Raw genomic sequence first — 144179 nt, forward strand, 5'->3', positions numbered from 1 at the left:
CATGCTACCACAGGCAAGTTCGGCGGCCGAAAGAACCTTCGGCTGCCGAACCTGAGTTTCTCCCGAAGGGGAGAAACTCAACTCAATATGCATAAACGCCTCCCAACTCATTCAAACATGCATTTTCCTATTCTACAACATGCATACTCAAGCATACAAGCTCCTAGGGGCTTCAAACTATCCTAAACCCCATCTACAACACATCAAACATGCATATCCATCACACATTGCTCATAAAACACAAAGTAAACCCATAAACTTCACATAAACCTACACATGCATTTCTACCCCAAAAACTTCATAAAACTTACTTAAAACATTAAAGGAACTATGGATCTACTCTTACCTCTTGAAGAACGAGAGGAGAGACGATCCAACTTGGAGATGGGAGAGATCTCAACTCTTTGGTCTCCAAGCTTCCAAAACTCGCTCTTTTGTTCAAAAATCTTCAAATCAACATAAAGCTTGTTAAAATATGAAGGATCGAAGGAAAAAAATCCAAAATGAACCATGGGAGAGCAAGAACTCACCGTGGCTAAAAATGGGGAGAAAACTCGCCCGTTTCGGCCATGGAGCTCTTATATAGGGGCTGGCAGACCACCTTTCGGCAGCCTAAAGTGCCTCCAAAACTCTTGCAAGTTCGGCGGTCGAACATGAGGTTCGGCGGCCGAACCTTTGAAACTTTCGGAAGCCTAACTTGTCCCCCTAAACCATCCCACGTTCGGCGGCCAAACCTGGAAATGTCTCCTTAGTCTTTTTCTTTTAAAACTCAATTTCCTTTTTGCTTAAAATCATAAGATACCTTAAAACATTTTATAAAAATATGCTTTTACCCTTCTAGAGGTTTCCGACATCCGAGATTCCACCGGGCGGTAGGAATTTCGATACCGGAGTCTAGCCGGGTATTACACCTTTAGTCCTCAATATGATGTGATATGATATGATATGGTATAGTATGGAAGTTCAGGTCGAGGCCCATTCTACGCCCCTGGCACTATGTTAAGAGAAAGACCAGGTCGAGGCCCATTCTACGCCCCTGGCATTATTGGAAAGTTATGTTATGTTATGTTATGTTATATTAAGAGAAAGACCAGGAAGAGGCCCATTCTACTCCCCTAGCACTATGGGATACGTAGAGGACTATGGGTGACAAGTCCATCCTTGATGTGATTTGTTTGTGATGTGATGCATTTCATGAAAGCATGAATTTTAAATATAATGTTTTACTATTCTGCTCACTGGGCTCTAGTAGCTCACCCCATTCCCTAACCCCCAGGTTTGCAGGTACGGGATAGACCAGGAAGTCAGCAAGAGTAAAGAAGTCATGTTTTATGTAATAGCTAGATGTGGACATGAAAATAATGTAATGTGAAGCATAGTACAGTAATGTAATGTAATGATGTTTATTGAGGTTTAGAGTTGTGCTTGACCCTAGTATGTTGGTTAATCCCTTTTGCACATGATCTATAAAATGTTTTATCGATGTTTTATGTAAACCAAGCTTAATGTATGATATGTTACCCCATTGGAGCATTTGATGAGGGCTCCAGTGTGGGGTTTTATGATTACGAGTTTGTGCATGCACAGATTAAGCTTGGTATATGAAAGAAAAAGTTTACAGCTTTTATGTATTTGTATGATCATATATGGGATTTAACAGGTATACAGGATGCATGTTAGGCTTGCTACGGGTCCCGGCAACCTTAAGTCGATCAGGATCCTAGCGTCGGTAGCGGTCCGATTTCCGGGTCGTTACACCCTGCCCCCGAAAGTTGGACTTTCGGCTTTGGAGGGGAGTTTCGACCGCCGAAGGTGCCGTCGAACATGCATGAGTTTCGTCTCTGGAAGGGACTTTCGGCCGCCGAAGGTGCCGCCGAAAGTGGCTGAGTTTCGGCTCTGGAGGAACTTTCGGCCGCCGAACCTGCCGCCGAAAGTGCCCTGTTCAGCCTTCCTTTGCATGATTTCTATGATGTTTTAGGGGGTTTTTGGGGAGTTGTTTAGAGTCATGTTAGTCTATGTTTGGTCCCTCATTTGAGTCCACCTGTGTAGGTTCGGACCCGAGGAACCGTGGACCCCAGCAGTGAGATAGCTGCTTCAGAGTCTTTTCATAGCTAGCCTGAGGTGAGTAGAATGACTCTTTATATTGCAAAGTAACTAAATAAATTTTGAGCATGTTCATGCATCACGAATGCCATGAGATGTATTAGGTTGTTTGCATTAGAATTCACGAATATGTTGCATTGCATAATATGATGTTGATGTGGATGAACATTGGATGACCCATTAGTCCTCGTATGGTATGATATGATATGATGATGATACGGTTTGAAAGTCCAGGAAGACCCATTCTACGTCCCTGGCACTATGTAAGAGAAAGTCCAGGAAGACCCATTCTACGTCCCTGGCACATTGGAATGTTATGATATGCTATGTAAGGGAAAGACCAGGACCCATTCTACGTTCTGGCACTATTGGATATGTAGAGGGCTATTGGTGACAAGTTCATCCTTAATATGACTTGTTTGTGATGTGATATATTTCATGAAAGCATGAATTTTAATATAATGTTTTACTATTCTGCTCACTGGACTCTAGTAGCTCACCCCTTTTCCCTTAACCCCCAGGTTTGCAGGTACGGGATAGACCAGGAAGTCAGCAAGAGTAAAGAAGTCATGTTTTATGTAATAGTTAGATGTGGACATGTATTGTAAAATGTTATAATGTGATGTAATGTAAAGAATTGTATTGAGGATAGAATTGTGCTTGGCCCTAATGTATGTTAATCCCTTTTTGGTACATGATCTTTTTAATGAAATATTTTAATGATGTTTATGTAAACCAAGCTTAATGTATGTTATGCTACCCCATTGGAGCATTTGATGAGGGCTCCAGTGTGGGGTTTTATGATTATGAGTTTGTGCATGCACAGATTAAGCTTCGTAAATGAAAGAAGAAGTTTAAAGTTTTATGTATATGTATGATCATGTATGGGATTTAACATGTATACAGGAGGTATGTTAGGTTTGCTACGGGTCCCGGCGGCCTTAAGCCGATCTGGATCCTAGCGCCGGTAGCGGTCCGGTTTTCGGATCGTTACAGATTTCTATTAGTCAATTGATAAGTAGCTATGGCTACTGTATAGTGAAATGCAATCATTATTGCCTTATACAGGACCCACTAAATAAGAAGGTGGTGGCCATAGGCAAGAAACAGAAAGACCTTTTCAGGCTAAACCAGATGAGTTTTTCTCATTCTAATATAAGACACTACTTGCTTGAGATCATGAACTCTAATGTTGGCCTTTACAGCTTTGTAAATAGCACTCTTTCCTTAATGGATCTGAATAAAGAGCACTCCATGCAATATGAACAAGCACATAATTGTGTGGTGACCATGAATGACATACATGATAGACTAGGGCATGCATCTGTTAGTAAACTCAAGCATATTAAAGACATGAATATTAGCAATGAGCCTATGAGATGCTGTCCTTTATGCCCTCTAGCAAAATAGACCAGGTTACCTTTTCCCAGAAGCCACACCTTAGCTTCAAAGCCTTTTGAATTAATTCACATTGATATATGGGGGCCTTATAAGATCAGCTCTATTACTGGAGCTAAGTTTTTCCTTACCATTGTTGATGACTACAGTAGGGCTGTGTGGACTTTTATGATGCATTTAAAAGGTCAAACCTTTAGTTTAAGTAAACACTTCATTCATATGGTAGAGAATCAATTAAACATTGCCTTTAAAGTTATTAGAACTGACAATGAAAAAGAGTTTTTAAGCCATAATTATAGTTCTTTACTTATGAGCAAGGGAATCATACACTAAAAATCCTGTCTATACACTCTACAATAGAATGGAGCTGTGAAAAGGAAACACAGACAAATACTTGACACTGCCAGAGCCTTGAAAGTGCAATCACAAGTCCCTATTCAATTCTGATCAGAATGTATCCTAACTGCTAATTACCTGATCAATAGAATGCCCATGGAACATTCTGATTGGACCACTCTTTATGAAAGACTGTATGGGATCTCACCTAACTATTCTCACCTGAGAAAGTTTGGTTGCTTGTGTTTTGCTACTTCTGTGGGAACACAGAAAGATAAGTTTCAAGATAGAGCCATTAAAGCTGTAATGATAGGTTATGCTAGCACACACAAATCTTATAAGTTGTATAACATCAGTAATAAATCCTTTTTTGTAAGGATGTTATCTTCCATAAAAACATCTTCCCCTTTCAAGGGACTAATGTGATTAAGAATTCTGTGGTTCCTATCCCTGTGGTTGAGAATGATGGTCTAGGTCTTGATTCATGTCCATCTGGTCATAGCAGTGATAACCTTTAGAAATGTCCTTCAGTTAGAAGGACTCAAAGGCAAAGACAAGCCCCTGTCTGAATGCAGGATTATGTCAATTCTTTGCAAACATCCTTTATGTCCTTTCATCCCTTGGATAAGTCTTATATTTGCAATTTTAATAAGGTCACTGAACCTTGCACTTATTCTCAAGCATCTAAGGATGCACATTGGGTTGAGGCCATGAAGCAAGAGCTTAAGGCCTTGAAAAACAACACCACTTGGGTTCTTACCAGTTTACCTAATGAAAAAAAAGAAATAGGCTGTAAATGGGTTTATAAAGTGAAATTTAAACCAAATGGGGATGTAGAAAGATATACGGCCCGATTGGTGGCCAAAGGCTACAACCAAATAGAGGACTTGGATTACAAAGACAAGTTTTCTCCTGTGGCCAAACTTACAACTGTAATAATTTTCATTACTTTTGCCACTTCTAAACAGTGGCTAATTTTTCAATTGGACATCAATAATGCCTTTTTGTATGGAAATCTAGATGAAGAGGTGTACATGACACCTCCCTAACGATATCACAAAGCCCAGCCAGGGCAAGTTTGCTTGCTTAAAAGGTCCTTGTATGGGCTTAAACAAGCCTCTAGACAATGGAACATTGAGTTCACCAATTTTCTCAAGGGTTTAGGCATTGTGCAATCCCTCCATGACCACTGTCTCTTTACACAACACACTGGTACTTTGATTTTGGTATTGCTTGTGTATGTTGATGATGTTATTTTAACTAAAAATTCTGTGCCATTACTGAATGCAAGATTGCTTTACATTCGAAGTTCACTATCAAAGATTTGGGACCTATGAAATACTTTTTGGGTCTAGAGGTTGCTAGATCCTCTCAAGCAACATTTCTTAGTCAAACTAAATACATTTTGGATTGTATTAAAGGATGCAAGCATGTTTCATTGTAAGCCTGCCTCCTGCCTTTGCCTTAAGACTTGCATTTATCTCCTGATTCAGGAAAGTCTTTTGATAAGCCTGATTTGTACATAAGGCTTCTTGGCAGACTACTTTATGTTAATCTCACAAGACCTGATATTTGCTATGCTGTTCAACATTTGAGCAAATTTATGAGCATGCCCCGAAAGCCCCATTGGGAGGTTGCTTTATATGTGCTTCATTTCTTAAAGGGTCCTTGCATTAAGGACTCTATTTTCCTGTAAGTACTGACTTGTCACTGAATGCCTACTGTGACTCTGATTGGGCTGCTTGCACTTATTCCAGAAAGTCACTCTCTGGATATTGTATAAACTTGGAACCCTACCTTATCTCTTAGAAAATCAAGAAACAATTTCTAAACCCTCAGCCGAGACTGAGTATCATGTAATGGCAAATACTGTATGTAAACTCCTCTGGATTAACTATATTTTACAGGACTTGCAGATTACCATCTAATTGCCCATCCCACTGCACTGTGACAGCAAGGTCTCCATGCACATTGCTGCCAACCCGGTATTTCATGAGCATACGAAGCATATCGAGATAGACTGCCTCCTGGTCCGAGATCAACTCCAACAGAGATTCATGCTATCTAATTATCTCTCTACTAAAGAACAATTGGCAGACATACTCACCAAAACCTTACCAGCCTATTGCTATGGCACCCTCACTCGCAAGTTGAATCTTTTACCTTTATCAATCTCAACTTGAGAAGGGGTGTTAAAACTATATCGCTTTATTCTTATTTGTTTATAACTTTATATCTAAAGTGTGTTGTTCCATTGTGTGTCATCTTCTACTCGTACATAGTTGAGTCGTAACTTTGTAATTAGTTCGTTTATGGCATATACTGTGCACATATTATTATCTGGTATATAAAAGAAGTAAGATACTTCTAAAAACACTGTAACCTCCTTTTTTTTGTTTGTAATAAAATCAGTCGAGCTTTTCTCTCCCTATTTTGTCTTTGAACAAAAAGACATTGATGAAAAACTTCAAACTTCACAGACGTAGGTAATAATAATAATAATAATAATAATAATGCAGATAGATAAATTCAGTATAAGAGCTCAGCTCAGGAAAATATTTTAGTGAAGGAAAATTCGAAAATAATACGGAGGGCCACGTGGCAGTTCTTAGCACTCAAATCGCCACGTTTCGTTTCCGGCCTGCATGTCTATCTTTACTTCCATGAAAAGAAATAATTTCGGCTTTCCATTTCCAACAGACAAAACAAGCTGCAAATGCACAGTAATATCAGAAAATGAATTCAATCCAAGTCTCACTATAGAACCGCTAAAATTTTTCAGAAGTTAGACGAAATTCTTCGATTCATTCTGTCAATTTCTTGCTTTACTTGTAAAAATGGCGAGAAACGGAGGAGGTGGAGAGGCCGTTCCTCCGTTATCATCCAGCTCGAGATCAAGACCAGGGCCAGACCCCTTTTTGGTTGTTTGTAGATGCTTCAGCTTCATCACTGCTCTCACTGCTATTCTCTGCATTGCCGTTAACGTTCTCTCCGCCATCCGATCCTTCAAGAAAGGATATGATGTACGCTTTTTTTTTTTTTTTTCTCGCACAGATTAGAATTTCTCAGTTATATAAGATTTTGATTGTGAATTGTTTGTTGCCTTTTAGATATTCGATGGGATTTTTCGGTGTTACGCGGTGGTGATTGCGTTTTTTGTGGTGGTTGCCGAGACGGAGTGGGGTTTTATCACCAAGTTCTGGAAGGTCCTCTTCCCCCCACTTTTAAATGCTTTCTTAATTTATTTCCTTTTTTTAATTTTTCTCAAACTAATTATAGACCCGCTTTTTTTTCTATTTTTATTTATTTCTCTCAAATTATAGACTACTTATGATTATTTATTAGCTTTCTAATACAATATGGTTTTAAAAAAAATTTAAAATTTATTAGCTAAAAGAATTGCATTTATATGAAAGCAGGAAACATAATTGCATCTCCAAAAAAAAAAAAAAAAGAGCAGGAGAGAGAATTCAGGTCTAGCCCATATGAGGGTTTAGTTGATTGAAAATTGATTCTACATTCTGCAGGTGTTGGAATATTGGGCTGCTAGGGGCATGCTGCAGATCTTGTATGTTTTAAAAACCTTCCTTTTGCTCACAAACGAATACATTCTCATAGAGGGAATGGAGAGAGGGAGCGAGAGAGATTTGTTAACAATCTTATTTGAATTTTGAAGGAATTATTTTCCCTCTGTTTAGTGTTGCAGTCATGACAAGAGCTTTCCCTGACTATTCAGCAAGACAGAAGAATCTTATTCTTCTTCAAAATATAGCAAGCTATATGCTGCTTGCTTGTGGTGTGGTCTATGTTGTTTCGGTAAGATGACAAAATAATTATTTCCCTACATTTAACTTGACTCTTTTGGAATTTGAAAAATTTTCCTGATGAATTTCGTTTCTTTCCTGAGAATTTAATAATCTACTTAGTAACTGTTTATTTTGTTTAACTATATTTTTTATGTGCTTTAGTTGAGTTCTAATGTTTAAAATATCTTAGTTGATTGAATGAGGAAAATAAAAATTAATATTTTCAATTTCCAGGGAATTTTATGCATTGGCTATCTCAAACGTACTCGCCAGCACAAGGAAATTACACGGGAGCAGGCACTCAAGGATCTGGAGGTAAGCTAACTTTTAAAATAGAAAGAAATGATAGGTTGTAAATTTGTAATAGAATCCTTAAGGTTCTTCTTGATGATTCATTCCAAGCTTGAATATGTATGTGTCACTATTTTCTGCAGTTATGTTTGGGTGAAGGCATGATGTAAGCTTCTTTTGAAATATGAGTTCTTAGATAGATAAGCGGCTCATTTACTGAGCTCATCATCTACTAACCTAGGATAATGATTTTGCTTTGTTTCTTCAAGATTCTTTTTATTGCAGTCCCTAAAATAAGACCACATGTTCTATTGATTCTTACAAGACTATTTCAAGTAAAATATTTGTTTTCTGTAAAGCTCATCCATGCCTTGAGCAGAGATTGCAAAGTTGCTTGTTGAAAGGTCTCATGAAGAATATAAACATTATGGTGACTATAGTGATCTTTAATTGAGGTCTGTGTTAATCTACTTCTCCATTTTGCTGATTAAGGTGACAGCATTTAGGGTTTGATCTGCTGTTACACGGCCATATTTCAAAACTGTTGACATGATTATTCTGAGTATACTGTGAATTTTCTTGCATGCTGGGTAGTGCAGACATATGCAATAGATTATATTAGACTTTTTTTTTGAAAAAAAAAATTATTTGAATATTTCTGTTTGATAATTGTTGTTACTAGAATTTTGTGTTTTAACTAACATGGATTACAAGCACAGCAATTGGAGCGGCGGAGGGAGGAACTTGAACAATTGCTTGTGGTGGAAAGAGTTTGATGCCATTTGTGCTTACCGTTGTTCAGATATCAGTTAGAAGTGAAGTGACTTCTGTGAGCCCCAGTTCTGCGAATCTCATGTTTATATGCTTTTGCCTCACTGATTTATCCTGTTAGATTTTTTTGAGGCAGGAGAACACATCTTCTTTTTATAAACAGAGTTTCCAACTAGTTAGGATTATCAAGTGTGTCCCATGTTCAGTGTGCCTATGCATCTACAGGTCGTGTGCTTGCTGGGATACATGTCAAAATTCATTTTGTACTCATTTTTATTTTCTGTGCGACCCAGATGTTCTATATCAGTTATGGAAATTATTCTTAATGGAGACGAAACTGATCATAAAAGAATCTGAGACTTCTATTATATTTTGTCAATGTACATTAGCATGCATTACTTTAAATATCTAATTGTATATTTCAGAAGCTGCAAACTGGTAATTGATGGCTTGTTTCTCTATGTTGGACATAGAAAGACGACGAACAGCAACTACCTATGGACATCAGCAATGCCTTTTCTATATCTCCAGTAACCTGCTGTTTGATAAAGGAAATTGCATACTCCAAGAGCTCTGCATCACATGACAACGTAAGAGGCCCTTTGCTTGGCAATCTAAACTCATCTTCCGCCATATTGAATAGCTCTATTATAATTTCATTGTTAAGATACTCCAAAGGAAGTAAAAATCGTTTCTGATCAGCAGAGTACACAACAAAATGACCCTTCTCAGCCATTTCTAGCGTGCCATAACTTCTCGTTTCTCTAATGGTTTGTGAAGGGATGATTCTTTTTCGCCTTAAAGCAGCTAGCATCTCCCATTTTCGTGCCGAGTTGAGGAGTCTCTTGGTGCTGATCATCCTGCTACTAAAAGGAAGAATTCCAAGGGAAAATTGTGAGGTGGTAGAGATAGCAGCACTTCAGAATTTAATGTTGCTAATGTTTTATCTTTTGATTTGGATAGAGGGCAAAGGAAATGATCTGAATATATAAACGCCGGGACCACAAGTAAAGTCACTTTCATGGAGCTCCAAACCATGTGATTGGTGCATATGAGGACTTGTTTGGGGGTGGGCATGTTGGCTTATGCTAAAAAATCAACCCATCAAAGTGGACCACATGATTTTCATGTCTATCTAATCAAGTCATGAGATCGTATAGGCCATAACAGGGGACAAGAAACTGAACCTCTCCAAGTTCAGATGAATTTGTTTCTATTTTCAATGGGGTTGGTGAAAGCTTGTAGAGTTGTGCAAGTTTGGTGTTTGTAGTCTAGATCTATGAGGTAATGAAAAGACAATTCGTCTTGAACCCATTCTGTCCAGGAACGGCCAATGCACAAGGAAACCTTTCTTGCTGCCTGTCTCTAATTTTGTATTGCTAAGTTGTCCTACAGGTCTCTGAGCTAAGTAAATTATTTTTATTTTACTTACCTGATAAAATTACTTATGATTTTATAAATTAAAAAAATGAATTTTATTTGATAAAAAGAAATAAATTCAATCAGTTGAGATTGTATAAAATCTTTGAATAGTTTTTTTCCTTCAGCACACTATCCATTCAGACTAAGTTTTCTGATATACACAGAAATCTACTTCTTTTTAGATTTCAAATCATCAGTATGATCAGAGAGGGCTTGCCAACAAGTGGTGCAGCTCGTTGGCTGAAAAGATGTTGCGCATTTAAGTCTAAGCTATTCTTAGAAGCAGGTTTGAGCAGTGGGACTGATTGCATTAAATAATTATTCAAGGTGCCCATTTTCCATTACGGGTTGAAGACCATACCTCTAACAAGAACGGTAGGCTTAAGGGTTGGCACGCAAAGTTACTATTGAATGCGATGGTGTTCATTTGGAGGAATATGATGGTCAAGGTTGTTGAATGCTGGAGAAAAATCTTACTAAACATAAGGGGGAACATAAGGCCCATAAGCATCCTCATTTTGTTGGAAATCATCAGAGAATTATCATATTCTACTGCAGATTGTGCAACTGATTCATCTGCTTTTTGATAGCCTAAGTCTGTTTCTGCAAATAAGTCTGTTTCTGAAACCTCAGTCTCTTCTCCAACTTCAATTTCTTTGTTCCTTTTGCTTTCCGCCTTCGACTAAAAAAAATAAAAATCCAGTAGGAAATAAAAGGAAAACATGCTTTCTATAATTTATTCAAATGAAGGCTGATTGATACCAATATGCAAATGTTAGTACCATATACCTCTTGTAAGTAATTGTAGACACGTCAAAATACGCAAGAGCAACCTATAGATTTGAGAATGAAACTATTGCTACTAATTTTTAAAAGATATGATATGCAATTCAAAATTAAAACGTTGGGATATAATTAATAAATAACTTAATGGATATATATTAACATAATATTTTTAACTCTTGTTTGGAATAAAATATTTTATAAAAATTTTATTTTTTATTTAAAATAAAAAAATTTATTTTATTTAATTTATAAAATTTTTATTTTCAAAAAAGCCTGTACATATACATAAGTGTGCTAAATAATTTCTCATTTTTGACTGCTTGGTTTTTTTTTTATTATTGATTTTATTTTTTTATTGTTTAATTGTCAAAAAATTTTTGCATCGAAAATAAATTTCTGTAATCCAGTATATTTATTTTGTTAAATTTTTTGTTTGTTATTAATAAAAAAGAACCTGTTTGAGGGCGAAAGAATTCTGGCTTAAAAGAAGAAAAAAAAAATGACGTATTTTCATTCGGCAGCATCATCTCGCCAAAACAAAAATCAAATATTGCAGCTCCAGAATATGAATGGTGAATGGCAGAATTGAAAAACGGGTTTGGAACACGTCATGATTGACTATTTCCGAAATCTATTCCAAGCAAAAGTTCATTATCCAGGTAAGATTTTACAAGAAGTCCCAACTTTAGTGTCTAGAAACAAAATAATGTTACTTGCATCTTATTCTGTTGAGGATGTTAGATCGGTAGTTTTTATAATGAAACCCAGTAAGTCACGAGATTAGATGGTTTTAATATGCAGTTTTTGTTAGTATATTTATTCTAAATTATTATCTTAAATCTTTTTTATGTAATTTTTTTTATTAATAAAAAAAATTTTATTATCATTATTATTTGTTTGCATGTTATATAATAATAATAATTAACATATCTGATTATTTATTATGATAATGATAATAACAAAATATGACTAATATGATTTTGATTGATAATCATGAGATGTTATGTGTATGTTGATATAAATCAATAGTTATAAATATTTGTTAGAGAACAAAGTATTGGATAAATTACATTGAGATCACTATATGTGTTATTGTCATAAATGAATATTAAGATAGTTATATTTTAATTCTTTGACTTGATATTGCCATAGTTTCCAACATAAGGACTGTTATGTTTCGACATAACCAAACATTGCCTTTAATCGAATAATCATAAAAGTTATGATTGAATATAATAGAATGTAGAGGATATTGAACAATCAAGATAAAATTTGTCCCTCTCTTTGAGAGAGATATTTTCTGGATCTCTCGATAAGTGAAACTGAGAAATGCATGGCCATACTCAAATGAATTGATAATGTAATCAACATCGTTTGATTTTATCAGTCTACTTAGAGAACGAGAAATCATAAGTTTGAACATTATAAGTTTGACATTGATCATGACTTATATTCAAACTAGATATTGTATGACAAAGGAATTCATACATGTTCTGTTTATTAAGTTTTATCGGACTATCGATCCTCATATTAATTGGGTAGTCATAACGTTTTGCTAGAGGCCACTTATGATTTATAGGTCTTGTTAGATTGGGTCTATTACTAATTAATGTGAGTTTATTGGGTCACACACAAAAGAACGTCATTGATGTGTTATGTCATATTAATGGGTTAAAAGCCCGTTAGTATAATTAATAATAATAAAAATATTATTATTATTAATAATAAAGATATTATTATTATTAATATTAATTATTTGTTATTGTAAGATAATAATATTTAAAAGATCTGCGGTCTATCTGTAACTATTACAGATAAAAAAATTTTCGTTTTCTTTTGAAAAAGACTTATCATATAGATATATTAGTATCTGCAATATTGTGATAGTTGGTTATTGTAACAGCCCGGAAACCGAACTGCCACCGGCACTAGGATCCAGATCGACTTAAGGTCGCCGGGACCCGTAGTAAGCCTGCTATCCTGTGTATATCTGTAAAATCCCATACATGATCATACATTTGCTGTAAAACACATAAAACTTTTCTGCATTCCAAGGCTTAACCTGTGCATGCAATCTTTCTATTCTCTATTAATCCCTACTAGAGCTCCTCATGGCCCTAGGCGGATCAATGTTAAGCCTGGTTTTGCTCATACACATACAACAATAAAGAAACATACATAAACTGATCATGTGACTCCACAATGGGATTACAAGTCTTATAAATCAAGCACCATTCTATACACTGTACATATACATTATCTCTATACATTTACATGTCCACACTAGCTATTACACCACTCTGTACTCTTCCTGTACTCTGCTGAGTTCTCTCTGACCTCTGAACCTGCACCACTGGAGTTAGGGGAGAGGGATGAGCTACGATAGCCCAGTGAGTAGAATAGTAAAATAACAGGTGATAAAACATGCTCTCATGGAATGCAACATATAAGCACATCACCTCGGCCGGACGGATCAAAAATCCCTCTATCTCATCTGGGGTACCTAAGTACCATGTGCCTGGTCCCCGTAGGGCTGTTCCAGGTCTATGTGTTGTGCCTGGTCCCCGTAGGGCTGTTCCAGGTCTTCCTCTGAGGGCTAATGAATCCTCACGAAGTCCGTGCCGTCTCACATAAGCAATGTACAAGGAGCAATGCCAAGTACAAGGATAAATGCAATGCATCATCTTTGTGTACACTAATGCACTCACCCTATAGCATAGTCATGATGCATGAAGCATGAGAAAAGATCAGTTATCATATTAAAACATTAAGTTAAATTCCACTCACCTCTGGTTATCTTTGCACTACCACTGCAGGTTCTGACACTGGACTCACTGCTGATTTCCCTGATTCCTCTGGTCCGTACCTACACAAGTGGACTCAAATGAGGGACCAAACTCACTCAAGAACATCTCTAAGAAACTCCCCAAAAACCCCTCTAAACAAACCTCAAACCTCACATAAACCATGCAAAAGAAAGCTGGACAGGGCACTTTCGGCGGCAGGTTCGGCGGCCGAAACCCCACTCCACAGACGAAACTCATGCATGTTCGGCGGCACCTTCGGCGGCCGAAGGTCTCGTCCAGAGACGAAACTCACACACTTTCGGCGGCCGAACTCCCTCTTTCGGCGGCCGAACTCCCTCTTTCGGCGGCCGAAAGGCTCTTTCTAAACCGAAAGCCTAGCTTTCGGGGGCAACCTTTGGCAGCCGAAACTGCCTCCACAAGGGGTTCGGCGGCCGAACCTTCCTTCGGCGGCCGAACCTGGTTTTGCCCGAAGGACAGAACCCTGCTCTGTTTCATGCAAACTTTGCCCAAAAACCTACAAACATGCATAGCAACTACTCCCAACTAGCATATACACATATATATGCACAAAGGGGTCTAAAACTACCCTAAAACCCCAAACAAACATAGCACATAACACTTAAACATGCTGGAACACCACAAATCACCAAAACCTCACCTAAACCTAAACATGCATACTACCCATACAAACTTCATAAAACCTTTCAAAATCATCAAAGAAGCTCAGGATCTTCACTTACCTCTTAAAGACCTTGAGGATGAAGGATCCTAACGTGGAGATATGAAGAAAAGCTCTTCCAAAGCTCCAAGTTTCAAACCTTGGTTCTTTTGCTCAAAACCTTCATAAATCACCAAAACTCTTAAAACTCTTGAAAGATTTGATGAAAATCATGGAAAATATGAAAGTCAACGTGGAGAGGCTGAAACTCACCTCTGGCTGCAAGTGGAGGAGAAAATACCCTCTTCTCACCGACCTTTGGCCCTTTTATAGGTGGCTGGCCAGACCACCTTCGGCAGCCGAACGTGAAGCCGCAACCATGCAATGTTCGGCGGCCGAAAGTGACCTTCGGCGGCCGAACCTTTACATTTCTCCCTTGTTGCTTTTCTTTCAAAACTCAATGCTTTTCACACTTCAAAACATGAAAACAAGTGAAAATACCTTGGAAAACATATGCATTACCCTTCTCGAGGGTTCCGACACCCAAGATTCCACCGGACTACAGGAATTCCGATGCCGGACTCGAGCCGGGTATTACATTCTCCCCCCCTTAAGAACATTCGTCCCCGAATGTCCCTAACACAACATAAACACATAGAAAAGGGGAAAAACTAACCTTAAAACAGATATGGGTATTGCTGGAGCATGGACTCCCGAGTCTCCCAAGTGCACTCTTCGAGGTTGTGGTGGTTCCACAGAACTTTCACCATTGGTATCTCCTTGTTTCTCAGCTTTCTGATCTGGGTGTCAAGGATCCGCACTGGCTGCTCTACATAGGTGAGATCACTTAAGATGTCCACCTCAGGTTCACTAAGAACCTTCTCTGGATCTGACACAAATGTTCTCAACATAGAAACATGGAATACCGGGTGAATTCTTTCCATAGAAGCCGGTAAATCTAGCTTATACGATACAGGCCCGATCTTCTGCAAGATCTCAAAGGGACCAATGTACCGTGGGGCTAGCTTACCCTTCCTTCCAAAGCGAACCACTCCCTTCATCGGAGACACCTTAAGCAATACCATATCCCCCTCCTGGAACTCGATCTGCTTCCTCCGGATGTCTGCATAGCTTTTCTGTCTGCTTACAGCTGTTCTGATCCTCTCTCTGATGATAGGCACTAACTTGCTGGTTATCTCAACTAACTCTGGCCCTGCAAGCGTTTTCTCTCCTACCTCTTCCCAGCAAACAGGTGTTCGGCACTTCCTCCCATACAAAGCGTCATAAGGAGCCATCCCTATGCTAGCATGATGGCTGTTGTTGTAGGCAAACTCTACCAGAGGTAGATGCTGCCTCCAAGAACCGCCAAAGTCTAACACACACATTCTCAGCATATCTTCAATGGTCTGGATGGTCCTCTCTGACTGACCGTCTGTCTGTGGATGGAAAGCAGTGCTGAAATCCAACCTTGTGCCCATTTCCGTCTGCAGACTCCGCCAAAATCTGGAGGTGAACTGAGGTCCTCGATCTGATACTATCGACACTGGAACTCCATGCAACCTTACTATCTCATCGACATACACCTGCGCCAACTTGTCCACAGAGTAGTTACTCCTGACTGGAATGAAGTGAGCAGATTTAGTGAGTCTATCCACAATCACCCATATGGAGTCTAGTCTGTTAGACGTCGCCGGTAACCCCACTACAAAATCCATAGCCATGGTCGCCCATTTCCATTCTGGAATCGGCAGTGGGTTAAGCATTCCAGCCGGCTTCTGGTGCTCTAGCTTCACCCTTTGACATGTCTCGCAGGCTGACACAAACTGTGCCACTTCTCTCTTCATTGCTGGCCACCAATACACCCTTCGCAGATCTTGATACATCTTGGTGGCTCCCGGATGAATACTATACCGCGTATTATGAGCTTCCCTCATAATGTCGGCCTTCAAACTGCTATTATCTGGTACACATAACCTCTTACCGTGCCGAAGAATCCCCTCTCCGTCAAATCTAAACTCTGCACTGTTGCCCGACTGAACAGTCCTGGCAATCTTTACTAACTCGGGGTCTTCGTGCTGTTTCAGAGCCACTTGCTCTAGAAACACTGGTGTCACTCTCATCTGTGCAATCAAAGCACCTGTACCAGATAACTGCAACTGTAACCCTTCTTCCACGAGCTTGTAGAAATCCTTCACCACCGGTCTTCTCTCTACTGCCATGTGGGATAAACTGCCAAGTGACTTTCGGCTTAAGGCATCAGCTACAACATTAGCCTTGCCCGGATGATACTGGATCTTACAATCATAATCACTGAGCAATTCTACCCACCGTCTCTGCCTCAAGTTTAACTCTCTCTGACTTAAGATGTACTGCAGGCTCTTATGATCCGTATAGATCTCACATTTTACCCCATAGAGGTAATGCCTCCACATCTTAAGTGCAAAGATAACAGCTGCCATCTCCAGATCGTGTGTCGGGTAATTCAGCTCGTGCTTCTTCAGCTGTCTAGAAGCATAAGCTATCACTCGGTCATTCTGCATCAACACACAACCTAATCCCACTCGGGATGCATCACAGAACACTGTGAAATCTTCATCACTGAGCGGCAGAGCTAACACCGGTGCTGAAGTTAACCGTCTTTTCAACTCTGCAAAACTCTCATCACATTCCTCTGACCACACAAATTTCTGATTCTTTCTGGTCAGTCTGGTCATAGGAGCAGCTATCTTCGAGAAGTCCTGAACGAACCTCCGATAGTAGCCTGCCAAACCCAGAAAACTTTTGATCTCTGTCACTGTAGTGGGTGTAGGCCAGTTGGCTACTGCCTCTACCTTTTTGGGATCTACTGATATACCGTCCTCTGATACAACATGTCCCAAAAAGGAAATGCTCCTTAACCAGAACTCGCACTTGGAGAACTTGGCATACAAGCCATGCTCTCTCAAGGTTTGCAGCACTATCCGCAGATGCTGGGCATGGTCCTCTGCATTCCTGGAGTACACCAAGATATCATCAATAAAGACGATCACAAAACGATCCAAGTACTCCCTGAAAACCCTGTTCATGAGATCCATGAATGCTGCAGGGGCGTTAGTCAACCCGAACGGCATCACAAGGAACTCATAATGCCCATATCTGGTTCTGAAAGCAGTCTTGGATACATCTCCTTCCCTGATCTTCAACTGATGGTATCCAGATCTCAGATCTATTTTGGAAAAACAACCTGCTCCTGCCAGCTGGTCGAATAGATCATCGATCCTGGGTAATGGATACTTATTTTTGATAGTGACTTTGTTCAACTGTCTGTAGTCGACACAAAGTCTCAGAGGTCCATCCTTCTTTCTAACAAATAATACTGGAGCACCCCAGGGTGAGGTACTCGGGCGGATGAAACCCTTAGCTACCAAATCCTGTAACTGCTCTTTCAACTCTCGCAACTCTGCTGGTGCCATCCTGTAGGGAGGAATAGAGATCGGTCTGGCATTGGGCATCAACTCAATCTCGAACTCTATTTCCCTATCCGGTGGTAGTCCTGGAAGCTCTTCAGGAAACAAATCTGGGAAGTCTCTAACAACTGGTACTGAGGATGGTTCCCTAACCTGACTGTCTAGCTCTCTCACATAAGCTAGGAACCCCTGACACCCCTTCCTTAACATTCTACGAGCCTGGAGGGCTGATATCAAACCCCTAGGTGTCCCTCTCCTGTCTCCTCTGAAGACACACTCTGACCCATCCTGGTCTCTGACACTGACTACCTTGTCTCTACAGTTCAGGGTAGCATCATACGTAGATAACCAGTCCATCCCTAGAATGACATCGAAATCTGTCAACTCTAGAACCACCAGGTCAGCTGGAAGGTATCTACCCTCTATGCACACTAGACTGAACCGATAGACTGACTCTGCCAAAGATGGATCACATTTGGGTCCACTGACCCATAGAGGACACTCTAACTCAGACACTATCAGACCCAACCTCTCTGCAGCTCTAGAAGAAATGAAAGAGTGAGAAGCACCGGGGTCCATTAAAGCATACACCTCGGAACACCCAATGATGAGATTACCTGACACCACCGTGTTCGACGTGTCTGCCTCCTGCTGAGTCAGGGTGAAAATCCGTGCTGGGGCTGACGGACCTGCACCTCGGGAACCCATCCCTGATGAAGAGGCTGCCCCTCTTCCTCTTCCTCTACCACTGCTTGGTGGTATGGCTGAAACTACGGGCTGGACTACACTGCCCGTACTCATCTGCTGGGATGGTGCAACCAAAGTCGCCTGAGGACATTCTCGTGCATAATGTCCCTCCTGCCCACATCTATAGCAGGCTGTGGATCCCAACTGACAAGCTCCTCTATGCTGTTTGCCACACCTCGGACACACTGGAAAATCTGCGCCAGAACTGGAGCCACTACTCATTCCCAGACCCGACTTAAGCCTGTTCCAGACCTTGCCTCTCTTTCCTCTGAATCTCTCCCATCTCTTCTTACTTGCACTTGCTGTACTCTGTGAGGAGGAACCTGGTTTAACACCAGAAGACTGTGCCTTGACTACACCTTGACTTATAGCACTAGCCTCCATCTTTCTAGCAGCATCCACAATAGAGTGGAAACTTTCCTTCTCCGCATGAAGAATCAAAGAGAAATACCTGGGATGAAGCCTTGTGGCATATCTCTTTGCCTTCTTCTGATCTATATCATATGCCTGACCGACATATGGCAACAATTCCAGGAACTTATCTGTATATGCATCAACGCTCATCTCCTCCGTCTGTCGCAACTGCTCAAACTCCACAACCTTTAGTTCCCTGGAACTGTCAGGAAAAGCCCATCCAGCAAATTCGTTGGCGAACTCTTCCCATGTCATACTCTCAAGTCTCGGGTCCACATAGTTCTTGAACCATTCTCTCGCTTTCTTACACTTTAACGTGAACCCTGCCATCTCAATGGCTCTACCATCATCTGCTCCCAACTCACTTGTTATCATTCTAACTGCACTGAGATACTCAAAGGGATCATCTCCTGTATTGAATTTAGGAGCATCCAACTTTAAGTACTCGGTCATCTTCACCTTACTTCCCCCTGAAGAGCTGGGTTGCTGTGCTTCCACAACAGTGGCTACGGGTTCAGGAGGTGGTGGTGGAGGAACTGATTCCCTCACTTCAGGCTGTACTGGACTTGGATGAACAGGTGGGGGTGGATACATGTGATATGGTGGATAAAAGGAAGGATAGGGCATATATGGCATGTAGGGTGGATATGGAGCAAAGCTGGAGTACTCCGACGTGCCTCCCATCGGATACTCGGGGCCCTGTGGAAAGGGTGGATAGCCAAACCCCGAGGCCTGCCTGCCTCCCTGGGATTCCCCCATACCTTCTTCTGACCTTCCTACACCCATGCTTACATCTCTACTCTGACCCTCTTCCATCACACCTCTTTCTTCTACTGACCTTCCCCCTCTGTTTACTCCTCTCCTGCTCTCGTCAGAAGACCTTCTAGGGTCTCGTGACGTTCCTTCCCTGCTTGACCTGTGAGATCTTGCCCTTGGCAAGGCAGGTGGACGAGCAGCTGTACCCTCACTTACAGGTGGGACTCCAGTCAATCTCGCGGATCGACGAGTTCCTCTCATCTTCACTCTCTGGAAAACAACAAATCACATACCACATCAGCAACACAGCAAAAACATGCACATGCATAACTCAGGGCATGGCACATCAGCATATAGACAGGACTAACATCCTATCCTAGTGGACATGTTTTTTCCTATGGTGCTTGACCTACTAAACCTCTCTATGAGCCCAACTCTCTCTCTAGGTCCGACCATGTGAACCTAGGGCTCTGATACCAATCTGTAACAGCCCGGAAACCGAACTGCCACCGGCACTAGGATCCAGATCGACTTAAGGTCGCCGGGACCCGTAGTAAGCCTGCTATCCTGTGTATATCTGTAAAATCCCATACATGATCATACATTTGCTGTAAAACACATAAAACTTTTCTGCATTCCAAGGCTTAACCTGTGCATGCAATCTTTCTATTCTCTATTAATCCCTACTAGAGCTCCTCATGGCCCTAGGCGGATCAATGTTAAGCCTGGTTTTGCTCATACACATACAACAATAAAGAAACATACATAAACTGATCATGTGACTCCACAATGGGATTACAAGTCTTATAAATCAAGCACCATTCTATACACTGTACATATACATTATCTCTATACATTTACATGTCCACACTAGCTATTACACCACTCTGTACTCTTCCTGTACTCTGCTGAGTTCTCTCTGACCTCTGAACCTGCACCACTGGAGTTAGGGGAGAGGGATGAGCTACGATAGCCCAGTGAGTAGAATAGTAAAATAACAGGTGATAAAACATGCTCTCATGGAATGCAACATATAAGCACATCACCTCGGCCGGACGGATCAAAAATCCCTCTATCTCATCTGGGGTACCTAAGTACCATGTGCCTGGTCCCCGTAGGGCTGTTCCAGGTCTATGTGTTGTGCCTGGTCCCCGTAGGGCTGTTCCAGGTCTTCCTCTGAGGGCTAATGAATCCTCACGAAGTCCGTGCCGTCTCACATAAGCAATGTACAAGGAGCAATGCCAAGTACAAGGATAAATGCAATGCATCATCTTTGTGTACACTAATGCACTCACCCTATAGCATAGTCATGATGCATGAAGCATGAGAAAAGATCAGTTATCATATTAAAACATTAAGTTAAATTCCACTCACCTCTGGTTATCTTTGCACTACCACTGCAGGTTCTGACACTGGACTCACTGCTGATTTCCCTGATTCCTCTGGTCCGTACCTACACAGGTGGACTCAAATGAGGGACCAAACTCACTCAAGAACATCTCTAAGAAACTCCCCAAAAACCCCTCTAAACAAACCTCAAACCTCACATAAACCATGCAAAAGAAAGCTGGACAGGGCACTTTCGGCGGCAGGTTCGGCGGCCGAAACCCCACTCCACAGACGAAACTCATGCATGTTCGGCGGCACCTTCGGCGGCCGAAGGTCTCGTCCAGAGACGATACTCACACACTTTCGGCGGCCGAACTCCCTCTTTCGGCGGCCGAACTCCCTCTTTCGGCGGCCGAAAGGCTCTTTCTAAACCGAAAGCCTAGCTTTCGGGGGCAACCTTTGGCAGCCGAAACTGCCTCCACAAGGGGTTCGGCGGCCGAACCTTCCTTCGGCGGCCGAACCTGGTTTTGCCCGAAGGACAGAACCCTGCTCTGTTTCATGCAAACTTTGCCCAAAAACCTACAAACATGCATAGCAACTACTCCCAACTAGCATATACACATATATATGCACAAAGGGGTCTAAAACTACCCTAAAACCCCAAACAAACATAGCACATAACACTTAAACATGCTGGAACACCACAAATCACCAAAACCTCACCTAAACCTAAACATGCATACTACCCATACAAACTTCATAAAACCTTTCAAAATCATCAAAGAAGCTCAGGATCTTCACTTACCTCTTAAAGACCTTGAGGATGAAGGATCCTAACGTGGAGATATGAAGAAAAGCTCTTCCAAAGCTCCAAGTTTCAAACCTTGGTTCTTTTGCTCAAAACCTTCATAAATCACCAAAACTCTTAAAACTCTTGAAAGATTTGATGAAAATCATGGAAAATATGAAAGTCAACGTGGAGAGGCTGAAACTCACCTCTGGCTGCAAGTGGAGGAGAAAATACCCTCCTCTCACCGACCTTTGGCCCTTTTATAGGTGGCTGGCCAGACCACCTTCGGCAGCCGAACGTGAAGCCGCAACCATGCAATGTTCGGCGGCCGAAAGTGACCTTCGGCGGCCGAACCTTTACATTTCTCCCTTGTTGCTTTTCTTTCAAAACTCAATGCTTTTCACACTTCAAAACATGAAAACAAGTGAAAATACCTTGGAAAACATATGCATTACCCTTCTCGAGGGTTCCGACACCCAAGATTCCACCGGACTACAGGAATTCCGATGCCGGACTCGAGCCGGGTATTACAGTTATGAACACAACTTTTTTACGAAAAGAAGTGTGGAAAAACGAAAATATTGAGAAAAATGAGTGAACATAAAATATCTTCTTTGAATTGCGGGAGCAAGGTTTTTTTTTCTATAATCGTTTTTATGGGTTGCAGATTGGGAGCACATACCTAATACATCCTTTCAGAGAGCTAACACTCTAGACGGAAAGGTTCATGTAGATACCATTGAGAGTGTTCGTTTCAGAAGCAGCACCATCAGTCCGAAATAATTTCTTTTCGTCAAGTCTAAAAGGTTAGTCTTTTTATCATTCCTCTCAAATTAAATGAAGTACTCGGATCCTGAAAGAGAAACAAAGATATTTTATTTTTCCGTTGCGTAATTTTTGAGTTGTAGTGATTTTTGAGTTTCCTTATAGTTTTATCAACAATACCAGGATGTTGTAGGAAATGATGTGTCTTATGCATGAATTTTATATTTGAATTCATGTGTTTTTTCCACTGATTTAAATGAGACTGCGATTGTTTTGATTCCAAAGAAGCAAGTTTCAGAAGCTATAGGGGATTTGGGACCAACTGCATTATGTAATGTAGTTTTCAAAATTATGACAAAGATGATTGCTAATAAATTAAAAAATATTCTTCTCTCTACTATTTTCGAGAGTCAAAGTCTTTTTGTCCTACGAAGGAGTATTTAGGACAATTGTATATTAGCTTTTGAAGTGATGTAAGCTTTTTATCATAGAACTACAGAAAAAAAGTTTTTGACGGCTCTCAAAATGGATATCAGTAAGGGATATGACAAAATGAAATGGTCTTTTGTAAAAACAATTATGCCTAAAATGGGTTTTGCTGCAGATTGAGTTAATTTAATCTATATGTGCTTATCAATAGTTAGATATTGGATCCTTCATAATGGCAAACAGTTAGGACCAATTATTCCTTCCCGGGGTCTCTGCCAGATGGATCTGTTGTCTCCTTATTTTTTTATTATATGTGTTGAGGGGTTATCCAGGTTGCTTCAAATACATAATGCTAATGGTTCTCTTTTGGGCAGTAAAATTTCAAGAGATGGGTCAGTTATCTCACATTTATTTTCTACCGATAATAGCCTGATTTTCATGAAGGCTGATTTACAGGAAACGAGAACGGTGAAGAATGCACTAAAAAATTATGAATTAGCATATGGTGTAATATCCGGCTTAATTCCGGCGTTGGAATTTCCACTTTCTGACGGAATCTCCATCGGAATTCGGAATCTCAAAATTGAAATCTTTAAAAAGATAGTTGTGGACATGTAAATTTTTTAGGGGAAAGGGATAAGCTACAAAAGCCTAGTGAGAAGAACCATAAAAACAGTTTAATAAACATATGCTCATATGAAATGCATCACAGCACAAACAATTCACAATAAGATGGACTTGTTACCAGTAACCTTCTACATAATCCAATGTGCCTGTCCCTCGACGGAGCTCCTCGGGACTTACGCTTAAACATAACTTAACATATCCAATATGCCAGGGGCGTAGAATGGGCAAACCCTGGTCTTTCCCTTACATCGTGCCAACGGCATAGAATGGGCAAGCCCTGGTCTTTCCGTATCATATCATATCATATCATATTGAGGGTTAGCCCTGTTTTTATGATGCATTTACAAAGATAGCTTGGGAAGTCGGCATAGTAGCTGGTATAGTTAATGTAATGGTATAGTTGTGGACATATAAATTTTTAATGGATTAGAATTGTGCTTGGCCCTAGTATATGTTATTGTAAATCCCTGTTGTTCATGATCTTTGTGTAAAAGTTTTAATGATGAGTTATGTTTGAATCAAGCTTGAGGCATGTGATGTTAACCATACTAGAGCATTTGATGAGGGCTCTAGTGTGGGTTTTATGTTTACAGTTTATGATGCATGCACAGGTCAGGTCTTGGTTCGTGAAATGTTTTAAGTTTTATGAAAATGTATGATCATGTATGAGATTTTATCAAGTACACAGGATGTATAGTAGGCTTGCTACGGGTTCCGGCGACCTTAAGTCGATCTGAATCCTAGCGCCGATAGTGGTCCGGATTCCGGGTCGTTACAAATTCTACGCCCCTGACAATATGTAAGAGAAAGCCCAGGTCGAGGCCTATTCTACGCCTCTAGCACCTTGGATATGTTATGTTATGTTATGTTTAAGAGAAAGTTCAAGTCGAGACCCATTCTATTCCCCTAGCAATATGGATATGTTATGTTATGTTTAAGAGAAAGTCCTGAGGAGTACCCGTCGTGGGCTAGGCACTATTAAAATCTATAGAGCTGGTGACACGTCCATATTGATGTGAATTATTTGTGTTGTGACACATTCATACGATCATATATTTTATTGAATTATTTTTTTTTAATGTTCTACTCACTAGACTCTTATAGCTTATCCCCTTTACTCCAAGTTTGTAGGATTAGAGTTAGCTTGGGAAGTCGGCTGATGCATATTATGTTGACCATACTGGAGCATTTGATGAGGGCTCTAGTATGCACTTTATGTTCTTAGATATGATGCATGCATAGGTCGAGTCTTGGTTCATGTAATGATTTTGTTTTTGTTATTCATGTGATTATGTATGGGATTATATCAGGTATAACAGAATGTATAGTAGGCTTGCTACGGATTCTGACGACCTTAAGTCGATCTGAGCCCTAGTGTCGATCACGGTTTGGTCCCCGGGTCATTACAGAGTGCTATTTGTAATACCCGGCTAGACTCCGGTATCGGAATTCCTACCGTCCGGTGGAATCTCGGATGTCGGAAACCTCTAGAAGGGTAAAATCATGTTTTTATAAAATGTTTTAATGTATCTTATGGTTTTAAGCAAAAAGAAAATTGAGTTTTAAATGAAAAAGACCAAGGAGACATTTCCAGGTTCGGCCGCCGAACCTCAAGTTCGGCCGCCGAACGTGGGATGGTTTAGGGGGGCAAGTTAGGCTTCCGAAAGTTTCAAAGGTTCGGCCGCCAAACCTCATGTTCGGCTGCCGAACTAGTATGAGTTTTGAAGGCAGTTTAGGCTGCCGAAAGGTGGTCTGCCAGCCCCTATATAAGAGCTCCATGGCCGAAACGGGCGAGTTTTCTCCCCATTTTCGGCCACGGTGAGTTCTTGCTCTCCCATGGTTCATTTTAGATGTTTTTCCTTCGATCTTTCATGTTTTAACAAGCTTTATGTTGATTTGAAGATATTTGAACAAAAGAGCAAGTTTTGGAAGCTTGGAGACCAAAGAGTTGAGATCTCTCCCATCTCCAAGTTGGATCGTCTCTCCTCTCGTTCTTCAAGAGGTAAGAGTAGATCTATAGTTCCTTTAATGTTTTAATTAAGTTTTATGAAGTTTCTTGGGGTAGAAATGCATGTGTAGGTTTATGTGGAGTTTATGGGTTTACTGTGCGTTTATGAACAATGTATGTTGGATATGCATGTTTGATGTGTTGTAGATGGGGTTTAGGATAGTTTGAAGCCCCTAGGAGCTTGTATGCTTGGGTATGCATGTTGTAGAATAGGAAAATGCATGATTGAATGAGTTGGGAGGCGTTTGTGCATGTTGAGCTGAGTTTCTGCCCTTTTGGGAAGAACTCAGGTTCGGCAGCCGAAGGCTCCTTCGGCCGCCGAACCTGCCTTTGGTAGCATGTATCGGCTGCCGAACCCTGCCCCCGAAAGTGGACTTTCGGCTCTGGAAGGGAGTTTCGGCCGCCGAAGGTGCCGCCGAACATGCATGAGTTTCGTCTCTGGAGGGAACCTTTGGCCGCCGAAAGTGCCACCGAAGGTGCATGACTTTCGGCTCTAGAGGGCCTTTCGGCCGCCGAACCTGCCGCCGAAAGTGCCCTGTTCAGCCCTCCTTTGCATGATTTATGTAATTGTTTTAAGGTGTTTTAGGGGGTTTTTGGGGAGTATTTTAGAGTCATTTTTATGTATGTTAGGTCCCTCATTTGAGTCCACCTGTGTAGGTTCGGACCCGAGGAACCGAGGACCCCAGCAGTGAGTTTAGCTGCTTCTGAGTCTGTTAGAGCTTCGGCCAGAGGTGAGTGGAATACCTTATTTTGTTTCAAAGTAAATAAATAAATTCTAAGCATGATACACGCATCATGAATGACATGAGATATACTAGGGTGCTTGCATTAGAATTCACGAATATGTTGCATTGCATAATATGTTGTTGATGTGGGTGAATGTTGGATGATCCTTTAGCCGCACTACGTTATGATATGATGTGATACGGTATGGAAGACCAGTGAGGCCCATTCTACGCCCCTGGCACTATGTAAGAGAAAGACCAATGAGGCCCATTCTATGCCCCTGGCATATTGGAATGTTATGTTATGAATGTAATGTAAGAGAAAGACCAGTGAGGCCCAGTCTACGCCCCTGGCACTATTGGAATGAGTAGTGGGCTATTGGTGACAAGTTCATCCTTGATGTGAATTGTTTGTGATATGTTGCATTTCATGAAAGCATGAAATTTAATTTGAATGTTTAATTATTCTGCTCACTGGGCTTTATAACTCACCCCTCTCCCTTAACCCCCAGGTTTGCAGGTACAGGGTAGACCAGCAGGTCAGCAGGAGTAGAGTCATGTGTTATGTAATAGCTAGATGTGGACATGGATATGATGTAATGTAAAAGTATGATATAAAAATGTTATGTAATGATGCTTATGAAAGTTTAGAGTTGTGCTTGACCATAGTATTATGTTAATCCCTTTCTAGTACATGATTTTAATGTTTAATGATGATTATTGTAAACCAAACTTAATTTATGTTATGTCACCCCATTGGAGCATTGATGAGGACTCCAAGGTGGGGTTAATGTTTATGTTTATGAATAGTGCATGCACAGGTTGAGTTTGGTGATTGAATGGAAAGAAAAGTTTAAAATTTTTATGTATGTTGTCGATCATGTATGGGATTAAACAGGTTCACAGGATGAATGTTTGGCTTGCTACGGGTCCCGGCGGCCTTAAGCTGATCTGAATCCTAGCGCTGGTAGCGGTCCGATTTTCGGATCGTTACACTATTAGAGCCCTAGATTCATATAGTCAGACCTAGAGTGTTGGGGTCATCTATCTCAACCTCATTTAGGCGGTGGCGATCCCCAGACCTTAAGGCATTCTTTGCGATGAGGACTAACAATCGAGGTTCCCTAAGGAGTGAGGTTGTCCGAGTCAGCACAAGCGCTAGGTGTGGGATACTTCGAGGCCATTAGTTTTCGGCTCCAGCATTTTCAAGTGTTTGTTCGGTAAGGGTAGGGACTACTATAGGAGTACCCCTTGAAGAAGACTAGGGTTGAGTGGGGTTGGTTCCTTGGTTACATGTGGAGGAGGGGGAGGAGGAAGCATAATAATCTCCTTTGCCCCGCAAGCTTGTTTAGGAGGTGGGCCAGTTGCTCCAGCAATAACTTTGCTTTTACGGGCAGCACGTGCCGCTTTGGCAAATTTATTTTTTTTATCACGCCTGCACAGAACAAAAAGTGAGTAAGGTAGTTTTAAAAGTAAAAAAAGTTGGAAAGAAGAAATACCTTACTCTGTAGCGTCGGAAGTGTTTGCCTAAGGGCTTTAAAGACTGGGCGAGTTAGGAGCCTGAGCCTGTTCTGCCTGAAAATGGCTCTGCTAGGACAAAATGGCCTTTCTCATCGCCTCATTGCTGTTTACCCTCTGGGTTGAAGCCATTCTTTAGAGGAAATCCAAAGCCTCTTCCTCATCCCTCCGCGGCTGGACCCTAACCTTTCTTAGCTCCACATATATGTTCCAGCTTGTGCGAAGATGACCAAAACCCCCGGAAACCTTGTGGAGGAGGATAAAAAATTTGTTCTTCCAGCGCTTCAAGGAGGAGGGTATTCGGTCGAAGAGGGTCCAGCATTTCTTCCCGCTAAAAAACTAGAACTCTTCATTATTTCATGTACCCAGCTGGTACAGTTAGGAGAAGAGCGCTACACTCAGCTCAATATTGTTTTTAAAGCAGATGAACTGGAATGCCACCAAAATCCTCCATTTGCTGGGGTGCAGTTGGGTGATTGACAGCTTGTGAAATCAGAGGACTTCAATAAAAAATGGATCCATTGAAAATCGAAGACCCGTCTTCAGCTTTTATTTATAGACCATGATGGTATCATCTGTTGGAATCTGGCCATCCATGCGAATATTCGGATGTGGAATATAAACTCAGAAAATCTCTCAAGAGATCTGGTAATAGTCATGAAGGAAGTCTACATCCTTCTTAGTCAGCACAGAAGGGATCACATTCACAAGGATGCTTTCATTATCATGGACTGCCTTCAGTGGGATGATGGGAGCAGGAGCACGAATGGGGCCGCCAGAGAAAGTGATTGAGGTTGAACTTCCACTAGAAGAAGAGGAAGAAGAAGAGTTTCTATTCATTTTTATAGGAAAAGCACAAATAGGAATTACCTTAAGGAAATGTGGGAATGAGAAACTGAGTGGTCGAGTCTTTTTCAAAGTGCAGAGGTCAGTTGCTAGCAAAAGTGGTAATCAGAGAAAAAGAAGGAGTTTTTATATTATGATTTTAGCTGCAGGATTAAATGCAGTTTGAGAAGGTAATCATCATTTATGTCCAGAAGCAGGCGAAGAGACATGATATGAAGAACCAATCCGTACATGCCACGTGTCCAAGATTATAAAGACAACTATAACTTTCGAATATGAAGAATTAAAGACCGGTGGAGGGACCTCTTATGTGATATAATAATCACCTAAGGTATGCCGTGAGTTGTCACTATAAGACAGAGCCATGTAGCAAGAGTTTAATAAGCTTATATGCAGTCATAAAGGTCTCACTCATAAAAAAGAAGAACAAGACTCCATAACACTCGATTCTTCATCAAACCTCGCCGTCTCCTGTACAGGCCGAGTGTTTCTAGAAAGTTATCGTTAGTGAATACAATCTAGTAGATCCTCGTTATATCTATAAACGCGGGATCCCCTATCTACTAGCTGGTGCTAGTCGGATTTCCAAAAGATTCGATAACCAACTTCATTTTCTTACAGTATAAAAATAAATGCACACAGAATTCAAGATACACATTCTTACATACACATTCTAAGCTTAAAATAATTCGTTACATTCGCTCATTCTATCAGTTTATTGACTTGAGCATCGGAGTGGCTGTCCATAGGCGCCAACCCTCTCACATCTACTCTTTTGCAGATTGTCCAATCGCATTTCAACTCTATTTTAATATCATTAGAAATAAATTGTATTTTGAGAAGAAATTTGACCATCCACTAGTTTTAAACTAATGTCTATAATAGATAGAAAAACTGTAATTTTAGACGGATTAAATATAGAGAAATTTAAAATTTTAGTTTTAAACATACAAAGACTAATCTGTCAACGACGCTAAAACTTAGAGATCAGAGTGTAGTTACACAATATAAAAATTTTTACTTATACTAAAAAGAATTCAAGTGTGTGAGAATATTTTAAGAATTTGAAATGTTTATTTTCTCTTTGATGAGTTGATTAATGGAATCATGAATGGAAGAAACTTTAATTTGGACGAATTAATTATATATAAATTTAAATATTTAATTTTAAAAATATAATATTAATCTATTAATTACGTTAAAATTTATAGATTAAAGTATAATTTACTCTAAAATGAAAGGAAAAGAGAATATTATATCACAAAAGCTTCAGAAGCTGAAAATTGGTAAGTGATGGGCTTATTTCTGGATTGAAAGATGGGGATGACAATGATTACGAGTTAGAATTTTATATATTTAATATATATTTTATAATAATATTTATAATTTTTTTATATTTTTTCAATTTTTAAATTTTTTTAAAATATTAAAATTTTAAAATAAAAATCATTAAAAATATAAATATAAATTATTAATTAAATATATAAAATTAAATTATTATAAAATTATTTAAATAATAATAATTAAATTTAAAATGATGCGTAAATATTAATGAAATTTAAAACTAATTTAAATATTAATAATATTATTCAGATTGGATTTTTGATCTAACCTATAAGCTGTACCATGAATCATTTTATTTGATTGAATGGCGATGTGTATTCGGTTTAAATTAAAAAAAAATTATTTAAATTAAATTAAATTTTAATTTGAAAATTTAATTTAATTTTTTATTTATTTTGATTCAGTTTAATTTTTAATTATAAAAATTTTAATTATTTCGATTCAGTTTGATTTTAATCAGAAAAAATTAAAAAAATTAAATTGAACTGATTAGTGATAATAATATATTATTTTTCAATAATATAATATAAAGATTAAATTATATTAAAATTAAAATATTCTAATTAAATTTTAAAATATTAAAAATAAGTGTAAAAATAAAAAATTTATTAAAAATTTAACCATTTAAACTGAATTGAATTAAACTGAATCAAACCGATTCAGTTTTTAATTAAAATCAGTTTGATTCGATTTTTTATAAATATTAAAATTTTAACTTTTAATTTATTCAATTCGACTTGATTTTAAACCGAACTAACCGAATACTCACCATACTTCTTCGTTTGTATATCTTATAAAAGCTTAATTATAAAAATCATAAAAATATAAGGATTGCTGCAACTCACTTAAAGTTAATAAAAAAATTATAAGAAAATTTTTTTAATTCATTATTTTCTGAATTAATTTGCAACATAATTCAAAATCCATATTCATATAAAAAAATCGTATTTAAACTTTTTAATATATCATATAAGAAAAAAAGTTGGAATATAATTTAAATCTCATTTTCTTATATGAATATGAGATTGCCACCTGTTATTTTATTTTGTATTTTTATTATTTTTTATTTATATTTTTTATTTATTAGCTAAAATAATATTAAAACTTTTATGAATTTATATTTATATCCCAACTTTTTTAATTTATTAGATAAAATAATTCAAAATTTTTCAAGAAATTCATATTTATATTTCAATATTATTTATCAGTGATCACGTTTTTAGATAAGATATTGACAAAGAAAAAAAAATTAAATTAGTTAATGACTTTTTTTACATTATTACCGTAACGAAAAGAATAAAATTTAAACAAGCAATGAAAAATAAAAGAAATAATAGATAAAAAGAGATTAGTTTGAAAGAGAAAATATGTAGAAAAAAATAAATAATTATTTTCTAAACTAATTTTTCTTATATATTTTTTTTATTATCACTCTATTTGTTTATATTTTGATTTTTCTTGCTAATTAAAATCGCAAAAAAAGTCAAATTTAACTTTTTCTTTCATGTGCTGATGTCTTGATTAAGGATGCAGTAGCCAATATTTTAAATTTTTTGATAATTGTATTTTTATTTTTTAAAATTTGATATTAAGATATAAATATGAATTTATGAAAAAATTTAGATTATTGTGTTTAATAAATAAAAAAGTTGAGATATAAGTATAAAATTATAAAACATTTTAAATTATTTTACCTAATAGAAAAAATATAATTAATTAAAAATAATAAAAAAAACTGCATGAAAATGATAAGTGATATTTTTAATTAATTTGGGCTTATAGGTAAAATAGTAATAAATTTTAAAGATTTGATTTAATTATTTTCGGATATAAATATAAATTGATTAAAATGTGAACTAGATTATTTAAGTTAATAAGCCTATATTATATTATATTTTTTGTTTTTATTTTATATATATATATATATATATATATATATATATATATAGTTAATGAGAAAATAAAAAAAAGACATTTATTAAATTTAAATTTTGATTTTTCTAAATTTTTTAATATTTTTACAGTCTCATAATTTTTATTTATTTTTTTTATTATTTCAAAATTATTATTAATTTTTTAAATATGATTAATATATAAACTGATTATTATAATTTCATTTAATTTTATTTTATTTTAAAAATAACTCTCGTTAATTATTAAAATATATTTTAATATTTAATAAAATTTAACATTTAATTTTATTTTATTTTAAAAATAACTCTCGTTAATTATTAAAATATATTTTAATATTTAATAAAATTTAATATTTTTAAAATAAATATAATCGAGAAGTTAATAATTTTTTTTTATCATTTTAATATGCATTAAAAATTAAAATGGATGTGAAATAAAAATTGCACTGCTTCATTTATTTTATAAAATTATTTATTCATTATTATAATAAAATTAAAATAATTTATTTATAAACTAAATTCTTAAAATGTAACATTAATCTTATTATTTAAGAGTTTAGATGAATATCATGCTATTTATTAAGAATTTTGTTATTTTTTAAATAGGGATTTAATGTTTTAATTTTTTTTATTATTTTTAAAAGTTTAAGAACTTACGATCAGTGAAACTCTTAGCTGGATTAAAAATAAAGAAAGATCCAATGTAATTATGGAGTCAAATGCTTAACTTAACGTTTGGGTTATTACTGATCCCAATTACATGGATTACTCGGTTTTTGATTCAGTTATTTATGATTATAAGTCTCTAATTGATAAGACGAATAGTGTTAGTATTCATTATATTTTTCGATCTGCTAATGGCGTAACACATGTATTGGTTAGGGCTGTCAATTCTTTAAAAACTCAGATGGAATAGACTGTTTTACCTCCTACTTGTATTTTGTCTTGTTGATACTCGATAATCCTTAATAAAATTTTTCTACATTTATTTTTTAAAAAAATGGACTATTTTATTTGATTAATATTTAAATGATATTTATTAAATTTTTCAAGGCTTTTGCCTAATTATAATATATTAATTTTATATTCGCCCGTACAGGCGTTAATAGTTGGTTTGAATTATCTTCCATTGTCGTAACAAATAATTAGTTAATTTTGTAATAAATTCAATCCAATCCATATATATTTTTATGATTTAACTAATCATTAATTATTCAAACCATTAATTAGTCCATACTTTATTAATTATTAAAAGTAATTTACTAATATAATAAAAACATAATAAAAATATAAATGAGTAAGAATCATAAAAAAATAAATAAAAATAATTAAATGAAAATAAAATAACTAAATTTAAATATTACATTTTAAATAATAACAAAGTAAAAAATATCTAATTAATTTTATAAATTATAAAACTAAAAAAAGAATTAATTTCAAAATAAAAATTATAACCTTAATATTAATTTTTTAGAAATTAAAAAGAATTAAAATAATTTTGCATATTATTTTAATTATTTTTAAAAATGTGACTAATTTAATTTTATAGAAATTAAAAAATAAAAAATATATTTTACACATTATTTTATTTTGTTAAAAACATGTAGTAGCTTTTAAATTTTGTACAAATTAAAAATTAAAATAATTTATACATATTAATTTAACTTTTTTCATAATTGTGATTAATTTTAATTTTATAGAAGTTAAAAAATTTTCTAGTTTTAAGAAATAGATTAATGAACAATTGTATATGCATCTTTACAAATCTAATTGTGACCCTTCAGAAGCTGCAAATTGGTAGTTGATGGGTTGTTGCTTGATGTTGGAAATGTGAAGATGATGAGCAGTAACTGCTTCCTATTGACACCAGCAATGCTCTCTCTAAATCTCTGGAGGCTTTCCGTTTGATCAAAGCAATTGTATATTCCATAAGGTCTGAGTCACAAGGCAGTACGAGTGGCCCCTTGGTTTGCAATCCAAACTCTTCTTCTGCCATGTTGAATAGCTTTTTGATCATTTCATTGTTAAGATATTCCAAGGGAAGAAGGAAACGTTTTTCATCTGCAGAATACACTACAAAATGGCCTTTCTCAGCCACTGTTGATGTGCTGCAACTGTTTGAATCAATGCTTCCAAAGGTTTGTGGCAACGTGATTCTTCTTCGCCTCATAGCAGCCATCTTCTGCCATTTCTTTGCCAATTTTAGAAGCTTCTTGGCATTGATCATCTTGTTTTTCTATAAGAATTGAATCTTTTGATGGAAGGAAGAAGGCTTTAGATTCAAACTTCTGAATTCTAGTGTTCTGATGGGTAGAATGGAAAGTAGTGACTTGATTATATATTTACAAGGTCAGACAGTCCATTTCATGGAGATCCCACGTCCCACGATGCAGGGGGCATGAAAGAAAAGCCATGTGATAGGTGGTTGTGAAAGATTGTTCATAAGGCTGGGATGTTTGCTTATTTTTGACAATTAACTCATCAAGTTGGAACATGGTTGTTTCACAAATATATCCTTCTGCCTAGTGGTCTGCCTGCAAAAAGAATGGTGGGTCATGAGCATATATTATAAGCTATGTGGACCACAAACAATGAAGATAAAACGGTTAGCTGATATGAATGTGGATCTACTTTTGATGGCTAGATTTAATGAATGCCAATCTGTATTTATGAAATTCAACTATTCGTGGAAGCTGGGAAGTGTGTTCTAGTTAGTTCTGTGGTCTTGACATACGCATGTTACAAATGGTAACAAATTGCAAATTGGTCCAAATATGTCTGTTTACTGCCAAGCAGATAGACGGCAAGTTGAAACAAATAGTAGCCCACTACAAATTCGACCAAATATGGAGCTACCAATAAATTGGTTGGCAGTCTAGATTTCAGATCAATGTGATAGAATTTGGAGGGTGTGCAATTTTTGCATGATCCATTTTGCTGTATGATATGTACAGGTATGCAATTTGTGGTGATTGTAAATATTGCAACATGTATTTCCTATATTAGATAGATATTTTCTTTTGATGTGATTTTCTGACTCCTTTTCTTGGCCAAAATCCTCAAGCTGTATTTGAATAGTAACTTCCTCTCGTTGATACCTTGACTTGCTCATTTGATGGTGAGATAAATTTTTTACACCGAAATTAGTACATGATTAATAAAATTCATGAAATTGACAACCAAAGCAACATAAATAGATAGCTGAATATGTATAAAATTTTCATAGAATTAGGAAGAACATAATTAGACTTCACTACGCTTGTGAGTTCATACTTTTGACAATGTCCTTAATGAAGCCTAGATATTGGCCTCATGACCTCTTGTTTTTTTTGAGAGTGTTAGGTGGTTTCTCACCATCTGTTTTAGGCTTTTAGCTGGTGAGACCTGCAAATAGGGATGTAAACGGGTAGGGTACCCGCGAAAATTAAACTATCCGAACCCGAACCCGATTTATATTAGTAATATTCGAACCCGTTCTGAATCCGATTAAAAATTAATTTAAATTATCCAAATCCGTCTCAAACCCGATTATTATTATCCGAATAAAACCCGAACCCGTTTAATCTTATATATTTTAATTAATAATTTATATAAAAAATATTTTTCATTAATAATTTTTATTTAAAAAATTTAATATTTCTAAAGAATATTTAAATTTAAATTTTTAAATAAAAATATAAAAAAAAATTTATAAATATTATTGTAAAATATATTTTTTATATTAAATTAATTATTTATATAAACGGGTTCGGGTAGTGGATACCCTGTGCATAAAACCCGAATCCGATCCGAACCCACAACGGGTATTATTTTTAAAATCCGAACCCGTCCCAAATCCGATTATAACTACCCAAATCCGTTTTATTAGGGTTCGGTCGGATCGGATACCCGAAAATACCCGATTCGTTGCCATCCCTACCTGCAAAACATAGGACAAATGGGATAAGGAGCCCACTGAATGTTTTCTTCTACACCTAAGCTAGAGATCTCCATTTGTCTAGAAAAGATTGGGAGTTTTATAGTAGAAAGATGGAGAAAATGAGAGCCAGAATTCTCTTTATTAAAATATTTATAATTAAAATATTTTAAATATTAGAATACGATGAGAGGCAATTGATCACTAAAGAGTTAAGCAAATTGAGACTACATATTTCATCAACTGTGAATTAAATGGCATTGTGATTGGACCTTCACTTGGTAATCCAAACTCTTCTTCTGACATCTTCAAGATCTCTTGGAAAATATCTATGTTAAGGGTATTGCAAAATGCTTATGTTCTTTCACCATTACCTGCTATGTTAGTTTCAGAGTATCAAGGAATTACTTTCAGAAATACTTTATCAACTTCACTTCCACACTATATGAATTGAAATCACAAGCAAATGTCTTGTAGTCATTTCTAGTTTGGAACATGGTTGGGTTAACAACACTTGTTGTTTGTTTAGTTATGTTCTTACTGTACTTCAACTTAAGCTAACTAACCGTTTTGTCTTCTTAATCCTCATCTATCTCATACCACTTTTGGCCTTTTCTCACCGGGAATCTTGAACCCAATAACTCATTCTAAATGAAGGCTAAGGGATAAGCTTGGTTTCCATGATTGAAGCGTAATAACAGTCTAATGCTCTGATCTTGGTGGCAGTAGAAGTAGCATTACGTCCTGAAGGTTTATATAATTGAACCCTGGATGACGTTCTCATCTTTAGGGGTGAGCAGTATTCGGTTTAAACCGAAAAAATTGATCGAATCGAACCGATTTAAAATTTTAGTTTAGTTTTTTATATATTTCAGTTCGATTTGGTTTTTAATTTTAAAAATTTCAGTTATTTCGATTCAGTTCGGTTTTGATAAAAAAAAAATCAAAAAAACTGAACCGAACCGATTAGTGATAATAATATATTTTTTCAATAATATAGAGAAATTAAATTATATTAAGATTAAAATATTTTAATTAAATTTTAAAATATTAAAAATAAAGTGCAAAAAATAAAAAAATTATTAAAAATCAAAACTGATCAAACCGAACTGAATCGAGCCGAATCAGACCGGTTCAGTTTGATTCAGTTTCTAATCCAAATCGGTTCGGTTCAATTTTCATAAACACTAAAATTTCAGTTTTTAATTTATTCAGTTCGGTTCGATTTTAAACCAAACCGACCGAATGCTCACCCCTCCTCATCTTATACATGATCTCAATTTATCACTCACTAAAGGAAAATGATTGTTGTTAATCACAAATGGGTCCACAAATTGATTTATCTAATTAATTAATAATTAAGATACCATTTCTATATATTCATCAACCATTTTTTTGGATGATATTTGCTAAATTAATTAGAATAATAATAACTTTATAAATTTATCTTTCACAATTAAGCATCTAAAAAAAAATCTTTAAGATATACTACGTTCCTATTATTATTAATTATTTAATATTTTAAAAATTAAAAATGACTGCAATATGTGAGTAAATACCTGGTTGTAATTATATTTCTAGCACAATTAAATTAAGGTTATGACTGTTTTGTCTTTACCTTATTTATAAAATTAAACTTTAAGATTCATGGTTGCCCTTTTCTATAACATCGTTTGTAAGGATTATATTTTAATTGTACAGTGGACTTTATTATTACATCCAACCAGGGGATCAGTATTCGGTTCAAATTGAAAAAACTGACCGAACCGAATCGATTTGAAAATTTAGTTCGGTTTTTTATATATTTCGGTTCGGTTCGGTTTTCAATTTCAAAATTTTCGATTTTTTCGGTTCGGTTCGGTTTTGATCAGGAAAAAACCGAAAAAACCGAACCGAACCGATTAGTAATAATAATATGTTTTTTCAATAATATATAGAAATTAAAAATCGAAACCGATCAAACCGAACCGAATCAGACCGGTTCGGTTCGATTCGGTTTCTGATCAAAATCGGTTCGGTTCGATTTTTATAAACACTCAAATTTCAGTTTTCGGTTTATTCAGTTCGGTTCGGTTTTAAACCGAACCGACCGAATGCTCACCCCTACATCCAACAGTGGTGGATGAATTATTTATTTTTTTTAATAAGCATGATACCATGGGAAAACATTCTTCAAATTAGCCCTCAGCTAGAGCTACATTCCAAATTTATTACCTAGCTGATGAGGTGGTGCTTTTATTTACATAGTTTTCAACGAATTAAGCATTCCCTCACAAAATGGGATGGGAATATAATATTGTTGGATTATGTAACTTAATTTTCTTCTGTCTTTTTATTAAAATTAATATCCATAAAATAATTAATTTTAAATTTTAAAATAAATTTAAATCGGACGTAATTTTTACTATCACGTCCGATAGAGACTCACGATAACTTTTCAAAAAAAGAATTTCGAGATGCATTATTTTCAAAAGTGTGACGAGAGCTGCAAGCCTGATTATAAAATTCGATATGTGAATTTTACCGTTTAAAAATCAATTTTGTATTTTAATTATTTTTTTTAATATTTTAGATATTTTCGTAATTTTACATATTAAGATTTTATTTATATTATAAATAGCTTTCTTTATTTATTAAAAATTCACTTTTTAAAATTTTAAAAAATTTCAATAAAGTTATTTATTTTTTTCGCCTATCGTTTTTTTTATATCGTTTTAACCAAATGATATTGGTTAAAACTTCTAATAAAATATAATTAGTCATTTATCAGCAATATTAAATTTAAATCGAAAAAATTGATCAAATCAAATTAATTTATAGTCACCGATAATAGTCTAAAGTTTATATATCTATAGATGAAATTTACTCAATTTATAAATGATGTACTTCATAGATACCTTGGGATATATGTCTTCCTCCTAAAAAAATTGATAACAACTAAAAAAGCATCTCTACAAGCCAGCTAATCTCAATCTCCTGCATAGAAAAACTCAACGAAAACTGGGATGCCTATGTGAATCTATAATTAAAAGTGACCCACTTCCTAATCCTTGCATTAAATCTTGCAGCAAGAAGATTCATCATCAAAATGATCAGCAGCAGAAGCTTCATAAAAATGGCAAGGAAGTGGAAGAGCATAGCTTTTACAAGGAGGAAAGGGATTTCAATACCAAGAAGCAAAGGTGGTGGTGAGAATGAATCCAGTTACGTCACAAAGGGCCATTTTGTTGTGTACTCTAGTGATGAGAAACGTTTTGTAATACCTTTAGGACATCTTAACAGTGAAATTTTTCAGGTGCTGTTGAGGTTGTCTGAAGAAGAATTTGGATTGACAAATGAAGGTCCTATCAGATTGACATGTGATTCTTTGTTAATGGAGTATGTTGTCTCAATCGTTGAGAAAGGTTAATTAGAAGGCTTTGCTCAAATCTCTTAGTAACCACCAGTTGCTGTTTATCATATTCTTCTTTTCATTCCGGACACACAATTAGGCAACAATAGCTCATCTGCGGCTACTATGAATCAATGCTTTGAGTTTTGTGGCACCTAGCTTGACCTTCTGATTTTCTGTAACAAAATTCCACATTTTCAATTCTTTATAATTATAGATAGATCAGGAAATTGATTATAACCCATTTAAATTCAGTACGATTAATAGTTTCATAATCACGATATGCAGTAACTAGAGAATCAACAATATCAAGCCTCTATTGCACTTCATGCAACAATATCATCTATAGTAGCACTGTGGGCAATTGGTCCAATTCAAGCTAAACATATTGAATTTAAATTGGTCAGAAATCCACTTAAACATATGCTCCTCCTCCTCCTCCTCTTGCATCTCCAACTTCACAGCAGCACCATGATGATGTCCTTGACATTGGTAATCATCATACAAACAATAATGATAATAAAGATGATGAGCTTGCTAGTTTAATTTAATATGTATATTTTGTTTGAGCCATTTGATAATTTTATTTTAACTTAAGTTCTGTTGTTAATTTATTATAATTATAAAATATTGTAAGTTTTAAAGATATTTTAGTTTATATAATGATTGATTTGGTTCTTATATATATAAAATAATGTACAGAGTGATAATGAACATATATAATGTACGATTCACTAACGGATTATTAACAGATTTTCCGTTGATATTCTTAACGGGAAAAAGTTAATTATAATGGAAAATAACATTATATTTCTTTACTAACGCATTGTTAACGAAAATTTCATTAGAGTCAATAACGGATAATTCAGTCCGTTAATAAAATCGTTGTTAAAAATGTGTTATTTTACTAATGAACCACGAACACGTGGTTCATTAGTGACAATAATGAAAAGTATCCGTTATTGATCCGTTAGTGACACTAACAGATCTTAAAACTGTTGATAAATAAATTATCAATGAGGTATTTTATAATCGATTTTATCTATTACTGATTCATTAGTGAATTGTTTCATTAACGGAATTTCAATATTTACTAATGAAAAATTTCGTTAGTGGTTATGAAAATTTTTATAATAGTGATTAAAATAGCAAGAAACTCACAAAAAATTACTATTAATCAGATAAATCAATTGATGTCTTGCTTATCGAATAAATCAGTCAAAGTAATTTTTATTGGTGAAGAATATATTTTTTATTAAATAATTTTTTTTCCAATGTCTTAAATGGTTAGAACACATAAAAAATATTTTTTATGAAATAAAAATAAACGTTGAATAAAATATTTTCCTTGATAATCTGATGCTATTATATTGGATATCCTCCTCAAAAAAACATAAGAAATTTGAACGTTAAGTGTCATAAAAATGAAATTTCAAAGGTGTAGCTCTAGGATCCCGACAAGCTGGGGGCAAGAAAGGTAGTAAAATTGCTAAGTTTTGGACAGTAAACTCAACTTGTGAAATGATAGTTTAGTTTAATTCTACTCATTTTGACTAACACAAATCTAATTCTGAAACAGTTGTCTTATTTCTAATCTTTACGGTCTCTCAAATCCGATCCTATAAAGATAGACTTAAATAAGAGACCAAATATAATTTTTATAACTTTTAAAACTATCTCAAAAATCCTTAAAAACATATTAAAAAACGTGCATAAAATGAGTTGAAAACAGCTGGACAGAGCTTTTCAACAGCAGGTTCGGTTGTCTAAAGTCATCTTAGAGATCCGAAAGTCAAATTTTCAGAGGCAGATTAGGTGATTTAAAGGGCAGCATTTATAGGCAGATTCGACGGCCGAACTTAGATTTTTTTACAATACAGAATTCGATTTTATCTCGTCCAATAACCTTTAAAACGCAACCAAACTTACATCCAATAGCTCAAAATCATATATTTACAATTCAAAATACAAAAAATCACTTAAAATTAATCTAAACTTCAACGTCCATTCAACAAAAATATTTGAGTTCAATTATTAACCCTTGCATGCAATGAAAACATTTAAAACATTTCATAAACTTCTCAAAATTCAAAGAAAATTGAGGGTCCAATTCACATTTTTGAAGAGAGTACAAACACGCATGAAAGAATTGAAGGAGGAGAAAGAGATGAGTTTTAAAGAGTTTCATAGCAAAAAATTTGAGAATTCAACTTGATTATTTAAAACAAAGGCAAATCTTATGAATTTTTAAAAGATTTATAAAAAATCAAAGCAAAAATCATTAAGACTGTTTTAGATTTATCTCTACATGAAAGAAAATAAAAAAATTCATTTCATAATCGAATTAAAAGTCTTTTATATCTGGATTTGCCAACTTGTATTCAACAGCAGAATATTATATATATATATATTAAATTAAAATTACAAATCTCTTTTTTTTTTACATCTCGATGGCTCATCACGCATTCCAAATTTATCGAAAATCAAAGGTCCAACATACACACTTGCTCATCATTCCTCATTCTCTACTGTTTGCGAGAAAATGTCCAATGCATGCTCATCATTCAACCCATTTAACTTCTTTGGTGTTTTTAGTCAGATTCCTCGTAACCAAATTGTACAAACTAGAGTTAGATCTAGAGGAACATTTGCTTGTAAGAAAAAGCATTGAATCAAAATTTTTGAATTTAAAACCATTATTATATTTTCATTTTTTCATATTGATTTTTTTTTTTTTTACTTGTATATACTGAATTCTTGATGTGTTTACCTTTTTATATATTATTAGTTGTATCCTTTTTATTAGAGTTGAAATTCAGATTGGAATAGCATGTCGAAATCAGGAGCATTAAATAATTTCTATCAATCAATTCCCAGTTCCTTCTTGTGCCTAAAGTCAAAAAAAGGAAAAAAGAAAAAAAACCTTTTGAAGAAATTTCATCTAAACCTCATCCAGACACCGACAAACATTTTCACTCTTTCTCGTCTCAAACATTCTTTTCACTTAGTTTCTTATCCTTTTCGTCTCATAATCATGCCTCTCTTCTTTTTCAATCGTAATTCCGATACCGGTGAGGGGTTTTTTGGGGAGATGCCTGCAGAAAAAGCTTTTTCCGATGACCCCATTCCTACTGGTGAGACTTCTTCTTACAAATCTACTTATGAAAGTCTTCCTCATCATCTCAAATCATGCCTTGATTATATCTACATTCTTTTGAACAATTTTTATTGGGAGAGACGAAAAGTAGTTAGGTTATTATTGGCTCAAGGTCTAATACAAGAAAAACCAGGGGAGATTATGGAAGATACAGCAGGAGATATTATCGACGAATTAATTTGCCTTGAGATGCTTCGTGAAGAGAGTTATTTCGAGAGTATGTTGTATGTCTCTAAATTTTATGGAAAATCATGCCTGATTGAAGTTGAGGAGCATGATTTTGTTGCTAAGGCTGCGAATTCGCCCATCCATGGACTTATTAGTAATAATGAAGTTCTGCCTCCTAACTTCAAAAATCTTCTAATTCGGTCCTTATTTGCGAGCTCTTTGAGATCTGCATCCTGCTATTCATATGAGAGCGTGCACTTCTCTCAGGCATATTTGCAAACGGTTTGTGCTCTGCAGTTTATATTGGTATTGGATTTGTATGGAAACAGTGAGTACTTGCCTGATGAATTGGGAAATCTGGTTCATCTAAGGTATTTAGGTTTGAGGTACACACATATAAAGAAGCTTCCTCATACTGTAGGTAATCTTCAGAATCTACAAACTTTGGAGGTAACATATACAAAACTACGCCACCTACCTGTAGAAATTCTGAATATTAAACAGCTCAGGCACCTTTTATTGAACGATTGCAAGATACATAATGATGGAATTAGAGTTCCAAGAGGGATTGGAACGTTGGTAAATCTTCACACATGCGCTGGTGTCTATGTTGATGCTGGTTTTGCTATTGAATTGAGTACTTTAACTCATCTACGAAACCTTGATGTTCGAAATGTGTCTGAGGATCATGCCAGTGAGTTATTTGTGTCCATTTGTAAACTAGAAAACCTTGTCTCCCTCTCTCTAAATGCAGAACGGACCTACCTTGGCACACCATTGCCTGAATTGGAAGCATTATGTCCTCCACCTCATCTTCAAGAGCTTAGTTTACGTGGTGGCCTATTTGAAATACCAAATTGGCTTGCCTCTATTGAAAACCTTACTAGTCTAGAATTGAGAGACTCTAATCTCCTGGAGAACCCATCTTCAGTTCTTCAGTTTCTTCCCAAGTTAAAACATCTCGTTTTAGATAATGCTTACAAGGCAAAGATCATTAGTAAAGAGTTTTGCGAGGCAGGTGGATATCCGGAACTGGAAACATTGTTAATTTCTTCAAGGGATCTAGTGGAGTGGACTGAGATTGTAAATGGGGCTTTTCCAAGTTTGAAGAGGCTTAAATTTCAATCTTGTCATAATTTGAGGTTTCTTCCAGAAGGTTTGCAGCAACTCACTACTATTCAAGAGCTTTGTTTATTTGATTCACATGGGGACCTAGCAAGAAGATCAAAGGGTGCAGAAAATTACAAGATCAAGCATATTTCAAACTTGCGGATCTACTAAGGAATCAACAGGGGAAGCAAGGTAGCTACTGCTCCTGAAATCTGCAGCGGTTAACGGGAGAGGATTCATAGCTCAATCACTGTTGTCATGCAATCTTGTATGAGTGATGCTTAAGGCCAGAAGGATGGCTCTAGTGGAATGGTGATCAGTATTTAGACAATCTGTAATACAGTGAGTACTTGAATCATGGTCCGAGAGTTGGGCTCTCTAACAGGGAGAAGTGGCCTGGGTGTAATTTATTCAATACTTCCAATCAGGCTAATAATTCCATTGTTGCTGTATTATTGAAAGAAACTATTGGTTGCCATCAATTGGAGTGAAATACAATGCAGACCTGGAGGTCTAATGGTGCATTCCTTTTTTTTTTTTAAACCCTCAATTTCTGAGATAAAGGTTTGTGTTTTTTTTTTTTTACTTTTTTCCTTTTTATATATATTCTTGTTCTGTTTTTTTATGCATCAACTAGCAGTAATGTGGGAGATGCATATTAGGCTCGAATTAGACATAGTATAAAGATCTTCACATGAAATTTGTTAGTAAAGATACTGGGATCCACTGCAGCGGTTCTCTGTTCCTGTGTGATTATTGGATGTAATTGGTTGAGTTTGTTAAATTTGGGCCCATCTACTTCAAGGAGAGTAGTATTATCTCTATTTCAAAACAGTGTTGATCGTAATTTCTAAAAAAGTTTTTTGTTGGATGTATTTAATTGTGTTGAGTAATTGTTAAAATTTTTTATTGATTTGTTTAGATTATATAATATATTCATATTGGTTTTTATTATTTGTTAAACAGATATTGAAAGAGAGAAGACAGATGATAGCAACTGGGGAAACAAATTTCATTTGGTTCGCCTAGCCCCTCTTATTCTATTCTTGCATTTCTTTCATTTCTCGTGTACCCAACTCCATTCTCAAACCAGCATCATACTTCAATTCTAGCAGATGACAGCAATTTGCTTACCATGCCAACTCCTTTTTAGAGAGACAGTGCTTGTGTTGAAGCTCCATTTGAGAAAATATCTTTGACCTTTATTAAAAACAAATAAAAAAATTTCAATTAAATAGTTAAAAAAACGAAAAGACTCATTTTTTAGTTTAAGGTTATACAATTGATCCGTTTGATTCTAAATCAAACTGAGAAAATTAAAAATTTAATTTTAAAAATTATGAGAATTAAACTAAATTAAAGTATATAAAAAATTGAATTGAATCCAACTGAAAAAATTTTCAATTCGATTTGATTTTTCAGTTTTCATTTGATTTTTCAATTTTCATTCTCTTCTCAACAGACCCATCAAGAGGAAAACCAAAATCAGATTTTGAAGATCAAACAAAGAGGAAAAATCTCAATCATACAACACATCCCACATACATGTAATTAAATATCAAAATTTCAAACCCACATGCAAAAGCTCAGTAACAACTCAGCACCTATGGGCTACAGTCGATTTAAACAGAAAATAAAGAGATGTTCACTGTCGACGGCAGATCTGTGGATACAAGCTATGATTACAAAGGAGCAGCTTTGCTGCAATGAGCCATCATCTCCTTCATTAGGAGGAGTCGTCTTCTCCTTCGTTACGAGGAGCCAGCTTTTGTCGTTGTGAGGAGATAGAAATTGCTGCCCTTCAACTTTTGTCACGAGGAGATGGGAAGAAGAAGGAGAAGTTGAAGTATGGGGTGGCAACTGCTTATACAAGTGAGAATGGAGTCGAGAGAAAAGAGAGAGAGAAGGCGGGGTGGACGGCGGCTGTTGGGAGAGAGTGAGTTAGGATTTCATCTCATTAAATAGTATTAGCGGTTCGATTCGATTTTTCTCTTGATTTTAATTAATTAACCAAATCAAATTAAAAATTAAAATATTCTTTATAAGTTTATTTAAGTGTCCAAAATAATAATTTTTTTTTATATGGGAAATAATTTTTTTTATTATTTTAAACTATATAAAATAAATTATATATACATTTCACTAAAAAAATTCATCTGTATAATTATTTCATATAAATATTTAAATATTAATAATTATTTTAAAATAAATTAAAATTTAATGACCACATTAACATTAACGAGTGACTAAAATTCAATAATTATTAGTAATAAAATTAGCATATCTAATAAAACAAAAATAGGAAGGGAAATAAGTCAAATTAAGTTTTAGTATTTTTATTTAAGTGTAAAAATAATTTAATTTCATTTTTTAGTCAATTAAATTTTTATACTTTTGCTAAGATCAAATAATTCTTTATTTTATATAATATTATTTTTTGAAATAAAACATTATTTTTTTAATTTTTAAAATATCAAAATTTTAATATTTTAATTAACATAAAAATTAAAAAATGTATAGAAATAATAAATAATTTTTAAAATTATAAAAAATAAAACTTTATTATTGAAAAAATATTTTATTATTGAAAAAACATTTTATTGTTAAAATATAATATTATATTTAGATCGGAATTTATTTAATTTTTAAATAAAAGTATAAAAATTAAATTAGTAAAAAAATTAAATTGAACTTTTGATAACAAGTAAAAAATTTAAGGGGCTAATTGGATTTATTTTCAAATAGAAATTAAAGTTGTTTGAGTCAAATCAAATTAATTTATTTTATTTAGATAATATTTTTATTTTTATTGTTGGTTTAGTATTACTCGCATAATAATTTGTTAATTAAAAAAATAAAATTCAAAGATTTGTAATTCCAATGTAAAAAATTAATGATTTGTTTGGATGAGAGAGAAGGGGAAGAAAAAAAATGAAAAAATTATGAAAATTTTCTTGTTTAATAGAAAATAAGAAGGAAAAACTAGGAAAGGGAAGAAAAAGAAGAGAAATTACATTCTCCAAACACTCTCCAATAGGAAAGAAATAAGAGAAAATATTTAAATGCCCTTTTCCATATTATTAAGTTCAATAGAAGAAACATGGGCATAATTGGTATTTAAATTAAATTTTATTTCATTTCCTTTTTCTTCGTTTCCTCTTTTAAATTAAAAAAAAAAAAAAAAAAAGAAAGGAAACGACAGCGCCAAAAAGTTTCAATGGCATTCAATTGAATCTTTAAAATCAAGATGAAAACATCTTCCCGCGATCAAAAACTTATACTAAAACTTCCCATTTCACTCCCAAAAACATCAGCTCCCTCCCTCCCTCCCATCAATGCCATCAATGCCGCTCCTCTGATTCTGCTTAACTTACGGGTATGTCGCTCCAACTTCTCTGCTGATCTACCAACTCTTTACCAGCTCAATTCATAGCCAAGAAGTTTGCTTTTCATTTTTTTGGAGATATTTCCATCTGGGTTGTTCTAATTTCTGCTTGGTTACTAAGAAAATGTAGGAAAAAATAGTAATGTATTTCTGTGCTTCGTTCTTTGCATCCGGGCATTGGGAATTTGATTAAATAGTGATTCCATTAAAAATTGGAATCTTTTAATGATATCTTCCAACAGAAATAAAGGATCGTTTAATTAGAAGTAATATTCTTAGCCATGTCAAGATCTAATTCTCTGCGAGTATTTATATGTATTAATTTGTTATTATCCCGAGCACCAAAAAGAAATTATTTATTATTTGAGGTTTTTTTTTCTCTTTTACTAAGTTTAAAGTATAATTTATTTTTGGGAGATTGATTCTAAATTGTGCCATTTATGGGGATAGTTCCAAAATATGTGTTCTTGATTCAAGTGGCTTCGCATAAATTATATGCAAGAAAAAAATATATTGAATTCTCAACATAATCACACTATTTTGATTTGCATGATTTCTATAATTTTAAATGAATTATTTTTGTTTTAAGGCTAAAAGGATTGGATTCTTTAGTTTATTGAATTGATGAAATAAAAATCAATTGAATTAAATTCTTGCAAATTTCTAGTTTTGAAAGGTGTTAAAGATGTTAGCCAATTCTTACCTTTAACTGCAACATGAATTCAGGAAATCTCTATTGGCTAAGGAAATGGAGGAAATATATAAATATTTAGATAAAGTCAAAGCAGAGATGGAGAAGCTCCAAGATGAATACCAAACCAAATCTGAATTGTTTGAGTGCTTAAAGAAAGTTCATGAAGATCAATTATTTAGATTTCAAGAAGCTCAACAGGAGATTGAGAAGAAGGCTCGAGTAATAGATGCCCAATCTGAGGAGATATCTGAAGCAATGAAAAGCATTAAATTCCTCACATCTAGTTTGCATGAAAAAGAACTGTCTTTAAAGAATTTGAGTTCTGAGAATGAAAAACTTCAAGCTAATTATAGGGAGAAGTTGCAGAAATTGGAAGAAGAAAACAAAGAGATAGTGCTGGCTTTAGATGAAGCATCATCAAAGAACAAAGAATTGACACAAAAGCTTTGTGCGAGTAATGAGCAGATTGTGGGTCTTAAGAGACTCTTGCTGGATTCTGAGAAGAAATGTCTTGAAGCAGAGAAAAAGGCCCAAGCATCAGAGGAACTAGGGAAACGGGACAATATAATCCTGAAATTGGAGCAGGATAACAGAAATGTCCTGGAGCAGCTTAAATGGAAGCAAGAACAGTTTGACCTTCTGGAAAAATCTCATGAAGGCTTCCAAGACAAGTTTCATTTGCTGAAGCAGGAGTGGGGAAGGGAGAAATCAGTCCTTCTTGAAGAAATTTCCTCGTTGCAGATTAACTTTGATTGTCAAATCAGAATTTCAAAAGACCTTCAAACTCGGCTAGAGATGTGCAGCCAAGCTTCGTATCATGAAGAGAAAAGAAGAAAACTCCTGGAAGTTAAAGTATCAGAACTAGAATCTCGTGTTGAGTATTTATGTAACCAATCCCTAGAGGAGAAGTCGAAGTTGGAAAGCATTACCAGTGAGAGGGAAGAAGAAATTGCAAAGTTAAGAAGTTTAGTGGCAAAAAAAGAGGCACTTGCAAAGGAAATGGAATATAAAATTTCTCAACTTGAGCTAAAGAATTGGGAATTGGAGGAGGAATCTCATAAAATACTTCAAGAAGCTGAAAACATTAATGCCAGTGGTTTGCTGAAAGAGATGCATGATCAGATCAAAGGCTTAGAGCAGGAGCATAGTAAGTGTTTCACATACCTCAAAGAAAGAGAATTTGAATGGAATTCTCAGATGGAACAATTAAAATGGCAAGTAAATATTTGTGAATGTGAAATGAAGACAAAAGGAGAGCAAATGCAGGAGGTTCAGAAGGAGGTGGAAAGTTTGCATTCTGCTGTCGAGATTTTGAACAAAACAAATTTTATAATGCTTATGGTCTTGCAATCAGAATTTTCAGAAGCACATTCGGTTTTAATGAATGCTAAAGCCGAGATGGAGCTCCTGTACAAAGAGAAGGAAGATAAGATTAGCCTTCTCAGGAAGCAGTTGGAGATGACAAATAATGCTCTAAGCAAAACTGAACTCTATCTTGAGGAATATCATAAGCAAGTAGCATCCTTTTTGAAGAAGGTGGAGTTACTGGATCCTATGGAACTGCAGCCAACTCTCTTGGAGGAAGGGCATGACAGTCATAAGGAAACGGTTGAGCAAGAGCAAACTATGGATGATCACAAAAAGATTGTTTCACTAGAAGCTGCAGCAGCAGTGAAAACAGAGACAGAGGAAGCTTTCACAAATGACAAGGAAAGTATTCTCCAGCTTGCTGAAGAAGAAGTTGATTGTAAAGATAATCTCCAGAAATCCGTCATTTGCTCGAAGCGAAAATCTTTCGGAATAGATTCAGAAGGAATTGTTCTTGCAAGGCTAGAATCTGAGCAACAGTGTGAACAAGAGAAACATGAACTTACAAAGGCAACAAATGAGGAAGAAAAATGCACCAAAGATCTTCAAAAGCAGGAGCAGAATCTGCACCAGAAACTGTTCTATCAGGAGTTATTTTCTTATTCAAAGGAGGAAGCAATTCATCATCAAGCATTGCTGGAAGCTAAAAATTTGGACACTGAAAATTCAATGAATCAATTTGGGGATGAGCCCGAAGTCATGGAGAGTAGGGTAAAAAAGCTCGTGTTTGAAGGAGTTATACTTGATAGAATGAAGCAAAATGCAGAAATGAAGGACATGTTTGTTCAAATTGAGGAAATGTCTGACCAGATTGATGAATTTTGTTGTGAAGATGTCAAATTGATGAAACTTTTGGAGAAGATATTGCACATTTGTGAGCAAGAGCATGGACCAGGGGTGGATATGAAAGCAAGTAATGAGTTATGTGATTCCCAAGACAAAACAGACAGAACATTTTGTCCATCAACAAAGAAATTTGGAGCAGGTATTGATGAAAGAACACCATTGAAAGAGCTAAACATTCAGTAACATTCAGAATGATTTAAATTCTCATGAACCTTCCATTGCCCAGAGGTACTCCATTAGAACTTGTTTCAGCATGTCATTCCAGTTTTGGAGATTTACATCTCTAGCTATTTTATAACTATGGTGTTCTCTGTATATATAGTATGCATCTACATTGTTACACGAACCCAAATCCAATCTTAGATGTGAGTGTATAAGAAATTAAGAAATTGCGAAGATGATATGAAAACGTTGGTGCTTAAAATAGCAATCACGAAATAGTTAAATTGTTGAAGATTTATGTCTAAAGCTGAGAAGTACTCTACTCTGGATCAGAATGTTCATGGGTTCTGGTAGCGAGCATCATCTGAATCTATCTCACTAGTGTACTTTCAAAATTGTCTGTGTTGAATGTGTTTAATTAATTCATTTGTGCAAAGGTTTGCTTTGTTAGATTGATTTTTCATACTTTTAGTTGGTTTGGCTTTCAATATCTTTTTGTAAAAGAATCATTATAAAAAATAAATATAGAAAATTTTAAAATGTTACATACATTATCTCTATTTCTATATGATAAAAAGTGTTAGGATAAATTATATTTTAGTCCTTAAATTTTAGCGTAATTAATATATAAATTTTTTATTTTTAAAATCAAATATTTAAATTTCTGATCTTTACAACCTGCTAAATCCAAAGTCCTTCTGTTAATAAAATTTGTTACGTCAATGAAAAAATCAAGGTCAATAGTAACAGATATTTTTATTCTTAAAATACCCTCTTCTTCAACCTCCATCTCAAATCACTTCCAAAAATATATTTGAACCTGTTATTTTCTAGGTATTGTTTCCTTTTTTCTTGACCATTTCTTATTGTTGTCTATGATCAATGATCTCTAACTCTCTCTAGCAACACAAAAGATAACTAAATTTACTCATCCACTCATTGGCTACGTAAAACAAGGGATTAGTTTTTGAAAAATATTTTAATGGGTTTTTGATTTGCTGGGATCTACATAATATACTTGAGGAGAAATTTAACAAAGAAAATGAATAGATAACAAAATGAAATTTACATCTCTCTATTCATAAAAGCTCTTGAAAACATCAAATTAACACCAATTAAATCATTATTTTTGACCTTTAGTTTTGGACCCAAGGTACATAAGTAATAAAATGCTCACAACTTCCACTCTTACCGTCGGTCCCGCTTGTGCCAACCCTTCGAAGGTCATTGCCTCCTTTATTTCTCTGTGCTATTTTGATCCCTTTCTCCACCATTACTATTTCATGTCTCGTTTGGGCTGCCTTGAATCCTTCCTTCACTACCTCCTCTGTCTTCTCCTCTTGAATCCTTCTTTCACCAGCTCTTCTGCTTTCTCCTCCACTTTCTTCAACTTTGTTACGTATTTCAGAAAAAGGAAAAAGAGAGGTGCTCAAGTGACAGTTGTGAGTCATTAGTTTTGAAAAGGAAGAGGAGCTCAAGTGGCAGCTGTGAGTTGCTAGAGGGGGAAAAGTTGTTACAACAGAATAAGTGGGAGAGAAGGTCACTATTCTTGTATAAATAAGAACAACAGCTCCATATGGGAACATGAAGAATCAATAATATGACTCTCCTTTCTTTTTCTTCATTCTCTTCTCACCTGATTCTCTATTTTTTATCTTGTAATCTCATCTGAACCTTCTTTCTCTCATCTAATCTTCTCTTCTCTATTCCGAAATCTAACAATTTGGTATCAAAAGTTTATTACGAGCGCTAGGATTTTGAATATGTGGGTAGCGGGTAGAAAAATAAAATGACTAGATTTGAAGTTGTCAACTAAAAAATGAGAATGGTGGAATTGGAGGATCATATTAGGGCTCGCGGGAGAACGCGAAGAAAGATAAATAGGAGTTGAGGGAAGAAATTAAACACAGTGCAATTGAGACTAGAAACGCTATTCTAAAGGAATTGCGATCTATGTTTGGAGTAGGGATCCTCGATAAAGGCAAAGGTATTGCGGAGGAAAGTAGCGAAGGGGCTGGAAACCCTGCTGTATCTATGGGACTTCACGTAGTAGGCCTTGGGGGCAAGGTAATCCTTTCGAAGCCAAAGGGAGCTAGAGTGGTTATGCCAAAGGACTATAACAGCACAAGATCAGTAGCTGATAATAGAGATATGTTTAATTTTACGCCTAAAATCAAATTGGTCTCATTTGACGGGAAAGAACCTTGGTCTTGGCTACAGAAATGTATCATGTACTTTGAGATCTATGGGATTGTGAGGGAACAAAGGGTAGCCGTAGCGAGTTTATTGTTGATGGATAGGGCAGATTCATGGTATCACAATTGGATTAAGGAACAGGGGAACACTCTTAGGAGGATTTTGAGAGAGATCTTTGTTGTAGGTTTGGGGAGGATATCTTGGAGGATGTGGTAGAGGAGATGATGAAAATTAGGCAAGAAGGAACCATGGGTGATTACTAGGATAAATTTGAAGATGTGAGAATTAGGGTACAGAAGCTAATGCCTAATGTGGAGGAAACTTACTTTCTGTCAGTGTTTGTAGGAGGATTAAAGAAGGATACTAGACCTGTTGTAAGAACGTTGTGGCTTGATTTCCTTGCTTATGCCTTCCAAATTGCTAGATTTCAAGAGCAATTCTGAAATACTAGCAGAAACTCTAATATCTATTCCAGATTTTCTCATACCAATTCTAAAACTATGACCTCAATCTTCCCTTATAAAGCTAATTCATCATCCCAAAATTACCATTATCCACCTAAACCTCTCGTCTCTTAAACAAATTCCAACCAGAAAACTACCAGTCACTCTGGAAGTTAAAACTTAGTAAATCAATCCATAAACAAAAGCTTGCTAGCTCCAATAATTCCCAAAACATTACCAGACAACCTAGACCTTACTTCAAATATGGAGAGAGGTGCTTTCCTAGTCATCAATGAAACCCGAAAACACTGATGGTAATACAAGGGGAGGAGAAGGATGGTACTGGGCTGCTTATGCAGGAGTAGATTGGGGATGAGGGGAGAGGAAGTATGGCATGATGTGGAAGGAGAATTCTCTGAGAATTTGAAAGCAGCCACTTTATTGGTACATGCTACGGAAGGAATTCAGGGTGTAAAAACAATCAGATTGATTGGGAGGCAACAAAATGGAGTTGTTGATATTAGTTGATAGTGGAAGCACTCACAACTTCTTAGATGCAAGAGTAGCTAAAGAATTAAAAGTTCCTCTGATTATAGTTCTTGCCATGTCTGTAATAGTGGCAGATGAAAGGAAAATGACAAGTTGCAAAGTATGTCCTGAGTTTCAGTGGAAGGTGCAACACCATTATTTTAAATTCGATCTCAGAATTTTAGAGATGGGAAACTACGATGTTATCTTGGGTGTAGATTAGATGAAGACTTGTAATCCAGTCCTATTTGATTTTGAGGCATATACTATTAATTTTAAAAGAGATGGAAAGGGAGTGGTGTTATAAGGAATTGGAGATCTCAACTCCAAGGCTACACTAATGTCGAGTGGTGATTCTCAGCAATTATGGCATAAAGGAGGTAGGGATTTCAAAACTCCTCCGTTCTGTATTCAAATTCCTTAGGTGATTGAGTTTGCTAACTTTTCGAAAGAGGCAACCAACAGCTTTACTGCTAAGCTGCAGGCACTCCTAGATAAGTACAAAGGTATCTTTAAAGAACCAACACAATTGCCCCCTTTTAGAAGTCACAACCACTCCATTGCCTTGCTTCTGACTGATGCCCCAGTTAATATTAGACTTTATAGATACCCTTATTTCCAAAAGGATGAAATAGAAAAGTTAGTAGATGGGGTGTTGAGAAACAAAGTTATTCAACCTAGCTCTAGCCCATATGCTTTCCAGTGCTTCTTGTGAAGAAAAAAGACAGGAAGTTGGAGATTTTGTATTGACTATAGAAAACTAAATGATTTGACTGTTAAGAATAAGTTTGCTATTCCAATAGTAGAGGATTTATTGGACGAGTTTCATGGGGCAATGGTCTTTTCTAAGCTTGATTTGAGAGCTGGTTATAACCAAATAAGAATGGATCCCCTGAATGTGCACAAAACAGCCTTTAGAACACACCATGGGCATTATGAATTCACTGTTATGCCTTTTGGTTTAACTAATACTCCAACCACTTTTCAAACCCTTATAAACCATATATTTCAGCCTTATTTCAGGAAGTTTGTGTTGGTGTTTTTTGATGATATCCACATTTATAGTCCTTCATAGGAACAACACTTATTGCATATGGAATAGATTTTTCAGATTCTCCTACAGCAATAACTCTTTGTAAAGCTAAGTAAGTGTGCTTTTGGTTGGGAAGAGGTGAAATATTTGGATCACATCATATTTGAAAAAGGATTTGCTACAAATCCTGCTAAAGTCTCAGTAATTCTTTCCTGGCCAACACGTAAAACAGTAAAGGAGCTTTGAAGTTTTTTTGAGTTAATGGGCTATTATAGAAAATTTATTCACAGGAATGAAATTATCAGTAAAGCACTTATAGATTTGTTGAGGAAAGATGCATTTCGATAGAATGAAGCAACTCAGACAACATTCCAGCATCTTAGAGATGCCATGGCACAAACACCTATTTTGGCACTTCTAAATTTTTCAAGAAATTGACGCTAGTGGTCTTGGAATGGAAGCTGTTTGACAACAAGATGGGCACTTGATAGCTTTTTTATCTAAGGTTTTTGGGCCTAGATCTCAAGCTTTGTCAATTTATGAAAGGGAACTATTAGCCATTACAATTACTATTTCAAAATGGAGGCACTATTTAGAGCAAAGATTGTTTTTTTACAAAGACTGATCATGGAGTATCAAGCATTTGAAAGAGTAATGGTTACACACCGACTTACAGATCAAAAGAGTTTCAAAACTACTGGGTTTGCACTATAAGATTTTGTATAAAAAAGAGATGGATAACAAAGTTGCTTATACTTTATCTAGAATTCCAGTAGCTGTAGAAGTTCACAATTTCATCCTATAATGTTCTTTGCAACCTACTTGGACGAACCAAGTATTCCTTAGCTATGATTAGGATGAGAAGGCTAAGAAATTGATCTCTCAATTATCTATTGATGACAAGGCTGTCCAGGGTTATTCTTGCAAATAAGGGCTACTCTATTATAAAGGTAGATTGTATGTGGGTAATAGTGGTCCACTAAAGCAACATCTTCTTGATCTCTACCATAATTCTCATTTAGGGGGTATTCGGGCATCACTCCTAATTTTAAGAGACTGAGAAGGCATTTTTTTTGCATAATATGTTGAAATCGGTGGTAGATTAGGTGAAAAAATGTGACATTTGTGCAAGATGTAAATCAGAAAGGCGTGCTTCTCCAGGGTTGTTGTAGCCCCTGCCTATTCCTAATCAAGCTTGGCAACATATTACCATGGATTTTGTAGAGCAGTTATCAAAATCTCAAGGCAAGGATACTATCCTAGTGGTCATTTGTAGATTGAAGAAGTATGACCATTTTATAGCCCTTCAACACCCCTTTATTGTTGTTGCAGTTGCAAAGACTTTTCTTGATACCATCTTTAAACTCCATGGTCTACCAGTAATCATAATTGCTAACAGGGAAAAAATTTTTACTAGTATTTTCTTGAAGGAGTTATTCAAAGCTATGGGAACTAAATTAGCTTATAGCTCGTCATATCATCCTCATTCTAAATTAGCTTATAATGTTATTTGAGGTATCTTTCTTTCCAGTATCCTTATTCTTGGGCTAAATGGTTGTTCTTAGCAAAATGGTGGTATAATACCAACCATCATAATGCCTTGAAGATAAGTCCTTTTGAGGCTTTAAATGGCTATCAGCCATCTTCTTTAGTCTTCATACCTCCTAAAGATACAAAGGTGGAAGTTGTAGTTAATTTTGTTTATCACAGACAATAGATGTCCAAGTTGATAAAAGCAAATTTAGTGGCTGCTTAGAATAGAATGAAGCAATGTGCTGATAAGAAGAGATCAAAAAGGCAATTTGAGGTGGGAGATTGGGTCTATCTTAAGTTACAACCTTATCGGCAGAGTTCCTTGGCCTTGCGGAAGAATTTCAAAATTTCAACCAAATATTATGGACCATTTGAGTGGCTGTCCAGAGTGGGATTAGTAGCTTACAAGTTAAAGTTGCCTTTTACAGCTACCATTCACCTAGTGTTCCATGTGTCTCTGCTTAAGAAGAAGATAAGGGAGCAAGCCGTGGTGATAGTAGAATTGCCTACTTTTCTCGAATATATTGCGTTGATTGTCCTTGAGAAGGTTTTGCAGACTAGAACTATTGATAGAAGTAACAAGCAAATTTTTCAAGGCCTCATCAAGTGGCAAGGCCTTCTTAAAGATGATGCTACTTGGAAAGATCAAGCTTTTATTACTTCTCAATTTCCGAAATTTTAATCTTCTTAGGGACAAGAAGATTCTCATGGGAGGGATATTGTTACGTATTTCAGAAAGAGGAAAAAAAGAGATACTCAAGTGATAGCTAGGAGTTGTTAGTTTTGGAAAGGGAGAGAAGCTTAGGTGACCGCTGTAAGTTGTTAAAGGGTAAAAATTGTTACAACAAAATTAGTGGAAGAGAGAGTCACTATTCTTGTATAAATAAGAATAGTAGCTTGGGAATATAAATAATCAATAATAAAACTCTCCTTTCTTTTTCTCCATTCTCTTTTCACCTGATTCTCTATTCTTTCTCTATTCTTTTTCTTCTAATCTCCTCTGAACTTTGTTTCTCTCATCTAATCTTCTCTTTTCCGTTCTAAAATTTAACAAACTTCTTCCCGAAAAGTGGAATATCCTCAATCTTCTCTTTTCCGTTCTAAAATTTAACAAACTTTTTCCCGAAGAGTGGAATATCCTCAATCTTCTCTTTTCCGTTCTAAAATTTAACAAACTTTTTCCCGAAGAGTGGAATATCCTCAATCTTTGACATTGATTCTCTAATTATCAGTGTCGACTGCAATTAGAAGGAATAACAATTGCCTCTTGTTGGTGAAAGGTTTGGAGAGCACAAATACTAGTTAGTTGGACTTTCAAAGTATTAGAAGGAATAACAATTACCTCTTGTTGGTGAAAGGTTTGGAGAGCATAAATACTAGTTAGTTGGACTTTCAAAGTGTTTTGAGGATATAGGGATTTGATTTGGTGGCATTTAGATTTCAATGGTCGTGAAATCAATAGCTAAGAAAGAAGAAGTAATTAAAGAGATGCATATATCTTGTTTAGTAAAATGCCTGAGAGAAAGATAATTGTTATTTGAGAGCAGTGAATTCTTTCAGAGATTATTAAGAGTAATATGATCATTTTATATTTTACTAAAAATAATTTTAACGGAAATACTCGAAAATTTAAATGTTCGATTTTTAAAAAGCAAAACCAATATATTAATTACACTGAAACTTAAAAACTAAAAAATAATTCACTCAAAGTGTTATTATAATTATAATTTAAATAAATAAATAAATATAAAAAATTTAAGTGTTTCGAACTATTAATGAACTAAAAAATAATTTATTCAAAGAGTTATTATAATTTTAATTTAAGAAATAAATAAATAAATATAGAAAATAAACAGTTTCCTTGTGCAATTGACAGTACAAAATACCAAACTTCAATGGGTTCTGACTAATGACTGTCATTTCCTACCAATTGACTCTTTTTCTGCATTATTCATCAAGAACTACCAGAGTTGGCAAAATTCTTAGATATTTCTCATGCAATTCCACACTGTAACTACACAGAACAGCTCAAGGCTTTTTAAAACTTCAATTCTGGAACTTATTCAAAAATAGAGTGGTAAACAAAGGTTGCAACCAATCTGCAGGCCTGTTCACTCATAAATAGACAAACAGATGTGATTCATGATATGTTAACTCACTGGTATTCAACTCAATAAAGCAACTTCACTAAGAAGCATTAATCCCATTGCATACTCTTGTGGGTATAGCAGTACTAAGCAGTAAGCACCCTGACTAAACGGGCAAAGTAAATTTATTTGTCAAAATGCAGATCAAAATTAATTCAAACATCAGTATTGTAGAAGACCACACAACAATGCACATGAACATGTAGGGACAAATTTTATCTGCAACAAACACATGAGCACACAGAACCATAAGAAACTCTACTTTGGTACTTAAATAATACTATCAAATGATGCTAAAAGTAAACTGTGAACTGCAGCTGCTGCTATCTGAAACAGTGATATCAGATGAATAAACAGGGATGAAACCCCATAAATATTTTTAATCTATTGAACTGCTCTAAAGAGCATAAGGAACAATGAGAAAAAGGCTTTTCTGTGGTATACTGATATATCAAATTTTGAGTATAATGTAACTATCAAATAAGTCCTTGACCAGTTTAACTTTAATGTCATAAATATCTATTCCTTCATTCTTCCTCTTTCTTCTTAGATGAATTTGAATTTTGTGAAAATTTCAGACATTTTTCCTTGTTTTTCTCAGATGTATTGACATTTTGTGCGAATTTTGTGAGCCCCTGTCTCAATGCTCCAAGATTAACTCCTTCATCTACTAGAATGCTTGTTACTCCCATCTTTGAAACCTGGCATTCCAGTTAAAGTATTTTAGTTAAAAAAGTGACATGCACCACCAAAATAAGGACAAATTCTTAGTAGTTCCCTAACAGATTTACATTTAAAGATTCAACTCAGATGTTGAGATACCACTCATCAACCAAATGGCAGGATGAAATAAAATTTCAATAAAAAGGGATTTAAGAAAGGCTATTTTTACCGCTTGAATGTTCCTATCCTCATCATCAAAAAAGAGCATCGAGTTAAAGGGTACCCCAGTCCTTGAATGAATCCTCTGGAAATGCTCAGTCTTGTGAGTCCAACTGGAAAATATCTCCTGAACAATCAAATGAGTGTCATTTTGGAAACCACATCAAGGGATAAGTCCTGATGAAAAACTTTTCCTTAAAAGCAAGTTCAGCCACCTAATAAAGTTTAGTTAACCAAGGAGTCATACCAATCATGAAGATAGTCAACAGACGTGCAAAAGTATGAATATTTTCTTAAACTTGCCAATCAACAAAATTCAGACACTAGTTGGTTCAATAAATTACATTGTTTGTCAATCATTTTGACTTATTCTGCATACTCTGGAACTAAAATTATCAAACGGCGATAATAAATGAAACCAATAAGTATTAGTCCAGGTATTTCAATAAGCATTCCTAAATACAAGTCATATGGCTATCATGAATCATGATGCTACCTGGACAGTGCACACATTTCTGATATATTGAGAGAAAGAAGAGGTAGGAAAGTAATTTAGTGCAGATCAATTTACAACGTCCTCATGCTACATCTTTCTCATTTTGTTCTAGAACACCTTAAAACTCTGCTGCTCATGCTCTAGATAGAGTTCTAAAATTTTTTGCTGACTTTGGCCATTTCATATGTGATATCAGGCGAAGAAAAAATAGCATAATATGATTAGAGAGAATGATTAGAAAGGGAAAAGTTCAGAAAAAAAAAGAGTCAACTTACATCAGCTACAAACATAGATTTGATACTCAATTTGTCAAGAAATGTTTTTGCAATATCTGGAGTTGGTGATCGCGAAGCAATAGCCACATCAATTCCCTTCTCTTTCAGTGCATATAATATGGCTTTAGCATGGGGATACAAAGATGGCATTTCACGTTTTGAGAGGCAATCACTGAAATTACAAGATTCATGTTAACATTAGATCTCAAACTATAAAGGCATTTATGGAGGAGGGCAAAATACCATTCTGAGGGCAACAAAATCAAGTTTAATACATAGTTCTGATAGGGGGCAAAGGATGCATGGCTCTGTACTTACAGTTGTTATGCTATCAAGTATTATTAGTGTCTATAACTAAGCATGCACATACAAATATACACACATCCCATCTACCAGACAATAAAAAAAATTGAAAGAAATGTATGACAACATAATCAAACAGCAAAAGTAACAACACTCCATAAATCCCTTCAAATTCAAAATCCATAACTGAACATTCTATATGTAAACAAACAATAGCAGCAGTGAGAAGCACAACAACTTCATATCCCTCAAACACCCTGCTGTTTGTTTCTTTCCTTCCATTTCCATGAGATTGAACCCACTATCTATACTACAGACAATTAGGTAAGCTATTCAAGTTTACTACTAAATTGAACAACTACAAATGACCCAGAACCAAGAAGGATTAGGTACATATGAGCCAAAATTACCCGTGGCAAACAAAAGTAGCTTCAATTGGAACCAGATGAAAAGGAAACCAAACAAAAACAGCCAAAAAGATAGGTAAAACAGGAACCCAAGAATGATTAGGAAGATTTTAGCATGTTAGATGATCAGATTTCTAGCATCTAGTGATTCACCTTGACATCTAATACCGGGAAAAATACAAGCTTGTAGATGAGAATGAATACCAGTAGAAAGGCCAGAGAGTGTAATCAAGGTCAAAAACGACCAATTTAGGCAAGATTTGAAACGAGTCTATTATCTGCATGGCTTCTGTTTTCACCTTCTCCTCTCCCATGGCGTTTCGCTGTGCCCCTCTCTTGATTGTTTTGCGTCAAGAACTCAAGAGGGAGAAAACAATATGATTTTTCCGAGCTCCTTTGCCCTTATAAGTGAAAGCGTAAATTAATACAAGTTTTTTTAATTAAAAATTAATTACTCCCATTCCATAATTTGTCAATTTTTCTAATTTTATTTGTTTTAAAATATTATTGACTTTCTTTTCTATATTATTATAATTTTATTTTATTTTTAACATAATTATTTTTTTATCATGCTATAGTAAGTTGTCACGGGCTCAATTTTCATCATGCGGCACTAATTCGAGGGCGAGCATGATTTGAATGAGGAGAATTATTACATTTAGAAATTCTGAAAATGTGCAATATTATTATTTGGTTAGAAAAGTCATTGTGTGTGAATTACTATTCTTGCATAGACTTGGGGATTTTAGCCATCAAGGCGAGGTGGAATTAATCATCTTGGCAAGATTTTTCAATAGATTCAACTTGACATGGTACAATATGTCAAAACTTATTGAGACCTGTTCAAGTGCCGCGTAAATACAGCTGTTTGTGACAAAGCCCATTACAAGGCAATTAAAGACCAAATCTTGTGACAAAGCCCATTGAAAGGCGATTAAAGACCAAATCTAGCATACAGTACGCAACCCAATCTAGGAAAGGCCAACCCAACACAAAAGCTATAGTGCAATCAACAGATGGATGACATATGTGTTCTAAATGCACATCATCAATCCAAACGCCCATCAATCACATCGCATTAGTAATATCCATCAACAAACACCAAAAACACCTAATGAGGGCTAAATTAGAGACACTAAAAAATCAACCAAACAATTAAAGAAAAGAGACCACAATCCAAAAAATACCAACAGCAATGAAGAACTAACAGAAGATATATGGACAGCATGCAATGATACAGCCTGCTGATTATTTCATGGCAGTTTTAATCTTATATAATCATGAAGTCACCTTAAAGAGTTTGAAAATAAAATACCAAAACATCCTCCTAATTGGTGAACACCTTACAGTCAGAGCCCCAAAACCCAAATTAAAAAAAACACACGGGTCACCATCATCAAGAAAAAAAAAAAAAAAGGAAACAAACTCATCTAGCAAAACTCAAACAGGTGCCGCCACTGCCGAAGCAACAGAGCCGTCTATACAACCTACTCACTCTCTCTTCTTTATATAATTTTTCATTAATTATTTATTTTTTAAAATAAAAATTTAAATTATCTATTGATATTTAGAGATTTTAACTTATATCTTCCAAATTAAAAATTTTAATTAATATATTATATACTATCTAGGTAATTTATCCTGAAAAGTTCAGGCTTTTTTGTTATCATCACTAATATTTAATATATTTCACATCAAGTCATCACTAATATTTAATATATTTCACGAGAAATGCTAAGACAATCACAGCACTCTCATCCTATTGATTAAAAATGTCCATAGCATTTCTGTCCATAGCATTTTTTATAATAAAAAATACTAGTAACAATTACTTTTTCAAGTAGCCTAATTATGTCCATCCACAGTTTCGAGAAAATAAAGGAAAACTGTTACAGTGCTAAAAGCGTAGCACTCAGAAGATTGACATTTCACTTCCATCAAGTATTTCTTCATCCATCCATCCATCTGGGGTAGTATCCCCCTTACAAAAACAAGGTCATCTCTTTACATTTTCTCTGTATCCTTCTCCTGTTTGCCTATCTATAAGCTAAATATTTGCTCTTCCCCCCCCCCCCCCCCCCCCCCCACAACATCTACAAGGCCTTCACAATATGTACTTCCAAAATATTGCTATTTACAGCGCAACAGGCTCCTTCTGATTCATCTTCCACCTTCAGGAGATACCAGCTTTTTTAGCAGACTGTTCATCTGATTCTGAAACCGAACCTTCGTTGCTCCTCCGTACATTATTTTTGTTGATGATGTTTTCCATCGAGTTGAACTCTTCATCAGACAGGGCATGATCGTTTCCCTCGTCCATGCTGCTTGTCCCTTGAGAATCTTCAACAATATAGGTTGTGAGGTCCTCGGATGAAGTTGGAGAAGTTGCCTGATCATCTAACCCTATTTCTGATGATTTCTGGGACCCACTGATGTATCTTTCAGGACTTGAGTCATCAACAGTAGGTTCCCCAGCCTGCACACAGTTCTGTTTACAATAATCTTCTTTATCTGATGATGAATCAGGAATTTGCTCACCATTTTCTTCTGCCTCCTGTTTTCAGGGAATATACAAAAGTTACAATTAGTCAGCGCACAACTTTGAAATAGAAGCTTTATAGCTTTACTTGTCCCTGATTCCTACATTTCAGCCAAAAGTTTTGGCAAAAATGGAATGACATCTCATGCCTAGTGTCTAAAATAATGAGATATCATTTTTTTGGTGAAATTACAATTTGATCTCAATATGATTCAGGTTCTAAAATAAAACATGCAAAATAAGATCCAAATAAAGGGATAGAAAGGAATGTAGCTATGGATTTATCTTAGCACAGAGAATATTGCAACCAATGTGGCAAAACACCGTGAACAGAGATTGCAGATAATAGTGCTTCATAAAACCATCCCTTAATCACCATATACAGATTCAGATAACATTTCCAAACTTGTAGAAAGAACAAAACATTAACCGTAATAGTAGTAAGAATATTTTAAGCCTAAAACAATACAAGATATTTTTCTTTTTACAATACCCCTGTTCTACAAGAAAAAGAAATTCCCACAATCTAAAAGCAGAATTTGTTATGAGAATGAACTGTTACTGATGGCTAGACAAAAGAAAAAAATATTACCTCTATTGGCGACATAGAATTTACATAACACGATTCCATCCAAGAGTAATTTCTACCGCAAGATAGTCTAGCACTAGTTTCTGGCTCAAACATCTCCCAAGAATTCATTCCTGGTTTAATTTGTTGTAGCACCACTCTCAGAGGAGAGGCTGATGGAAGTGATATCCCAATGTCAGTACTAGGACCACAGGAATCGCCCTGGCACATTTTCGGCGAACTGCTTCGCACTTCAAGGAACTCTGATCCAGTTTCTTGCTTATTTGCATTGCCAAATTGGGAGCAAGGATACTTGTTGATGGATTCCACTTTAGGAACTTGCTGAGACTGTTCTTCAAGAATTTCACAAATTAACTTCTGAATGCGTCCCCGTTTAAGAGAAGCCTCCTCAGGTAAAAACCAATTCCTATTAAGCTGTTACAGGAAAATAAAAGGGTTAATTTTCACACTGCGTGTCACATATATATGGACAACTAACAAAGCATTGCAAAATATAAATATGGTGACTACTAATTTTATTCCAATGTCAAGTGAGCACAAGATGACGAGATAATAACTCACATCAAAGGCATTCATAATCACAAGTCAAAAATAATGGTCTCCTTTCACTTAATTCAGTCTAGCAGGATGGCCTTAAGGATAATATCTCACATCTCAAGAACATTAAGTTGAAGCAATACAGTCTCAGTATGCCCATAGCACAAGATCATATTAGCAATATCAATTCCATTCAAAGCTGATGGTTTCATCTTCAAAGGCTTTCAAAAGATATTTCACTGCCTGACACTCCCATTAGCAGGTACCACTTTGCTGAAATTTGTGCTTTTTATGTCAATCAATTAGAGCACACATTATCCTCCACATTGTATAGTTCTCACCTTCAGATTAATAAAAGCTTCACAGACGTTCACATATAATGTATCTACCACTGGAACAAGCACTAACATCATCAACCAGAATTCATCTCCCAGATTCAAAGAAATGTAATGTCAGTATCACAACAATGACAGGTTGTTACATTCCTTGAATAGTCCACATATCATAACAATCAGTACAACATATATGAATATCAATTGCAGAGATATATCCAAAGGCAAGTTTAAAGAATATAATGTATAATACAATAATCAAGCATTGAGAAAACAGAAAATCTATAAGCAATCTCTAATAAATGTCACAGCAAGACAAAATCCAATGCCAGTCCAAAACTGGCTAAAAGAAAGAAAAATTACTAAAGCCCACCTTGACATTTGCCAAAATTCACAATTGCATCCTCATCTTTTTCTTTCAGAATCAAATGAAATTATCTTCGACTTTTTAGTTTTGTAACACTTTTAGTCTTAAGGGAAAAATATCATATATTAATACCCTGAGATTTGAGTTTCGAATAACATTTTGGTCCTTGAGTTTTCAAATCAAGCTAATTTTTCAACCCTTGAACGAAATAGAAAAGTAAGGGAAGTTAATTTACTTTTTAAAAAGTGAGGCGATGTAGAATAAAGAATCAAGAGAAACAAATTCTCGAAAATTTTATTTAATTCTCAATTGTCAATAGTATCATAATAAGCAAAGCTAAGTAAAAACACCCAAATTGCTTAGGTATTTATAGATAGCAAAACCTACTACTACTAGGATTAAGAAATCCTAAATCAAATAGTAATAAAGAATTCAAACAAACCCAAACTAGGAAAAAGAATTAACCGATTATAATTTCTAAGTAAAGTGATATAGAATTTGTAAATAATATAGAACTCTAAATTTCCTAATTCTACAATGAATATAATTTTAAATATATTCTCCAGCATTTTATACTGCACCAAAGGAACTGAAAATGTTAGTAGTTTACCCAAAAAGAAATATGATCACTTACAAAGTTTGAATATTCTGTTATCCTGAAAGGGCTGAAGTTAATAGGAACTTCCTCGAGAAACAGTTCCACATAATGGAGCAAGAAGAGGCCACAGTCAAATGAATTTTCTTGCTGTGGCAACTGAAACAAAAATAAAGAGAAATCAATTGAAGTTGATAGATCTTCTCAATTGAACAAATCAAAATTTACAATTTTCTCGACAATTGCATCAATAAACAAAAACTGGAGTTTCAGCAAGGATGTAATATTTTGAAAATATTAAACCCAAATTTTAATAAAAAGACTTGTACTATGCTAACTATTTTTATTGTACTAATTTATTTTAATCAATTGGTAAGATTTAAAATAAGACATACCCTCTCCCAACCCCATGAAAAATGGCAAAGGTCAAACTTCTTTTAGAATTTACCTGAAAACAGCTCGTTTTGGACCTTTCTGCAGCTAAGCCTGAACGTATTCTGACTTTAGTGCAAAGCTTTTATCTTGAGAAGAAATTTTGGATAACTCTCAACCTCAGTGCTACTTGCATGTTGAAAAAGAATTTTCTTTCCATGTGATACTTTCATTACTGTGATGCCTAAGTAGTCAGTGATTCCTAGAATCAAACTCCGTTGCTGTGACTAAACCCCAAATTCCTCAATTCAACAGCCCTAAATAGTTTGTTCTTTCAGTGTCTGTTATCTTTTTATGAGATCTTATATAGTTTCACCACATAGAGAGATATCCTAGCCAGGTTTTCTGAAACACAGCCCTTCTTAATCTAAATATAGAGTCTGTCAGGTCTCTTTTCTTCCTCCCAGCCTGTTGTGAAACAATGTGTAGTCCTGTTTTGTTTTGCATAAAGCAACTTCAATGTGGAAAATATTTTGTGGAAAACATTTTAAGACAATGAATTATTTTCAGGTATTTGGTTGTAAGACCAATTATTTTCTATCCTTTTGGGATAAAGAAGAGAATAAAATAAACTTACTTCCTACGAAAAAAGACCAAGAGAGTATGTAGACTTAATAACTCCAATTTTTTTTCATATGTAGTAGTGGGAAAAAACACAGAACAAAATCAGGCTGTGGTGATAAAAAGTGGTCAATAGTTACTGGCCATGTGCAATAACAGGTAAAATAGTGATGCCTTGTAAGCTACTAGATTTCCCTTTGACTAGGAAAAATATTATGTTGACCAATTTAGTATGCTTAACAACATGAAAAGGGTAGAAAAGGGTTTCTGAAAAAATATATTCCTCAAAAGAAATGGATCCCAAATCACAGGTATTCTATCTTAGGTCATCCAGATATCATAGTACAGTGGTCAACTTTCAGAACTTAAGACAGCATTACTTGAGGTTTCAGAACTCAAGATTGAAACAATATTCAATTCCTATCCCCTACATCACATCCTCTCAAAAAGACTGAATTGCTTCATTTGCTCAGCAGTAGGAAATTAGTTTTCCATGGCAAAGCATCAAGGGTATAGAAACTGCATAAATTACCACTCAAAATAATCATTTCCCATTTTAAAAATGAAACAAAGCACTCTGTGGAAGTTACTTAGAAAAGTAAGGCAATACCTCAAGTGGAACAAACCGCAAATGTGAGAACTTTGAAGATACATCATCTGGAGTTTCAGTATGCCTCTCTTTCCACTCCTCACATAGGTAACTGTCATGTCATGACATACAAATGGTGAATGCAATCCACAAAGAATAAAATATAGAGAGTAAAATCTAAGAACATTTTCTGAAACTCCAAATTTAAACAATAAATTTGAAATTGAAAATGTAGTGGACAGCTAGAAAACAAAATACAACAGTCAAGTCAACATTATTTTTCATCCTTTTTAGCATAGCTGACTTAGTAAGTTAGTATCCCTCGAGACTGATGAATTCTTTATAGCATTATCTACCTGCTTTTTTCTTTTTTTTTTTTTTTAGAAAAGAAGTCTAAACACTCACATTTAACCTTTTACTTAGGTTCACTAAGATCATAAATGCCTTGTTAACAGGAATATGACTACCAATTAAGTTAACAATAAAAGGCTACCTTTGAAAAAGATTCTTGAGGCCCCTGTGACTTCCTCTAATAGAATCCATGTGCAAGATGCATGGTACTTTAAGTGCCCTTTCAATTTCTTCATCTGCAATATTGTTAAAAAAGGAATATGGAATCAAGTGTAGATACTTAACAATTCATTAAAGTGAAAACTTAATCACATTGGCCCTTGTCCTTGCCTCTAAAATTAGCCACTTCACCCGGATGACAAATGACTATCAAACTCCAGTGTAGACTGTAGATAATATTTCCTATTAGAAAGCAATGAATAAGGGAATACTTTACTTTTCCAACTCAAAGAAATGTACTCTTTCCCACCTGTAGTTTACAGGAATGAAAATGTAATCCTTCTCAAAAAGATTCACTTTTCTTGTCCATTTACGAACACGTTGAAAAGCTGCCCTGCCTTCACAAGTATTACGTGGGTCCTTGTCTAGATCAGCGAGCTTCCGAAAGAAGAAACTATTAAAGAAGTGAAACTGATGCTGCTTCTCTGGTTGAATTTTGTTTTTTAAATATCTGACAATAGGACAGAATCAATAAATTTGGTGAGCATATTTTACTTTGTATAAACAGGGCCACAAGGCCCACAACCAAGCAAAATGAACTATACATCTGCCAAATAATCCGCACAAAACAACAATTTGCTAAAACTGTAATCATGCTTCAAGCAGGTGAGGAAACATGATTAGCCAAAACCACACATAGTTCTCCAGGTATGAAAACAACTTCACATTACAAAAATATTTCTAAATGATATATAGAAATATCACACCCTTTCTGAAACCAAATGGGTTACCCAAAACATCTAATGCTGCTTAGTTGGCCCAAGCTTTTAACCATACATAAATCCTTACAAACACCATTAACCAAATGAATAACATATAGAAATGCACCAAAAAAGGGGAAAGATTGTTCAACTTTTTCGCATAAATTACAAATCAGGTTGGATTTAAGACAACCTTCCAACTAAACATGGAAGAGCCAAAATTATGTTACCTAACCTATTAACCTATACTTGGCCTGAAAACATTGACCAACTATTCCTGGAGACTTTTCAGTTCTTAAAAGACTTAAATCAACCAACTAGCCCTATAGCACAACACAATAAAAATTAACACCTGTAAAATCACTAGCAAGAATGTCTGACCAATGTCATCTCAGGTGTCAGGCACTAGAATTGATAAAAATCTACGCCAGCCTAAGAACTGAACCATACTGCCAACTTCTTGATCTAACTAATAAGCAGTAGGTGTAAGATCCTAGCTTGAATTAACAACTTGGGAAAGATTGTGACCACACCTCGCAAAGAAACATAAGCATCCGTGCCAGGAAAAATCATCTTCAAAAAGCTAATTTGCAAAGAGTATTGAAACTGCAAAAACAGAGTTCAGTGTCCAGGACACAGGAAGCTGGTTCAACAATGACAATACGAAGCAAAAAACTTACATACAAGAAATCTAGATGGTGGAACAAAGGATCAGTAGCTGGGAACGAGAGCTAAGGAGTTCAATGTTGACTTCCAATTAGAGACTAAAGAGAGGAATAGTTGTTAGATTTAGAGGGAAAGATAAGAAGCAGTAAAAGAAACTTCTGTTGTGTGTGCTGTGGCAGTTATTAGAAGAGCTGATCATGTCTAAATAGGAAGAGAAATATCTGTAAACTTCATTCTAGAATCCTATAACAATCAGAATCATTCTCTTTTATTCTTCTCTATTTCTAGAATCTTCACCTTCTCTCTCTGTTTCTCTAATCTTCCCTAATTCTCTTCTTCTATTCTGTTCTAGAATCCATAAAAATCAGAATCACTCTCTTCTATTCTTCTCTATTTCTCTCAAGAATCTTCACCTTCTCTCTCTGTTTCTCTATTTCTTGATTTTCTTCCCTATTCTCTTTCTCTATTCTGTTCTAGGATTCACGTAACAAAAACTTTAGCTTAAATGCTTCCTCCTTGAATCCAGTGACCCTTGTATAGCTTCTCATATTTTATGCCCATTTATTGATTATTTCCAAATTTTTTAAAAGGAAGAAGCTCTTACAAGACTTGTTACAACTTGTAAACTAGAATGTCCTACAATATAAGACCAGGAAACAATTTCTTCCATCTATAAACATTCAACAGGGAAGCAAAAAACAAATTGGACAAAATAAACAGGAAATAAACAAGAGGAATTAATTAGTCAATCTCTCAAGAGCATGTTCTCACATATCAGATTACAAGGTAGACACCATATAACTAGTAATCTGAAAAAGAACTTTTCAAGCATACGCCATATAAAGGCTGATTTTAGGCATTAGGAAAAGAAAAAAATCAATTGAAAGAAACAAAGATATCAATTATCTTGCTCAAATTTACTTTATATAAAAGTCAATGATAGTATCGTTGATGAATGTCTCAGGCTGCAGAAGCTCCACATCTCGCTTACTAATTGCAACGGCATCAGGATCCCCTTTTGGATAAATAACATCTTCAAAAGGCTCATCAAAGCTGAAAAAGAAAAACTTGTATCAATATGAATCATCAAATGAAAAGTAAGCACAATATGTAACTGGGAATTAAAGGGTACAGAAAGCAAGTTACACAACAAAAGAAATTACAATGTATTGCAAGACTAACAATAATGAACCATGCAACCCTTGGGCCAGAAAGTGATGAACCCAATCAAACACCATAGCTTCTGAAATTATTACAACCATTCGCCAGAATAGAAAAGCAGCATATTACAATTATGCGGTTTGGACTACCAGCAGTCGGACACCTGCCTTGTATTGAAAAAAGTCAGGACTCGGGAGTTAAAATTCCAGAAGCCCTCTCCCAAAGTTGCTGATGCACCAAGGAAAAATAATAGATAAAAGTAAAAAAGGAACCATGTAATGGAGGGGGGCAAAGACCACATAGCCATTTTTATGTGGAAACAAGTATTCAATATGAATTGAAAGACAAACATCATTTAATGGTCTCCGCACTCATCAGATACAGGACATCATGGAATTAAAACAATCATGTAATACTATTACAAGCACAACAGAGGATTTTGGTGTAGAACAGATGCCAGAGTTACTTCTTTTTTTGGGGGCCTATCTTTCAAGGACTTAGACGGAGAATAATGAATGCATTTTCAAAAACAATAAGATATCCTTTAAATAATAGTGGGACAAGATGGTAAAGTTTAGCTGCTCTATGGGCTTACACATCCACCTTATAGAAGTAAGGTTTGTAATATAGCCCCTAACATTACATCCTCTGCACAACATAATGGGTTTTACAGAGCGCTGATATGCTTTTCACCTTTTTTACTTTAAAGTCACAACAAAGGGGCAAAAATCGTCAATGACGGCCATTACCTTCCAAGTTGCATGAAGAGTAACGGAGATAGCCTTAATAATATTTCTCAGCCCTTTTCTTAGAAGAGCAACATGAATCAGGGAAAATCCTATATGGAGAAGGAACTAGAAATAATTTTGGCGAAATAAACGATATCAACCATAAAAAGCAATATACATAATTAGAGAAACATGAAAAGGACAAAACAAGAAGAAATAACAAAAGAGTGTATTATTCAAAAAAGAAAATGATAAGTGGGAAAAAAAGAATATGTTTTGACTAACATATTAAGATGAGGCTTTGGGATGGACACACTGTTGGCCACTGAAAAGGCAGCATCATCCTTTTCCCCATCAGTACTGCAACACAAGGGTAGTAGTCAGAAAAAGTGAATGACATCCAGCATAAACAATTAATGACTATCATCATTTTTCAAATAATAATATCAGAGAATACTCAAACACAGATATGGCCTAAGATATAGCATATTAATTTGTTCAAAAATCATTTCCGTTTGCACAACAAACACTTGTGTGAACATTGATGACTGCAAGCAAGCTAATCAAACACTCACTCCAAAGTAACATTCCATGTGTCTCTATATCTCTCATCCAATGATTTGATAGCTTCCTGTCCTTCAAACCAGTAAGGATCATAAACTGAAAACTTCAACTTGTCAAGGCCTGAAAATATTGGGGGGAAATAAATATCATTTAACCTAGTGATTCAAGCAAGTTTCAATAAGATCTCCTTTTTATGGAATTTCTCCAATAAAATTAAATAATCTCAATCACAAGTAAAACAACAATATAAAATGCATTATTCCTCATATTAGCCAAAAAGAGTTGTCCATATTTGAGGAACATCAGCATTTCAAGCCAAGTGTAAAATATATATATATATATATATATAAATTCCCCAAATCAATAAGCTCAAACACATGGAAAAATAAATATTTCATTATCCTTCACTTCTGGCTTTACAGCACTCAGAAATACATATTCCCCACATCAGTGCAACATTTGGAAATTAGTATCATTGATCAACTTTGTTATAACAGCTTCAAACACCTCTCTCTGTCAGGTACACAAAAATTCTGGGTTTATAGTAATTCTACTATGACTAAATTACATGAAAAAAAGACAAGCAATTAAGCCGTTTTTGCACAACTGGGATAATAGTACAATGCAATGTGGTGTTTGTGAAATTACTATCTGAGATTTATTTGAGAAATGTGCTTGCTTTACAGAACATTCATCTCAATAATTGTCTAAAAAGGAAATATATGTTAATGCAGACAAACTACAAAATATCCTTTAACTTTTGACTCATTCACTGGCATGGTTCAAATTTCCTTAAAGAAAACAGAGAGAGAGTATGAGCATGTTCTCCATCATTAAGAACTCAACATATAGTGTGTAGCACCAACAATATTAGTAAGCAGAAATGCACAAACCTGATGGTTCATTAGCATTTCCACCTGCTTCAGAAACCTTTGGCTTAAGAAAGAGATTAATCATAGCAGTCTCAACCTACACCCAGTGATTTGAGAAATTAAACTTACAAAAATCAACAAGAATACAGTAAAAGCAAGGGAACTCACCCTCCCCCACCATTCAGATTCAATACTAATAATATCGCTGATAGCCCACTCAACATTAAACGTTTGCTTGGCCCCATTTACAGTGGAACCCTCAACTCTGATGCAACTTCTCGAGAAAGTTAAGCGGGACTCTGTACTATATATGTCCTCATATAAGATAAAATCGGGGAAAACAATAACTTTATTGTTTAAAATATCCTGCAAATAAAATTAAGGTCTCAGAAATTCCATCCTGTTAAGCAATTCAACCATGACATTTCTGAGGATGAGAAAAACAACAACAGCAACTACAATTGATAGAAAGGGATTAAAACAATGGAAATGTTTTATTTAATAACAAAAAGACCTCAACAACCCAGTATATGATATTTGAGTTAATAAACAACATTTACTTAGAAAGATTTGAAAATAAAAGAAAGCAAATTTATCCATATAAGTTAGAGCAATCCCAAGTCATTAAGCCTTAATTTATTTAGGGTATAAAACCCTAACAAGAATATCCTTTTATTTATTTTTAATCCAATAAAAGATGCAGAGTTATCTTTTACACTTACAGAAATCAGTGTCACTGTTTATCCTTTCAATAGGTACAGTCCCTCTCTAACCATATGCATCACCTAAGCTATTCCTAGTATGACTCTTCCTTCTTTAAATTGAAACTCCGAATCCCATCATTCAAGTTTCGACTGCCCCGAAAGTATGCATAGGTGGAGTAGCAGACTACTTAACATGTTCTACATCAAGGCTTCTTTGTACGATTTTTGTGCATTTCCTTTATGCAAATCTACTTATCAAAACTTATTTCAGAGCAGTTAGGGCCACTACCATTCATAATTCCATCTCTGGGAAGCCACCTAATGCCATATACTAAAATAATCATCATTTGTTTATGAGAATATTTCAAAAATAAAAAAGAAAAGAAAAACATAACAGGATACTTACAATAGTATGTCCAACAGAAGAACACTCCGGTGCTAGATCTTTTAATGGAACTGAAACAGTACATAGGTCTTAAGTAACACTATTTAGCAATATAAGACCCTAAAAAACGCAGAATAGTTATGCAGATAACAAAACAAATGGAGAACAAACCTTCAATTCGTTCATGAGTAGAGGGGGAAACCAATGCATAGCTTGTTTCACTTCCATCATCATCATCTGAAATCATATCCACTGACTTGTTCTGCAACTATTTGATTAAATAGTTAGAATACATGAAGTGTCACGAACAATTCAAATAAGGAGTTCAAAACATCAGAGAAAAACTAAATCAGATTTCAGCATGGAATGCAAGGGTTATGCAACCAGATTAATTTGCCCTACCGATATGGAATTTCACTAAAAAGCAACACAAAGAAGAAAGAGAGTTGTAGCACAGATACATTAGGTCTCACATAGATATACCTCATAATTTGGAAAACCGGATAGCATCAATGCATCCACACAAGAAGTCTCCTTTACTGCACCATCTTCTTGTAGAGTGAACACAGGAGGTGAAACAGAGACTTTGTGAGGATGGCTTACACCATTAGCATCTATATATAATGATTCACCAATAATTTCCTTGGTTAGAGCCTTGATCCCTCCAGAAACTATAACAAGTACAAAATATAACACTTAACATACAAAATTGCAAGGAAGAGAGAGAGAGAAACTTGAGCAACAACATTACTCACTTCCCATGTCAACATCAATAGGTTCATCGTCAAGAATAATAGGGTCATTATCAACAATGAAAGGTTCGTTGGCACTTTCCTTTTCTTGAGCCTGGGTGCATCCTGCAACTACACAGTAAAATGAAGAATATAGTTCAGCCCCTCAAATCATGAACCATCAAACAAGAGTTAAGCCATAATAAAAAACCAAAAGGCATAGAAAGGAGAAAGATGGCTTCGACCTGTGTTTTCCATTTTCTTTCCTCAAACATCAGGCCAAAACAGTTTGTCCAGCATTAATTCAGGTTTTTTTTTTTTGTTAATTTCCAAAAGAACTGAACCCTTTTTTTGGTTTCATCAGGAGTGAAATTAACTTCAGCACCATCTTCGACAGAAACTGAAATCTATTGAAAGACTTAATTCAGATAATCTTTTGTTAATTTTCAAACTTTAACAACTAAAATATTTTAAACTCATCAGAAGTCAAATTAACTTATTTATTTTCTCAAAATTTCCAGAAACCATAATTAACCTAATCATCAGCTTCATCTTAGAAATTCAATTAAGAATGCCACTCTGGATTAATTAGTTTGCTTATGCCATAGTTTGTTATTAAGGATTAACTTAAATAATGAGGAAAAATCTAACACTTCATAAAAATAAACAACAACAGAGGCCGAAAGCCACGTAATTGCATTATGCAAGTTGGTTTTAATCATTCTCCATTGGTTTAGTTCTTTTCCCTCAAAATCCAATGATCAAACTCTCTATATCAAAATCAAAAATTCGGACAAAGTCAGCGCGGAAGGTTAAATAAACACACTCACTCCACTCATCTCAAAGAGCGGCTTGAGCAGCAAAAGGTGTGCTCTCCACGAGTAAGTGTGTTTCACACTTACAGATACACGTCCCTACCTAGTACAGTGGGCTCCCTCAAGTGCATGCAATGAAAACCTTTTCCCACAATTTCTCATCACCAAAAGATCAAAATTCAGTACCCATTTTCCAGCACTTACCAATCCATCAAGCAAACCAAACACACAATTCTTTTTTAGGCTTTGAAATTCGAAGAAAAAAAATACAACGCAAAAGTAGAACTTACAACACTCAAGGAACTTATACTTGGTGATCGGAGAAAAGGGGAGGTCTCTCTTTCTCTTAGGTTTTGCAAATTTTCTTAGAATCTTCTCAGATATTTTCTCAACACGCTCATCATCCACAGTGAAATCAAAAACGCTTAATTGCTTGGCAGAAGAGACGCCCAAACTCGGCGGCGGAGGTCGAGTCATGACTCGCAGTTACAGGCAATCGTCCGAGCCCCGAAATCGACACGAAAAACAAAACGACAATAATTCCTTTTCTTTTTTTCTAGTTAACACAAGAAAGGAGCGTCAGCTTCCATGAGAAGCTTTACGAGTTTTCGAAGACGAACCTCGAAAGGGAAACCAAATTGACAAACTGGTACAGAAGAGACGGTCAATGGGCCCACCAAGTGGATTATAGCTATTATTTTTTTCATTTTTTTATTTTTCTTATGGCGATTGTTTTGTTTGTTTGGGCCTGGACTTGGTTCTTCCTGTTTTTGTCATCTTCGATCTTTCTATTTTAATTAACGGCGTTCCTTCTGCTCCTTTTGCGTCTTTTAGAGGTATCAGCAAGGAGATACTTTTTATCTTCATATTTATTTTTATTTATTTCACAAGTCCTTTCTAACTTATTATTTTCGGCACATAATCTGTATCTCCCTTAAAGCACTAAGGTATTTCGCTGTATTCTAGCAGTCACTGATATATTATTTGCATATTATTATTTGCACGAGCATTTGGATAAGAGATAAGTAATTTATTGCACATATTACAGTCTTATATTATAGTTATTGGCTAATCTATTAATTTTTAAAAATAGCTTATTTTATTCAGTAATCGTACACCATTGAATTTATACTAAGATATTTTATCATAATTTAGAGTATATAAGGTAGTTTCTTCTAATAGGTATTTGGACTTGCTAATACTATTGGGACGTTCGCACCAATAAACCTTTGCAGAAGTGGATGATAGAATACGAACAAAGACTCAGTCATGAAAATAAAAGCTATTATCAGATGTCGTGGTATGATACGAATAAAGACTCAGTCATGAAAACAAAAGCTATTATCATATGTCGTGGTACGATGATTTAGTCAGTGTTGACTGCTATTACTTCTTATTCAATGTTCATTTTTTTGTATTCTAAGCAATTTTGTACAAAACTTATTAGTTTGTTGTTCCAATTTTGGTGGGATGGTGATCAAAATTCTCCAAAAATTAGATGGGTAAGTTGGCAACCCTCTTGTAGTTTGAAGTTCAACGATGGTTTAGGCTTTAAGGATTTTGAACACTTTAATTTGGTTGTTTTGGCGAAACAATGTTGGAGACTCATTCATAACCCATCTAATTTATGGGCTAGGGTTTTGAAAGATTTTTATTTTCCACGTGTATCATTTTGGGAGGTCCAAAGTAAGTGAAATAGCTATTGGATTTGGTAGAGTTTTTTAGCCGGAAGGGATGTGTTGCGTAAGGGTGTACGTATAAATATTGGTGATGGCAGAACTACTCATGTTTGGTCTGATCCTTGGTTGCCTAGTTTGACACTTCTCTGTTGCAATGATCTCCTACATGTCCAGATAATATTCGTATGGTGGCAGATTTAATTGATCGTAATGCTCTTGATTGGAATTATCGGCTTGTGTTTACCATCTTTTCGCAATACCATGCTACAATAATTTTGTCAGTTCCAATTGCACCTTTTGGCACTCTGGATTTATTAGTTTGGCACTACACGAGAGATGGCCAATATACTGTTTGTTCTGGATATAAATAGACATGGAAGAGTGTTTGGTCCCTTCAAGTTATGGCAAAATTAAAATATTTTTTTTAATACACTCTTCATAATGTTTTACAAGTATTAACTAATTTAATCAAGAGATGTTATTCAGTGGATTCTCAATATCCTATTTGTCAGTATGAACTTGAGACTTTGGAATATATATTTTTTCACTATTTTTATGCTCGTTTAATATGGTTTATTAGTTCTTACTCCAATAAACATGTTTCTAATGATTTTTCTAACTTTCTCTCCAAAATAGAGATTGAGAGTTCTTTATTGTTGTCTCTAGTAATACTTACGCTTTGGCATATATGGAAAGAGGAAAATCAATGTATTTTTTGATAAAGTGGTTCCTAATTCCATATTTACTTTGTCTCGTATATCTCTTGATTTTTTGCAGTTACAGTAAAGTAGTATTTTTGCTCTCTTTCTTCTAGCGTGCATGATCATTCGGTTGTATAGTTTTCCCTTCCTCAAAGATTTTTCAAGCTTACTTGTGATGTGTCATGGAAAAATTAATTTTCTCCTATAACTATAGTGGTGATAATTACAAATAGTGGAGGACATAAAATGCATGGTACAGCTAGGCGAATTTGGTATCTGTCTAGCAGGAGAAGCATGAGCAATATTAAAATGTTTGGATTATCAGTCATTATATGTGGAACAAATTCACAAGTTTTGTATAATATTATTCAATATCCTTCAAGTTTCTCACTATAGAAAATTAGGGCAACAGTGGTATCAATATTGCATATTGGCTCATGTCTGCAGCAATTAGGGCAACAGTGGTATCAATATTGCATATTGGCTCATGTCTGCATCAAGTTTTTTATAAGTATATACACGTCATTATAATATTTTAGTGGATATTGTAACAAAATTTTATTTAAATCGACTTTTACCACAGGATTAGATTTTGTATAACCTGTCTTCTCTGCAATCATTGTTATACTAATTTGTTGTATTTGCAACCTTGCAATGCAAATATTTTGCTGGTAAAAAATGGTTATTTGAGTTTTTAAAATTTTTATATTTAAATAAATCCTTTTATTATTAAAATAAATTAAATAAATCTATATATTTTCTTTATATATTATCTTGTTTACTTTGCCATAAACATCCTTCATTAAAATTAATAAGCTTAACTCATTTACTCCAAATTAAATAAATTCATATATTATCTTATTTACTTTGCGACAAACATCCTTCATTAAAATTAATAAGCTTTAACTCATTTACTCCATTAACTAGAATTAAATCTCATTATATCACAATTAAATTAGAGATGTTTGAACTATTTAATAAAAAATAACTTATCAATTTGCTTCAAGATGTAGAATTATATTGCAAATCGGATACACTTAAGATAACTTGTCGGCATCTCATACATTGGAGAATTTTTATGTATGGCTTGATCATATTAGAATCGGCAACAAGTTATAATCCAATCTAAAAGTTAAAAAGACTAGTTTATTACATTTTAAAATTTAAAGGCTTTATAGATTTCTTAAGAACTTATTTGATTTATTTTTTAAATTTTATAGACTTATTTAATGGATAAATTTCATCTTGTCCCTAAACTTATATGATTATAACAATACCATCCTTAAAATCTAATTTGTAACATAAAACCCCAGACTTTAATTTAGTTAACTATAAACTTTTTATCACCATTTACTGATAGTGAATTTGGATAGAGATAGTGAATGCAACTGGAACCCGAAAAAAAAAGTAATGAGGAGTTTATTGTTATCTAAATTAAAATTTTGTGGCTTTTATATTACAAATTAGATTTTAGGAACGCTATTGTTACAAACTCTATAAATTCAAGGACCATCGATGAAATTTACCCTTATTTAATTTGCTTTAATAATTTATATAAAGGTTTATTTGGATAAAAAAAATAAGGGCTTAAATACTGTTTGTCCATACGGACTAAAATAGCCTTTTGGCCAATGGATATGATAAGTTAACGGCTAAAATTTTCAAATCAGTTTTTCTGAGTTTGAATTTTTTTTTTAAACGAAATTAGAGATCGGAGGAGTAGAATATGTGATTTCTCATATTTACTATTGAGTTTGAATTATTATTTATAGATATTTTTTTTATAAATCATAAATTATAAAAAGTAAAGAAACGGTATTTTAATATATTTTATAATTTATATAAATTTATTTTTTCAGGATTTAAATATTATAAAATAAATAAATCTAACAAATGCCGTTAGTATAAGTTTTACATAATCATCAACCAGAATTGCTTGTTATCAATAACTTAATAGCATAATAATTAAGAGCGAGCAGTATTGCTCAAATTGAAAAAACCGATCGAATTGAATTAATTTAAAAATTCAATTCAATTTTTATTTATTTCAGTTCGATTTAATTTTTAATTTTAAAAAATTTATTTATTTCCATTCGATTTAGTTTTAATGAGAAAAAAAATTGAACTGAATTTATTAGTAATAATAGTATATTATTTTCAATAATAATATAAAAAGATTATATTATATTAAAGTTAAAATATTTTAATTAAATTTTAAAATATTAAAAATAAAGTGTAAAAATTAAAAAAATTTATTAAAAATTTAAACTGATCAAATCAAATCGAAATGAATTGAATCAGACTGATTTGGTTCGATTCAATTTTTATAAATACCAAAATTTGAATTTTTAATTTATTCAGTTCAGTTTGATTAAAAACCGAACCGACCAAATGCTCACCCTAATTAATAATTGAGAATCCACAACTATATAGTAGGATTTAGACAACAATTATCTTAGCTTGTGGATTGTTGCTTTTTTATGTGCTGTGAAAAAAATAAGTCAGTTGTTTCTATGCCATAACAGTGGAGCATAAATGCAACAATTCTGAAACTGTCACCAGTAACTTGTGACAGCATACAAGTCAACAGTTTACTGCTGCTGGTTTATATCCATTTTTATAACTGTGATTTATATGATAATGTAAGAGATCAAAATTTCAATGGATACCATTTCCTAAAAAGATTGTTGGTATTGCAAGCTCAATGCCATCTCAAATGTGACCAACTAAATAATGCCTAGTAATAGTTAAGGCAAACTAAAATCATATTTTAAAAAAAAAGAAATTTAAAATAAATCAACTAGAGAAGGATGATGAATTATTTGACCAATGAGAAAAAAATTGTTATTATTCATCAGCAGTAGCACTTGCAGCACTGAGGTCCACAGAAAGATCAAGAGTCTGAAACACAATAACAAAAACTATGAGTAATTAAATGGGAATTTGCTGAATTGGGCTAAAAGTATTAAGCTTAAATTTCTTGATCAAGAGGTTACCTTTCCAGTAATTTTACTGTACATTGCAATCACATCATCTACTGTGGTCTCAAAATGTGTTGTTGCATCATAACTCTGCAAGTATAATTCAACCACGAATTCTTAAAATGGCCAGAGAAAAAACACATAAACCTTAAAAGCTGGATTATAGAGATGAAATGGCACAAGTTCCTTCTCCCTTAATCAGAGGTCTTCACTTTTAAAAAATCTGACTTAATCAGACGGTATATACCAAAAAATTGTTTAAAGGAGCACTTGTATTGGCTAGTTAATCAAGATTCTTCAACTAGCTAGATTGTTTTATTTTTTAGCTCAGTGGTACTGGAGTCATCTCTAAAGGCTCGAGTTCAAACACATAAAAGGGAATACCTACTGCAATGTAAATAATGCTGGTTCAAAATGTGGTGTCTGCTTCTACTTACAGTAGATATGAAGCAGTGATCAACTCCAGAATCATTGGTGGGCACATATCTGTCGTAAGTTTCATAGAATATTTCCTCCACAGAGCCAAGCAAGTCAACTCCAGGCTTCAACTCTACCTCAGGTTTGTCGGTCTCTGCTTCCGTTGAGACAAAAGCAATATATTTTCCCTTTGGTGCAACATTGTGGGAATAAGAACAACAGAAGAGGTACCTGCAATAATCTCAGACATTTTCAACTCACATTAGATTGCTTTCTTGTCATAATCATGAATTTTTCAATTACCTCAAGGCTAATATAATCATAGGACTAATTGTTTGTTATATTCTGTTCTTGCTACTGAAGTGAATAGGTTTCTAATAATGTGAAAGATAATCAATTGAAGAGAGAAAAGAAAAGTATAAAAATATCTATGGTAGTAGCATACATATCTGATTTTCGGCCGAGTTGCTTCTGCGGCAGAATAAGCTGGACTGAGTGAGAATCACTAGTGTGTGGAATAGGATGACTCATTATACATATTGCACGAGCAACTTTTCCGACCTTCTTAACCTGTTTGAGTTGAAGGAGTGAAAAATGAGGATAGTTGATATATATGATGGTTTATTTCAGCATATCAACTCATAAAACTTTATTCTACTAGTTTTGAGCTTGGTTGATATACTGGGATCGTTACACAACTAGTGTAAATTATATAAATTGTAAGCTTGAAATGCTTAGCTAGAAGTTACCTTGTCAGGCAAGTATGATGGATCACAGACAATTTTCTTGCATTTAGCAGTCTCTCCTTCAGAGGTCACACCAATGGCTTTCCCATCTGCATCGAACTCTACCTGTCATCAAGCAAGCAAAGCAAAGAATATAAACATCAGCAGAAGTGAAGATTAAAACAAAACTTCTTAATTGTGAAGAAGGTACTAGTTGATATTATCACCTGTCAGATTCATGTAAAAATGTAATAGTTTCATCTGAATCTTCAAGTTATTAAAGAGGTTATTAACAGAAATGTAAGCATGTCTATTAATATCAATAAACCATGAGCCTCAACCATTGGATCCTTTTCAACCCTCTAAAGTTCACCAGTTGCACGCAGAAAAGGTATAAATTTCTGGAAACAGATGTGTTATGGCAGATTTACCTTGCATTCTGGTTTGTTGAGCATATAAGTTCCCCCATATACTGCACTTAACCGCGCAAATGCCTGCCGAAATAATAATACAAAATGTTAAAGCAACTTATCTTTGCTACCTAAATCTGCCAAAGATTTGCATAATAGAACAAACCTGAGGCAATTCTCCTAGTCCATACAATGGATAGATATAAGGCGATCCTCCTTGGAAACGTGCTAAGGACTCAGCATAGAGCTTTATTATAAAACAAATAGCCAGATATTAGTTAGATGTATCTTCCAGCTAAACCTGACTAAAATAACTTTTGGACCATATTCTAATTGCCCAAAAATGTCAGTTCTGAGCTAGCTATTATATATCTGGCAATTCTCTAGAGCAGTAGTGTTGATATTAGAATGGTTAAAAGGTTCAGAAAATCACCTTCATTCTCTTCACAAAATCTAGAGCTGGTTGATCCAAGTAACTATCATCCTGGTGAAGTGCCAATGCATGACCAATAAAGTCAATTGTATCATCTTCTAGCCCATATTTTCTACATTCAAAAAGATATAGCAAACATCAATCTATACCCAAGCTTGATGAGCAACCAAATGTATGTATGCAGATATAGACTCGTACGAAATAATCTTTCTTGCTGTAACTTTTGTCAAGTCTAGCCCCTCATGAGATTTTGGATCATTTTCTTCATAGTCTTGCACATAAATGAAGAATTTTCGAGCACGACGCTTCTCAAACAATCCCATCAAAGGTGACTTCAGTGCTTCAACATCATTTGCTGGGACTTTGCAGATCTGAGCATTATATATATATACTTTTTTTGAGATAAAAAAGAATTAAGCATCTCTTACCTATCTCAAAGAAAAGAAGCTCAATCATACCTTGCCTTTGTTGTACACAAAACTACCATCCACAGCCTTGAAGTTAAGATACTTGGTAACATCAGTATGGATGAGAACTCGAACTAAATTTCCATTCGCAATGATGAACTTGTCAAAGAAAACATAGAAACAAAAAATAGAAAACCGTTAGAAATGCATATTGATTGAAGAGGTCTATGAGGTTTATAAGTTTATTTAATTTAATTTAAATTTTTAGGAGTTGAAATGATCTATTAGCCCCTCTAATCTCAGCAGCTGGGTTATCCGACAAACAAGCAATATCCATGTACTCAGTAAGAAACATACCTTAGGAATCATGTCCACATTGTACTCCTTGCTTGAACCCAGGCCTTCTGGAGGCTTCTCATCAGCTCCCCTAAAACGCTTCCAAAGCTGCAATAACAAAGAAAGAACAAGTAAAAGGAAAAATAAAATAAATATAAAATGTTGTGATAGAATATGAAGGAAGTTTAGCATTGCAGTTAATTCAATAATAGCTTAATTACTCTAGCGGCTGCATTTCATTGTCTTAGATTTACTGCAACACAAAGCCAAACACAGCCATAATAAATAAAAAGTAAAATCCATAGTTTGAGTATGAGAAGACTCTGACCTGATTAAGATTAAGAGATGTTGATTCTCCTCCATAATAGTCATTTTGATCCATATGCAACACCTGATACAGATGAAGATATTAACTATATGCTGAAAATAGCATGTGGCTAAGATTCAAGAATACCTTTCATGAAAGCTAGTCCTTGTGAGAATTTTGAGAAAAGTAAAATGGAAAAGAGTAAACAACTATGAGTTTAAGGCTCCATTTGTTGGCAGAAAATAATTTGCTTATAGAAAACTGAATATTTTTTGAGAAACCAACTTTTTTCTAATTTAAAAAATGAATAATATTAATAAATTTATATATAATAATGCTAATAAGATCGATAAAGTTTGTCATTTTCCTTAAAAATGACTATGTTTTACCTTTGATCGTGAAAATATATTTTTTCCATTCACCAATTTTTTGAGTGCACCAAACATTTTCTAATCTAGATTGGAAAAACAAGGGTATTCCAGAGATTTTGAAGTATATTTTTATAAACTAATTCACCCAATCTAAGCATCAACAGTAAAAAATTCAAAATTCCAATAATAAGAATAATGAGAATTCTTGCATATATAGGCAGCTCCTAACTTATAAGAGATCAAAAGATGGCAAGTAAATCAAAGTAAGAAGAAAAATTGAAGAATTACCTTGAGCCCATCAACAGAGAGAAGGCCACTGAGAATGCATTCCTTGAGACCAGTACCAAGAACTATCACATCATATTCTTCATCCATGGTTTTCTAACTAATTAATTAATTAACCCACGATTAATAAATCTTAATCTAATAATCCCAGAAGAGAAAATGGTGAGATGCAGCGAAAGAGATCGAAGCTCAGTGTGGATTTTTCTCTATGGAAAGGAAATAGAAAGAGTGGTGTAATTTTCTGCGTTGGTGTGATCTTGAGCAGGTCTTTAGCGGGAACCAACGAATATTACGCCCAAATGAAAGTATTTTAGCCCTTCCTCCACTCTCCTTTGAGCGCGTGCACGGTCTGCGCCTTAACAGTTTACCATATCTTGGTGTTATGCCATGTGTCGTTTTTTTCTTAAAAGTTTTTTTTAGTTATATTAAAATGATAATTTATTAAATTAGTTATATTAATTCAATTTTTTAATTGAATAATTATTTAATTTTTCATAATAGTAAAATGATATCATAAGAGTCAATTTTCTCATAAGTTCACTATTTTAATTAGCTTAAGACTAATTATTTATTTCTCTATTTTATAATTTTTATTTATTTTATTTTTTATATGTATAAGAAATATAATTTTTTTTATGAATTTTTTAATTATATTTATTTTAAATACATTAAATTTTATTAAATATTAAAAGATATTGTAAAATTTTTTAAAAAATAAAATAAAATTATAATAATAATTATAGTCTAAAAAAGTAGATAATAAATTTAAAATAATTAAAAAAATAAATAAAATTTATGAAATGAAGAAGAAAGAATAAATTTTTTAAAAATCTTTTTTACCGTTTAAAGTCAAGATTCAAATGCTTTTATTGCAGTCTGATTTTAAGATTCAAAACCCTAAATTAAGTGCTAATAAACTCAATTGAAAACTGAATAAATTTCTTACACAAATTAAATGAAATTGTTTTAAAATACTTAACCAAATTATTTTTTTGAAACAAATTATGTTTTCACAATTCAGCAACAATTTGTTTGATACTGCAGGTGAGAACTGCAAACCCCTATGTCCAATTAAAATTTTCAATTAATTATTCTTTTCAATTATATTTTTTATTTAAAATGAAAAAATTAATTTTTTTCTCAACTTATAAAATTTTCGAATTTTATAATAATTCATTTAATTTTTTTTTTTAAAAAATCAATCATATCAGATAAATCTAATTCTTATTTTCCTTACTAATTATCAATGCCAAAAGAACTTTTTTTTTTCTCCAGAATTAGATGAAAATGTACAATTTAATTCTGATAAATTAAAATCAAAATTCAATAATTTCAAAATCCATTTATATAATTAATACTTTTCGCTCCATAATTTTTGTCATTTTTTCTTTTTTTTTTAATTATGAAATTATTATCCAATAACATATAAATTGACTATTATAACCTATTTAATTTTATTCTATTTTTAAAAAATTTCTTAAAATATTTTTTAATATTTAATAAAATTTAACATTTTTTATAAAATGTATATAATTAAAAAATTAATGTACAAAAAAAAGTAAAATGAACAAAAATTACGAAATTGAGGGACTAAAACAAAATAGATCTAAACCGAAAACAATTCCTACAATAATCATAGGAAGAGAGGATTTGAGTTGCTGCAAAGAAGAAGAAACATGAACAAATGTATTGATTAAACTACACATTATAACATGATACAACTTCATCATCTGCTTTCACAACACCTACATTACATTTGGCACAAATTCATAAACCCTAATTGGTATAAAATTAAGAAGTCTCTTGCCTAATGGTAGAAAGCTTCTTGATTTAATATCTATATGCATACACACTTATCACTCATATGTAATCAAGCATCCAAAACTTCATCTGCTGGTGCAAGCATCCCCAACTAGGCAGCAGCTAGCTTCCCAGAATTGTTGAAGTAGACAGGAACCAAGATTACAAGAATCTTTAATATAAATAAATAAATAAAGTTCATGGGCTTGCTTGATTTTGTTGACCCTCAAAGATCACTTCAATCCTTCAGATTCAATCTGGGAATGGTAACCTGCAAATATGCTTCAATATTATTATTATTATTGCATAAATACCCTTGAGTTTGTAGTGTAAACCAAATAGGTTTGGGTTACTGCAGGATATATTTCAAAATCGAGACACTAATTAATAAGTTTCCTTATACTACAAGGATCATGTCGTAATTTTCTCTAAATATTAACAGCTAAATGGATGGATTGAAGAAAGTTTCTAATGGATTCAAAAGTTAAGGATGTTTAATGAGTTTCTGAAAGTATATGGATCAACCTGTAAATAATAATAATAATATATAGGGACTAACTTGTAATTTACCCTAATATTTATCTAATTGCATAATGGAAATCATGCAGGTAAATGGATTCCTGAATATGAGATAAGAAAATAAACACAAAAACTTTTTGCATGTAAAGGGATGCAAAAACAAACCCCAGTCTAAGGAAAGTGTAGGAGCCTTTAAAATCTAGAGCAGGATCTGCTGAGCTGCTGCTGTTGGTCACCACAGAATCTGATGGCTGTCCTGCTTCAAACAATTGCATTCTGCCTACTGGAACATTCATCATCTACCATATTCAAATAAACTCAGAACTGAGAAAAGATTCAACAAACAGCTTATTAAAAGGAAAAATGCAAAAAGAATTCACATACATGCTTCTTTAGTCGCTCATTCTCTTCCATCAATTGAGCTCCCTGGAAATGAATGGGAAGAAACTGTGTCAAAGATGGAACAAAAAGGAGAGAGGAAAAAGCAATCAATATCCTGGATATATTCATGTCTTGTGTTCAGTAGTTTAGTTTTTTCTTGTAAGAATCATACTGTTCATGTTGATATTAGGGTTTTGCTAACAAATGAAGCCTCTTTCAGCAAGGCTACAGGAGAAGGATAAGGGTTACCTTGCTTTTGAGGGCATTGATTTCATTTGCAACTGCATCACCCTGAACAACAACACACAAAGATCAGTTCTCAACATGCAAATAAGTAAAAAAAAAAACACCCAATAAATTTCAAAAAGAAAAAAGACAACAGCTAGTGGTTACCTTTGTTTCCAAGACTCTTTTCAAGCCTCTTTCAAGTAATTTCTCTAAATGTTGAAGCTCTTCTATGCCCAATCCTTGGAGTTCTTCTCCCTTCATCTGCCTGTCATCACCCCACCATGTCTCAATCTTATAAATTAGCATATGAATCTTTTCATTGGCAAACAGAGTGAAAGCACTGCAGAATTTACCTCAGTTCATGGGTCCTCTCTTCTATTTCCTTGCTCAATGAGGCAAAAGTACCATCTTCAAGCTGAAAGTAGACACAGCTTTATTTAAATTTCTATATAATAAAAATCATATATTATTGTATAAAAATTTATTTAAATTATTTTTTTATAAATAATTTATTGCAATCGAAACCCACAGACAAAAGAGGAAATAGGAAGGAAAAGAAGCAAAGGCCATTTTGGTTTTAGGAAGCAAAGAACAGAAACAAGAGACTTCTGAAATAAGGAATATATTTCTTTTTTTTTAATGAAATTATATATACCCTTTGATTTAATTTCTCTAGAATACATGTATATATTAAAATTTTGAAAAAAAAAATATAAATATTGCATTTTACTATTAACATATATTATTATATCCATCCCAAAATAATAAATTTACTTCTATATTTATTTAGAATAGATGAAAAAGAAAAAAAAAAGTGTATCTTTACAGAGTAGAGTTAATATTTTAATTCAAATGTTTTTGTAAATTAAATATAAGAATAATAAAAAGAAAAGAATGATTATTTTTTGGAAAAATAAATTAAAAGCTACAATTTCCAGATTTAGTTCTATATAAAAGATAGTTGAAAAAAAAAATAATTATGTATGCTTTGCATTAGGTATTTCATCTTTTTTTCTTATTGGTGAATTTTCCAGTCGCCTCAAAGGGTTTTAGACACTCCTCTCAAAAGCTAATTTTTAAATAAATTAGATTTAACTTAAATTTAATATAGTATCAGACTCTCACTGACCGATATTGAACCTCCTGTAAATAGTTTTAAGCGTTAGAAAACGTATTGAAATCACATCGGTTTAAAATAAAGATAATCTGCTTCTTATAAATCTCTATTAATATAGGGTCTACCAGAGCATTTATCAATTAAAATCGGTAAAAAAAATGTAATTATAAACGAAATATAGAGTTATGAAATTCTTTATAATATAGTTTCGTTTTACCTAAATAAAATTTATCCGTTATTAATTTATAAATAAATTATAAAAAATTATTTGTAAATAAAAGCAATTTTTTGTTTCAAAAAAGATACTAATAAACTAAAAGCCACTATAATAAATATAGAATTTAATTAACAACCCTTTATTAGCATTATTCCTACGTAATATTAAAATAATAAATAATATCAAGAAAATAACAAAATAATAATGACATATACAAATTAAAAGGTTGCTTATGGAAAATATTAAGAAAATTTTATATTATGGAATTTATATACATCGCTTGCTTGCTGATAATTATTATTAATAATATATTTTAAATTTTTAATAATATATGAGAATTTCCATTATTTTCTAATAAAAAGCATAATTATATAGAAAAAAAAGAAAGACATATACATAAAGGTTTAAAATCAAACCTGAAGCTCAAGTGCTGGTCGATCCAACTTGCCAAAGTTCTTTGGATGCAGACTGTGCCTTTCAATCACCTGATTCATACTTCAAAAGCCAAAGGTTTGACAAGCTCATTTCTTTAGAACTTCATTGAAAGAAATTTCAACAAATTTTTTATATTAAAAGTAATTTTTGTTGAGGTATACTGAAAATTTTTGAAGAAACTATTGATCAACTCTAACAAATTTGTATGCTTTAGGATAAATATTCAACTAAGAAACTACTAAATCAATGAAATGATTAATAATAATCATGTATGCTGAATGTGTAAATAAATATCACAATTCTAAATCTAATTATTAGATTATATATATGATAATAGCAAAATATTTTTTCAAAATATATTTAATAGAAAACTATTTACACTCCGTCAAAAATTTTAACCAATATCGCTTGACTAAGACGATATAAGAGAAAGATAGACTAAAAGTAGAAAAATCTTATTGAAATTTTTTAAAAATTGAAGAGTGAGCTTCTAATAGTCAAAGTAGACTATTTATAATAGGAAAAAAAAACTCTAATATGCAAAATTATAAAAATATTCAAAAAAAATAATTAAAATATAAAATTGACTCCTAAATGGTAAAATTTTCATATCGAACTTTGTAATAGACCTGCAGCTCTTGTCACACTTTCGAAAGTCATGTGTCTCGAAATTTCATTTTCGAAAAGTTATCGTGAGTCTCCATCAGATATCGACAGCAAAAATTAGGTCCGATCCAAGTTTATCATAAAATTTAAGCCTAGTTGCTCAGTCAACATCTAACACTATTATTATTAGATTAATTGGCTTAATAAAATTAAGATTTATTAAATTTGGATAAAAGTTTTTATAAAATTTTTAATTTTGAACTAAATTACTAAAATTAAAAAATTGAATAAATTTATCAAAACTTATAATTTTTTTTAGGTCAATTGGCTTGTAATATATTATTATTATTATTATTATGGTATTAATTAAGAGGACTTCAACTTATAATATATAATTAATAATTAACAAGAAATTATTTTTATTTAGAAATTAGTATATCATAGTCTCTTTTGATTGTAAACAGTTAAAATTTATTTAAACTTTAATAGCTATATATATTAACCAGCAGTAATAAGATAATGTTAAATACAAAATCATTCATCTTTATTTAAGGTTAGTGATAAAATAATTCGATTTGAAGTCCTCAAGGTGATTAAGATTAAATTTTCTTTAGCAAATCTGTGAAAGAATTCACCTTGAGTTAATTAGTCTGAACTTGCTTTTTTTTTATTAATTAGTTTTTTATTCCTAATATCTTTTTTTTAGTTATAAAAAAAATTATACAAACCGTTACTTAATTAGATCAAAACCATAATTTTAAGTTCTTCAAACTGAAAATTATAAAAATATAATTATTATAAGTGCGAGTTTTGCACTACTAAATAAGTGCGACTGCGAGTTAATAAGTATTTAGTACACTCAAATGTAGCTAAACTTCTAAACAATAGAAAAGACGACTTTAAGTATTCTAATTTTTTATCGAGACATTTGATTTTTGATGCAGGGTGTTTTTCTGCAATCTGATTTTTTTATTACTGTTTTTTGGGTTAATGTCTATAAAGACTTTCTTCGTTGCACAACTCTATATTTGACTTGTCTAAAATCTTTCTTGCCTTCCACATTCAACATGCTCGCAATGAATTCAACATTTGATGCTTTAGTGCAAAATTTTTGTGAGCCAGTCGTAACTTAATTTTTTTTTCACTTATTTTTTTTTCCTTTTGGAATGTATATATTTTTATATATGTTATCCGTATATGAAATTCTTATAAGGTTTTTCACTTAACATGACAACGTTGGATTGATTTTCCCTTAGTTTTCTTTCTCTTGTATAAATATATCTTAGTTTTTTCCTTTTTTAATAATTTTTCTTTGTTAAAAAATAAGTATTTGGTAGAATTATTATTAGTTGTGGATGTGCTAATACTGCAAGGACTTTCAAGAGGTGAAAGTTTTATTTTATTGATCAAGAATTGAATTATAAGTTTAGTAAAATCCTCAAAATTACTTATATATAATATATGTTTTAAAAATAAGTAAAAAAAATTGTTACAAAATAATAATAAATATAGAATTATAATTTTTTTTTAGTAAAGAATTAAGGATACAAAAATTCAAATTTAAATTTTCTACGCGAGTAATATATTTTTAGCAACTGAATCAAAATAAATTAGACAATGTAAAATTATAATTTCGGTAATGAGAATAATGCTCGAAAATATATTATGTTGGTATTCTATAATTTTTGAAATTCTATGATTATAACAAAACATATTTATTTTTGGATTGTATGATTATAACAATACATATTTTTAGGATAATTATGTGTAGTTTTCATTGTAATTAGCTTTCTATTATACTTAGTTTTTTTTTTTTTTTTAGGTTAGATATTTATGTATAAATAGAAGTTTTGTGTATTTCCAAAATCATGGAGAATACATCAATTTTTTCCTCCAAAACGCTAGCGTATTTAATATTATGTTTTGTGATTTTCTATTATAAACTATGAACTCTTTAATTGTAAATAATAATTATTATTGTGGATGTGTTGAAACTAATATTTAAATTTGATTTAAAATTAAATTTAAATAATAAAAAAAGACAGTGGATTAAATTAAAAGAGATTCTAATATATTAATATTAAATACCATAATTTGACAACCACATTTAGGAAAGTAAATAAGCAAAAATAAGAAAAAGTAAAGCAAAAGAAAAAAGAGAAGGGAACAATACTAGTGGAAAAAAAGCTAGATTAAGAAAAACTCTTCATAATAAAAATGAAGTAAAATCTCAAACTTTGAAATTACCCTCTCTACGTGTGCTGAGATTCATTTTAAAAGAAAATAATTTAAATAAAAAAATTATGTATATATTTTTTTTAAATTAAAATTTCATAAATTAATAAAGAAAAATTTTCTGATTAATATTTAATATGAAAAAGCTCCAAATATTCAAGATTTACAAAATAAGAACTATATTTGAAAAGTATGGGAGAATAAGAAAATAAGCGACACACTTTTCTTTTCAATACATATGGATACGCAACACAATCTTAGAACGCATAATGCATGTATGACCGAATTGTACTTAGACCAATTTTATTATTTTTAATATTTTAGTATTTTATGAAATTTATTTTAAATTAATTTAATCTAAATTATAAGCTAAATTTGTGCATACCATTTAGAAAGGAGATTCCTCCAAAACAATTTAGGAAAATAATTCTCAATGTAATATAAGTTTCACTGTTTGACTAAATATCCTTTCTATATTATAATTACAACTTCCTACATTAGAATTAAAGTTTGAAGACTAAAAACATATTTAAAGTGACAGTCATAATTAGCTAATGAATAAAGCTGATGATGCTATGAACAATATTTTATTTTTCTCTATTATTTAATAATGTATCAAGGTTTAACCTTGTGACGTTCTAATATAGATCTCCTGCATACTTAGTTAACTTATCAAGAATTTCTTGTTACGTTCTCGAAACTGGAATCGCTTGGTTATCTATGTTTGTAGGTGTAGTAAAACAATATTTGCTTGATTATCTATGTTTCTAATTATATGTTTCTAATTACATTAGTTGGTTAAGGGGTGTAGTAGAGCAATCTTTGCTCTATTATCTATGTTTCTAATCACATTGGTTAGTTAAGTATATAGTAGGGCAATCTTCTAGAAAATATCTTTGTTTTGTTCTTTATCAAGTTGTGTGACGGGATTTTTTATTACGAGTTGGTCATGCGCTTAGCATATCAGAGCTAAAGTGAAGCAAATTCTGATTTATTTTAGATTTTAGGGTTTTTGAGTTTTCTTTTTTCCTCTTCATTAGAGAATTTGGTTTGAATTTTCTTTGTGACTATTGCTGCTTCTTTTTATTAATTTAAGTTTTATCTAAATCTATTTTGTTTTATTTCTTAGTTTGGCAAAAAATCTTCTCAATTGACATTATTTTCTGTTTGGCCGAAAATCATCCAATTTGTTTGGCCAAAATTTTCATTGCCTTAATTTTTAATGTTTGGCCGAAATTTGTGAGATATTCTTCCTGATTTTCTCTTAGCCAAAATTTAAGATATTGATTTGCTGTTCTAAATTTTTCCCTTGTTATTGGCTGAAGTTATAGAAATTAATTTTGAAATTTGAATTGTTTTGAATTCAGATTAAAAATAAAAGAAATTCTGCATATTTTCTTAGAGTGCTCATTTAAGACAATTGCACCTAAATTGATTTGATATCAAATCCTTCTTTTAAGACCAGAAAATTCATTTATAACACTGAAATTGATTGAAATTTATTTTTTTTTTTTTATGATTCTATTTGTGAGATTTTGATACTTTTCTTTTAGGATAGAATTTAAACAAATCTATAAATTTAAATTTTTTGTTCAAATTCATTTCTATTTGAATTCTAAGTTTCTGTTTTTGGTTTAAACTTCTTTTACTTCCTTGACATTGCTAGAATATTGTTTACTTGTATTTATACTCTAGGTGATAATTTTTAAGTAGCACAAAATTTTATTCGTGTGTTACTTTCTAAATTGTTAGTGTCTTCTTTCTAGTTTTTACATGCTGCAATTGAATAATCAACAAAAGAATGGTAAGAGTGCAAACACTTAATACTTTTACTTCTAACACCATATTTGCTAATTCTCTTTATTCTTTATTGATTTAAAGCAGGATGAGTAAAGATGAGAATGTAATGGATAGTGATAATGAAATTGAACCGGACATGGCTAGTGATTATAATCTCTTCAAAAAGTCAATTGGTGGTGAGTTTAGAAGACTCTATAGGAATCTTGAGAGATTGATCGAACCTATGGAGAGTTTAAAAGTCTCACAGGCTTTCACTTCTACAAAAATGCTTTAAAGAACTCTTAATTCCAATAGGTCTCAAATCTGAGATGAAGAGTTAATGCATCAATGATTCATCTCTTTACACTATTATAAGGATTTGAACAATAGGTTGGCAAGACTAGTGCAAGGAATACAGATAGAGAAAGAAAAGGAGAAAGAAGAGGTTAAAATTCCAATCTCAACTTCCATGGAGATTGAAATTGAAGAGGAAGTTGTAATGCATGAAATTAATGCAGTTATTACTGAAAATTCCATCAATGAGCTTATAGAGGAGGTTGTAAATGATGGTGGACATGAGGAGGACATGATTGATAAGGTGGAGGAGGCAAATGGGGCTGTTTTGAAAGTTATAGAGGAGAATGGGTCATAGCCACAGGATCTTTCTATGACTAACATTGTATGCCTAGTTTATTTATTCTTAATGTACAAGTTGTTGATGAAAACATCCATGGTGAAAGTTTTATACTATTTCCGTCTATTTAAGAGGTTTTTGAAGATACATTGGTTCTTAAAGTTTCCATTTCTGACATGAATATGAGCAAGATTCAATGACTAATCTTTCCTAAAGGAGAGAATGATACGAATCCAATAGAGTAAATTTTCAACAATAGTGTGGAGTAACCTTATATCATTCAAATGGGTCTAAAAAGAATTCAAAATTATATTCATATGATTTAAATACACTTGAGGCGTGCTTCAATTCATATGGGGCAGATTTGGAGCAGGTTAGGGGGTCTAATCAAACCTATGGGTCAAAACTACACAAAAGGAAGTCTAAAGTGAATATTAAGAAAGACTTTTATAAAGATTCAGTTTTGTCATAATGAGCTTGCTATGTTTTATTATTTAAACACTTGCTTTATTTTTGATTTTGTTTGGACTTGTATTCTAATCATATTTTATTTTTTAAGTTTTAGAGCATTGAGTCATATTTTGAGCTTATATTTTAATAGTTATGAGTTTGATGTGTTATTTCAGTGTATGATTGGATTTGAGTCTTGTGTGTGGTTCGACCAAACTTAAGAAGAGTGTGTTAGAATTTTAATTTTCTCTTTACTATATAAGGATAAGGAACCCTTGTAAAGGGCAACTTTTAAATTAAAATTTTCAGATTCTTCTTTATGCCTTTAGCTTGTATTACTTTGAGTGAGAGTGAAAATTTATTTTCATCAATTGCATCAAGAATCTTAGTTAACTTATCGATTATTCATTGTGGCATTGATCGAATTCTCATCTAAATCCTTCTATCATTGGTTATTCAGCTTCTCTAAGTGTGTGGGATGCCATAGGAGGTAGACTCATTAGATTCCATATCCATTTGTGTATATGGGTTTGAGACTTGTACCATAAGATTTCACATAAGTCGATATCAGAGCACAGTAATAGATAAATTCATATTTATCTATTTTTATTTGTTTCATTTTTCTTTAGTTTATTTTATTATTTCAATTTATTTTACAGTTTCTCTTAAAAAAAATAAAAAAGAAAGAAAAAAAGAAGTTTTATTTCGGTTGTGATTAAAAAAAAAGTAAAAAAAAGTTATTTCAATTGTTTGATTTTTTTTTTTTTTAAAAAGGGAGAAATATCAAAGTTTAGCGCTTTATTCGTGAAATTTCAGATTGAACTCAAAGAGAATTCCATGTATGTCTGATCGTTTTCTTATCATTATGGTTATGGTTGGAGATTCGAGAACGAATTTTTTTTCGAGAAAAGAGAGAATGATACGATTTTAACATGAGAAACTCCAAATCATGACAAATCAAGTTATCATCGCTTAATTTAAGACTTACGTGATGAAAATTATATTTGAAAAGTATGGAAGAATAAATAAATAAGAGATACACTCTTCAATACATATGAATGTATAATACAATTTCATATCGCGTGATGCATGTATGGCCAAATTGCACTTAGATCAATCTTATTATTTTTATATTTTAGTATTTTGTGATATTTGTTTTAAATTAATTTGACCTAAATTAGAAATCAAATTCATGCAACTCATTTAGGAATGAGATTTCTCCAAGACAATTTAAAAAGATGATCTTTAGTGTAATCAACGTTTTGACTGTTTGACTAGATACCCTTCTTATATTGTAATTACACCTTCCTACACTAAAATTAAGATTTGGAGGCTATAAAAATAAAGTGACGCCCACAATTAGACAGTAAATAAAGATGATATTATGAATAATATTTAGTTTTTCTCCATTATTTAATAATTTATAAAGGTTTAACTTTGTAGCATTCTAATATGAATTTTCTCCATACTTAGTTAACTTATCAAGAATTTTTTGTGGTGTTCTCAAAACTAGAATCGCTTGATTATCTATATTTCTAATCACATTGGTTGGTTAGGAGTGCAATAAAGCAACTTTCACTCCATTATCTATGTTTTTAATTATATTGGTTGGTTATGATGCAGTAGAGCTGGAAGATATCTTTACTTTATTTTTTATCAAGTTGTGTGACGGAATTTTTTATTATAAATTGGTTCTGAATTCCGTATTACTTTCAAATAAGAAATAAAATAAAATAAATTAAATTCTTATAAAATCTTTCATTTCAAATAAAGGATATAAAATGTGATAATCTCCTACAAATTCAATCGAATTAATTAATATATTCAAATTGAATAGTAAAATTCAATCATGATTTAAATATATTTAAGATTCACTCTGTTATTCATATTTGAAACAATTCCAGAATTATAAAATTCTAATAAGAATATTGCCATGAACTATTTGCAATTGCTCGGTGCTGAGGTAGATATAGCAAGGATTTCTAACTAAAGTTCTTCAGTTGATATTGGTGGCCCAGACATAAGTTTGAAACTTCAGTATCTGGTAATAAGATAGGAGTTATTAAGGTTGTCTTTAAAGGAAGTTGGTCAAGGAAGCGAGAAATTTTATAATGCAACCGTTTTATATGATAATATGTAATATTACACATGTAACGGTTATAATGATTATGTAAAATAATTTTTATTCTGATTAAATGAAAATTTTTTAAATTAAGAATGATTGAATTGTTTTTTTTCAAATAAAAGAATTAATAGAAAATTATTAAATTATAATTATAATTTTTGTGAAATTTTTAATTGCATGTAAAGAATTTTTAATTGTTATTTTTTCCAATAAACTAAATTAAAATAATAAATAAATAAAATGAGCTAGGACAGACATTAGTATTTTCATTCTCCATCTGCTAGAAGCAAAATGAAGAAGGGAAAATCTAAACTTCCACAATTATAATCTCTCCTTTCAATACCACTAGTCTATGAGAAATGAACATTTGTTTTTCAATTGAAGAAACCCTAATCAACTGACACTGATGTATTTGACTTTGTTGTCACAATTGAAAAAAAAAACCCTAATCAACTGATACTTTAAGTGAAGCAATTAGTTTGGCATTAAAATATTTATGAAGAATTAAGATTAACTAAATTATAATACTATCATATTCATGGACTTTTATTACACTAAGATTATAAATGAAAGATATTAAAAAATTAATAAATATTTATATAATATTAAATTATATTTCTTAATATATAAAAAAGCAAACGGACTGTTTGTAATTCTAATATGTATTTTATAATAAATTAATAATATACAGTTTATTTCAATATTAAAATAAATAATGTAACATATTAGTATTTTCACATATCAACTATCAATAACTTCAATTAAACATAATAGTTTTATTAAATATTTTACGATATATTAACAGATATTAACTATTAAAAATATATTCAACAAATCCTAGATGGATATTTTATGTTGTGCTTCTAAATTTTTTTATGTTTCATATCTCAAATGTATCCCTAATGTCTTTCAAATACAAAACATATTCATCAGTTGGATTAGAATTTGAACATGGAGGAAAATTTTATGTTCCAAACTAGGAAATCAAGACAAGAAGATCTTCTTAAGACATGCGCCTAATCTACACTAGTAACACTTTTTTATGTTTGTTGCTAATGTATATTATCAGGATCCATCATTTGTTATTGCTAATTTAATCTAGGATGTTTAAAGGGTAATTCAAAAATTCATCTAAAACTTCATTGTTAATTACAATTGGCACCCAGCTTTCTCTATCTTGGAAGGAAAAGATTGTATCTAATCAATGATCATGATAAATAGTATGTTGAAGTGGTGTTCTTCACATATATAGAATAGCACTATTTGGTATAAAATTTTTTTTTTTCTTGAATTTTATTGATAATGTATTTTCCTAACTGTGTGTACCTAATTAATATTTTATGAGGACACCTTTACTGGGTTGGGTTTGTGGTTGGATAGAAGATAGCAAAAGCAAATCCAATTAAGTAGTTTCCATATCCTAGAGAAAGAAATTAGTAATATAAAATCTTTGGAAAAAGGGTAGAAGAGGAGAAAGTTTTTGAGTTCTGACATAAACTGCTAGCTGATATCAATAACAGAAGATATCCATTGACAAGTCTAATCCTTGAGGGGAAAAAAAAAGAATGGTAATTGTGTTTCCCTATGTTTCTGGCTCCACTCTCTCATTTATGATATTCTTCTTTCTATAAAATGATTATAATTAATATTTTGTTCACAGAAACAAAAAGATTCTGGTGTTTATATACATATATTTCAGCCATTCTCTTCTCTTTTTAAGTTGTGTTTGGTTTAAGGGAAACAATATGATTCTTCCAAGATTAAACAATGAGATCACCAATGACACAAGAAGTAGATAGCCCAATAGAAAAGAAAATAAAAAAGGATATATCTGAAAAGAAAGAGAGAGAGAGAGAGAGAGAGAGATGAACCTTGAGCTTGCATATTCAAAAAGCTTCCCAGTTGCAGAAAAGACTATGAGAGCAATCTCAGCATCACAAAGAGTAGAGAGCTCATAAGCTTTCTTGAAAAGCCCTCTTCTTCTCTTTGAGAAAGTTACTTGCCTTGCAGTGTTATTGTCAATTTTCTTGATCTGGATTTTCTGCCTTGTCATTTTCCAAACAAGAGAAAACTTCCAACTGATGAGTACCCTTCAAGCAAAATCCCCAAAACCATCAACCTACAGTATCCATAAATCCAAAGAGAGGGAAGTTTTGTGAGTATCAGTAAGGAGATCTAACTGCAGTAATTCCTTACCTAAAAGTTACCAAAAAAAAAACTACAATAATCAACTAAGATACAAATGCTTCGTTGAAAATCAATCGGAGCTTCGGTTGAGAAGGAAAATAAATTGAGAATAGTTAGTGATGATCAATTACAAGAAATCAGTCACAGATCTTGCTGTATAGGAAATGATCCAGATACCTAACCCACCAAAGAAAGGGGGAAACAATCAAAGCATATTCAACAAGATCAATCAAAGAAACTATAAAAAAAAAATTACCTGTAAATAGAAAACGCAGAAGAAGAAAAATAATACTTTCTTCTAGTACTGTATGTAAAGGTAGAAGAAAACATAAAAAATTGAAGACAAAGAAGGAAAAAAAGTATCCCCAAGATAGAGAATGTTTCTGTAAATGGAAATGTACAGAAAAACCTCAGTTACAAGGGGAAAATCCTGAAAAAAATAAATGGGTATTGGATTAAAAAGCAGTAGAAGGAGCATAAAGAGCTCTTTTGCTAAATCAAGCCAAGAATCTGAATATGTCCTCTTAAAAAAATTAAAATCAAATTAGAATCTAAACCAACCCTAGAAAGACCTTGCAAAAAAAAACCCAGTTGGTGAAGAAAGAAGAGATGATGAGAGAACCTGCTGCTACCAATCCAAGCTCATGTTGGAGGCACTAGGATTGGCCAAAAATGTCAAGTTTCAGCTATTTCTTTACTTTGCTTTGCTTTTGCTGTCGTTTTTGGTGCTGCTGACACTTCGGATTAAGTCCACCAATGGCATTAAAAGAGAGAGAAAGAGAGATGACCTAGCTAATGTTAAAGAAATGAAAAAAGAAAGATTCTTTTTATGGCTAAACAAGCCAGAAGTGGCTGTGCAAAGTTTCCTCACACTGGTAAAAGGGGAAAAACAAAAATCAAACAAAAAGCCTTTTTTTGGCAAAAATGAAATAAACAAATTTTTTTCAAAATTTCAAAATAATTTAGTCCACTTACATAATTTAGTTTTATTTTATTTACAGCTGTTTATTTTTTTTATTCATTTATATTTTTTATATATATACTTGTTTTTTTCTATTTTTTGCATTTATATGTAATTAATTATTTTCAAATATAAAATTTTAAACTTTTATTCAACATGTTATGTAGAAAATAAATATAAAACAACAATGTAACATATAAAACTTAAAATAACAAGATTTTAAAATCAGTTATAAAAAAATTATAATAAATATGTAATGCATCAATTTAAAAAATAAATTAAAATGTTTTAAGTCATCACTCTTTTTTTTTTTTTTTAGGGTTTTATCTTTCTAAATCATCGCCGGTTGCCTTCCTTTGCCTCTTTTGAAAACGGCGAGGGAAGACCTCATTTTCCCCTGATTTTTGTGAATTTTCTTTTTCTTTAAATTGAAATATAATTTTTATTTTAATTATTTTGTAAAAATAGCTGAGCGTAATTGAAAAGATTTTGGTGATTTTTAGTTCAGTTTTTTTTTCTTTATGTGTTTATTTTGTATTTTAGGATGAATTTTTTTTAAATAGATCAAAAACTATAGACCAAAAGAAAAAAGTTTAGATTTCACGTATATCTGAAATCAATGATTAAAGATATTATAGAATTTTATTTTTTTGCATTTTATTATAATTTTTATTTATTTGTTTAATTTCAGAAAATCTCATTTTTATGTTTCGCATTGGATATCTTAGGCTCTTTTAGCCACTATCATATATAATTTCCCTATGGTGTGCAATTGTCACCGGCGAGCTCTATCTCACATCACTTTTCCGAGCTTGGATACCTCCGTAAGGCAGCTTGGATACCTCGACAGTGAAAACACTGATAAATGAAAATAAAAAGATATTTTGTTAAAATGATTAAAATAATTTTTTTATCAAAGGATAATAATAATAATTGAAGTTAATAAAATATCAAGGAAAATGAAGAATATGCATTTATTATAAATTAAATTAAATGTTTTTTTTTTTGAAGAATAGTTACAGTATTATTATTATATGGATGAGATTTGCTTTCCGTACAGATATTGCCATGCTGCCTGGGTTGTCAGAATTACGACACCCTTGTACCCTCGTACCAATCATGTCTCCCCACCACTTCTTTATTATTATTATTATTCTCCTTTCAATATTTTAATAAAAACCCTAACTTGCTTTTTCTCATTTGTTTTATAAATAGAAATACCACTTTTTATATTTATATTTTAATATTAAAATTTTAAATAATAAAATTAATTTTTTCATATTTATTTTAATTTTAACTATTTATCTTAATTAATTTTAATTAAAAAATTTTTAATGCACATATCATATAACATAAAATTATTCATTAAAAAATTTATTAAATAAAAAAATCAAAACATTTTATATTAATTTATATTTATATTTTAAATTTTAAATTTTAAATAATAAAATTAAAATTTTTTATTTTATTTCGATTATAATATATAAAAAGTTATTAAAAAATTATGATATAATTTTTAAAATTTTATTTGATTAATAAATTAATTTTTAAAATACATTTTTTTATTTCAATAATATACTTTTTTATTAATTTTATTATTCATTTTTATTTTCAATTTTATAATGTATTGTAATTTAATAAAAATTTAAAATATAAAAAAAATTATTATATAAAATATATAATATTTTATTTTATTTAATATTATTGATATGAAATATAATTTTTTTTACCGAATCAACTGATAAATTAATAACCTATCATAAGTATAATTGATATATAATGAAGAAAAATAAAAATATTAAATATTTTAAATAATTTATAAGAAATGTGATTAATATAAATATATTTTTTATATAATAAAAAATAAAAAATATAAATTTTCACTGAAATACTTTAATATATAATATTTATGTATGATATAAAAATTTATTTAAAATAAATATTTATTTAATATTATATATGATAAATATAAGGTAAATTTATTTTTAATATAAAATTAAATAAAATGATTATATATTTATTAATATAAAATTTTAGAAACTATATAATAATTTTTCACTAATCTTTTCATATTCAATTTAATTTTTTTAATTATAATTGTAATAAATTGAAAAATATTTAATTTTATTATACAAAATTTAAAATTTTAGATATAAATATGAATTAATATAAATATTTGAATTTTTGTATTTGATAAATATTTTGAGAAATAATCTTGGATTATAATTTTTTTGTTGAGATAAATATGAAATAATTTATTTTATTGTTCAAAATTTTAAAATTATGATATAAATGTGTAAAATGATAAAGGTTTAGAATTTTTTTTTTAATAAATATTTTAAATAATATTATAAAATTATTATTTTTTATCTTTATAATTTAAGAAATTATTATTTTATTTTTTATTTTAAAATATTATAATTACTTATCATATTTACTAAACCTTAATTATTTAATCATATATAAAATATGTAAAATATGTTTATTTGTAATCAATTAAATAATTTGACCAAATATTCAGTTCTTATAATTTTACTACTATTTCGTCCGTAAAATTTCAAAATTATAATTATTTATTTTTAGATAAACTAAAATTTAGTCCTTCTGATTTAGTAAAATACAACATTTCGTCCCTCTGTTTTAAAAAACCTTCAATTTAATCTTTCACATTTAAAAGAACTGCAAAATAGTTACTACCGTCAAATTTTCAATTAACCTTCCGTTTATTTTAATGAAAATTACTAAACTACCCTTTAAGTAAAAAAACACAGAAGAAGAAGAAGAAGAAAAAGAAGGAGGAGGAGGAGGAGGAGGAGGAGGAGGAAATTTACCCATATTCGCATAATCACCACTACCATCTCGCCCAATTGCATAAAATCAAACACAGAAGAAGGAGGAGGAGGAGGAGATCGGGAAGGAGGAGGAGGAGGAGATCGGGAAGAAGAAGAAGAAGAAGAAGAAGAAGAAGAAGAAGAAGGACGTCAAAATGGGTCTTCATCTCATCCTCCATCTCCTTCTCTGACTTTGCCATTAATGGACAAAACTACCATCACATATTCAAACCATAGAACCATACACAAACTGTTCTTTCCTCTGTTTTTTTTTTCTTTTCTCCTTCTCTTTCCAAGAGAACTTGATTGATTCATTGATATAATATAATATTAGTATATTATATATTTATGTTGTGAAATTAAGCTGCAGCTACAGTTCCAGTACGAGAAGGGTAGTCTCGATTTCTGATTGGGGAGATGGATTTCTTCTGGTCTTTTTTCCTTATAGCTTTCTTCGAACCAGAAAGATTTCAATTCTTTTCTTTTGCTTCATCTATCTCTATTTGCTCTTGTCTACACTCTTCACTATAGAATGGTGTGTCCCCTCTGCATCAATTAATTTCACCATTAATCCAAACAGTTCTCAGATTTATAATTAAAGAAGTGAAATTCCAGAAACCGTAAAATTAGAGAGAAAATAAGGGGAGAAAAAAAAAGTATCTATACATGAAGATGTCTCTGTTGTTACCCAGTGGTTGCCTAGATCTTTCAATTTAAAGTTTGTACTTAATGCTATCTTGAACTGGTTTATAAGATCTTGACTTTTGCTGCCAACGATAATATCATCTACATATAATAGGGCTGCAATAAACTCTCCTTTTGATTGTTTTGTAAATAATGAATAGTTTGCTTTGGATTGAATGAGCCCATTTTGTAGCAAGCATGCAGTAAACTTGATATTCCATTATCTTGAGGCTTGTTTTATCCCATATAGAGATTTTTAAGTTTGCAAAGCATCTTCTTTGTCCTTGCTTGATAATCCCTCTTTAGTGTATAACCTAATGGAATGTCCATGTATATATCTTTATGTAGATCACCATTTAGAAAAGTATTGTTAATGTCTAACTAAGCCAAGATCCATCCATGAGCAGCCGTAAGGGCTAGAAAGGATTTCACGGTGGTGTGCTTGGCAACTGGGCTAAATGTTTCTTGGAAATCAAAGCTAGCCCTTTGTGTGTATCCCTTGGTAACTAACCTTTGTATCTTTCAACTGTTCCATTTGTATTAAATTTGACTTTGTATATCCATTTACACCCTACAGTTTTGGCACCTTCAAATAGAGTGGCGATGATCTAAGTTTTACTTGACTTTAAGGCATTAATCTCATTTTGCATAGCCTTCTTTCGGTAGCTAAATTGAGAAGCTTGATGGAAAGTATGTGGTTCATATGTAGAAGAAACATTAAGAATGAAAGACTTATAAGCAAAAGAAAGTCTGTCATAAGAGAGATATTCTTGGATTGGATAAGAAGTGAAGCATGAAGCTGAGGGAGCAACTGACTTTACTTTGAGATGACAGCGATAATCATGTAAATAAACAGGCAGTTTTATGGATCTATAACTTCTTCTGACACAATTAGGATCAGATTTGTACAGGATTAACTGTTTCAGACTGCAAAGGATTAGCCATAGGTGCATATGCAGAATTATCAAATCCAGATTGCAACAAATTCTCTACAGTTGTATTTGATGATGTACTAATTTCAGTATTGTCTAAAAAGTAATATCAAGAATTGGCATAGTGGGAAAACAAGGTTAGGTACATCAATACAATTGTCAAACACTTCAATTTGTAACTTTTGAAAAAGAAAAATATTCTCATAAAATACTACATCTCTAGAAATAAAAGAAGAGTGTATGTCAAGATCATCCAAGGTATAAACCTTCGTGCCAATAGGATAGCTAATGAAAACATATTCTTTGCTCTTAGAGTAAACTTGGTTCTATGAGCTATAAGGTTAGAAGCAAAACAAAGGCATCCAAAAGTCCTTATGGAATCATAGGTAGGCATTTTATTGAATAATAATTCAAAAGGTGTTTTGTTGCTATGATTGACCAAAATTAATTAGTAGATCTTTTAAAATTTAATTAATATTTTAATATATTTTTTAAAATTAAAAAAAATTAACTAATAAATTTTTAGTAGCTAAATAATAATTTTTTTTTCATTTATTCCACTTTTCCCAATTAATCTTCAATTCATCACTTCCAAAATCTTAAATCTACCCTCCATAACTTCTCAACCTCTACCAAATACTTGGTTTTTGCAAAGGCACGTAACTTTATTGCAGCCACACAATAAAGGAACCCGAACTTCATGGAGTGCAAGATTTTCCGTAACATTCTCAATTTCCACATGCAAGATGTAGAAAAAGGAAAGAAGAAAAGGACTATTAGTGGCTAGAGGCAAGCTATAGCCAATCAACATATCAAAATCAATAATCCCAATAATTGATTTCAGCCTATCAATTATACCTAATACATCACAACATCAATACAAATTGCAATAAAATGTCATAAAATTTAAATGGGTAAGATTATATCATTCCCAATTTTCATGTGAAATGTGAAAAGAAAAAGGAAAATTATTTATAATTCAAGCTAATTTCCAAAAATATACATATATAAATTATGTTGAGATATGACTATTATCTAAAATGTTTTAGGACAAAAAAAAGATAGAAATAACTGTAATCGTTAATAATGATAGAAATGCAGAGTTATGCGTTATGAGTAAAAATTTTAATTTCAAGCGTTAAATGAATTATGTGAAGTTTAAAACGAATAAAATTATTTTTTTATTATAAGAATTCCCCAATAACAATCAAAAGAGTTAGAAATCTTGCATTAATTATTTAATTTTTTTAGATGAAAATTTATTTTTTAAATAGGAGAGTGAAATTTGAATATAAGAATCTAAATAAATTAAATATATTTTTAATTATCAAACCAAGTTATCTAATAAATGTATGATTGAGTAGTATTCGGTTCAAATCAAAAAAATCGACTCAACCGAATTAATTTGAAAATTCAAATTAATTTTTTATTTATTTTGGTTCGTTTCGATTTTTAATTTTAAAATTTCAATTATTTTGATTTGATTTAGTTTTAATTTGAAAAAATCGGAAAAATCAAACTAAACCGATTAGTGATAATAGTATATTATTTTCAATAACACAGAGAGATTAGATCATGGTTAAAATATTTCAATTAAATTTTAATATACTAAAACTAAAACTAAAATGTAAAAAATAAAAAATTTATTAAAAATTCAAATTGATCAAACCGAACCGAATAGAATCGAATCAGATCAGTTTATTTTGATTCAATTTCTTATCAAAATCGATTCGATTTAATTTTTATAAATACTAAAATTTAAAATTTTAATTTATTCAGTTCAGTCAGTTCAATTTAAAATCGAATCTACCGAATGGTAACTCCTAATAAAAATCTATTTAGGTTGTAAAATATTGAAACTTTTGAGAATTCCAAAAGTGTTTGGCTAGAGGAGCAGCTACTTTGATCCACTCAATTAAACAAAGAAAATTAAAATAAATTTAAAGAGTAAATGCAAAAAATAATTTTAAGGGAAATATATTTATTTTATTTTTAAAAGAGTGAGATCATTTATGAGGAAAAACAATTATTTTCTCTAAATATAAAAACATTTAAGCATATTTTATTGTCCAAATTTTTTCCCAAAATAAAGATAATTCATTGGATAAACAACAAAAGCCCATGGTAGGATAAAAGAAAAAAAACGACGTAGCATAAGCACATCAACATTATTTTATACAATTTACACATTTTTTGCATGTATATTTATAAAATTTGCTGAGTATTAATTTATATTTAATTGTAATAATCTTAATAAATGTATTTAATTGGACAATCAATTCATGGTTTATTATTTTCTGCACGTGCATTTATGAAATTTGTTGGTCAAGTGATTGATTTTAGTGTTAGCTCACATGTATTTAATTATAATTTATTATAATTTAATAATAATATTATTTATTATTAAATTAAACAAAATATTATTTGAAGAAAAGTGATTAGAAAAGTAGAAATGAAATTTCAAACATGATTAAATCCTGAGGAGAGATAATAATTTTTTTTTTTTACCCATAAAAGATAATTGTATTACAATAGAAAGTAAATTTACTATTATATATCAAAAGTAATGAATGAACCAAACAATTAAATATTTGATAATTCATAATAAAATGATATTTTTATTAAAATTATTATGAGCCGTATTCAGTTTAAATTATAAAAATTGACCAAATTAAATTAATTTAAAATTTTGATTTAATTTTTATTCATTTTGGTGCAATTCGTTTTTAATTTTAAAAATTTTATTTATTTCGATTCGCTTCGATTTTGATCAGAAAAAATAATTGAACCGAATCGATTAATAATAATAGCATATTATTTTTAATAATATAGAGAGATTATATCGTATTAAAGTTAAAATATTTTAATTAAATTTTAAAATATTAAAAATAAAAAATTTATTAAAAATTCAAATCGAATCGAAATTATATCGGTTTAATTCGATTCAATTTCTAATTAAAATCGGTTTGATTCAATTCGATTTTCATAAATACTAAAATTTCGATTTTCAGTTTATTCAATTCAATTTGATTTTGAACTGAACCGACCGAATATTCACTCCTACATATTTATATCCTAGATTTTATACCATACTTTTTAATCAATTTTATAAAAGACTTTAAAAAGAGATAAATTAAAAAAAATTAAATTGTATCCTATAAAAAAAAGAATACTTGCACTTTATTTTTAATAAATTTATAATTCTCCAAATCAATTGCATATTTTTATTTAATTTTCACAATTAGTTAAATGTACTAAAAAAATGATTATCCACATCAATTAAAAAAATAGCGATATACTCTCATCAAAGTAGGTAATTTTTACTCATTATTTTTGTGAAAATAACTATTTTAATATTAATAAGTGTCTAATTATTCATCAGCTGACAAATTTTAAAATATGCTATAAGATTTTTCTTTTAAAAAATTAAATTGATGAAAACTTTAGATATTATGATATTGTCGAAATGTATTGTGTCGCGATCGGTTACTTTGTAAAAAAGAAAATGTGAGGTGGTTGCATTTAGAGCAATTATTCCAACGCTCAAATCAATCAATTCAAAATAAGAGTGAAAATAATTTTTTTTTTTTTAAATTTCAAGAGGATTTGTATAAAAAATTTGTATCTTGCACTATAGGAAAGTGTTCTAACGAGAGAATAATTTATCTTTAAATATTAAAAATTGATCGTTAACGACTATTTTACTCGATCGTTAGAGATTTCATCGTTAAAAATGTTTAACGAGTATATTATACATCAGTGTTAATATTAATTAAAATAATATTATAATTAATCGTTAAATTTATAATAATAATGATAAATTTAATTAATATAGTTCTAAAAAATTTAATAACAGTAATGAAACTTGTCATTAAAATTTAATAAAAAATTATTATTTTTCTATATAATAATTTTAAAATAGTGATATTAATGAAAAATAATTAAATATTGATAATAATTGAATATACACTATTTTTCATAAAAAGAAAAAATTTAATTTGTACTCCTTGTGAGTTTATAATCTGTAAGTCATATTACTTGTTAATTTATAATAATTTTAGGTGATATCTCATTCCTTCTCTTTTTATGTGAGATTTGGAAAAAATGTGCGCTTACATTTTAATGGTCAATAATACTCCTATTTTTAACGAGAATGTTTTACAATGGTGATTAAAGTTTAATATAAAACTCCTATTTTTAACGAGAATGTTTTACAATGGTGATTAAAGTTTAATATAAAAATGACCAATTACATTATTATCATTATATATATATATATATCATTAATGAGAAAAAAAAATTATTCATTATTTTTTTATCATTAAAATTTATATTTCTTATAGTTTTGGTCTCTGCGATCATTAATTTTTATATTGTAAGAATATAAAATTAATTATCGCATCTACTGAAAATCTGGTTGGTACCGGCTAATTGATAGGTGATCCCATGATTGTAGGCGTAAAGGAAATCTAATATATAAATCCTTTAACGGTAACTTCTCATGGAGTCTTGCCCTTTAGATTGAGAGGGCAAGTCTTGACGAATAGCTGAGACCTGAAGCGTCTAGATATTCTTTTCTCTAGGTGGCAACGAGTATTATCTGATCAGAATCTTGTCACGTGAGCCTGTTTTCGAGTGCCAGTACATGACCTACTTTGAGCGATTATTGTGTTATATTGATTCTTCAGATTCGAAGGATATTTGTCTTCACGATTTTGATCACGTGACTTATTTAGATTATCCTTCCATACTCGTATCGCTTTGTCTACTATTACCCACAAATGATGATTGTCTTGTGGCTATGAAATAATTTAGAGAAAAAAAATACACCCAGCTTAACACCCGGTCATGATAACAACTTGAGGATTTAATTAGAACCAACACTTGGTCGTTAGCCTGGCGGATACCCTCCTGGTGGCCTGGTCGTGAAATGCCTTAAAGATTTTTTGCGAAACGGGAGTAACATCCGATCATGTAGCCTGCCTAACACTCACCTTATAGCTTGGACATAAAAATTCCTTAGAATCTTTTTATGAAACGGGACTAACACCCGGTCATGTGGCTTGAAAGATACCCGTCTTGTGGCCTTGGCTCAAAATGTCTTAGAAACTTTATGCAAAACAAGACTAACGCCAGGTCACGTGGCCTGGCTAATACTTGCCTTATGGCCTGAGCATAAAAATGTCTTAAAAGCTTTTTGCGAAATGAGACTAACACCCAATCGCATGGCCTGGCTAGGCTAACATTCGCCTTATGGCCTATGCATAAAAATTCCTTAAAAGCTTTTTATGAAATAGGACTAACACTCGGTCACGTGGCCTGGCAGATACCCGCTTTGTAGCTTGGTCATAAAAATGCCTTGGAAGCTTTTTAGGAAATGGGACTAACACCCGGTCACGTGGCCTGAAAATATCTACCTTGTGGCCTAGCATAAGATGCATTGTTTAGCGGGGCTAACACTCAAATTATGGCCCGGCAGGACCCGTTTTATAGCGTGACATAAGATGCCTTGTTTAGCGGGATAAGCACCGAATTATGGCTTGGCGGAATTTATCTTGTGGCCTAGTATAAGATCTCTTGTTTAGCAGAACTAATACTCGGATTATGGCCTGGCAGAACCCGCCTTGTGGCCTGGCTTAAAATGCCTTATTTAGTAGGACTAACACCCGGATTATGCCTGGCGGAGCCCGCCTTGTAACCTTTTCTTGTCTCCTTCCTATCCTCGCCTCTCTAACTGTAAGTTTTGCTTTTGAGTCATCCTTTTGTCCTCTTTCAATGCTTGGACTTCATCATTTAGCTTTATGTACTTCTAGGCTTTGTCCATTAGCTATTGATACGTAGCGGCTAGGTCCTTAATTAGAGAATCCATGAACTTGATGTTGCGTGTTCCTTTTTCTAATGTTTCACATGCTATCTTATGATTTAATTATTCTATTTGTATTGCTTCTACACTAAACTGTGAGATAAAGCTCCTTACAGCCTCGCCCTCTCCTTAGCAGATCTTCTGCAAGTCAGAGGAGAGCTTTTTAAGAGACATACAAATAATAAATCTGAATTTAAATAACATAGCAAATTATGTAAAGTTCTGAATTGAACTTGGGCTCAGATGTTGGTACTATTTCTGAGTCAAACCTATGAGTGTTGATAGAAACACTTGACACAACACAAAATCGTTGACATCCTGAAGTTGCATAATTATCCTAAAGATCGCCAGGTGACTTCTGGGATCTACTACTCCATCATATTTGTCCAAGTTTGGAAACTTGAATTTGGTTGAAAAAGTTTCTGCTAAAATCTCTTTTGATAGGGACGAGGCATCGTTCAGGCCGTAGTCCTCCTTATGCTCTTTTTGGTACCTTTGCACAATCCGTATCAATTTTCAGTTGACATCCTTAGGAGCCTCGTCCGACGACTCCTCTTCCTCCAGCTTTGCCTTCCCCTTGGACTGCATTTGAATTGCCTCTGCCCGAGTCCTTAGGGTGTCGATGGAAGCTTCCTCCCTTATCTTAGAAGCCATAAATGAGGCCTATTCCTGAGTCTTATATTGCTAGAGAGTGGTCTACAGCTTTAATGTATTTGAGCATTTACTCATTATTCAAATTATTGAGATCTGCTTCGTTGATCATAAAAGGTGTATTTTATGCACTGTCAGGAGTGGAAGAAATGATAGCGCCACTATTGACAGCAACCTTAGCAGCAACTCGTGAATTGTCAACCATTTCAAAAAAGGAAAAAAATTTTTTTTTTCTTTTTAAGAGAAAGGGAATAAGAGACCATTTTAATCTAAATGAAGATAATTCAATGGATTTCCAGATAAAGGAATCAAGTGATGTGGCTGAAACGAAACTGTGCCGTGATTGATCACTCTACAAGAAAGAGAGTATGAAGTGGTTGGCATTTAGGACAGCCACTACAATACTTAAGTCAGTAAATTAAAGAGAATGGTGAATGTAAAAAATTACTTAGAAAACAAGAGTATTTGTATAAGAAATGCATACCTTGGTCTCTGTGATCATTAGCTTACACACTTTTCTGATCTAGGAGCATCATCATACTTCATACATGATAACAAAAAGAGAGAAAGAGTGAAAGTGTAACGACCCGAAAATCGGACCGCTACCGGCGCTAGGATCCAGATCGGCTTAAGGCCGCTGGGACCCGTAGCAAGCCTGACATGCAACCTGTAAACCTGTTTAATCCCATACATGATCAACAATTATACATAAAAATTTAAAACTTTTCTTTCATACATTCTATCATCCACCAAACTCAACCTGTGCATGCACTGAACATATACATAATCATAAACTTGACCCCTCTGTGGGATCTCAGCAAAGCCCCCAATGGGTGGCATAACAAGAGTTGAGTTGGCTAAACATGGACATCAATAACATTAAGATCATGTTTCAAAAGGGATTACATTAAACTATGGTCAAGCACACTTCTAACCTCAATATCATTACATTACATATCTATACATCATTATACAATCTGTCATGTCCACTTTCTAACTATTACATACATAAGACTTCATTACTCTTCTTGACTTCTCTGTCTAACCTGTACCTGCAAACCTTGGGAATTTGGGAGAGGGGTGAGCTACTAGAGCCCAGTGAGCAGAATAGTAAAGCATTTAAAACATATGATAACATGAAATGCATCACATCACAACTAATCATATCAAGGATGAACTTGTCACCATTTAGCCCTCTACATAATCCAATCACGCCAGGGGCGTAGTGCAGGCCACACCTGGTCTTTCCTTATACATAACATAACATAACATACATAATCCATGATGCCGGGGGCGTAGTGCAGGCCACATTCGGTCTTTCTCTTACATAGTGCCAGGGGTGTAGTGCAGGCCACACCTGGACTTCCATATCATATCATCATGTCATAACATATGAGGGCTAATGGATCATTCAACATTCATCCACATCAACAACATATTATGCAATGCAACATATTCGTGATTTCTAATGCCAGCATCCTAGAATATCACATGGCAGCCATGATGCATGAACATGCTCAAAACTGATTTATTTATTTATTTAAAAGCATAAGAGTCATTCCACTCACCTCTGGCTAGCTCTGACACTGACTGAAGCAGCTGACTCACTGCTGGGGTCCTCGGTTCCTCGGGTCCGAACCTACACAGGTGGACTCAAATGAGGGACCAAACAACTAGAACATAACTCTAAAAACATCCCCCAAAAATCCTCTAAAACACCTCAAAACAATCATGTAAAAACATGCAAAGGAAGGCAGAACAGGGCAGGTTCGGCGGCACCTTCGGCGGCCGAAAGTCCCAGACAGAGACGAAAGTCTCTTTTCGGGGGCAACTTCGGCAGCCGAAAGGCCTGCCTCCCCAGCCATGTTCGGCGGCCGAAAGTTCCTTCGGCTGCCGAACCTGGTTTCTGCCAAAGGGCAGAAACTTGGCTCCTTCATGCACATTTGCCTCCAAAACCTCCAATCATGCATTTAGCTCAACCAAAACATGCAAATATACATACATTGGCTCCTAGGGGCTTCAAACTAACTTAAACCCCAACTACAACACACAACAACAACACAAATCCAACATACATTGTTCAAAACATAACATTAACTCAAAAACCTAACTATGAGCTAAACATGCATTCTACCCCATAGATCTTGCATAAAACTTACTTTAAACATGAAATGGGCTTAAGATCGGCTCTTACCTCTTGAAGATCGAAGGAGAGACGTCCTAAACTCGGAGGTGGGAGATTTTGAGTTCTTGAACCTCAAAGCTCCAAAACTTGCTTTAAACTCGAAAATCTTCAAAACAACGTGAAAACTTGTGAGAATCTTGAAAGATTTGAAGGAAAGAACTCAAGAATGGTGAGGAATGGCGGAAGGGCTCACCTTGGCCGAAAATGGGGAGAAAGCTCGCCCATTTCGGCTAAGGGGCTCTTTTATAGTGGCTGGCCAGGCCACATTCGGGAGCCGAACGTGCCCCCGCATGCATGCCATGTTCGGCGGCCGAACCTGGCCTTCCCTCACTTATGCCTTCGGGGGCCTAAGGCTCACCCGAAAAGCATGCATGTTCGGCGGCCGAACTTTGAGTTTCGGCGGCCGAACCTGAGTTTCCTCCAAGGGTGTTTTTATTCTAAAAACTCATTTCCTCTTTACTTAAAATCATCAAAACATTAAAACATTTCATGAAAATATGGTTTTATCCTTCTAGAGGTTTCCGACACCCGAGATTCCACCGGACGGTAGGAATTCCGATACCGGAGTCTAGCCGGGTATTACAGAAAGAAGAAGAAGAGTTTCATTTTTCACAACACAGACAAACAGTGAAGTTACCAATACTTTGACATTCGAGAGAGAAAGATAGAACATCAAAAAAAATTATTAAATGATGTTGAAATTCACTAATAAACCAACAAACCTACTCTCAAATTCAGTACCAATGTCAACAACCATATCCTTCAACTCTTCTAATAGATCACTAAACTCAGAATGCGCATCATGTTACTTTTTTTTTTTCCATCTGTTTTACCATACTCCCAAATTAAGAAAGATGATTAGCCTGCATTAGAAAATTATTAAGTATTGCCGGTTTTAGTTCTAATATATTGATTAAACATTAGAATAAAATGCATAAAAGAAATAGAATTAAAAAAAAAAACACACTTATGTAGATCTGAAAGTAGAAATTATGACATTATTTTCATCATACATGATAACACAATACAAGGAGCCAAGTAAATATGTGAAAATTCTTATCCTAAAGGAAGAATCATAAAATTACATAATAAATATAAGAAGTTTTCAATCTTATGTTTTGCAAAATAAAATCAAAATTCCCCATGTCAAACCAGGACTAATGGGAAAGCAAAAAAAATATATATATATGTGCGCCCATATGTGTGTTCAATATATATGTGAGAGTGTGTTCAATATAGAACGACACAGTTTTACTCCTGCAGCATTGGAAGGCAGAGGCAATATCTTCAGAGATGAAAGTCAGTTGTCTCTCATTGGCGAGGAAGTACTGCCAACAAATATTGCATGTCACAGTTGAAACAAACTTGCTCAAATGTTGATATAGGTGTGACCTGCAAGCCTAGCATTACGGTAGTCATGGGATTAGGTACAAAGTCTCTTTTTCAACTTAATTCATATTTTCTATTGAGTCATCTTTGTATTTTGATCCATTCCATCAGAAGTCCAGTTCAATTCAAAATGCTCAGTATAACGACTGGTACAATAAGAAGTAGCGAGTGAAAAAAATCATATTCTATCCACTTTTTGTATCCATTCATAATATTAGTGATTTAGTGACTTGTTGCATATTGAAGAAATTGAAAATAACAACTCACAATGAAACAAAAATAAAAGAAGAGGAAGAAATGGAAAAGAATCACACCCTGTTCAACTAGAGATTTAATTTCAAGCACCTATTGATCAAAGCATTAACTTCATGTTGCTTAATTACTCACCCATTATATCTTCCCTCATATACACCTACCATAAATTCTCTCACTCCTATAATCTCATAACCATCACATCCCATCTTCATTTATCTTCATTCAGAGACTTAAACCCTCACTCTTCCTCCCTTGCCTCCCCCCTCCCCCTTCTTATCCTCCATTTTTTATTCATAATTTCTCATCTCTAGACAAATTTGAAACATTAACTAAAAAAGAATAATGAAGAATCCACACAACAACAGTTAAAAACTAAATGTATAGAACTGAAAAATGGAAGAATCTGCATAAAAACAAAATTCCAAGTCTGACTCGAGTAGAAATCAACTATAGAACTCTTATTGGCTCTTGAGGACTAGTAATGGGTTCAATTAGCTACAGAGAGTTGTCATATATCGAGAGAGGAAATGCAGATAGTTGAAGACAATTTCTTCTGAGTTCTGACCTACAATCAACACATGCAAATTGAGGGCTGGATAGGCAAGTACGGTGCTTTCATGTATCAAACCAATAGAATCACCACGGTAAAAAGCAAAATCTACCTAAACCACTAACTTAGCAGAAAGACCACTGTGAGAAAAATGTGATCCCATCACAGCAAAAAATCAAAAGAAAAAACCAATCATCCAGACCTAACCCATCAGTTGGGAGCAAGGTGAAAATGACGGACTATTTGAAGCTGGATGCTCCCAAATATAAAACAGGTGATGATCCGTTTGAGTACCTCAAGACGGTGAAAACGATAACTGATAAGTTGGGGGCTAGTGACAGTAGAGCCATTCAGATGGCAGGATTCACTTTGAAATGCAAGAAGGCTATCATGAGTGTAGATAGAGTTTGAGACTGGACAGCCTATCATGAGAACAGTTTGCCAATGAATTTGCAGGATGGGCTTTTCCAGACAGTTTAAGGGAGTTGAAGGTGATAGAGTTTGAGCAGTTGAGACAGACTGAAGACATGGGTGTAGATGAGTACACAGATAAATTTCTGAAGTTGCTTGTGGGGCAGGCATACGACACTGACCAGAAGAAGGCTAGGAGGTATACCATGAGACTCTACTCTAGGTACTCCTCCTTGATTCTAGCAGCAGAGAGAGAAAGTTTCCACACTATTGTGGATGCGACTCGAAAAATGGAGGCTAGTGCCATCATCCAGGGGACAGTAAAGCAGCAAGTGGCACAGTCCTCGGGTTCCAAAACTCCGAGTGCAGGAAAGATTGATCTCTCTTCTCTGAGTGCAACCGCTTCAGGAAGTAAAAAGTGGAACAAAACCAGGTCCAAGAAGAGTAAGTTCTGGAACATATTGAAGTCTGGTCTGAGAATGGGCGGTGGTTCAAGCTCTGGTTCGGATAGCTCCGGATGTATGAGGTGCGGTAAGCCGCACAAAGGGGTCTGTCGGTTTGGGACTACAACATGTTTCAGATGTAGACAGGAGGGGCAAATGGCACGTGAGTGTCCCAATGCAGCTATTATGGCACAGGCTTAACAGACAGCTTCTGGCAGTGTAGCTCAGCCAGCAGCTTTAACCACATCTCAGGGCAGAGGGTGAGGTTGAGGGAGAGGGACAGCCTCTTCTTCAGCAGGTTCCCACGGGGAAGGTCCTTCAGCTCCAGCACGGATCTTCACTATGACACAGCAGGAGGCTAACACATCAAACACGGTGGTGTCAGGTAAACTCACTATTGGCTGTTCTGATGTGTATGCTCTTATGGAACATGGTGCCTCTCATTCTTTTGTTTCTCCGAGAGCCGTAGAGAGTTTGAGTTTGATAGCTTCTGGGTTAAAGTGTCTTCTTTGGATTAGTGGGCCCAAGTATGATCCATCTGTGGCAGAGTCAGTCTGCCGGTTCAGTCCAGTTTTTGTTGAAGGTAGGTGCCTTCCAGCTGACCTTGTGGTTCTAGATTTGACCGATTTTGATGTCATTCTAGGGATGGATTGGCTCTCTACTCATGGTGCTACCTTGGACTGTAGAGACAAGGTAGTCAGGTCCAGAGAACAAGATGTGTAACATCCTTAAACCCATAGCTACAGTAGTGACATCATTAGGTATGGGTTAGGCTATTTCACTTTTAGAGGAAGTGGCTTTAGGGGAGGTGCTAGCTTAACTTTAATCTGCTAAGAACTGAATCATAGAAAATCTAAATACAGAAACGGATGTATCCAGAAATAAAGCAGACAGTGTGATTAGCGAGTCGGGAACGAGTCACTTTCGGGAGGTGCTTAGGGTTTTCCGACGTGCTTGCTTGAGGTGCTTGTTTACATCCGTCATGCTTGCTTAAGTGAAAAGGACTTCTAAATGCTAAATGTATAGTTTAGTAGGTTCATCTATGAATATTGAAAGTTTGAAAACTAAATTGAAAGTTTGGAAACTAAATTGAAACATTGGAAAGAGTTTAGTAGGTCAAAGTATAAATATGGAAAGTTATAACATAACATTCAGCTTACTTTCCATGTGTCACCTAACTAAGGAAAGGAGAAATGATAAAGCAAATTGAAAAGGGATTGTCATCTTCTCCATCACACAATTGCCGTAGCTCACACCATAGAAGACCAAAGCTTTGTTTTGCTTTCCTCCCACCAAAGCCAAGCCAAACCTTACCAAATCAAGTTCTTTCTTTAACCAAAATTCATCCTAAGATCAAGAGCTAAAGGAACAGCCATATAGTGAAAGAATTGAAGAAGAAAAGTTTAGGGTTCCATATACACCAAGCTTGAAAAATCAAAGGTAAGCTAGAAAGGTGTAGGAAATAACATCTACTTATTTCTTCATGCATGAATTTGAATTATAAAGCTTTAATTTATAGTTTATTCAATCCTTTCCTAAGACATAAATTGATCTAGGTGAAGGAACATCCAAAGGAAAGGAGATAGCTAGAGAGTAGAAGTGGAAAAGGAAGAGAAATTCAAGAAAAGTTTGGTGTTTACTTGATTTTCTGTTTTCCTTTGATTCTGCCATGAATAAGTGAAATTAGGGGTTGATTTTACTTGCTGTAAATGTTGCTTTGATTGTATAAATATGTTATATGAATGTTAAAATGATGTTTGAAAGGCTTAGAGTAAAGAAATTTGACATGAGAGCTAAAAGTGCAAATCTGGCAGAATAGGTTGTAACAGGGCAGTGTGTGTTAACAACTTTATAACTTATTGTGTAGATATTGAAATTAGGCATAAGATATACCAAATGAAAGCTAAGATTAAGAGCTAAAACTTTTATGAATTGACCAAATTCTGAATCTGTAGGTAAGATGATGAAAATTGCAAGTGAACCTAAACTGGACACAGTGGTAGTGCATCCGGAACAGAGTCTATTGATTATACCATAACTAATTATGTACTCAGTGAAATTTGTTAATACCAGTTCCAAATGAATCCTAAGAAGTAGACCTAAAACTTTGTAGAAGACACTTAAGCTTGAATTTATATGGAATTACATGAATCTGATAAGTTTTGTAATACTATAAACAAGTACCAATACTGGACTGATTAAGACCTTATTGAGCAGCTTATAAAGAAAAATTCATAACTTATGCTAGGATGATCAGATTTTCATGAAAAATACCTTGTTGGAAAGATAAGACATAAATGTACATTTCTTATGAAGAAACTGAAGTCAAATTGTGACTCTAAATGGCTTGAACAGTTTATGCAATATATGGCAGAATGTAGTTTTCTATATTGAAATGTTAAGTCAATAAAGTTTTGCACTATTTGCCATGAGTTTTCCCATATTGTAAACCTTGGCATATGATATATGTACTTTGGAAAATGACTTCAAATAGTTTCACATGACATGCATTTACATTGATACATTGAATTAATGATACTTGGCCCTGGTAAACGTAATAGGAGTCGAGGTTAGCTTAAGGGTATGGCATGCCATATAAATATACAGAGTTCGCAGTACTGCTACCGATACATGATCTATATTTGAGGTTACATATCTGGTACCTCATAAGCATGGCCACAGAGCCCTGCTATCACAGTTTTGGCCTCTGAGTCTACCGTTCGGCACCCTGTGCCTACCGTTATAACTCCTTATCTACCTAGTCGATCCTACTATGTGTTTATAAGGGCTAAGATCTTAATAAAGATTGATACTTGATCTTGTGAACTTATTGGTGAATGTTAACATGTTTGCATCTACTAGCTTGTAATGGTTTACCTGATTATCTGCATCCATGAACTTGTTTGCTCTATTATGTTATTTGTTTGCTATCACCCACTGAGCATTAGCTCAGCGTGTTGGTTTTTACCTCACGCAGGTTGTAGATAAAGTAGGCACGCGAAGTTCATCAGAGGTTTACAACAGATACCAAGACCATCATCATAGCTGGTTGTTTTGAGTCTCTGAGTCATAGTACAGTTTTATTTTGGCATGTACATATTTAATAGAGTGAGTTCGAAAGGTTATGTAATCAAGGAATAGTAGAGTGTAATTAGAAGTGTGATTTTCATATGTATTATAGGTTACAGTGCTAATGAAACAGAGGAAACTCTGCCGAAACTTTTGTTTTTAAAAATCTCACAGTTACTTTAATCACTTGATGAAATTTACATGCATTACCTAAAAACTTGGTATTTGCAGATAAAAGAAATTGTTTAGTATGGATATTTCTCAAAAGGCATAGTTTGTGACATTCCTTGCTCTGTCTACACTTTGATAGGGTAAGGGGTGTTACAATTAGTGGTATCAGAGCAAAGGTTTAGGCGATTCTAGGTCATAGTATGTAGATGTATATGTGTCATATATGTACATGCCAAAATGAGTTACAGCTATGATATGGTTCTGATGTAAATCTCTTCTTTGTGTCTTTAGGTCATATAAAAGATGTCATCGGAGTCACAGAGAGCCGTAGATGAAGAGGTAGAGAGTCATGCTCCCTCTGAGGCAGCTGCACCTGCTGCTACTCCTCCACCTGGTGCTGCTGGCGGACTAGGGCAGGATGCATTGTTTCAGCAAATAGCTGAGTTGCTTAGGAGGGTTACACAAAATGTACCAGAGGTACCACCACCACCTGTAGCAGTCGAGGTTCCCCCACCTGTGGTACCTAGGCCTCCAATAGAAAAACTCAGGAAGTATGGTGCAACAGATTTTAGAGGTAAAAAGGAAGATGATCCTTCAGCTGCAGAATTCTGGTTAGAAAGTACAGAAAGGGTTTTACAGCAGCTACAGTGTTCACCAGCAGAGAACTTGATGTGTGCAGTATCATTGCTGAAAGATGAAGCATATAGATGGTGGACAACATTAACACAGATGGTTCGACTAGAGCGGCAAACTTGGGAATTCTTTCTGGCAGAGTTTAAGAAGAAATATGTTGGGGCCTTATATATAGAAGAGAGAAGGAGGGAGTTCTTATACCTCAGACAGGGCAGGCTTACAGTAACTGAATATGAGCGAGAATTTGTCAGACTTAGTAAATATGCCACAGAGATAGTTCCGACAGAGGAAAAGAGATGTAAACGCTTTGAGCAAGGATTGCATTCTGATATCAGGATGTACCTCACAGCTATGCATATCAGGGAACTCTCAGTTTTAGTAGAGACGGCCCACAGCCTGGAGCGAATTAAAGAAGAAGAGCAAAGTAGAAAACAAAAAGGGCAACAGAAGAGGAGCCAGAGTCAGTATCAGGGACAATCCTCTGCATCTCAGACAGCTAGCAAGAGACAGAGGGAATTTCAGCAGACAGGGCAGAGAGGGCCACCTAGGCAGATTCAGAGACCTGGGCAGAGTTCAGTAGTGAGGTCTGGACAGCAGACTACCTCAGTATCTAGCACAGGAGGACCAGGTAGAGGGTTGCCACCTATATGTGAGCATTGTGGCAGGAGACATGGTGGAGTATGCAGGAGATTGACTGGGGCTTGCTACTTATGTGGAAGCTCAGATCACTTTATGAGGGATTGTCCTAGAGGCCAGTCAGTGCAGCCTATACAGACGGAGAGATTTTTGCCGACAGGGTCTAGAGGCAGAGGTAGAGGTAGAGGTGAATCTAGCAGTGCTCAGAGTCATAGAGTATCAGAGACAGTAGATAGACCAGACAGTAGAGCACCTGCCAGGGCATATGCTATTCGTGCAAAGGAAGACCAGGACAAACCAGATGTTATTGCTGGTAAATTTTCTATCTTTGGCAAATATGTTTATGCATTAATTGATCCTGGTTCCACACATTCATACATCAGCATACCCATCAATAATGAGAAGGGAATTGAAGTAGAACCTTTAGAACATGACATAGCAGTGACTAATCCCTTAGGACATCTTGTGATTGTGAATAGAGTTTACAGAGATTGTCCTATATGTGTGCAAGGTCACACCTTTTTAGGTGACTTGATAGAGTTACCTTTTAGAGAGTTTGATGTGATTCTGGGTATGGATTGGTTGTCTAGACATCATGTTATAGTTGACTGTAAGTTAAAACGAGTTACACTCAAAACATTAGAGGGGTATGAGGTTATAGTTGTGGGTGAGAGATCAGATTTCCTCTCTAATGTCATATCTGCCACTACAGCTAGAAGGTTGATTAGAAAAGGTTGTACAGCTTATCTAGCCAGTGTGATTGACACTAAGAAGGAAGGTCCTAGTGTGTCAAACCTACCCACAGTATGCCATTTTCCAGATGTATTTCCTGAAGAGTTGTCAGGGTTACCTCTAGAAAGGGAAGTGGATTTTGCTATAGAAGTTGTGCCAGGCACTGCACCTATTTCTATTGCTCCTTATAGAATGGCTCCTACAGAATTGAAAGAGTTGAAAATACAGTTACAAGAATTACTTGATAAGGGCTTTATTCGACCTAGTGTTTCACCATGGGGTGCACCAGTGTTGTTTGTGAAAAAGAAAGAGGGATCTCTTCGATTGTGCATTGATTACAGACAGTTGAATAAGGTAACTATAAAGAATAAATATCCACTGCCCAGAATAGATGATTTGTTTGATTAGTTGAAAGGGGCCAGCATTTTCTCTAAAATAGATTTGAGATCGGGTTACCATCAGTTGAGAGTTAAAGGAGCAGATGTGCCTAAGACTGCATTCAGAACACGATATGGACATTATGAGTTTCTGGTTATGCCATTCGGGTTAACAAATGCACCTGCATCATTCATGGATCTGATGAACCGAATCTTCCATCCATATTTAGACCAGTTTGTTGTAGTATTCATTGATGATATACTAGTCTACTCGAAGACAAGAGAAGATCATGATAGGCATTTGAGGTTAGTGTTGCAGACTCTGAGGGAAAAGCAACTTTATGCCAAGTTCAGTAAATGTGATTTTTGGCTCAATGAAATAGCATTTTTAGGACATGTTGTATCAGCAGAGGGAATCAGGGTAGATCCTCAGAAGATTAATGCTGTTCTGGAATGGAAGCCACCAAAGAATGTTGCAGAGGTCAGGAGTTTCTTGGGTCTAGCTGGGTACTACAGACGGTTTGTGAAAGGGTTTTCACTTATAGCAGCTCCATTAACTAAATTACTACATAAGAATGTTAAGTATGTTTGGGATGATAGATGTCAGGCAAGCTTTGACAGATTGAAGACTATGCTCACTGAAGCACCTGTACTTACACAACCTGTTCCTAGCAAGGAATTTGTGATATACAGTGATGCTTCTCACAATGGACTTGGATGTGTTTTGATGCAAGAAGGTAAAGTAATTGCCTATGCTTCCAGACAACTAAAGCCACACGAGAAGAACTATCCTACCCATGATCTAGAGTTGGCGGCCATAGTTTTTGCACTAAAGATATGGAGACATTACTTATATGGTGAGAAATGTTACATCTATACAGATCATAAAAGCCTGAAATACTTGCCCACACAGAAAGAGCTAAACCTGAGACAGAGAAGATGGCTAGAGTTACTGAAAGATTATGATTGCATTATAGATTATCACCCAGGCAAAGCTAATCTGGTAGCAGATGCACTCAGCAGGAAATCCTTATTTGCATTAAAAGCAATGAATGCACAGTTGACTATAGCTGATGATGGGGCTATCATAGCAGAATTGAAAGTTAGACCCAACTTACTGCAACAAATTAAAGAAGCACAGAAAGAAGATACAGAGATAGCTTTATGGACTAGACAGGTACAAGAGGGGAAGAAGCAGAAGCATGTGATAAGTGATGACGGTTACTTGTACTATGGTAACAGAATATGTGTACCTAACATAGAGCTGAAACAAAGTATTCTTACAGAGGCACACAATAGTCCATATGTTATGCATCCAGGTAGCACTAAGATGTATCAAGATTTGAAGATGCACTATTGGTGGCCATGTATGAAAAGAGATATAGCTGAATTTGTAACAAAATGTTTGACATGTCAACGGGTAAAAGCAGAACATCAGGTTCCATCAGGGTTGTTGCAACCTATTGCTATACCAGAATGGAAATGGGATAGAATTACCATGGATTTTGTGACAGGATTGCCACTCACACCAAGGAAGAAAGATGCCATCTGGGTAATAGTTGACAAGTTAACTAAATCAGCGCATTTCTTGCCAATCAGAATGGATTATACATTGGAAAAGTATGCAGAATTGTACATTAATGAAATTGTGAGACTACATGGTGTTCCTATCTCGATTATATCAGACAGAGATCCACGATTCACATCCAGATTCTGGGAAAAATTACATGAAGCTCTAGGGACAAGATTGAATTTTAGTACAGCTTTTCATCCTCAGACAGATGGCCAGTCAGAGAGAGTAATTCAAATTTTGGAAGATATGCTCAGAAGTTGTGTAAGTGAATGTGAAGGAAGCTGGGAAAGATATCTCCCACTAGTGGAATTTGCTTACAACAACAGTTATCAGGCTAGTATTAAGATGGCTCCTTATGAAGCATTGTACGGCAGAAAATGTAGAACCCCATTGTGCTGGACAGAACTCAGTGAAGCTAAACTTGTAGGTCCAGAGTTGATAAGACAGACTGAGGAGAAGGTGAAGATTATCAAAGAAAGATTAAAAGCTGCGACAGATAGACAGAAATCCTATGCAGATTTGAGACGAAAAGATATAGAATTTGCTGTTGGGGACAAAGTGTTTTTAAAAGTTTCTCCATGGAAGAAAGTGCTACGATTTGGCAAGAAAGGTAAGCTAAGCCCTCGGTTTATTGGTCCATATGATGTAATAGAGCGTGTGGGTCCAGTAGCCTACAGGCTAGCTTTACCTCCAGAGTTAGACAGAATACACAATGTCTTCCATGTATCCATGTTAAGAAGATACAGATCTGACCCATCACATGTCATTTCAGCAGAAACCATTGATGTACAACCTGATTTAACTTATGACGAAGAACCAGTGAAAATTTTAGCAAAGGAACTAAAAGAGTTAAGGAATAAGAAGATTCCCTTAGTGAAAGTGTTGTGGCGAAATCACAAGGTAGAAGAAGCTACATGGGAGAGTGAAGAAGTGATGAAGCAACAATATCCACAGCTATTCAAAGCAGGTAAAATTTCGAGGACAAAATTTCTTAAGAGGGGAAGAGTTGTAACATCCTTAAACCCATAGCTACAGTAGTGACATCATTAGGTATGGGTTAGGCTATTTCACTTTTAGAGGAAGTGGCTTTAGGGGAGGTGCTAGCTTAACTTTAATCTGCTAAGAACTGAATCATAGAAAATCTAAATACAGAAACGGATGTATCCAGAAATAAAGCAGACAGTGTGATTAGCGAGTCGGGAACGAGTCACTTTCGGGAGGTGCTTAGGGTTTTCCGACGTGCTTGCTTGAGGTGCTTGTTTACATCCGTCATGCTTGCTTAAGTGAAAAGGACTTCTAAATGCTAAATGTATAGTTTAGTAGGTTCATCTATGAATATTGAAAGTTTGAAAACTAAATTGAAAGTTTGGAAACTAAATTGAAACATTGGAAAGAGTTTAGTAGGTCAAAGTATAAATATGGAAAGTTATAACATAACATTCAGCTTACTTTCCATGTGTCACCTAACTAAGGAAAGGAGAAATGATAAAGCAAATTGAAAAGGGATTGTCATCTTCTCCATCACACAATTGCCGTAGCTCACACCATAGAAGACCAAAGCTTTGTTTTGCTTTCCTCCCACCAAAGCCAAGCCAAACCTTACCAAATCAAGTTCTTTCTTTAACCAAAATTCATCCTAAGATCAAGAGCTAAAGGAACAGCCATATAGTGAAAGAATTGAAGAAGAAAAGTTTAGGGTTCCATATACACCAAGCTTGAAAAATCAAAGGTAAGCTAGAAAGGTGTAGGAAATAACATCTACTTATTTCTTCATGCATGAATTTGAATTATAAAGCTTTAATTTATAGTTTATTCAATCCTTTCCTAAGACATAAATTGATCTAGGTGAAGGAACATCCAAAGGAAAGGAGATAGCTAGAGAGTAGAAGTGGAAAAGGAAGAGAAATTCAAGAAAGGTTTGGTGTTTACTTGATTTTCTGTTTTCCTTTGATTCTGCCATGAATAAGTGAAATTAGGGGTTGATTTTACTTGCTGTAAATGTTGCTTTGATTGTATAAATATGTTATATGAATGTTAAAATGATGTTTGAAAGGCTTAGAGTAAAGAAATTTGACATGAGAGCTAAAAGTGCAAATCTGGCAGAATAGGTTGTAACAGGGCAGTGTGTGTTAACAACTTTATAACTTATTGTGTAGATATTGAAATTAGGCATAAGATATACCAAATGAAAGCTAAGATTAAGAGCTAAAACTTTTATGAATTGACCAAATTCTGAATCTGTAGGTAAGATGATGAAAATTGCAAGTGAACCTAAACTGGACACAGTGGTAGTGCATCCGGAACAGAGTCTATTGATTATACCATAACTAATTATGTACTCAGTGAAATTTGTTAATACCAGTTCCAAATGAATCCTAAGAAGTAGACCTAAAACTTTGTAGAAGACACTTAAGCTTGAATTTATATGGAATTACATGAATCTGATAAGTTTTGTAATACTATAAACAAGTACCAATACTGGACTGATTAAGACCTTATTGAGCAGCTTATAAAGAAAAATTCATAACTTATGCTAGGATGATCAGATTTTCATGAAAAATACCTTGTTGGAAAGATAAGACATAAATGTACATTTCTTATGAAGAAACTGAAGTCAAATTGTGACTCTAAATGGCTTGAACAGTTTATGCAATATATGGCAGAATGTAGTTTTCTATATTGAAATGTTAAGTCAATAAAGTTTTGCACTATTTGCCATGAGTTTTCCCATATTGTAAACCTTGGCATATGATATATGTACTTTGGAAAATGACTTCAAATAGTTTCACATGACATGCATTTACATTGATACATTGAATTAATGATACTTGGCCCTGGTAAACGTAATAGGAGTCGAGGTTAGCTTAAGGGTATGGCATGCCATATAAATATACAGAGTTCGCAGTACTGCTACCGATACATGATCTATATTTGAGGTTACATATCTGGTACCTCATAAGCATGGCCACAGAGCCCTGCTATCACAGTTTTGGCCTCTGAGTCTACCGTTCGGCACCCTGTGCCTACCGTTATAACTCCTTATCTACCTAGTCGATCCTACTATGTGTTTATAAGGGCTAAGATCTTAATAAAGATTGATACTTGATCTTGTGAACTTATTGGTGAATGTTAACATGTTTGCATCTACTAGCTTGTAATGGTTTACCTGATTATCTGCATCCATGAACTTGTTTGCTCTATTATGTTATTTGTTTGCTATCACCCACTGAGCATTAGCTCAGCGTGTTGGTTTTTACCTCACGCAGGTTGTAGATAAAGTAGGCACGCGAAGTTCATCAGAGGTTTACAACAGATACCAAGACCATCATCATAGCTGGTTGTTTTGAGTCTCTGAGTCATAGTACAGTTTTATTTTGGCATGTACATATTTAATAGAGTGAGTTCGAAAGGTTATGTAATCAAGGAATAGTAGAGTGTAATTAGAAGTGTGATTTTCATATGTATTACAGGTTACAGTGCTAATGAAACAGAGGAAACTCTGCCGAAACTTTTGTTTTTAAAAATCTCACAGTTACTTTAATCACTTGATGAAATTTACATGCATTACCTAAAAACTTGGTATTTGCAGATAAAAGAAATTGTTTAGTATGGATATTTCTCAAAAGGCATAGTTTGTGACATTCCTTGCTCTGTCTACACTTTGATAGGGTAAGGGGTGTTACAAGATGGGTCAGAGGTTGTCTTCAGAAGAGACAAGATAGGGATGCCTAGAGGTTTGATATCTGTGTTGCAGGCTCGTAGGCTGCTTAGGAGGGGTTATCAGGGGTTTCTTGCTCATGTCAGAGAGCTAAATGGTCAGGTTAGGGAACCAGCTTCAGTGTCCGTAGTTAGAGAGTTTCTCAATGTTTTTCCAAATGAGCTACCAGGTTTACCACCTGCTAGGGAGATAGAGTTTGAAATTGAAGTAATGCCAGGAACCAAACCCGTCTCTATGCCTCCCTACAGGATGGCACCTACCGAGTTAAAAGAGTTCAAAGAGCAGTTGCAAGAATTGGTAGATAAGGGTTTCATCCGACCTAGTACCTCACCCTGGGGTGCTCCGGTTCTGTTTGTGAAAAAGAAGGATGGATCCCTAAGAATTTGTATTGACTACAGACAATTGAACAAAGCCACTACTAAGAATAAGTATCGTTACCCAGGATCGATGATCTGTTTGACCAGCTAGCAGAAGCCGGTTATTTTTTCGAAGATAGATTTGAGATCCGGGTATCATCAGCTAAGAGTCAGAGAAGAAGACGTACCCAAGACAGCTTTCAGGACCAGATATGCGCATTATGAGTTTCTAGTGATGTCGTTCGGGCTAACCAATGCCCCTGCAGCATTCATGGATTTCATGAATAAAGTTTTTAGCCAGTTTCTGGATCACTTTGTTATTGTTTTCATTGACGATATATTGGTGTATTCCAGAACCCATCATCTGAGGATTGTGCTGCAGACCCTGAGGGAACATGGCTTGTATGCCAAGTTCTCTAAATGTGAGTTCTGGTTGAGGAGTATCTCTTTCTTGGGGCATGTGGTGTCAGAAAAGGGAATTGAGGTGGACCCCAAGAAAGTAGAAGCTGTAGTTAACTGGCCCAGACCCACTACAGTGATAGAGATTAAGAGCTTTTTGGGTTTGGCAGGTTACTACAGGAGGTTTGTCCAGGAATTCTTAAAGATTGCTGCTCCTATGAGCAGATTGACCAAAAAGAATCAGATGTTCGTTTGGTCAGAACAGTGTGAAGAGAGTTTCGAAGAGCTGAAGAAAAGACTGACGTCAGCAACGGTGTTAGCTCTGCCTGCCAGTAATGAAGACTTCATAGTGTTTTGTGATGCGTCCCGAGTGGGACTAGGTTGTGTGTTGATGCAGAATGAAATGGTGGTTTCTTATGCTTCTAGACAGTTGAAGAAGCATGAGTTGAATTATTCTACACACGATCTAGAGGTGGCAGCTGTAATCTTTGCACTTAAGATGTAGAGGCATTACCTGTATGGGGTAAAATGTGAGATCTTTACAGATCATAAAAGTTTATAATACATCTTGAGTCTAAAAGAGTTGAACCTGAGGCAGAGAAGATGGGTATAGCTGCTTAGTGATTATGATTGCAAGATCCAGTATCATCTGAGCAAGACAAATGTAGTAGCAGATGCTCTCAGCTGGAAGTCACTTGGCAATTTATCCCATTTTACAGTAGAGAGCAGACCAGTGGTGAGGGAATTTTACAAGCTCATTAATGAAGGTTTACATCTAGAGTTGTTTGGTGCAGGTGCACTAGTGGCTCAGATGAGAGTGACACCCGTGTTTCTGGAGCAAGTGGCATAGAAACAGTATGAGGACCCTGAGTTGGTGAAAATAGCTAGAACTGTTCAGGCAGGTAAGAATGATAAGTTTAGATTCGACAACAAAGGGATCCTCCATTACGAAAACATATTATATGTATCAGATGACGTAAGTCTGAAGGGAGACATTATGAGAGAGGCTCATAATGCTAGGTACAGTGTTCACCCTGGGGCCACTAAAATGTATCAAGATCTGAAGAGAGTTTATTGGTGGCCAGCTATGAAGAGGGAAGTAGCGCAGTTTGTGTCCGCTTGTGAAATATGTCCGAGGGTGAAGCTGGAACATCAGAAGCCAGCTGGGATGCTCAACCCACTACCGATTCCAGAGTGAAAATGGGAAATATGGCAATAGATTTCGTGGTGGGATTACCAGCAACGTCCAATAGATTAGACTCTATATGGGTAATAGTGGACAGATTAACCAAATCTGCTCACTTTATCCCTGTCAGGAGTGGCTACTCTGTGGACAAATTGGCACAAATATATGTTGAAGAGATTGTCAGGCTGCATGAGGCTCCAGTTTCAATAGTATCAGATAGGGGACCCAATTTACCTCCAAGTTTTGGTGGAGTTTGCAGAATGCGATGGGCATGAGGTTAGACTTTAGCATTGCCTTTCATCCACAGACTGACGGACAGTTAGAGAAGACCATCCAAACGATAGAAGATATGTTAAGAATGTGTGTGCTAGATTTTGGCGGTTCTTGGAGGCAACATCTACCATTGGTGGAGTTTGCCTACAACAACAGTTACCATGCTAGCATCGGGATGGCTCCTTATGAAGCTCTATATGGAAGGAAGTGCAGGTCACCTGTCTGCTAAGAAGAAGTGGGAGAAAGGGCCTTGGCAGGGTCAGAGTTAGTTGGGATCACTAGCAGGGTAATGCCTATTATCAGAGAAAGAATCAGGACTGCTGTGAGTCGGTAGAAGAGCTATACAGATGTCCGTAGAAAACATGTTGTGTTCCAGGAGGGAGATATGGTGTTGCTCAAGGTGTCTCCTATGAAAGGGGTGATTTATTTTGGGAAGAAAAGTAAACTAGCTCCAAGGTACATCTTGCAAAAGATTGGGAATGTATCTTATAAGTTAGATTTATCTGCTTCTATGGAGAGAATCCATATGGTTTTTCACGTTTCAATGTTACGAAAGTTCATGTCAGATCCGGGCAAGGTTCTTAATGAACCTGATGTAGAGATCCTAGGAGATCTCACCTATGTTGAGCAGTCAATTTGGATCGTAGACACGCAAATCAAAAATTTGAGGAACAAGGAAATCGCGATGTTGAAAGTCCTTTGGAATCACCACAACATAGAAGAGTGCACCTGGGAGACCCGGGAGTCCATGCTCCAACAATACCCCTATCTCTTTTAAGGTAAGTGTTTTAAGTTTATGTGTTTTCTTGATGTTTATGTTTGCTTGTTGAACATTCAGGGACGAATGTTCTTAAATGGGGGAGAATGTAATATCCGGCTAGACTCCGGCGTCGGAATTCCAAGCTTTCGACGGAATACTCGTTGGAATCTGGAATCTCAGATGTCGGAACCTCTTAGAAGAGTAAAATAAGTTTTTCACAAAATGAATTTTATGGTTTTACTGTTGGTTTTTGTGTTAAAGAATTTTAAAAGAAAGAAAAATGCAATGGAGAGGAAAGCCCAGATTCGGCCGCCGAACATGGTGCTGCCGCGGAAGCTCTCCTTTTGACCCCCGAAGGTGGTCTGGCCAGCCATCTATAAGAGGCCTCCAGTCCAAAAATGGGAGAGGTTCTCTCTTCATTTTCGGGCAAAGGTGAGTTCTTGCCCTCCCATTGTTGATTTTGTTTTTTTTTTTCCTTCAAATCCTTCAAGATATTCATGAGTTTTCTCTTATTTTTGAAGTTTTAAGTTTGAATCCAAGATTTTAAAGTTTGGAGACCATTTCTCCTCAACTCCAAGCTTGGGTTGCATCTACCTTAGATCTTCAAGAGGTAAGTGTAGATCCTCACTTTTTACTATGTTTTAAGTAAGTTTTAAAAAGAGTTAAGGGTTAAAAATGCATGAGTTGGTTAGATCTAATGTTATAGGGTTTGAGTTGAGTTTTGATGAATGTTTGCTCTTAGGGGGTTTATACTAGTTTTATGCCCCTTATGCTTGATGAGTGTGTATGCATGTTTTGAGGGGTTGTATGTGAGGATTTGGAGAGTTTTGGTGGCTGAGTACATAAGGCAGAATCGGGTTCTACCATTCTGGAGAACCCAGGTTCGGCTGCCGAACCTGCCTGTGGAGGCAGCCTTTGGCTGCCTAACCTGCCCCCAAAAGGATGGACTTTTAGATCTGGGAAGGCTTTCGGCTGCCGAACCTGCCCTCGAAGGTTGGTGACTTTCGGATCTGTGATGGGGTTTCGGCCGTCGAACTTGCCGCCGAAAGTGCCTGACTTTCCGATCTGTGGAGGACCTTCGGTCGCCGAACCTGCCGCCGAAAGTCCCCTGCCCAGCCTTCCTTTGCTTGTTTTATGTGCATGTTTAGTTATGTTTTTGGGGAGTTGTTTAGAGTCTTGTTAGAGTTATGTTTGGTCCCTCATTAGAGTCCATCTGTGTAGGATCGGATCTAGGAGACTGTAGAGGCCAGCAGTGAGTCAGCTGCTACAGATTAGGCGAGCGTCAGCCAGAGATGAGTAGAACTGAACTATCTTTTTAAAGTAATTAGACTTTTTAAGCATGTTCATGCATCACGAATGCCATGATATGTATTAGGATGTTGCATTAGAATTCACATGCCTCAAGCTTCATTCAAACATAAAACATATGTAAAACTTTTACATAAAGATCATGTTAACAAGGATTACAAGATGAATTGCATAATTATCTTTTGATGTGGATGGATATTGAATGACCTACTAGCTCTCGATATGATATGATATGATATGATACGAAAGTCCAGATCGAGGCCCATTCGACGCTCCTGGCAATATGATAAGAGAAAGTCCAGGTCGAGACCCATTCTAGGCTCCTAGCAATATGATAAGAGAAAGTCCAGGTCGAAACCCATTCTATGCCCCTGGCATTTATGGATATGTTATGTTATGTTTAAGCGAAAGTCCTGAGGAGCTCCGTCGAGGGCCGAGCACATTGGATATGTAGAGGGTTACTGGTGACAAGTCCATCTTATTGTGAATTATTTGTACTGTGACGCATTTTATATGAGCATATGTTTATTAAACTGTTTTTTTTTATGGTTCTGCTCACTAGGCTCTTATAGCTTATCCATTTCCCCTAACCCCAGGTTTGTAGGATCAGAGATAGCGCGGGGAGTCAGCTTAGTGGCTGGTATAGCTGATGTAATAGAATAGTTGTGAACATGTAATGTATAATGGATTAGAATTGTGCTTGGCCCTAGTTAAAAAGCTTTCTGTTGCTCTTCTTCCCACTTGAACCCAATTTCCTTCTTAATAATTCATGTGAGTGGTTATATAAGAGAGAAAAGAGCAAATAATAAAATTACTTAAAATACTCACAATTACAATTATTATAAATTACTTTTATTTTAATTGATTAAAAAATAATAGATAATTTACTATTATATAAAATTTTAATTAATTAATTTTTTATTTAAATCTAATCGTAAAGTATGATAACATTTATCAATTATAATTTTTATAATTTATTTAATCTCTAAATTAGATTAGCTCAATTATATTTTAAGATAGTTAACCATACTAGAGCATTTGATGAGGGCTCTAGTATGAGTTTTATGTTTTCAGTATGATACATGCACAGGTTGAGCTCGGTTTCATGGAAATGTTTAAGTTTTTGTTATAATGTTTGATCATGTATGGGATTCTATTAGGTACACAGGATGTATAGTAGGCTTGCTACGGGTTCCGACGATCTTAAGTCGATCTAAATCCTAACACCGGTAGCGATCCGGTTTCCGGGTCGTTACAATATTGGTTCAATTTATTGCTTCCAGTGACATCCAATTGGAGATAAAAACTCAGTCTAATTTTGGGTAATTAAGCACATAGAAATTAAATTAAAGATAGGATACGAGGAGATGGTTTTTTTATTTAGAGACACTAATTTGACTCAAATTTCCTAAAGCAAACTAATCTCACAAACCTCAACATGACAACATCAATATGTTACTTTATCAAGAGGGCATGCACTTAGTATACATATTGGAGGGGGACAAATATCTTATATCATATTTTATTAGTTTATTCATATGAAATAACTATCATTTGTGTCATTTGGATCTGTTTGGTATTTATGTTCCAACATGAAACCTATGAATAAAACTGATAATGGTGAGATCCGGCGAGGCGTCCAGATGAGAATACCTAGGCAAAGGTCTGATTCGTTGAATTGATCATCATTCTGTGATTGGTTCGTTAGATCCCTTTATGCTTAGTTTTAGGGAGTGAGACCTTAGAGAATGAGACCTGTAAGATAAAGAAGACGGTCAGAGGACCACCGCGAAAGTTCCCGATGGAGATCCCCCGAAATTCAAGTCAGATTTAAAAACTTCATGGAGTTAAGGGAAGTAAAATATAGAAGAGAAGAGAATAGTGGTTCTGGATTCTCCCCGTGTGACCGCCAGAGAGAGAGAGGTCTCTCTTCCGAGAAGGAACGATCCCTTTTTTAGGGTTAGTCTGGTACATAATACCTTTGAATAAAGTTGATGCCTCTAGTGTCATGTCCCTTTCTGATAGAACATTGATACTTTTATGCAAGTGTGTCAGGCAGTACATTAATGATAGCTATAGGACAATAAATATTGAGCTGGCTGATTCATACCCTCTTCATGCACGCTTATGATCTCTTACTGAACCAAGGAGGTGAGTAGCTCATAGGAGATCGATATCTTTACCCTGATTTCATCAGATCGTGTCAAGCTCATCCGACCTACGTAGAAATGAGCTCCTTCCAGTTGTTGGGTCGACCATGTTGGCGTTTAAAGTCTTATTGCAATACAGGTCTTTGAGGAGATCGATTTGTTCGTTCCAGACTTAGATAAACTTAAGAGTGTTACTGGTCTGATTTTTTATACTCAATATGTCGAGTTTTTTTACTATTCAATCCGACTAGATGAAAAAGTTTTCGATTCATATATATACAAATTATGATTTTTAGGTCATATTTTTTATTCGTTATAAAAAATAAGGAGAAAAAAAAAACAGAGGAAATCTTCTTAAAAATTGATAACATCTCACATAATTCTAGTTCTAGCATATCTACAAATTAAACAATTAAATCAAGACAATGACACAACGGATATTGGAAAGTTAATAAAAGTCGGGAGGTATTTTAAAGGAAGAGGAGAGAAGATTATTATATTTACTAAAAAAGTTCACGCCCAGTGCCAGAAAGTTCTCTTTGACGCATTAAAGGTTTGTTACAGATTTTATTCAGGCTTCAGTTGACACTGACTTCCTTAGTTGTCAGGCTGGACCTAAATACAAGTTAAAGCTACGAATCTTACTTCCAAACAGCACGATCAACATGAAAAAGTAATCATTTCAGAAAACAAAGAGATGGAAAAAGCAAAATGCCTGCGAAATATACGCTGAAATCAACACCAAGGCAAAATTGCAAACCTAATGCTGGTAACTCTCCATGATAAATATTCTACAGCCATACAAAAAAAGAGAGGGAAGAATACATCAAACTAAACACCACATGGAAGGGTCTTACTTCACTAACTAGCCTTGACTTTGTCTTCCCCGACGACGGAGAGTATTGGCAAGCTGCTCAAAAATTCGTCAAGGCCCTCAAAAAACCCAATACCTTCAATATTATCCTCCTCCCCGTTTCCAGCTCCATGCCTTTGGCTCACTCTAGGCACTGCCTCCTCCACCTCATTGCTAAACATTACATTCAAATCCAACTTCCCCAAATCCTTTGTTCCCTTCTTCTTCCCACTACTTCCTTCCCCCTTTCCTACCACCTCTCCTTGCACATTACTCCCACCAACCGCATTTTGAACATTCACCTTCTTTGCTCTCTCATTTTGTGGTTTCTTCACATGTTTACTATGTGTTGCTTTCCCTCTGGCATTTTTTGCTTTCTTTCTTCTACCATCCCAATCATCATCATCCGAATCACTCATCGTCGCTTGGGTCAGAAATATCTATAAAGACATCATCTTTGTAAATCACTTTCGGCTCAGATCGCTTAGATGGATTACTCTGGCTTGATTTTCCACCGCCTGGCAAAGGGGTGCTAAACATTGCCGACACCAGTGACCAATTAGTACTAGCACCACCTCCACATTTACCATGACCATTAAATCCCAACGGGAAATAAGCCCAGCAACAAAAGTAGGTGTCTGTACCTTCTACCGGTGGTGATGGTATCATTACCGCATGGAACGCCCGTTTACATTTCTGACATCTAATTGCACAGTCTTCATAACCCTTGGGATACTCATAGAGAATGTAACAGTAAGGACATGCGGTCCAGAAACTCGGTATATCTGATTCAGTAACACTTGTCTGGGTCGTCGACCGAGTTCCATGTGATGATTCAACACTGGTAGGCTGGGCAGCTGGTCGACTAGGCTCGGATACATTCCGCTGGGGAGCTGGGCGACTGGGCACCGCTGCTTTTGGCTCGCTTGCTTTCCTAGTTGACTCTCTTGCTGTCCTAATTGGCTCAGTTGCCACAGGCTGCGGTGAAGGACGAATAGGCTCAGTTGCTTTTGCTTGTGGTACAGCCTGAGGCACAGGATGATTCAGCTCGGTGATTCTATGCTGAGGTATTGGCCGAATCGGCTCAGGCATTCTCGGTTGAGTTTCTTGGCGAGTTGACTGAGTTGGCTCTTGAGCCATGTCATCCTCGTCCAGCACTACTCGACCATCCCTGCTGATTTTATGGTTGCTCCGTACATTTCCTTGTGAGGATTGCCCCTGTGGAAACTCTTGAGCAGGCGGGACAAGTTGCCCCACTTGTCCCAGTTGGTCGAGTTTTCCGAGCTGACTCATCTGCAACTCGTGATCGTACATTGCCTTCTTCGAGGGATTCGAGAACACCATCCAAGCCTCAGAAACAAGCCTAAAAGCATGATCCGCAAAAGAAAGCCTATTCCTAGTAGGATTTAATAACAAAGCAAGCTTACGATACTGATTAGCTACGTGTTCCATGGACTGAGATAATCTCGGGAGTTGAAGGATTGCATAATAGTCATGGCTACCACCACCATTGTAACTAACGATTCTCAACTCTCCGGCGAGGATCGTGTCAGCGACGACGATGATTTGATCGGAAAACTCCATGAGCCTCGGGTCGGACTCTGTGGCTCGAATCGCGAAGCTCTTAGCTCCCTGGAAGTCGCGTGCGGTTAGAAGCTTCTCCGCTATAGTAAGCCACCGCTCCTCTTCTATCCTGTAGCCGCTACCGTCCATTTCTCTTTCCCTCTGCACTTTTTCCCTAATTTTATTTATTTATTTTTAAGGTCAAGCGATGGAGAGAAAGGAGGACAAAAGGGAGAGGAGCTTTTTTGAGTGGACGGAAAAAGACTGTACTTTTCCGGAAATGACGACTATTTTCTTCCTTTGGCGTGTGTTAGAGGAGGGTGTTTCGGTCATTTGGTAAATCTCGTTCCGGTGATCGGAGATGTGCCTCGTGTTCTGAGCAGATCAAGAATGGTGATTGTGAAGAAAGATCGCAGGAGGGTAAAATAGTCATTTTAAAAGGGAACAGAGAGATAACAGTACAGTACCAGTCAGGTTTTCTTTATATGGTTCATTGTCTGGTCAGAACTTGGAAGAGAGTGAGAAAGGCAGTAACGGCAGGTGAGAGATTGAAATTTTTGTGTGGACGAAAAAGGACAGTGAATTTGTGAAAAGAAGAAGTTAAACAGGGGTAAAATGGTAAATTAATGATAGAATGGGTTGGCCAAAATAAATACAGAATTGGATTGAGTTAATGGGAGCGTCGGAGATGGGGAGTCAGAAAGTAGAGTACTTTTTGATGGGTGAAGGACAGTGACGGTGAGGTAATGACCTATCGTACAATGAGAAATTTACTATTAAAACGACGTCTCAGTTTAAAAAATATATTAAATTATTTTTAATATTTTAAAAAATTTATTAATTAATTTTTTATTAATTTTTAATATAAAAAGTTTTATTATTTAATTATTATAATTAAAAAAATTAATAATTAATCTCTTAATTTTATAAAAAAATTTATTAATTTAGTTTTGTATTAAAAATATTTTAAATTTTTTTATAATTTATAAGAATTAAAATTAATGGAGTGATTAATTAATAAATTTTTTAAAAATATTAAAATATTTCAATATATTTTTTAAAATAAAAAATTAATTAAAAAATTTTTTTATAATATAAAAATTAAATAATAATTTTTCCTTATAAAATATTTCAACATTTATCATTTTTTTTAAAGATACAAAGAATTTCATTAAAAAGAGTTCAAAGGCTCAAAGAGTACAATCAAAGATACGAAATCTTAATTACAACACACAAGGGTCTTAAGGCCTAAAAGAAAAAAAACGACCCATGAAATCAAGGAACCCTAAGACCTGAAAACCCATTGATCCATCACTCTAACCCGAAAGCCAAACAAAACAGTGCCACGCTCCTTCCCTATAGACCTGGTTCTATCTCCGAGAAAGAGAAAATGAGCGCTCTCGCAACAACAACCTAAACCTAATAATACCAATTGAAGAACGGAAGAGAGGAATCCAAAAGGGCACTCGGCATCCCAACTTTAAGAACTAGAGAAAACGGTGCTAACCGTAAAAGAACATGCAACATCGAGGGAGAGATGAGCAAAGCAGATCGAACACCAACGAAAGAGAAGATGAAGCTTCTGCAATCATATCCAAATTCCACCACAGCTCGAGTCGAAACCAAGAGAGTCGCTGACAAAAGAAATAACAAGAGATAGGAGCACCATCACTTACCATCAACTCAAAAACCTTGGATTTCCACTGTCTGGAGGTCTTAAACACATATGCAACAACAGATCTGGAGGAGAAGGAGAAGGCGGTTACAAAGAGAAAGGAAGATATCTTGGTCGGATTGCCATTCCATCTCCTCCAAAACTCAGAAGCTAGAAAAAAAGAAGAAACAATCATGGCAGCCGAAAGAAAACAGCCTCCTTTGCAAGCTTTACTACCATTCCAAAATAGACGACCAACAATATTTAAGGTCGCCGGGACCGTAGTAAGCCTGCTATACTGTCTATATACCTCTGAAATCCATACATGATCCAACATTACTGTCTGTAAAACTTAAAACTTTCCCTGTACCAAGGCTCAACCTGTGCATACTCAATCTCTGTATTGTAAAACCCCTGCTAGAGCTCTCATCTTTACTCTAGGCGGGTCAACTCATATAATATTAAGCCTGGTTTTTCATACATATATAATAAAATCATACAGACCATGTATATACAAAAGGGAGTACAACTCATATGGTCAAGCATCATCGATACAACATAAACTATCTTTTACAATTACATGTCCACACTAGCTATTACATAACTCTTCTCTTTATCTGTACCCTGCTGACCTCTCTGGACTCTGAACCTGCAAGACTGGGATTAAGGGAGATGGATGAGCTATACTAGCCCAATGAGTAGAACATGTAAAACATGTGATAAAACATGATCTCATGGAATGCATCACATCACAAGTAAATCACATCATCTCAGATGGACGGATCAAAACTCCTTCGAATCTGTGTCCGGCCCGCAAAGGAGCTCCTCAGGTCTTTACTGTACACTCAAATAGTACCTAAGTACTCTGTGTCCGGCCCCTCTCAGAGGCTCCTCAGGACTTTACTATGCCTGGCCCGCGATGGGGCTCCTCAGGTCTTTACTATGAGGGCTAATGTATCCAAAACTATGTCTGATCTATCACATCATACAATGTACAAGGAGCAGTGCCAAGTACAAGGTTCAATGCAATGCATCATATTCGTGTACACTAATGCAATCAATCGTACTATTCATCATGATGTATGAAACATGCTAAAAGCATTTGATGCCTTCTTAAACGTTTGAGTTCAGTTCCACTCACCTCTGGCTAACTCTGTACTGACTCTGCAGGTTCAGAAACAGTGCTCACTGCAGACCTCCCTGTTTCCTCTGGTCCGTTCCTACACAAGTGGACTCAAATGAGGGACCAAACTAACTCAAGACCAACTCTATAAAACTCCCCAAAAGCCCGCTAAGAGATCCTAAAACAATCACATAAAACATGCACAAGAAAGCTGGACAGGGCACTTTCGGCGGCAAGTTCGGCGGCCGAAACTCCCCTCCAGAGACGAAACTCATGCATGTTCGGCGGCACCTTCGGCAGCCGAAAGTCTCGTCCAGAGACGAAACTCAACCTTCGGCGGCACTTTCGGCGGCCAAACCTTGCCTCTAGAGACGAAAGTCCAAATTTGCGGAGGCAAGCTTTGGCAGCCGAAACTGCCTCCACAAGGGGTTCGGCGGCCGAAGCCCGTTGGGCAGAAACCTGCTCTGCTTCATGCAAAACTCCTCCAATCCTTCACTCAACATGCACACACAACTCCTCAACAAGCATATACACATGTATATGCACAAAGGGGTCTAAAACTATCCTAAAACCCCAACAAACATAACAAACACCACATAAACCCACTTATGCACCAAAGATCCTCAAAACTCAACTAAACCCTATCATGCATACTACCCATGAAACTTCCATAAAACCTTCAAAAATCAAGAAAGGAAGTTCAGGATCTTCACTTACCTCTTCCAAACAAGAGATTAAACGATCCCTATGTGGAGATATGGGGAAATCCTCTCTTAAAATCTCCAAGCTTCCAAACTTTGCTCTTTTGCTCAAAAACTTCAAAACCACACGAAAATCCATCAAAACCATGAAAGATTTGAGAAAACACATAAATCACTCAAGGAAGATCAAGTCTCACCTCAGCTCGTGCACATGGAAAGAAAATCTTATCAATTTGACCGATCTCAGGCCTTTTATAGGTGGCTGGTCAAACCACCTTCGGCGGCCAAACGTGAAACCCGAAAGCCATGCAAGTTCGGCGGCTGAAAGTCACCTTCGGCGGCCGAACCTTGGCTTTTCTGCCTTGGTGCTTTTCTTTCAAAAACTCTTTTCTTTAACACTTTAAAACATTCAAAACTCGTAAAAACAACATATACAACATAACCCGAACCCTTCTAGGGCATTCCGACATCAGAAATCCACCGGACTACAGGAATTCCGATGCCAGACTCTAGCCGGGTATTACACATCACGAATGCTATATATATGTAATTAGGTTGTTTTGCATTAGAGTTCATGAATACGATGCATTGCATAATTTATTCGTATTGTGGATGGATGTTGGATGACCCACTAACCCTCGAGTATGTTATGATATGTTATGACGGATATGGAAAGACCAAGGCTGCATATTCTACGCCTCTGGCACTATGTAAGAGAAAGACCAGGGCTACCCATTCTACGCCCCTGGCACTATGGACATGTTATGTTATGTTTAAGAGGAAGTCCTGAGGAGCACCCGTCGTAGGCCGGGCACTATTGGAATCTGTAGAGGGTTACTGGTGACAAGTCCATTATAATACCCGGCTAGAGTCCGGCATCGGAATTCTACTTTCCGATAGAGTTTCGGATGCCGGAAGACTAGAAGGGTTAGATTTATATTTTTCTAAAATGTTTTGGTATGTTTCATAGTTTTAAAGCATAAGGAAATGAGTTTTTGAATGAAATGACCAAGGCAGAAAAGCCAGGTTCGGCCACCGAAGTTGAGGTTCGGCCACCGAACATGCATGGCTTTCGGTTTCACGTGTGGCCGCCGAAGGTGGTCTGGCCAGCCACCTATAAAAGGCCCTCAGTCGGTTGAAACGATAAGATCACTGTTTCTTTGACCTGCTGAGGTGAGACCCTGTCCTTTTAAGAGTTTTCTTCATGTTTTCATTAAATCATGCAAAGATTTGATTGATTTTTGTGTTTATTTGAAGGTTTTGAGTTAGAAACTTGAATTTTGAAGTTTGGAGAGTTTGAAGGAGAGTTGCTCCAAAACTCCACGTTAGGATCGATCAGCTTCTTGGTTTCAAGAGGTAAGTGAAGATCCTGAGCTTGTTTTTATGTTTTCTGAAGGTTTTATGAGGTTATGGGAGAGAGTTGCATGAATAGGGTTATTTTTGAGGTTTTGATATTTTTGTGAGAAAAGCTTGTTTATGTATTATGTGATTGTGTTGTTAGGGTTTTTAGGTAGTTTATGACCCCTTTAAGCATATACTTGGGTATATGCAAGTTGAGGGATTGAGGTGTTTGAGATTGGGAGATGTTTTGTGCTTTTGGCGAGAGGCAGAGCAAGTTTCTGCCTTGCGGATGAACTCAGGTTCGGCCACCGAAGGTACATTCGGCCGCCGAACCCATGAGGAGGTGGCTTCGGCTGCCCAAGCTTGCCCCCGAGCTTTTGGACTTTCGGCTCTGGAGGGGAGTTTGGCCGCCGAAGGTGCCGCCGAAGGTTAGAGACTTTCGTCTCTGGAGTGCCTTTCAGCCCCCGAAACTTGCCCCCGAAAGGGTTCGGCTGCCGAAAGTAGAGCTTCGGCCGCCGAAGGTGCATGAGTTTCGTCTCTGGAGAGGACTTTCGGCCGCCGAACCTGCCGCCGAAAGTGTCCTGTCCAGCTTTCCTTTGCATGCTTTGCATGGATGTTAGAGTGAATTTAAGGGGATTCTTGGGGAGTTTCTTAGAGTTGTTCATAAGCTAGTTTGGTCCCTCATTTGAGTCCATCTGTATAGGTACAGACCAGAGGAACCAGAGAGAGCAGCAGTGAGTACTGCGCCAGAGTTTTCAGAGCCTGCAAAGTTAGTCCAGATAGCCAGAGGTGAATGGAACTAAACTGAATGTTTTCAATTGAGAAATGAAATGCTTTTAGCATAGTTCATGCATCATAAGTATACAGTAGGTTGTTTGCATTAGACTCCACGAATATGTTGCATTGCATCGTTATTTATTGATGTGGGTGAATGCTGAATGATCCAATAGTCTCTAAGAGAAGTCCAGGAGCCTTTGACTACGCCCTGGCAGGTATAGTAAAGTCCAGGAGCCTTTGACTACGCCCTGGCAATGGTAAGTACAGAGGTGTGATATACACATATACATATATGACAGGAAGACCAGGTGCTCGATTCTACACCCTGGCACGGTAGAGTTACCGGGACTATATGGTGACAGGTTTACCCTTGATGTGGCTTGTCTATGGTTTGATGCATTCCATCAGAGCATGTGTTAATGACTTGTTTTACTGTTCTACTCACTGGGCTATAAAGCTCATCCCACTCTCTTAACTCCAGTTTTGCAGGTTCAGTGTACAGTGTACAGGGAAAGTCCAGCAAAGTACAGGAAGAGAGAAGAGTTTTGTAATAGAATATAGTGGACATGGAATATTAAAGAGATGTAATAGTTGTGTATAAAGTTAGAAATGTGCTTGACTTAGTGATGTTTGTGTTGTAACGCTTTTGTTATATACATGATCTGTATATATATATATGTTTTACAGAGTATGTGAAAAACCAGGCTTAACAGGTATGAGTTAACCCATCTAGAGCAAGCTCTAGTCAGGGGTACAGAGTACAGAGTACAGAGTACAGAGTACAGAGATAGTGCATGCACAGGTTAAGCCTTGGTTCAGAAAAGAGTTTTTATTTTCACAGAAAATGTATGATCATGTATGAGTTTTACAGGTACACAGAGAGTATAGTAGGCTTGCTACGGGTTCTGGCGGCCTTAAGCCGACCTGAATCCTAGCGCCGGTGACGGTCCATTTTGGGGTCGTTACAGATTGGTATCAGAGCCCTAGGTTCACATGATCGGACCTATAGAGAGAGTGTTGGGCTCATAGAGGTTAGAGGAAGTCAAGCACAATAGGAAATCCATCTTGATGTGAATTGTTTGTATTGTGACGCATTCATACGATCATATGTTTTATTGAACTTTTTTTTATGTTCTACTCACTAGGCTCTTATACCTTATCCCTTTTCTCTTTTCCCTAACCCCAGGTTTGCAAGATCAGAGTTAGCTCGGAAAGTCGGCTGGGTTGCTGGTATAGCCTGTTGTAATAGTATAGCTATAGACATGTATTAATTTGTGGATTAGAATTGTGTTTTGTCCATGTTCTTCCTCGAAATCCTTATTTCATGATCCTTTTATGTAAAAGTTTTTAAGTATAAGTTATACTCGAATCAAGCTTGAGACATGTTATGTTGACCATATTAGAGCATTTGATGAGAGCTCTAGTATAAATTTTATGTTTTCAGTTATGATGCATGCATAAGTTGAGTCTTGGTTCATGTAATGATTATGTTTTTGTTGTTCGTGTGATCATATATGTGATTATATCAGGTGTAGCAGGATGTATAGTAGACTTACTATGGGCTCCGATGACCTTAAGTCGATTTGAACTCTAGCGCCGATAGCAGTCCGGTTTTCGGGTCGTTACATCTAGCATTTCTATTGTCCCTCGCCTCTCGCTGCTCCATGATGATCCTCGATGGTGGATGCTTGATGCTCGTCGCTCGCCATTGAACCTCGATGCTTGTCGCTCGATTTTTCTCATGACCATCTTATCCTTAATCACTTTTGGGTTGAATGGACCCTTGAGATATGAAATTTGTGGGTTGAATGGATTATGGAAAGGAAAAAAGAAGAAGAAAAAAGAATATTAATGAATTTAGATTAGATTTTTTAGTGAGAAGAAAAGGAAGTCAGAGTATTCTTGAATGAATTTAGAAGAAAAGATGAATGAGTATGTGAAATGGCGATTTTTTTTCATTGATAATGGTACTTTTAGAATTACATTTTAATTTCTTTCCTTTGTTCAAGTTAAAATAATTGAATTAATAAAATTATTAGATGAAGAAATTACCAATTTTGACAGAATTAAAATTTAAGGACTAAAGTATTGAGTTCTAAAACTGTAGGGATAAATTCATTAATTATACTATATCTATAGTACTAAAAAATAATTTTTTCTATTGATAAATTGAAGTTAATTAACGAGTTGCAACAAGTCTGAATTTTTATCTAATTAAGTTTATGCTTATTTCGCATTCTTCAACCTTTGATACCAAGAAAATTGATCACCATAAAATATTTTCTTAATTAAAACTAAAATATAGTCATTTTTAATGAAAATAATTTCATTTTTTTATAAATTTTATTAACCCGTATATATATAAATTTATTAATTTTTATTTTTTAAATTACAACAAAAAAATAAAATTCGGATGTTTTTTCCAAAAATATATTTTGCACAGAAAATATTTTCTATATTTTTTATAAATAAATTATTTTTCACAAATAAATAAAATCTAAACCACATAGTTAACAAGTAACTTAAACCTTTATAAGGTTAGTTTAAAAATAATATACTACTATTTAAAAGTAAATAATTTTTATTAAATAAATATATTCACTAATTAACTTATAAACCTATAAATAAATAAATTCTTAAAATTTAAAAAATTGAATACTATAAACTTGAATTTATCCCATTTATTAAATAAGTCTAAAAATTAAATTTAAATTTACCTTTTAATAAAATAAATTCACACCCAACTTTTATCGAACTTCGATTCAAATAGTTCACGACCATATTAGAGTGAAATTTTTAATTAATTAGCCTAACCTACCTAAATTTACTTTTTTTTTTTTGGTAAGGAAATGAAGAGCCAAAGCTCAAAAAAATTATTCTAACTTGGGGTATCTTGAGCCAGAAATGGCTTCAAGTCCTCGAGGGAGCATCAAGAAAGCAGACTCCTAGATGGTTGTCTTGTGCTCATTTGCCCAGTCAGTATGTTGCAGCAT

The 144179-nt window shown here is 34.3% G+C and overlaps 10 protein-coding genes, 1 non-coding gene and 1 pseudogene across 22 annotated transcripts; 4 read left to right on the top strand and 8 right to left on the bottom strand.

Moving 5' to 3' along the window:
* Positions 1 to 6489: 6489 nt before the first annotated feature.
* LOC110624266 lies at positions 6490 to 9080 on the top strand. Its single transcript, XM_043960640.1, has 6 exons — positions 6490 to 6860; positions 6948 to 7043; positions 7365 to 7405; positions 7536 to 7653; positions 7878 to 7958; positions 8654 to 9080. The coding sequence occupies exons 1-6, from the start codon at positions 6675 to 6677 to the stop codon at positions 8708 to 8710; spliced, it is 579 nt and encodes a 192-aa protein (XP_043816575.1). The 5' UTR covers positions 6490 to 6674; the 3' UTR covers positions 8711 to 9080.
* On the bottom strand, positions 9044 to 10084 carry LOC110624378 (auxin-responsive protein SAUR68). Its single transcript, XM_021769475.2, has one exon. It carries the CDS (start codon positions 9562 to 9564, stop codon positions 9127 to 9129), a length of 438 nt encoding a protein of 145 aa, XP_021625167.1. The 5' UTR covers positions 9565 to 10084; the 3' UTR covers positions 9044 to 9126.
* Positions 10085 to 33746: 23662 nt separating this feature from the next.
* Positions 33747 to 34553, bottom strand: LOC122721183 (auxin-responsive protein SAUR68-like). The gene has a single exon (XM_043960795.1). The coding sequence runs from the start codon at positions 34260 to 34262 to the stop codon at positions 33816 to 33818; it is 447 nt and encodes a 148-aa protein (XP_043816730.1). The 5' UTR covers positions 34263 to 34553; the 3' UTR covers positions 33747 to 33815.
* Positions 34554 to 35368: 815 nt separating this feature from the next.
* Positions 35369 to 36090, bottom strand: LOC110624643. The gene is made up of 2 exons (XR_006352262.1): positions 35955 to 36090; positions 35369 to 35419 (listed from the first exon to the last, which is right to left on the bottom strand). It is a non-coding gene; the product is annotated as an uncharacterized LOC110624643 (transcript).
* Positions 36091 to 39066: 2976 nt separating this feature from the next.
* On the top strand, positions 39067 to 39360 carry LOC110624267 (auxin-responsive protein SAUR67). The gene has a single exon (XM_021769375.1). It carries the CDS (start codon positions 39067 to 39069, stop codon positions 39358 to 39360), a length of 294 nt encoding a protein of 97 aa, XP_021625067.1.
* Positions 39361 to 42376: 3016 nt separating this feature from the next.
* LOC110624008 (disease resistance protein RPM1) lies at positions 42377 to 45717 on the top strand. Its single transcript, XM_021769053.2, has 3 exons — positions 42377 to 43823; positions 44744 to 44796; positions 45508 to 45717. Exons 1-3 carry the CDS (start codon positions 42377 to 42379, stop codon positions 45715 to 45717), a joined length of 1710 nt encoding a protein of 569 aa, XP_021624745.2.
* Positions 45718 to 46942: 1225 nt separating this feature from the next.
* Positions 46943 to 50664, top strand: LOC110624516 (uncharacterized protein At4g38062). Its single transcript, XM_021769712.2, has 2 exons — positions 46943 to 47153; positions 47889 to 50664. The coding sequence occupies exon 2, from the start codon at positions 47911 to 47913 to the stop codon at positions 50251 to 50253; it is 2343 nt and encodes a 780-aa protein (XP_021625404.1). The 5' UTR covers positions 46943 to 47153; positions 47889 to 47910; the 3' UTR covers positions 50254 to 50664.
* Positions 50665 to 58250: 7586 nt separating this feature from the next.
* Positions 58251 to 60860, bottom strand: LOC110624748 (magnesium-dependent phosphatase 1). Its single transcript, XM_021770032.2, has 4 exons — positions 60680 to 60860; positions 59766 to 59937; positions 59005 to 59121; positions 58251 to 58813 (listed from the first exon to the last, which is right to left on the bottom strand). Exons 1-4 carry the CDS (start codon positions 60787 to 60789, stop codon positions 58640 to 58642), a joined length of 573 nt encoding a protein of 190 aa, XP_021625724.1. The 5' UTR covers positions 60790 to 60860; the 3' UTR covers positions 58251 to 58639.
* A 1491-nt stretch (positions 60861 to 62351) lies between these two features.
* Positions 62352 to 75570, bottom strand: LOC110624747 (probable ubiquitin-like-specific protease 2A). 3 transcript variants are annotated; one of them, XM_021770029.2, is made up of 17 exons: positions 75204 to 75570; positions 74123 to 74230; positions 73851 to 74038; positions 73539 to 73629; positions 73389 to 73438; positions 72447 to 72644; positions 72300 to 72375; positions 71418 to 71526; positions 71128 to 71202; positions 69875 to 70006; positions 67837 to 68037; positions 67698 to 67753; positions 67510 to 67603; positions 67038 to 67128; positions 65474 to 65593; positions 63607 to 64017; positions 62352 to 63029 (listed from the first exon to the last, which is right to left on the bottom strand). In XM_021770029.2, exons 1-17 carry the CDS (start codon positions 75388 to 75390, stop codon positions 62649 to 62651), a joined length of 2568 nt encoding a protein of 855 aa, XP_021625721.1. In that variant the 5' UTR covers positions 75391 to 75570; the 3' UTR covers positions 62352 to 62648. The 3 variants fall into 3 exon arrangements, with proteins under 3 accessions (XP_021625721.1, XP_021625720.1, XP_021625723.1); XM_021770028.2 differs by having other exon boundaries at positions 73539 to 73635; XM_021770031.2 differs by having other exon boundaries at positions 73539 to 73635; positions 75224 to 75362.
* A 4394-nt stretch (positions 75571 to 79964) lies between these two features.
* Positions 79965 to 84359, bottom strand: LOC110624574 (guanosine nucleotide diphosphate dissociation inhibitor At5g09550). Of its 4 annotated transcripts, XM_021769772.2 has the most exons (13): positions 83969 to 84358; positions 83331 to 83393; positions 83024 to 83110; positions 82718 to 82825; positions 82458 to 82630; positions 82260 to 82371; positions 81993 to 82073; positions 81848 to 81910; positions 81441 to 81542; positions 81137 to 81261; positions 80712 to 80922; positions 80290 to 80364; positions 79965 to 80194 (listed from the first exon to the last, which is right to left on the bottom strand). In XM_021769772.2, exons 1-13 carry the CDS (start codon positions 84053 to 84055, stop codon positions 80141 to 80143), a joined length of 1341 nt encoding a protein of 446 aa, XP_021625464.1. In that variant the 5' UTR covers positions 84056 to 84358; the 3' UTR covers positions 79965 to 80140. The 4 variants fall into 4 exon arrangements, with proteins under 4 accessions (XP_021625464.1, XP_043816744.1, XP_043816745.1 ...); XM_043960809.1 differs by lacking the exon at positions 81993 to 82073 and having other exon boundaries at positions 83969 to 84359; XM_043960808.1 differs by lacking the exon at positions 79965 to 80194 and having other exon boundaries at positions 80296 to 80364; positions 80663 to 80922.
* Positions 84360 to 85620: 1261 nt separating this feature from the next.
* LOC110625079 (MADS-box protein SVP) lies at positions 85621 to 99509 on the bottom strand. Of its 7 annotated transcripts, none has more exons than XM_021770596.2 (10): positions 99301 to 99509; positions 98810 to 98855; positions 98363 to 98610; positions 88644 to 88722; positions 87247 to 87308; positions 87059 to 87158; positions 86915 to 86956; positions 86669 to 86731; positions 86450 to 86583; positions 85621 to 86036 (listed from the first exon to the last, which is right to left on the bottom strand). In XM_021770596.2, exons 3-10 carry the CDS (start codon positions 98542 to 98544, stop codon positions 86018 to 86020), a joined length of 681 nt encoding a protein of 226 aa, XP_021626288.1. In that variant the 5' UTR covers positions 98545 to 98610; positions 98810 to 98855; positions 99301 to 99509; the 3' UTR covers positions 85621 to 86017. The 7 variants fall into 7 exon arrangements, with proteins under 7 accessions (XP_021626288.1, XP_021626289.1, XP_021626291.1 ...); XM_021770597.2 differs by lacking the exon at positions 99301 to 99509 and adding an exon at positions 98935 to 99211; XM_021770599.2 differs by lacking the exon at positions 98810 to 98855 and having other exon boundaries at positions 99251 to 99509.
* Positions 99510 to 133837: 34328 nt separating this feature from the next.
* LOC110624718 lies at positions 133838 to 136362 on the bottom strand (annotated as a pseudogene).
* Between the last annotated feature and the right edge of the window lie 7817 nt (positions 136363 to 144179).

Source organism: Manihot esculenta, chromosome 10 (assembly GCF_001659605.2).
Source record: "Manihot esculenta cultivar AM560-2 chromosome 10, M.esculenta_v8, whole genome shotgun sequence".
NCBI lineage: Eukaryota > Viridiplantae > Streptophyta > Magnoliopsida > Malpighiales > Euphorbiaceae > Manihot > Manihot esculenta.

Coding starts and splice junctions, on each gene's coding strand:
- LOC110624748 (XM_021770032.2), bottom strand. CDS start 60,789: ATGGGAGAGGAGAAGGTGAAAACAGAAGCCATGCAGATAATAGACTCG. Junction 59,938..60,679: donor ACTCTCTGGCCTTTCTACTG/GTATTCATTCTC, acceptor TTGTAATTTCAG/TGATTGCCTCTCAAAACGTG. Junction 59,122..59,765: donor AATCTATGTTTGTAGCTGAT/GTAAGTTGACTC, acceptor TTGATTGTTCAG/GAGATATTTTCCAGTTGGAC.
- LOC110625079 (XM_021770596.2), bottom strand. CDS start 98,544: ATGACAAGGCAGAAAATCCAGATCAAGAAAATTGACAATAACACTGCA. Junction 86,957..87,058: donor AAAGAGTCTTGGAAACAAAG/GTAACCACTAGC, acceptor GTTGTTGTTCAG/GGTGATGCAGTTGCAAATGA. Junction 86,732..86,914: donor TCAATGCCCTCAAAAGCAAG/GTAACCCTTATC, acceptor TCTTTGACACAG/TTTCTTCCCATTCATTTCCA.
- LOC110624008 (XM_021769053.2), top strand. CDS start 42,377: ATGCCTCTCTTCTTTTTCAATCGTAATTCCGATACCGGTGAGGGGTTT. Junction 43,824..44,743: donor TTTGAGGTTTCTTCCAGAAG/GTTTGCAGCAAC, acceptor TTTGTTAAACAG/ATATTGAAAGAGAGAAGACA. Junction 44,797..45,507: donor GGGGAAACAAATTTCATTTG/GTTCGCCTAGCC, acceptor CTCCTTCATTAG/GAGGAGTCGTCTTCTCCTTC.
- LOC110624266 (XM_043960640.1), top strand. CDS start 6,675: ATGGCGAGAAACGGAGGAGGTGGAGAGGCCGTTCCTCCGTTATCATCC. Junction 6,861..6,947: donor CCTTCAAGAAAGGATATGAT/GTACGCTTTTTT, acceptor GTTGCCTTTTAG/ATATTCGATGGGATTTTTCG. Junction 7,406..7,535: donor AGGGGCATGCTGCAGATCTT/GTATGTTTTAAA, acceptor CCCTCTGTTTAG/TGTTGCAGTCATGACAAGAG.
- LOC110624378 (XM_021769475.2), bottom strand. CDS start 9,564: ATGATCAGCACCAAGAGACTCCTCAACTCGGCACGAAAATGGGAGATG.
- LOC122721183 (XM_043960795.1), bottom strand. CDS start 34,262: ATGATCAATGCCAAGAAGCTTCTAAAATTGGCAAAGAAATGGCAGAAG.
- LOC110624747 (XM_021770028.2), bottom strand. CDS start 75,390: ATGACTCGACCTCCGCCGCCGAGTTTGGGCGTCTCTTCTGCCAAGCAA. Junction 70,007..71,127: donor CCAAAGCCTCATCTTAATAT/GTTAGTCAAAAC, acceptor TTTCTTTTTCAG/CTTTGATGAGCCTTTTGAAG. Junction 64,018..65,473: donor TAACAGAATATTCAAACTTT/GTAAGTGATCAT, acceptor TTCCTGTAACAG/CTTAATAGGAATTGGTTTTT.
- LOC110624267 (XM_021769375.1), top strand. CDS start 39,067: ATGGCAAGGAAGTGGAAGAGCATAGCTTTTACAAGGAGGAAAGGGATT.
- LOC110624516 (XM_021769712.2), top strand. CDS start 47,911: ATGGAGGAAATATATAAATATTTAGATAAAGTCAAAGCAGAGATGGAG.
- LOC110624574 (XM_021769772.2), bottom strand. CDS start 84,055: ATGGATGAAGAATATGATGTGATAGTTCTTGGTACTGGTCTCAAGGAA. Junction 83,394..83,968: donor TCTCTGTTGATGGGCTCAAG/GTAATTCTTCAA, acceptor CATCTGTATCAG/GTGTTGCATATGGATCAAAA. Junction 80,195..80,289: donor ACAGTAAAATTACTGGAAAG/GTAACCTCTTGA, acceptor ATTGTGTTTCAG/ACTCTTGATCTTTCTGTGGA.